This window comes from Bufo gargarizans, chromosome 3, assembly GCF_014858855.1.
Source record: "Bufo gargarizans isolate SCDJY-AF-19 chromosome 3, ASM1485885v1, whole genome shotgun sequence".
Lineage (NCBI taxonomy): Eukaryota > Metazoa > Chordata > Amphibia > Anura > Bufonidae > Bufo > Bufo gargarizans.
The window spans coordinates 10661445-10805623 of NC_058082.1; the positions used below are offsets into that span (position 1 = coordinate 10661445).

The following is a 144179-nucleotide window of genomic DNA, read 5'->3' on the forward strand; positions in this document are numbered from 1 at the left end:
GAAGGCAGCAGCTCCGCAGATGGAGTTCTCCCCGCCGGAGACCAAGGAGGACAGTGAACCCCCTAAAGCGGCCGCTAAAAGCAAGAAAAGGTGTCTGCTTTTATCCATTACATTCAGTTTTGAACATCTAGAAATAAATTGGCGCCACAGCAAACCCTCAACCCCCGATAGTCACCCAGAAACTTTCAGGGAATGCGAGCGATTTACACATTTATTGAATTTAAACTTTCTAGCAAGTCGAAGAGGGTTGAGATGTCGGACAGTGACGAGGAGCAGGACAAGCTGGTGAAGAAGAAGAAGAGGAGGAGGATCAAGAAGCCGCAGCCTGACAGCAGTGACGAGGAGCATGGTAAGTGACTGCAGATGGCGCCTTTCTCGCCCACATACTGTTTATACCGCTCCTTGTATTTCCCGCTGCGCCGTCTGCCAAAACACCGCCATCCACCCCGTCAAGCAGTAAGTGGCGGTTTCTGCGCCGCGCCCACGTCAGCGCTCCCTGCCGGTTTGTGTCGCCTGCTCGTAAGCCTTCGCGCCAGCTCCGCCTTTGATGTGTGTTTGCTTTCTCCACCGTCCCGCGGAGCTGAGGGATTTAGTCGCAGGTGGAGTTCAGAGCCGGGTTAACCAGAGCCGGGGGTTAAGTGTGCAATTATACAGGGGCAGTGAGGCCTCCGGGGCTCCCAGCGTCAGTCTGCTGTGCATCAGCCCCCACTTTATCTCTGCTCCTGTCCCCTCCAGACCATTTGTCTTTTATCTGGAAAAGGTCACCGCTCCGGCGCCTGTCACAAAGCGTTAGCTCTGAGGCTCGTATTGTGCGCCACGGAGTCAAGTCGGGGGGCAGAGGTCCGTGCGTTTGCTAGGAATTGTTAAAGGGGCAGCTGGAAGTTCTGCTTTCCTTAAGATGGGTCCTCAATATCGCGCAACAGCATTTGTTGGAGCAGTAACCCCTTCACTGCTGCCTGTAGCCGCAGTTCAGTCTGTGTGCGGGGGATGGGACTGCTATAATGTGATTTTGAACCTGTGCTCTTTACCTTCAGCCGGCCCCTTGCCCCCCGAAGTGAAGACTCCATCCCCTCCTCCTTCAGAGCCCATTGTGAAGATGGAGACAGAACCAGAGTCACAGGTAAGCATTTGTCTACTCCAGTCACATTCAGAGCTGCATCCACAGATCTCCCGGCTGCTCCGTACAGACACGGAGCCCACGTGATGCCTGAGAGGACAGCAGTGGTCTTCTGGCTTCTACTGACTAACTGTAATTCCTGCATTGCATTTTGTTCTGTTCGTCTCATTGTCTGCTCTTTATCGTTTCTTGCAGACGCAGCCCGGAGTAAAGCGGCGCAAACGGAAGCGAGTCTTGAAATCCAAGACCTTCATCGATGCTGAAGGCTCCATGGGTAAGACGCCCGGGCCCCTCACAATAAATATACTTGCCCTGGCTGCCTGCTCCTGGTCCCCGCTGTAGCTTCTCCCCGTGCAGGGGGGGGGCAGCCAATGGCAGGCGGGGACGAGCCTCCCTAGCGTCACCCGCGATAGAGAAGCGGCGGTGCGGGGAGCCAGGAGGAACTACAAGTGTCAGCATGCCCTGAAAAGTTTAAGCAGTGGCCGGACTTGCTGTGACTTGTAGTTCCTTTGCTACTACGACGTCAGGCGGTTATGGTACAGGGATCACCCTGGTATTTTCTGGAAGCAGCTACACCAGTCTTTCACCAGCAATTCTCCCTTTTTTTTTTTTTTTAGATTTCTGCTTTCTGTCAGTGAATGGGAGCAATCCTAAATAAAGCCATAGGCTATAATCCGAACCTAGACTAATATTTTTCACAGCTGAGGGTTTGTTACAATTGTATCCAGTCTAGAACAGCCTGGATGCTAGTTTGTTTCAGTGTATCAGTGCAGGTAACATGCATCAGCCCGGAGTCCAGGCGATTAACTGTATTGAATGCAGTAGTAACAAACCCTCAGCCGTGAGGTGTCTATAGGATCTGAGCCTCTGTATGTAAAACATGGATGCTTTTCACTCACTGACAGCTAACAGAGATATTAAAACGGTGAGGCATTGAAAGACTGTCTACAATGCCAAGGAAGAGACTTGGTGCCCCATAGGAAGGTGCAGCTAATCCAGTGGGGCCCCTGCAGAGCGCGCTGGGAGTCACATGACCTTGGTGTCGGTTGCATCATGTGACCTTTATTTTGCTGCGTCGGCCCCAGTTCGATGTTCTGACGTCTCCCTTCATTTTCTAGTGACTGAGAAAGTGTACGAAAGCGAGTCCTGCACAGACAGCGACGACTTCGCCGCCTCCAAGCCATCCGCAAAACCGCCTGCAGCCAGCAAACCGGAGACTAAGGCGGAGCCTAAAACCACGAAGAAGGCAGCCGCAGCCAAGGGGACCAAGCAGGCGTCCATCATGGGCTTCTTCCAGAAGAAGTGAATGTGGTACTGCAGCGGCTCTGCATCGTGTGCGGCCAAGACTGTGAATATCCGGCCTGGGGAAAGCTGGGTGCCCTCCAATACATTACACTGAAGTGGGCACCCAGCTTTCTCCAGAGTCTGCAAAGTGGAATCCAGCGCTGACATCCTCTGCACTGCTGCCTTAATATGCAGATTTTCCTTTCAGGGTGTGGGAAAGCTGGGTGCTGACCCTATAATACAGGAGACATGTCCTGCTGTCATGGTATCACGAGGCAGGAGACTGGGACAGCTGGGTGGTGACCGCTGCGTGCTGTAACCTCACCCAGCTTTTCTGCCTCCGCATCATAAGAGTTCAGGAACCTGGGAAAGCTGGGTGACAGCCCCTGCGGTTGTGCCGCGGTAGAGGGCGTGCCTGCGCTAAGTTCACCCAGCTCTCCAAGACTCGTGACTGGCCGACCTGCAGATAGAATACCACCCCAGCTCCTGGCCGACAGCCCTCGTGTGAGATGTAATGGCGTCCATGTCAGTGGTCACCCAGCTTTCCCAGGAACTGACAAGAGGGCGGCCGCAGGGCTTCTGTTGGCTCTGGGCTGTAATATTGTAAATGTTCTATTTTTTTATATTCTATGTTGCTGTCTGTCGTGCTGGATTTTATAATCCTTGAGGGTGAGATCGCCCCCATGTATGAAGTGACTGGACCTTCCTACATTATGGGCCCCCTTAAGTGTGGCGGTCACCCCACGTTCTGGTTATATCATCCTCTATGTGGTGTCTATTAAAAGCTACAGTTCAAGGTGACAAGTGGCTTGTGTTTATATACCCCTGTCCAAAGAAAAGTGCACATCTCCTGAAATCCTCTGTGCTGTTGGGGCCCCCTGCTCCATAGACTACATAACTTGCAGTCTGAGACCTCTGACAAGGTCAGTACTCTCCCAATGCACTCTGTGCTGCTGGTTGTTCTTCCTATTCTCATTCTTTCATCCCACAAGATCAGTACACCTCTTGCCTGAAATCCTCTGTGCTGCTGGGGGATCCTGCTCCTCCTCCTGAGTATTTCAGAAGGGGAATGTGCAGTTCTGGGAGGCAGCGACCTGTACGCTCCTGTTGACTAGTGAGGACCGAGCTGCTTCTGACAGGGCAGTGTTGTGATGTTCTCTTCCACTAGAGGGCAGTAGAGGCACACTCTACGTCCATGGACTGATCCAAAACCAACCGTTATATGGCGTCTATTAAGATCTATTTAGTAAATTTGTATATCACTGAATATAGAGAAAGCAGACTACTCGTGCCCCGCTAGTATGGCGGACGGCTTATTGACCCGTCATACATTGCTTAGCTCTGGACACCGGATGTTGGAGGTAATACCTCTGCTGGAATTAGAGATGATGCATTCTATGTTGTTGGCCTTGCATCGGGCCTCAATATTTCTCAAGTTTGTATGTGCATCAATGAGCTTGAGGATGAAAGAAATTAAATAAAAAAAATCTAAATATGGCCAGCGGTCTGCAATCATTACTCCAATAATATTACATCCTAATCTGTGTGCCTGCAGCCACCACTAGAGGGAGCTGGCTGTGTACTGGTATTGAGTCAATATATGTGTGGTGTACAGCTCCCTCTGGTGGTGGCTGCATCCGATGTAAAAGGATAGCATCTAACGGATAGTGGGCGCAATAAGGGGGCACTATGCAGAGCAGCTTGTGAGGGACCACCTCCTGGCAGTTGTCCAGGAGGGGGGTGGGGTGAATGGTATGGGAGGGGCCCAGTACAGATATTGCATTGAGACCCAGGAGCTTCTAAGTTGTCTCTGGTCACATTTACTAATTTATTTAAAGGGGTTGTTAAAAATATTTTTAAAAAACAGCTGCCTACTTCCAAAAAGCCTGCACCTGGTATTACTAATCCTGACCTCATGGTCCCGTGTGACCCAAAATCTGCATGCCCTCATGATTCTAGTTGACCCCGAAAGGGTCTTTTTATTCTTTCATTTGGATACTTGACTTGCATGACTGGGTCTACAAAAATTTCCTCAAGGGGGAAAAACCCTTACTGCAGCCAACTGGGGGAGATATTTGGTCACCTGTGATGGGTGCCCCTTCTGTCACCAGTTAACCATGGCCATAACTTGAGTTTACCGGATCCATTGAGCTCGGATGCCCCTGGTGAGCAACAAACTGTTCCTAGTGACCTCATGTTCTCCTGAAGTCATAACATGAACCGTATGTCCTACCAAGTGGCCCATTTTAATGCATCTTGCTGGAGCTCATACACTTCATTTCCGTCACCTGTTGTAGGTGGACCCAGGGGTGTAGCCATAGGGTGTGCAGAGGTACCAGGTGTACACAAACCCTGATGGATGAGGGGGGGCTTCAAAGTCACTGCCGCAACACTAAACATCAGTGTTGTAAACTACACATGGTAGGTCGGGGCCCTGCTCTACGTCTTGCATTGGGGCCCAGAAGCCTCAAGCTGAGTCTCTTGGTAGATCCTTCTGCAGAGGTTTGGGAAGTTCTGTGAAGTAGTTAATTCCACCATGGCCAACCTAATGACTCAGTAGTGCGAAAAAGACTTTGACCCATGAAACATAATATTGTTTAAAACTGAAAAATTCTCCAGAACAATCCTAGTGCGGTTATATTTCCCCCGGGCACAGCACCATCCCTCCTCCAGAAATTGAATAGTAAATACCTATCTTCTGCTGCATGGTGAGCGGGGAATTGAGAAGATTATTGCTTCTTAGAAGAGGAGACAGACCCAGCATGTGGCTGTCACCACTTTACGAGACATAGATCTTCCCTTTTAAAATTCTGTTTCCATCTTGTTTTCAGAGTTCTTCCTTGGACGTATAGTAAGATTACGAGAATGTTCCTCGACCTCAGACCTGTCCAAAATTTATCGGATTTGTCTTTTACAACCTATAAAACGCAATCTTTCGGGAACTTTGACCAAAAGCTAACATGATAAAATTAATCTATGAGAAGTCTGTGGCGATGAAGACGAGCCTTCAGCTCCACTCCGGCATGATTTATGGTGGGAGATGATGGCTATACAGCTTTTGGTTTCTGTAACATGACGCTCATAATTTCTACTGGAACGTAGGATAATACAGTGTTGAGTGGAGATGCTTACTGATTCCTTGGAGGAAACAACTCTACAAGAACGAAAGAACCATAAAAGCATCTGTAGATGTCCAGGCTGTAGCCAAAGAAACCAATGTGAAAAGTTTTGGCGCTTTTGACCTTTTTGGGATTATTTTGATAACAGAAGTGGATCATTGGACCTTCTACTTGAAGGACTAATGAACTAACTGGAGCTTTATCCTACTGTGGATGTATCACGAGAAGACCCAGCTAGAGAAGACAGTTCTTAGGAGAAGTGGAAGAAGGCAACAAGTTGACAATGATTTTCAGAAGACAGAAAAGAGGACTTTCTGGAGAAAAATTGTCCATATGATCACACAAGTCAAAAATTATTAAATTCATTCAAAAACTTTCATTATGCATGTAGATTTTTTTTTTGCCAGCTGTCATGGTTGGACGTTCCCACCTGAGTTTTGTAGTGTTTGTGTGCCAGGAATAGTGATCCATTTCCATGTGTTGATACATGGGGCAATAATGGAGAACGAACGGTTTCTTCCTGGTCATCTCCTGCATTCTCTGCAGTCATTCGTCCAAATACAGATCCATTGTTTGTCAGCAGTACATCCTGATGTACACAAGGAGATGACTTGATGTGCGGCATAGATTCCAGGTAACGACCGATCCGCAGCTGGTGTAAAAGGACAAAAAGCAGAAAAGATAAACCTAGTGTGGGGCAGAAAGCATCTCTTGGTTTGAACACAGGTGAATCGCTGCTCTCCAGAGACACAAATATAATTGCCCCTGGTCCTAATTCTTTGCCTGGTGATTGTTAGAAGTTCCTCATCTGTTTGATGCATAAGGACCAGCGGGGGCATAGTGGGTTTGATAGAGGTAACAGATGGGCATTGTATGGTAGTATTAGAGTGCCTTGAAAAAGTATGTGTGAAAAGAAAATGATGGTTTTCAGAATTTTAAGAAAATAAAAATCGGGAAAGTGTGTTGTGCATTTGTATTCAACCCCCCCCTGTACCTTGATGCCTCTAAATAAAATACAGTGTGACCAATTGCCTTCAGAAGTCACCTAATTAGTAAATAGAGTCCACCTGAGTGTTATGTATTCTCAGTATTACGCCAGCTGTTCTGTGAAGGCCTCGGAGGTTTGTTGGAGAACATTAGTTATCAAACAGCATCATGAAAACCAAGGAGCACACCAGACAGGTCAGGGATAAAGTTGTGGAGAAGTGTACAGCAAGGTTAGGTTATGAAAAAAAAATATCCAAAACTCTGAACATCTCACAGAGCACTGTTCAATCCATCATCCAAAAATGGAAGGAGTATGGAACAACTGCAGACCTGCCAACACATGGCCGTCCACCTAATCTGACAGCCCAGGCAAGGAGAGCACTAATCCGAGAAGCAGCCAAGAGGCCAATTGTCACTGGAGGAGCTGCAGAGAGCCACCGCTCAGGTGGGAGAATCTGTCCACAGGACAATTATTAGTCGTGTGCTCCACAAATCTGGTCTTTATGGAAGAGTGGCAAGAAGACATTTTTGAAAGCAGCCATAAGAAGTTCTGTTTGAAGTTTGCCGCAAGCCATGTAGGGGACACAGGAAACATGTGGAAGAAGGTGCTCTCGTCAGATGTGACCAAGTGGAACTTTTTGGCCTAAATACAAAACTCTGTGTCAGAACACGCCATCCCCACCGTGAACCATCATGCTGGGAGAGGCTTTTCTTCAGCAGGGACAGAGATGATGGGAAGATGGATGGAGCTAAATACAGGGCAGTTCTGGAGGAAAACCTGGTAGAGGCTGCAAAAGACTTGAGACTGGGGCGGAGGTTCATCTTCCAGCAGGACAACGACCCTCAACATCCAGCCAGAGCTACAATGGAAGGTTTTAGATCTAAGAATCTGTGTGTTAGAACGGCCCAGTCACAGTCCAGACCTAAATCCCAGTGAGATCTACAGCAAGACTTGAAAATTGTTCGCAGACGCTCTCCATCGGATCTGACTGAGCGTCAGCTCTTCTGCAAAGAGGAATGGGCAAAAATTTCAGCTTCTAGATGTGCAAAGCTGGTAGAGACATCCCCCAAACGATATGTAATTGCAGTGAAAGGTGGTCCTACAAAGTATTGACTCGGGGGACTGAATACAAATGCAAACCACACTTTCCACTATTGCAAACCACACTTTCCACTATTATAAGACCTAGATATAGCACTGCTATATGGATGCTGTATCTATATTATATAATACTGTTATTTAGGCACTGTATGGCGGTATTCTTTTTGTTAATTGTCTAACACTGTTACTTGAGAACATTATGGCACTAGATGGTGGTATTTATTTCAGGATTTGCACATGGATGACTTTCTGTCCCCGAGTACATAAGTGCTGGTGTACCATCTGCGGTTTTATAGACACTTCCAGATTATATCTTCCCATATCTTGGTAAACACGTTTCGTTGAGGACTTCAGTATGGAATTGCAGCCAATAACGTCTGCATGTCCCGTGCTATACTGGCTAAATATCTATATGTATTGTATTAAGCCACGCCCACAAATCACCATGGCATGCCTCCGATATCGCCATATGATGCCTTCACCTGCAGTCCTATGAAACATCACAGATAACACCGAGTGGTATCACAGCGCATTGTCACGAATGACATCATCACAGCTGCAGCTCGCTTCTCATGTCTGGATGTATCCGAGCAGAGAGGAACGTGAGGCCAGAGCACGATCTTCACGTTACTCATCATCCGCTGATTAATACTCATCTGGGACAGGAGCAAATATTTCCTAATGGTGAAGTATGGAGAAATCTAACTACATAAATATAACGTAATACAATAATAATACTGACACAATGTAACCTGCAAAATAAACATGAAATGTAACAAAACTAGACCTAGGAGGCAGTATTATAGTAGTTATATTCTTGTACATAGGAGGCAGTATTATAGTAGTTATATTCTTGTACATAGGAGCAGTATTATAGTAGGTATATTCCTGTACATAGGAGCAGTATTATAGTAGGTATATTCTTGTACATAGGAGGCAGTATTATAGTAGTTATATTCTTGTACATAGGAGGCAGTATTATAGTAGTTATATTCTTGTACATAGGAGCAGTATTATAGTAGGTATATTCCTGTACATAGGAGCAGTATTATAGTAGGTATATTCTTGTACATAGGAGGCAGTATTATAGTAGTTATATTCTTGTACATAGGAGCAGTATTATAGTAGTTATATTCTTGTACATAGGAGCAGTATTATAGTAGTTATATTCTTGTACATAGGAGGCAGTATTATAGTAGTTATATTCTTGTACATAGGAGCAGTATTATAGTAGTTATATTCTTGTACATAGGAGCAGTATTATAGTAGTTATATTCTTATACATAGGAGCAGTATTATAGTAGTTATATTCTTATACATAGGAGCAGTATTATAGCAGTTATATTCTTGTGCATAGGAGCAGTATTATAGCAGTTATATTCTTGTGCATAGGAGCAGTATTATAGTAGTTATATTCTTGTACATAGGATCAGTATTATAGTAGTTATATTCTTGTATATAGGAGCGGTATTATAGTAGTTATAGTCTTGTACATAGGAGGCAGTATTATAGTAGTTATATTCTTGTACATAGGATGCAGTATTATAGTAGTTATAGTCTTGTAGATAGTGAGCAGTATTATAGCAGTTATATTCTTGTACATAGGAGCAGTATTATAGTTATATTCCTGTATATAGGAGCAGTATTATAGTAGTTATATTCTTGTACATAGGAGCAGTATTATAGTAGTTATATTCTTGTACATAGGAGGCAGTATTATAGTAGTTATATTCTTGTACATAGGAGCAGTATTATAGTAGTTATATTCTTGTACATAGGAGCAGTATTATAGTAGTTATATTCTTGTACATAGGAGCTGTATTATAGTAGTTATATTCTTGTACATAGGAGGCAGTATTATAGTAGTTATATTCTTGTACATAGGAGCAGTATTATAGTAGTTATATTCTTGTACATAGGGGCAGTATTATAGTAGTTATATTCTTGTACATAGGAGGCAGTATTATAGTAGTTATATTCTTGTACATAGGAACAGTATTATAGTAGTTATATTCTTGTACATAGGAGCAGTATTATAGTAGTTATATTCCTGTACATAGGAGCAGTATTATAGTAGTTATATTCTTGTACATAGGGGGCAGTATTATAGTAGTTATATTCTTGTACATAGGAGCAGTATTATAGTAGTTATATTCTTGTACATAGGAGCAGTATTATAGTAGTTACAGTCATGTGAAAAAATTAGGACACCCTTTGAAAGCATGTGGTTTTTTGTAACATTTTTAATAAAAGGTTATTTCATCTCCGTTTCAACAATACAGAGAGATTAAAGTAATCCGACTAAACAAAGAAAACTGAAGAAAAGTCTTTTCAAGATCTTCTGTAAATGTCATTCTACAAAAATGCCTATTCTAACTGAGGAAAAAGATAGGACACCCTTGCCCCTAATAGCGAGTGTTACCTCCTTTGGCTGAAATAACTGCAGTGAGACGGTTCTTGTAGCCATCTACCAGTCTTCGACATCGGTCTGAGGAAATTTTACCCCACTCCTCAATGCAGAACTTTTTCAGCTGTGAGATGTTTGAGGGGTTTCTTGCACGTACAGCCCTTTTCAAGTCACCCCACAGCATCTCAATGGGATTCAAATCTGGACTTTGACTTGGCCATTCCAGGACTCTCCATTTCTTCTTTTTCAGCCAATCTTTGGTTGATTTACTAGTATGTTTTGGGTCATTGTCATGTTGCATGGTCCAGTTCCGCTTCAGCTTTAATTTTCTAACTGATGGTCTCACATGTTCTTCAAGCACCTTCTGATACACAGTAGAATTCATCGTGGATTCTATGATGGTGAGCTGACCAGGTCCTGCTGCAGCAAAGCAGCCCCAAACCATGACACTTCCACCTCCATGCTTCACAGTTGGTATGAGGTTCTTTTCTTGGAATGCTGTGTTTGGTTTACGCCAAACATGTCCTCTGCTGTTGTGTCCAAATAATTCAATTTTGGACTCATCTGTCCAAAGAACATTATTCCAGAAGTCCTGGTCTTTGTCAACTTTATCTCTGGCAGATGTCAGTCTGGCCTCGATGTTTCTCTTGGAAAGCAAAGGTTTCCTCCTTGCACACCTCCCATGCAAGTTAAACTTGTACAGTCTCTTTCTGATTGTAGAGGCATGTACTTCTACATCAACAGTAGCCAGAGCCTGCTGTAGTTCTCGAGATGACACTTTAGGGTTTTTGGAGACCTCTTTTAGCATCTTGCGGTCTGCTCTTGGGGTGAACTTGCTGGGGCGACCAGTCCTGGGCATGTTGGCAGTTGTTTTGAAAGCCCTCCACTTGTAGACTATCTTCCGGACAGTGGAATGGCTGATTTCAAAATCTTTTGAGATCTTTTTAAATCCCTTCCCAGACTCATAGGCTGCTACAATCTTTTTTCTGAAGTCCTCTGACAGCTCTTTTGCTCTCACCATGGTGCTCACTCTCACTTCAACAGTCAGGAGCACACCAAACTAAATGTCTGAGGTTTAAATAGGGCAAGCCTCATTCAACATGCAGAGTAACGATCTACTAATTATGTGCACCTGGTGTGATATACCTGTGTGAGATCTGAGCCAATTTAAGAGGGAATACATGTGAGGGTGTCCTATCTTTTTCCTCAGTTAGAATAGGCATTTTTGTAGAATGACATTTACAGAAGATCTGGAAAAGACTTTTCTTCAGTTTTCTTTGTTTAGTCGGATTACTTTAATCTCTCTGTATTGTTGAAACGGAGATGAAATAACCTTTTATTAAAAATGTTACAAAAAACCACATGCTTTCAAAGGGTGTCCTAATTTTTTCACATGACTGTATATTCTTGTACATAGGAGCAGTATTATAGTAGTTATATTCTTGTACATAGGAGGCAGTATTATAGTGGTTATATACTTGTACATAGGAGCAGTATTATAGTAGTTATATTCTTGTACATAGGAGCAGTATTATAGTAGTTATATTCCTGTACATAGGAGCAGTATTATAGTAGTTATATTCCTGTACATAGGAGCAGTATTATAGTAGTTATATTCCTGTACATAGGGGCAGTATTATAGTAGTTATATTCTTGTACATAGGAGGCAGTATTATAGTAGTTATATTCTTGTACATAGGAGCAGTATTATAGTAGTTATATTCTTGTACATAGGAGCAGTATTATAGTAGTTATATTCTTGTACATAGGAGCAGTATTATAGTAGTTATATTCTTGTACATAGGAGCAGTATTATAGTAGTGATATTCCTGTACATAGGAGCAGTATTATAGCAGTTATATTCTTGTACAGAGGAGCAGTATTATAGTAGTTATATTCTTGTACATAGGAGCAGTATTATAGTAGTTATATTCTTGTACATAGGAGCAGTATTATACTAGTTATATTCTTGTACATAGGAGCAGTATTATAGTAGTTATATTCCTGTACATAGGAGCAGTATTATAGTAGTTATATTCTTGTACATAGGAGGCAGTATTATAGTAGTTATATTCTTGTACATAGGAGGCAGTATTATAGTAGTTATATTCTTGTACATAGGAGCAGTATTATAGTAGTTATATTCTTGTACATAGGAGCAGTATTATAGTAGTTATATTCTTGTACATAGGAGGCAGTATTATAGTAGTTATATTCTTGTACATAGGAGCAGTATTATAGTAGTTATATTCTTGTACATAGGAGCAGTATTATACTAGTTATATTCTTGTACATAGGAGCAGTATTATAGTAGTTATATTCCTGTACATAGGAGCAGTATTATAGTAGTTATATTCTTGTACATAGGAGGCAGTATTATAGTAGTTATATTCTTGTACATAGGAGGCAGTATTATAGTAGTTATATTCTTGTACATAGGAGCAGTATTATAGTAGTTATATTCTTGTACATAGGAGCAGTATTATAGTAGTTATATTCTTGTACATAGGAGGCAGTATTATAGTAGTTATATTCTTGTACATAGGAGGCAGTATTATAGTAGTTATATTCTTGTACATAGGAGCAGTATTATAGTAGTTATATTCTTGTATATAGGAGGCAGTATTATACTAGTTATATTCTTGTACATAGGAGGCAGTATTATAGTGGTTATATTCTTAACCAAATCTCTTTTTATTGAGATGGCAAATAGTTAGAAAGTGCCACAGTACAGCATACGCCATACGCAGATGGCATCAGATTAGTGCAATCAAATATAACAATAGTCAAACAAATGAGGGGGGGAAATAAACACATATAGACAAACAGGACAACGGACAGGGATAAAGAAATCACATACAAGAAGAAGGGAGAGGGAGGGGGGAGGGAAGTAGGTACAATAATGGCAGTGTCGGTCAGATCGTGATAGGGTTGTTCAAGACGCCGGGTGACGATAGGCTTTCCAGGGACTCCATATGTCCAGAAAACGAGGGCGAGTGTGAGATTCCCAGTGAGCCAGTTCTTCAAAACGACATATCTGATCCGCTTTCTCTTGCCACATCAGCAGCGTAGGTGCAGAGTCGTTCTTGCACAGCAGAGGGACCAGCAGGCGGGCAGCAGTTAGAAGTAACGTTGGCAGGTTGTTCTTAGAAGGGGTGAGGGATATATTGGGGCACCAAAGCAGGACTAATTGCGCATCTAGACTTATAGGGGAGCCGCAAATGTGCCCGATTAGGCTCTCAATCTGTGTCCAGAAGGGACGGATAAGACTGCAGGACCACTGTGGCGAAACCAACCTCGCCACTGTGTTTTGGAGGGGGCTGTTTGCCAGCCTCTTGCCTCAGGATTATGGCCCATACTAACTTTAAAGGAGAAGACAGACCGGCCGCACAGCTTAAATCTGTCTTTGGAATTGTATTTTATGTTATTATGCGTTCGGTTAAATTGTATGTTATGTGAGGGCACCCAGATAGCTAATAGTATTGTATTCGTGTATTCTGAGTGCCATTCACCTAATGATATGCACTCAGACTTGAGCTATCTGGGGATATGTTAAATGTCTGTGTTTGCTGTGGGGGTGTGACATTGTGTGTTTGGGTGGTGATTCCTGTCCTGTTGTCTCCACGTGTGTATTGGTGTTTTCCCTTTGTCCTGAGACATAATTGGATTGCTCCTCGGGTGTCTCTGGGGCAGAGAGGAGGAAACCATGATGCATTGTGGGGATGTGTTGTATCTGTCCTGTGTCACAGTCTCCCTTCTGGTCCCCTAAGGGCGTGGCCACCAGATGGGGACCTGCATAAATACGGGCGGGTAGCCCTCAATAAAGTGTTCCTGTTTTATCCTTCATCATGTTGAGACTGGAGTTTGGATAACTGATCAAAACTGGGGGATTGCTATACGCTGAAGATTTGCTATACTCCCCTGGCATAACTACTAGCTCTTGTAAGAGCTGTTCCTGCTCTCTGGCTGTAGGAGAGGTTCACCCACTGGAGCCTGGAGCCTTGTCGTAGGTCCAGCGTGGGTGCAGGACGGTGAGACCCCAACCAAGCTGCGGCAGTTCGTGGGGTCTGCAGTGCATACGGTGTCAGGTGGAGTGCTTGGAGTCCTCGGAAAGCACTAGGAGCATCTATCGACGGAGGTACCCGGTCGGGGTGCCAGGTGATCCGTTACAACCACCATATGTGAGATAGGGACCCCTTCTCTGTTCCACACCTCCAGCACTGATCGGGTATTTTGTGATTAAGATTATGGAGGAATTCAGGTGTTTTGTACCAACGTGTAAGTAGCTTAAAGGAATTTTCCTGTATTTTGATACAACGACTGAATCCGTGAGAATTGGAGAGGATAAATGCTTTTTCGGGTTCTGAGAGGCGGTACGAGAGCTCCCTCTCCCAGGCCACTAGAAAGGATAGTACTGGGGGTGTGGAAGAGAGTAACTCCTTGTAGAGAATTGACAAGGGCTTCTTCGGGGGGATCGGCATATCTAGTTTCTTTTCCAGCCAGGTGGGTTCTTCCGTGCAGAAGGGAGGGAGTTTCAAAATCGCAATATCTTTGCGAAAGGCAGCAAGAGCCAGGAATGATTGCTTTCGAACCTCAGGTAAGGCCCGAATCGTGTCCCATGCCAAGTCCCCAGCTGTAGATACAACTTCCTGTAGTGTGTGGTTAGACAACTGATACCAAACACCTGAAGGGGCAGTGGTCTCAGGGTGAACTAAGTTTTGTAATAAGTGCAGAGGGAGGTGGGGGCTTGGGAATCTCAGATCTCTAGATCTATAGAGTTTAGCCCATTCAACGAGCATGCCCTTCCAAATGGGGGAGGCAAAGGAATGTGAGGGCGTACAGCTACGGACCCCCCACAGGACGAGATAGTCCTTATATGTAACTAGGCCTCGCTCTAGAGCTGTGCATAGGTTTGGGGGGCTTCGGGAAAGAAGAGAGAAGCACCTATTCAGGTGCGTGGCAGTGTAATACAGGTGGACATCGGGAAGGCCGAAGCCACCAAACCTCTTTTCCCTCGTCAATGTGGAATAAGCTATCCTAGATGGTTTGTTCGTCCAGAGGAAAAGGGAGAATCTCCGACGCAACTCTGTAAAGTACGAGCGCGGGAGCCATATGGGCAACGTCTGCAGCAGGTATAGGAGTTTGGGAACAATGAAGGTCTTAAGATAATTCTTCCTGCCTATCCATGAGATGAAGGGAAGTTTAACCGACTGTAGATGGGATTTAATTGAGTTAAGCATAGGGGTGTAATTAAGGCTGTAAAGGTCATTCAGGTTCGCAGAGATGTGAATCCCCAAAAATGTGATATCCCGAGCGGCCCAAGTGAAGGGGGTGGAGCGTTTAAGCGACGCAACAAGAGCGGGTTTACAGGTGACATTCGGGGCAAGGGATTTGCTATAGTTGATCTTGAAATTGGAGACCCAACCGAATTCTTCAAATATAGAGTGTAGCCGGGGGAAGGATTTCTCAGGGTTGGTGGTCATAATAAGGAGGTCGTCTGCAAATGCAGCCGTGAGGTGAGTGTGGGAGGCTCTCTGGAGACCCTTAATATCGGGATCTTGCCTGATTTTGCACAGGAGAGTTTCCATGACTATCACGAATAGCGAGGGGGAGAGAGGGCAACCCTGCCTAGTGCCATTAGTAATGGCAAAGGCGGGTGAAAGAGTGCCGTTGACTTTGACCCTGGCAGAGGGGGCTGAGTATAGAGAGAGAATAGCTGAAATAAGTTGGTCAGGAAAGCCAAATTTCGACAGAGCCAGTGACATATACTGCCAGCTCACTCTGTCAAAAGCTTTCTCTGCATCAGTGCTCAGCAGAGCTAGCGGAGTTGAAGTAGTCCGTGCCCAGTTCATGAGATGAAGGAGGCGGACAGTATTCTCATTGCCCTGTCTGCCAGAGACAAAGCCAACTTGTTCTTTGTGAATAACATCCGGGAGAACTTTTTGAATCCGTTGAGCCAGGATCTTAGCCCACCATTTAATGTCCGTATTTAGTAGGGAGATAGGGCGGTAGCTGCCACATTGCAACGGGTCTTTATTCTCCTTATGAATAATGGTGATGTGGGCTGTAAGTGACTGGGGAGGGAGGTGGCCACCACCCAGGAGATAATTACATAGGGAGCTAAATTGAGGGGCTAGAACAGATTTAAAAGTTTTATAATAAGAGATGGTGAAACCGTCAGGGCCAGGACTACGACCGGAGGGGATAGTGGCTAGAACTTTCAGGACTTCTGGGCCGGAGATGGGAGCTAATAGTTGGGAGGACTGATCCGGGGATATAGAGGGAAGCTGAAGGGAGGAGAGGAACTTATTCGAGGCCTCCGCGATGGAACCGGGAGATGATCCAGGAGGGGCCGGGAGGTTGTAAAGGTCTTCATAAGGCACAAAATGCTTTGGCTATGTCAGGGGTGGATTTAAGATGGTTGCCCGCAGCATCTTTGATTGCTGAAATGAAGGAGTCAGAAAATTGTTGTTTAGTTAGCACCGCCATAAGCTTGTTCCCTCTGTGGCCGTGTGCGTAGGACTTAAAGCGCGCACGAAGGAGCAACTTAGCCGAGGTAATGTTTAACATATCTTTTAATTGAGATCGCGCGACTGAAAGCTCCTCCGCAAGGCTTAACGCTTGGGATTGCTTATGGCTGAGCTCGAGAGTGGCGATACGGGATAGGAGGGTGGACATGGCCTGGGCTCTTTGTTTTTTAAGATGGGAGCCGAGAGCGATAAGCTCTCCACGGATCACGGCCTTGTGGGTTTCCCAGATTACAGCCGGGGAGGGAGGGGAGGGACCTGCGGTGTTAGTACTGAAGAACTCCTGGAGGGAGGCGGCTATTTTCTCGGATGTTACCTGGTCCTGGATGATGGTTTCATTGAGACGCCAGTTCCATTCTCTTGTAGGAAGAGTGGACAGCGAGACTGTCAGAAAGACGGGGGCATGGTCCAACAACGTGATGTTGCCTATTCGGGTGTTCACAATTTGTTTGACATGCTCAGAGGAGAGAAAGACATAGTCTAATCTGTGGTGTGAGGACTTGGCATGGGAGTAGAACGAGTAGTCACGACCCGTGGGGTTCAGGGCACGCCAGGTGTCAATAACACCTAGTTTACGCAGAGCCACCTTCAGGCGTCTAAGACGGACATGAGTGATAGCCGATCTCCCCGAGGAGGAGTCCAGGAGTGGGTCTAGGGTCACATTAAAATCTCCCCCCAGAATTACCATACCCTGTTTGAATGCAGCCAGCGCAGCGAGGGTCTGAACCAGCCATGCAACCTGTGGAGGAGGCTGTAACCGCCAAGGGCACCTGCTTGTGAATGGCAATACTGACACCCCGGCTAGCGGAGGTCTGCGCACTGTGGAACCACTGAGTGAACTTTTTAGAAGGAAGATTGGGAATCTTACCTGCCCGAAAATGTGTTTCCTGAAAAAAGGCGATTGAGACTTTGTCTTTTTGTAGTAAGGAAATCACCTGGGATCTTTTGCACGGCTCGTTCAGGCCCCGGACATTAAGGGAGGAAACTATAAGAGAAGCCATTGTAAGTCAGTAGGAAAGCACAGAGCAATCATAATCTGAGCGAACCAAGAAAGAACATTAGGGTGGGATAAGAGGACACAAAAGGGGAAACACATGAGGGCAAAAGAAGGTAGACAATAAGGCAAACAGTAAATCATAATCACAGAATGCAGAACTAAGAGCTCCACGGAGCGCCTGGGAACCAGAGGATCCTTTCTCATCACGGACTGGTGCCGGGATCCATCAGGCGGGGGGTCTCGTAGAGCTAGGAGAGGCCAAGAAAAGGCCATCAGGTAACAAGGAAGTCAATGAGGGAAACATCGGCAAACAAGTCCCCTGTGCAGAGGGGGTGGGAGGGGAGAGGTAGATAACATTCAGGAAGGTGAAGTCCTCAGGGAAGTAAACAAAGGCCTGGATACATCCAGAAAGGCCTTGTCAAAAAACTAGACTGCTCCGATGCAGGTCCTGAACAGCATAACAGGAGAAATCTGTAACTTTTGGAGGTCCACTTCAAGAGAACACCGGAACTGTGGCCGGCAGAAAATGGTGGTCATCTTAGCAGAGAGGCTTCAGCGATGAGGAGAGCGACCCGCAGCAGCGGAGGCCTGGGAACTCTGACTGGGTCGGGATTTCTTCCCGGCAGGCACAAGGGACCAGGTGTCTGCAGTCGGAGGCGAGGGTACAGGATCTCCCTGGTCTGCCGGCATCCAGGACGGAATTTCAATCGGAGCAATACCCAGTGGGACCCAGGCCCCGGATAAGTCCTGAGGCGTGCGTATGGTGATCTGCCGTCCGTTTTTGACGACGGCCAAGCCAAAGGGGTACAGCCAGCGAAATCGGGTCCCGGAGGATTTAAGAACTTCAAGAAGCGGACGCAAAATACGTCTCTTTGCCAGCGTGGAAGGTGCCAAGTCCTGAAAGAACTGCAGCTGCGAGCCTTCATATTCCAGGCGGTCCGCCTCTCTACTGGCTTTCAGCAGAGCCGCAGTGTCCACAAAGCTGAGGATACCGCAGATAACATCCCTCGGAGGGTCTGAAGCCTTTGGCTTGGGACGAAGAGCGCGGTGTATGCGTTCAATGACAATATTTGCTGCTTCGTTAAGAAGATCTTTATGCGATCCAAGGGTGGAGCATGTTTCCTCACCGAAGCGAATAATCGCATCTTGCGAGTTTTCCAGTGCAGCGACTCTCTGGCCAATGGATCGGAGATCGGTCTTTATTTCAGCCAAGTCCTGCTTCAGGGGAGCCAGTGCAGAATCCAGAATTTCGCGAAGGATCGCTTTTGAAAGGTTCGTTCCCCGCTTCCGATTTTTATACTCAGAAGCATCCGAAATACTTCCCGCTTCCGAAAATTCATCCGCATCAGAATGAAGAGAAGGAGCCGGCGCCATCTTAGGCGTCCCAGCAGCGGTGCCCTTGGCAGCTTTTCTCAGGAATTGCTCCATGTCAGGCTGTTCGGAGCGGCTCACAGGTGGGTCAGCAGGTTCCCTGGGGCGATCTCTCCCCACTTTGCCCATTTTGAGCGTCTGAAAGGTACTATAAAAGGGGGTTTGTGCCGGTTAGGATGAGGAGCTCAGTCACCAGCAGCCATGCAGCTCAGCGGCCAAACTCTGCCCCCCATATTAGTTATATTCTTGTACATAGGAGGCAGTATTATAGTAGTTATATTCTTGTACATAGGAGGCAGTATTATAGTAGTTATATTCCTGTACATAGGAGGCAGTATTATAGTAGGTATATTCTTGTACATAGGAGGCAGTATTATAGTAGTTATATTCTTGTACATAGGAGCAGTATTATAGTAGTTATATTCTTGTACACAGGAGTAGGATTATAGTAGTTATATTCTTGTACATAGGAGCAGTATTATAGTAGTTATATTCTTGTACATAGGAGCAGTATTATAGTAGTTATATTCTTGTACATAGGAGCAGTATTATAGTAGTTATATTCTTGTACATAGGAGCAGTATTATAGTAGTTATATTCTTGTACATAGGAGCAGTATTATAGTAGTTATATTCTTGTACATAGGAGCAGTATTATAGTAGTTATATTCTTGTACATAGGAGCAGTATTATAGTAGTTATATTCTTGTACATAGGAGCAGTATTATAGTAGTTATATTCTTGTACATAGGGGCAGTATTATAGCAGTTATATTCTTGTACATAGGGGCAGTATTATAGCAGTTATATTCTTGTACATAGGAGCAGTATTATAGTAGTTATATTCTTGTACATAGGAGCAGTATTATAGTAGTTATATTCTTGTACATAGGAGCAGTATTATAGTAGTTATATTCTTGTACATAGGAGCAGTATTATAGTAGTTATAGTCTTGTACATAGGAGCAGTATTATAATAGTTATATTCTTGTATATAGGAGGCAGTATTATAGTAGTTATATTCCTGTACATAGGAGCAGTATTATAGTAGTTATATTCTTGTATATAGGGGCAGTATTATAGTAGTTATATTCCTGTACATAGGAGCAGTATTATAGTAGTTATATTTTTGTATATAGGAGCAGTATTATAGTAGTTATATTCTTGTATGTAGGGGCAGTATTATAGTAGTTATATTCTTGTACATAGGAGGCAGTATTATAGTAGTTATAGTCTTGTATATAGGGGCAGTATTATAGTAGTTATATTCTTGTATATAGGAGGCAGTATTATAGTAGTTATATTCCTGTACATAGGAGCAGTATTATAGTAGTTATATTCTTGTATATAGGGGCAGTATTATAGTAGTTATATTCTTGTATATAGGGGCAGTATTATAGTAGTTATATTCTTGTATATAGGGGCAGTATTATAGTAGTTATATTCTTGTACATAGGAGCAGTATTATAGTAGTTATATTCTTGTACATAGGAGCAGTATTATAGTAGTTATATTCTTGTACATAGGAGCAGTATTATAGTAGTTATGTTCTTGTACATAGGAGCAGTATTATAGTAGTTATATTCTTGTACATAGGAGCAGTATTATAGTAGTTATATTCTTGTACATAGGAGCAGTATTATAGTAGTTATATTCTTGTACATAGGAGCAGTATTATAGTAGTTATATCCTTGTACATAGGAGCAGTATTATAGTAGTTATATTCTTGTACATAGGAGCAGTATTATAGTAGTTATATTCTTGTACATAGGAGCAGTATTATAGTAGTTATATTCTTGTACATAGGAGGCAGTATTATAGTAGTTATATTCTTGTACATAGGAGGCAGTATTATAGTAGTTATATTCTTGTACATAAGAGGCAGTATTATAGTAGTTATATTCTTGTACATAGGAGCAGTATTATAGTAGTTATATTCTTGTACATAGGAGGCAGTATTATAGTAGTTATATTCTTGTACATAGGAGGCAGTATTATAGTAGTTATATTCTTGTATATAGGAGCAGTATTATAGTAGTTATATTCTTGTACATAGGAGCAGTATTATAGTAGTTATATTCTTGTACATAGGAGCAGTATTATAGTAGTTATATTCTTGTACATAGGAGCAGTATTATAGTAGTTATATTCTTGCACATAGGAGCAGTATTATAGTAGTTATATTCTAGTACATAGGACGCAGTATTATAGTAGTTATATTCTTGCACATAGGAGCAGTATTATAGTAGTTATATTCTTGTACATAGAAGGCAGTATTATAGTAGTTATATTCTTGGATATAGGAGGCAGTATTATAGTAGTTATATTCTTGTACATAGGAGGCAGTATTATAGTAGTTATATTCTTGTACATAGGAGGCAGTATTATAGTAGTTATATTCTTGTATATAGGAGGCAGTATTATAGTAGTTATATTCTTGTACATAGGAGGCAGTATTATAGTAGTTATATTCTTGGATATAGGAGGCAGTATTATAGTAGTTATATTCTTGTACATAGGGGATAGTTTTGGATTGTTACTATTGGTAATGACGGAAGTTGCTCTTTAGTATCCAACAGATAACATTATGTAGGAAATATTAATATATATATAGTATCATAGTTTATCGTGTACGATCTAGTTTTCCAGCATGCCACCCTGCCAGTAATGACACCTCATGCGCTGTGCAGATAATTGGGAAACGCTGACATTATGACACGGTCGTGGGCCGCTAACGTTACACTCACCAGGACATTGGATTATCCTGACTGCTGGAAACTGACGTGATTGGCCGCGCTCCAACCTCAGACTTCGCAATTCTCTAAATAAGGTCAGGTATTAGCAGCTCCAGATGTAATCTGCAGTTTTTATATCAGATTCAGACTAAGAACCTGAAGACGCTAGAAGAGCAATGAATCTGGAAGGAGATGGGGCAGAAGGTCATTATCTGCACAGGGTTGGGAAGTGTCTCCTCTGTGTACAACGATCACTGACAGCAACAGCGAGAAGCAGTGAAATGCATGGGTGCGGGTGCATCGAAATATGCAAAAATATACAGGTTTTCTGAGCAATCTGTCCCTTATAGAGTGTACGTCCTATGTATATCGTGCCTTTGTGTGCTTATGGGAAACTCTGCTACGTTAAGTTGCGGACATCCACATAACACTAACCTCTGTCTTCCAGGGATATTGTAGGTAATGCTGATCGCTGGCAGTGCACTAACCTGTATCCTCCAGGGACATTAAGGGCAGCGCTGATCGCTGGCAGTGCACTAACCTGTATCCTCCAGGGATATTAAGGGCAGCGCTGATCGCTGGCAGTGCACTAACCTGTATCCTCCAGGGACATTAAGGGTAACGCTGATCGCAGGCAGTGCACTAACCGGTATCCTCCAGGGACATTAAGGGTAACGCTGATCGCTGGCAGTGCACTAACCGGTATCCTCCAGGGACATTAAGGGCAGCGCTGATCGCTGGCAGTGCACTAACCTGTATCCTCCAGGGACATTAAGGGTAGCGCTGATCGCTGGCAGTGCACTAACCTGTATCCTCCAGGGACATTAAGGGTAGCGCTGATCGCTGGCAGTGCACTAACCTGTATCCTCCAGGGACATTAAGGGTAGCGCTGATCGCTGGCAGTGCACTAACCTGTATCCTCCAGGGACATTAAGGGTAACGCTGATCGCAGGCAGTGCACTAACCGGTATCCTCCAGGGACATTAAGGGTAACGCTGATCGCTGGCAGTGCACTAACCGGTATCCTCCAGGGACATTAAGGGTAGCGCTGATCGCTGGCAGTGCACTAACCTGTATCCTTAAGGGACATTAAGGGCAGCGCTGATCGCTGGCAGTGCACTAACCTGTATCCTCCAGGGACATTAAGGGTAGCGCTGATCGCTGGCAGTGCACTAACCTGTATCCTCCAGGGACATTAAGGGCAGCGCTGATCGCTGGCAGTGCACTAACCTGTATCCTCCAGGGACATTAAGGGTAGCGCTGATCGCTGGCAGTGCACTAACCTGTATCCTCCAGGGACATTAAGGGCAGCGCTGATCGCTGGCAGTGCACTAACCTGTATCCTCCAGGGACATTAAGGGTAGCGCTGATCGCTGGCAGTGCACTAACCTGTATCCTCCAGGGACATTAAGGGCAGCGCTGATCGCTGGCAGTGCACTAACCTGTATCCTCCAGGGACATTAAGGGTAGCGCTGATCGCTGGCAGTGCACTAACCTGTATCCTCCAGGGACATTAAGGGCAGCGCTGATCGCTGGCAGTGCACTAACCTGTATCCTCCAGGGACATTAAGGGTAGCGCTGATCGCTGGCAGTGCACTAACCTGTATCCTCCAGGGACATTAAGGGTAGCGCTGATTGCTGGCAGTGCACTAACCTGTATCCTCCAGGGACATTAAGGGTAGCGCTGATCGCTGGCAGTGCACTAACCTGTATCCTCCAGGGACATTAAGGGTAGCGCTGATCGCTGGCAGTGCACTAACCTGTATCCTCCAGGGACATTAAGGGCAGCGCTGATCGCTGGCAGTGCACTAACCTGTATCCTCCAGGGACATTAAGGGTAGCGCTGATCGCTGGCAGCAGTGCTCCTTTCTGCTTTTACAGCACATCTCTGGTTAGCACTGGGAAGACAGGACGAGAAATGGGGCTGCAGCGTTCAGTGCTGACAGTAAGTGTATGATGTTCCTGTACACTTACTGTCTGCCCTACTCACCCGTCTAACCAGAAATGTGTTATAAAAGTGAAGGGGGGGAGTAGATGAAATTTGCAGACTGGCATGTAGACAAGTAACGGTTGGTGCGGGGAGAGGAGAGGCAGGCTGAGACGCCTCTGCTGGTGACTGAGTTTCCTCGCTCAGTTAGAGGGCTCATAGGGAATGCTCCACATGCAGCTGTCTAATAAAATGTAACCTAATTTGATAATAAAGCATATTAGAAAACCCTTTCTTGCTGCCCCTACATATAAAAGCTGCAGCGATATACAGCGGTTAGGCTTTATTTGTATTTACTTTTGTACCCCCCCCCCCCTTTGGAGCAGAGTTACTTCAGTGCCAGGTGGGGGGATCAGTGACCTCCCCTGTCCCATCTTCTGTTCAGCACCATGGACAGGAGCAGGACAGGAGAGGCAGGTGATGGATGGGGCTGACGCCTCCATAGGCGGGGGAGGGGTTGCGGTATTTGCCACAGTGTTCCTGTTGTTGTTACAATGTTGCGATCTGTATCCAGTCCATAGTTCTTTTAGGTTCTCCATGAAATCTAGAAAACAATCTGATAGCTTCAGTTATAACAGTCTGATCTGTGAGTCTCTTCATACTGTACCTTGTGCAGGAAGAGGAGTGACAACCCTTATGGAGAGAGTTGTCAGAGTGTGTGCAGCCTCACACGGCGCCACCTGCTGGACGTGGCAGTTCTGCTAGATGCCAAAAGCTAGTCAGTGCTCCCCGATAATAAGGAAGGACGGAGCAAGCAGTCCCAAGATATCATCCGTTAATGCAGGGCTGGGGGGTCCTGCACCATTTACATTTTGGGGACCCCTCACATCATTCTTGATGTTGATTGGCTGAGAGGAGCTGTTGCAGATTGCATGGTGTGTAGCTTTAAGGGGTGCACTGGAGCCCTATCCCTATGCTTATGGGGGTCCCGATGGGCTCACATAAAGGGAGCTGAAGGTGTGATGATCAGAAGGCAGCAGCTCCATAGATGGTATAGGGACCACAGCGCCCCCTGCAGGCTGTATTCTGACCGGCAACCACTTAGAGGATTTCTGCAGAATTTAACAAAACAGGACTATTGTCTTCCACAAACAGTGCCACACGTGTCCACAGGTTCGGTCTGGTATTGCAGCTCAGGTTCCTTCAACTTTTTTGCGCAGTGTCGGCCGGTGTCCAGCGGAGAACCTCCATCCGATCACCGCGCCTGCGCACTGGCCCGTCATTTTTCCCTACCCTAACCACTGGTGAGGCCCCCGGCGCATGTGCAGTGTCGGCCGGTGTCCAGCTAACTCTGGGCAAACCCAGCTCTGCTAGGCTGACACAATCAGCACTGCTGCATCGAGAGAAACTGTACTATGTTATGTTGCTAAAAACCTAACCACTGGCCATAGAAGCGGACCTAGTCTAGGGTCTTTATGGGCTTTAGATTGTGAGCTCTGTGGCACAGTCTGCAGTTGGTGGGAGCGGGTGTAAAATTCCTCACCCACGCTCCGCGCCCCTCCTCCTCCTATTCACTAGTCTCTGCTAATTCTCAGAACTTGATGGGGGTTTCCCCTGAGGTCAGGTCTATAGGATATGCTATAGGAGGGACTGCTGGGAGCCCCACGGCTCCTGGAAATTGCGGGGCCACTCTATATTGTACCATGCGGGAGACATAGAAACAATGTAACCTTTGTGGATACATTGTAATATGCAGCCTATGTATAGAGCGATTGTCAATAAGCGATTGCCCATCAGTGATGGTGACCAACTGGACCCCCTGGGATCAGTGCGACGGCGCGAGGGGCAGTCTGGTAGCCCCCACCCATTTCTGCACCAAATCCGCATGTGCAATTGATGCAGATCTCACCCTTGCATTGCAGAATCCGCGCGGCGGGTCGGTTTTTGCATGAAAAAAAAGCAAAGTATACATATATAGATTTGTCTAATGTATTACGCTACGGAAAATGTAATGCGACGTGTGACGGTAGCCTTATGGCATTCACATTTCTAAGAGTACATTCCCATTTTGCATCCATTTTCTGGGCGCCCATCCTTCCCTAATGGATGTTTTGTGTCCGTTTTTAATGACCTTTACAGCAGATGAATTTCATTAGGGTTTTTTCTTTTTAATCCCAACCCCTGCAGTGCCCTCAGTATACATGAGGCCCCCCATGGTGCCCCCTGGACATCAAGAGATCCCAATGATGAATAATGCCCCATAGTGGCCCTCATTATGAATAATTCCCCCAAGTAGCAATAATGCCCCCATTTGTTCCCCCCAGTATGAATAATACTCCCTTTGTGCCCCCAGTATTAATAATGCCCCCCATGGCTAATGCCCCCTTTTGTGCCCCCCAGTATGAAAAATGCCCCCTTTTGTGCCCCCCCCAGTATGAATGACCCCTTGTGCCCCCCAGTATTAATAATGCCCCCATGACTAATGCCCCCTTTGTGCCCCCCATAGGAATAATAGCCCCTTTGTGCCCCCAGTATCAATAATGCCCCCTTTGTGCCCCCTGTATGAATAATGACCCCCTTTGTGCTCCTAGTATGAATAATGACCCCTTTGTGCCCCCCAGTATGAATAATGACCCCTTTGTGCCCCCAGTATGAATAATGACCCCTTTGTGCCCCCCAGTATGAATAATGACCCCTTTGTGCCCCCCAGTATAAATAATGACCCCTTTGTGCCCCCCAGTATGAATAATGACCCCTTTGTGCCCCCCCAGTATGAAAAATGCCCCCTTTTGTGCCCCCCCCAGTATGAATGACCCCCTTTGTGCCCCCCAGTATTAATGCCCCCATGACTAATGCCCCCTTTGTGCCCCCCATAGGAATAATAGCCCCTTTGTGCCCCCTGTATGAATAATGACCCCCTTTGTGCTCCTAGTATGAATAATGCCTCCCTTTGTGCTCCCCAGTATGAATAATGACCCCTTTGTGCCCCCAGTATAAATAATGACCCCTTTGTGCCCCCCAGTATAAATAATTACCCCTTTGTGCCCCCCCGTATGAAAAATGCCCCTTTTGTGCCCCCCAGTATGAATGACCCCCTTTGTGCCCCCCAGTATTAATAATGCCCCCTTTGTGCCCCCCATAGGAATAATAGCCCCTTTGTGCCCCCAGTATCAATAATGCCCCCCTTTGTGCCCCCTGTATGAATAATGACCCCCTTTGTGCTCCTAGTATGAATAATGCCTCCCTTTGTGCTCCCCAGTATGAATAATGACCCCTTTGTGCCCCCCAGTATTAATATTGACCCCTTTGTGCCCCCCAGTATAAATAATGACCCCTTTGTGCCCCCCCAGTATTAATGATGACCCCTTTGTGCCCCCCATAGGAATAATAACCCCTTTGTTCCCGCCCAGTATTAATAATGACCCCTTTGTTCCCGCCCAGTATGAATAATGACTCCCTCTGTGCCCCCATAGGAATAATAGCCCCTTTGTTCCCCCCAGTATAAATAATGACCCCTTTGTCCCCCCAGTATGAATAATGACCCCCTTTGTGCTCCCCAGTATGAATAATGACCCCCATTGTGCCCTCATAGGAATAATAGCCCCTTTGTTACCCCAGTATGAATAATGACCCCCATTGTGCCCCCATAGGAATAATAGCCCCTTTGTTCCCCCCAGTATGAATAATGACCCCCTTTGTGCCCCCCATAGGAATAATAGCCCCTTTGTGCCCCTACAGTATGAATAATGCCCCCCTTTGTGCTCCCCAGGTATAATAATGCACGCCGCCCCTTTAAGATTCTCTCGCGTCTATTTATAGCCTTGGAGGTGGCTGTTCCCCTTTCACATCCCCTTCTTCCCACTCAGCACATAGGACCTAGATGTGACCCCCACACGCCCATGACTCGCTCACAGCTCGCGCTTCGGCCGCCACTGTGTACGTTTTAGTGTTTGTGCGTCCGCTGCCTCTCCCACAATGCACTGCAGCAGAACACTCTCTGACAGGAGGAGTGACAGAGGTCCATGAGGACACCAGCAGCTTGGAATGTGACTGGAGCATAAGACATGATGTTATACGTGAGGATCTGTGAGCTTTTCTAGTCTGAGGGGGGCAGATGACCCTGGGGCAATCAGAACCGAACCCAAAAACTTGCTTTACATGTTTCAGAAGAGCGTAAACCAGTCCCTGGTCTGTCCCATCAGAGAAACTGGTGATGATTGGTGGGGATCTGACTGGGGGAAGGGGGGGCGGGGGTCCATGGCCTGTGCTGTACCGCCATCTGCCTGTGATTTTATATGGAAGCTCATGCTCTATTCTCACACAATCCCGAAGAGATAAATGGTGCAACGTCCCATTACATGCCATAGTACGGAAGTATTCATGGCACCATATGGCGGCAGACGTGGTGCCTAATACTCTGCAAAAGATCTACCATCAGCCCAAAATACCACTAGAAAGAGAAAACTATTGTTTTTTTTATAAATTTTGAATTTTTGTAAACGTTTGATCGATATATTTTTACATAACAGAGCAACAGCAAGAAAAAAAAAGCAGAAAACAGGATTAAAAAAATCTACATGTATCATCAGTTATTAAAAATATTTGTTTTTATAATTGTAAAATTTTATTTATTTAAATTATATTTTGTTCTTAATTTAAACTTTATTTTTATTTATTTGTTTTTTATATTTTACTTAATGTTTTATTTTATTTGTTTTGAATTTTTTTTACATTTTTTATTTTCCTCGTTTTATTTTACTTGGTCTTTTCTTTTTTCCTCAATTTTTTTTTATTTGTATTTTGCTAGTTTAAATGTTTGTTTTTTTAATTTGTTCAATTTTTTACTTTATTTTTTGTACATTTGTTTTTACGTTATCTGTTATTCTTTTTATATTGTCACTTAACTTTTTTATTTAGTTTTCAATTTGTTTCTTAATTTTTACTTAGTTTTATTTTATTTGTTTTTTACTACTTTAAATATTTTTCTTTTATTGTGTACTTTATTTTTTAATTTTGTTTGTTTTTGCTTTATTTATTTTAATTCCTATTATATTTTCACTATTTAGTTTTTTATAATTATTTTTATTTTGTTTTATTCTACTTTATTTTTGCTACTTTATTTTTATTTAATTTGTGTTATTTTTAACTTCATTTTCATTTTAATTGTTTTTACTTTATTACTTTTGTTGCTTTTATATTTTTACTTTGTTTTTCTTTATATTATTTATTCTACCATTTTACCTTTTTATTTCGTTTCATTTTTAGAATATTTTTATTTCTTTTGTTTGTTACTGTTTTTCACTTTATTTTTTGATGAATTATTTTTTTTCTTGTCATTTCATTTACTTTTTATTATCCTACTTCCTCCCACAAAATGTGATGTAATAAACCTATGTTTTCTGTTACCTGGGACAACAGACAGGAGGAACTGCGCTCGATCAAACTGGTGTCCTGACATCTTATACTGGTTATTACTGGGGACAGACCATTGATTATTGACAATCATGGAGAGTTACTGGAAGTGCTGGGAACAGTGATAGAATATCACATCTCCTAATAGACAGGCGCCAGGAGACAGACCCGGACCCCTCCGCTCCAGCACCACTCAGCTCCAAGAGATCAAGATTATGGGGGTCATCTATTAAGACCATTGTTTTAGACACCGGTCTTAATATCTCTTTGCGCTGGCAGTGGCTGCCAAAGTTATGAAGAGGCGCCGACCACTACATAACTTCGGCGGCTCCACCGCCAGTCTAAATGTAAGACCGCTTCCGCACATTTAGACCATTTTCTCTGCCCAGGTGCCCGTCCCCTTCTCTGCCCAGGTCCCCGTCCCCTTCTCCGCCCAGGTCCCCGTCCCCTTCTCCGCCAAGGTCCCCGTCCCCTTCTCCGCCCAGGTCCCCGTCCCCTTCTCCGCCCAGGTCCCCGTCCCCTTCTCCGCCCCCTTCCCCTTCTCCCCTGCTGGGTCTTGTAGTCCAGGCTTCCTCTTCTATATGATGGGGGTCATGCTGCCAGGGATTGCTGGGTCTTGTAGTCCAGGCTTCCAGGTCTATATGATGAGGGTCATGCTGCCAGGGATTGCTGGGTCTTGTAGTCCAGGCTTCTTTACTATATGATGGGGGTCATGCTGCCAGGGATTGCTGGGTCTTGTAGTCCTGGCTTCCTGTTTTATATGATGGGGGTCATGCTGCCAGGGATTGCTGGGTCTTGTAGTCCTGGCTTCCTGTTTTATATGATGGGGGTTATGCTGCCAGGGATTGCTGGGTCTTGTAGTTCAGGCTTCCTGTGTTATATGATGGGGGTCATGCTGCCAGGGATTGCTGGGTCTTGTAGTCCAGGCTTCTGTTCTAGATGATGGGGGTTATGCTGCCAGGGATTGCTGGGTCTTGTAGTCCAGGCTTCTGTTCTAGATGATGGGGGTTATGCTGCCAGGGATGGCTGGGTCTTGTAGTCCAGGCTTCTTTACTATATGATGGGGGTCATGCTGCCAGGGATGGCTGGGTCTTGTAGTCCAGGCTTCCTGTTCTATATGATGGGGTCATGCTGCCAGGGATTGCTGGGTCTTGTAGTCCAGGCTTCTTTACTATATGATGGGGGTCATGCTGCCAGGGATTGCTGGGTCTTGTAGTCCAGGCTTCCAGGTCTATATGATGGGAGTCATGCTGTCAGTGATTGCTGGGTCTTGTAGTCCAGGCTTCTTTACTATATGATGGGGGTCATGCTGTCAGTGATTGCTGGGTCTTGTAGTCCTGGCTTCCTGTTTTATATGATGGGGGTCATGCTGCCAGGGATTGCTGGGTCTTGTAGTCCAGGCTTCCAGGTCTATATGATGGGAGTCATGCTGTCAGTGATTGCTGGGTCTTGTAGTCCAGGCTTCTTTACTATATGATGGGGGTCATGCTGCCAGGGATTGCTGGGTCTTGTAGTCCTGGCTTCCTGTTTTATATGATGGGGGTCATGCTGCCAGGGATTGCTGGGTCTTGTAGTCCAGGCTTCTGTTCTAGATGATGGGGGTTATGCTGCCAGGGATTGCTGGGTCTTGTAGTCCAGGCTTCCTGTTCTAGATGATGGGGGTCATGCTGCCAGGGATTGCTGGGTCTTGTAGTCCAGGCTTCCAGGTCTATATGATGGTCATGCTGCCAGGGATGGCTGGGTCTTGTAGTCCAGGCTTCTTTACTATATGATGGGGGTCATGCTGCCAGGGATTGCTGGGTCTTGTAGTCCAGGCTTCTTTACTATATGATGGGCGTCATGCTGCCAGGGATTGCTGGGTCTTGTAGTCCAGGCTTCCTCTTCTATATGATGGGGGTCATGCTGTCAGGGATTGCTGGGTTTTGTAGTCCAGGCTTCCAGGTCTATATGATGGGAGTCATGCTGCCAGGGATTGCTGGGTCTTGTAGTCCAGGCTTCCAGGTTTATATGATGGGGGTCATGCTGCCAGGGATGGCTGGGTCTTGTAGTCCTGGCTTCTGTTCTATATGATGGGGGTTATGCTGCCAGGGATTGCTGGGTCTTGTAGTCCAGGCTTCCTGTTCTATATGATGGGGGTCATGCTGCCAGGGATTGCTGGGTCTTGTAGTCCAGGCTTCCAGGTCTATATGATGGGAGTCATGCTGCCAGGGATTGCTGGGTCTTGTAGTCCAGGCTTCCAGGTCTATATGATGGGGGTCATGCTGCCAGGGATGGCTGGGTATTGTAGTCCAGGCTTCCAGGTCTATATGATGGGAGTCATGCTGCCAGGGATTGCTGGGTCTTGTAGTCCAGGCTTCCAGGTCTATATGATGGGGGTCATGCTGCCAGGGATTGCTGGGTCTTGTAGTCCAGGCTTCCTCTTCTATATGATGGGGGTCATGCTGTCAGGGATTGCTGGGTCTTGTAGTCCAGGCTTCCAGGTCTATATGATGGGGGTCATGCTGCCAGGGATTGCTGGGTTTTGTAGTCCTGGTTTCTGTTTCATATGATGGGGCCATGCTGCCAGGGATTGCTGGGTCTTGTAGTCCAGGCTTCCAGGTCTATATGATGGGAGTCATGCTGCCAGGGATTGCTGGGTCTTGTAGTCCAGGCTTCCAGGTCTATATGATGGGAGTCATGCTGCCAGGGATTGCTGGGTCTTGTAGTCCAGGCTTCCTCTTCTATATGATGGGGGTCATGCTGTCAGTGATTGCTGGGTCTTGTAGTCCAGGCTTCCTCTTCTATATGATGGGGGTCATGCTGTCAGTGATTGCTGGGTCTTATAGTCCAGGCTTCCAGGTCTATATGATGGGGGTCATGCTGCCAGGGATGGCTGGGTCTTGTAGTCCAGGCTTCCAGGTCTATATGATGGGAGTCATGCTGCCAGGGATTGCTGGGTCTTGTAGTCCAGGCTTCCAGGTCTATATGATGGGAGTCATGCTGCCAGGGATTGCTGGGTCTTGTAGTCCAGGCTTCCTCTTCTATATGATGGGGGTCATGCTGTCAGTGATTGCTGGGTCTTATAGTCCAGGCTTCCTGTTCTATATGATGGGGTCATGCTGCCAGGGATTGCTGGGTCTTGTAGTCCAGGCTTCCTCTTCTATATGATGGGGGTCATGCTGTCAGGGATTGCTGGGTCTTGTAGTCCAGGCTTCCAGGTCTATATGATGGGAGTCATGCTGTCAGTGATTGCTGGGTCTTGTAGTCCAGGCTTCCTCTTCTATATGATGGGGGTCATGCTGTCAGTGATTGCTGGGTCTTATAGTCCAGGCTTCCAGGTCTATATGATGGGGGTCATGCTGCCAGGGATGGCTGGGTCTTGTAGTCCAGGCTTCCAGGTCTATATGATGGGAGTCATGCTGCCAGGGATTGCTGGGTCTTGTAGTCCAGGCTTCCAGGTCTATATGATGGGAGTCATGCTGCCAGGGATTGCTGGGTCTTGTAGTCCAGGCTTCCAGGTCTATATGATGGGAGTCATGCTGCCAGGGATTGCTGAGTCTTGTAGTCCAGGCTTCCAGGTCTATATGATGGGAGTCATGCTGCCAGGGATTGCTGGGTCTTGTAGTCCAGGCTTCCTCTTCTATATGATGGGGGTCATGCTGTCAGGGATTGCTGGGTCTTATAGTCCAGGCTTCCAGGTCTATATGATGGGAGTCATGCTGCCAGGGATTGCTGGGTCTTGTAGTCCAGGCTTCCAGGTCTATATGATGGGAGTCATGCTGCCAGGGATTGCTGGGTCTTGTAGTCCAGGCTTCCTCTTCTATATGATGGGGGTCATGCTGTCAGGGATTGCTGGGTCTTGTAGTCCAGGCTTCCAGGTCTATATGATGGGGGTCATGCTGCCAGGGATGGCTGGGTGACTGGGTCTTGTAGTCCAGGCTTCCAGGTCTATATGATGGGAGTCATGCTGCCAGGGATTGCTGGGTCTTGTAGTCCAGGCTTCCAGGTCTATATGATGGGAGTCATGCTGCCAGGGATTGCTGGGTCTTGTAGTCCAGGCTTCCTCTTCTATATGATGGGGGTCATGCTGTCAGTGATTGCTGGGTCTTGTAGTCCAGGCTTCCTCTTCTATATGATGGGGGTCATGCTGCCAGGGATTGCTGGGTCTTGTAGTCCAGGGCTTCCAGGTCTTTATGATGGGAGTCATGCTGCCAGGGATTGCTGGGTCTTGTAGTCCAGGCTTCCAGGTCTATATGATGGGGGTCATGCTGCCAGGGATGGCTGGGTCTTTTAGTCCAGGATTCCAGGTCTATATGATGGGGGTCATGCTGCCAGGGATTGCTGGGTCTTGTAGTCCAGGCTTCCAGGTCTATATGATGGGAGTCATGCTGCCAGGGATGGCTGGGTCTCGTAGTCCAGGCTTCCAGGTCTATATGATGGGGGTCATGCTGCCAGGGATGGCTGGGTCTCGTAGTCCAGGCTTCCAGGTCTATATGATGGGAGTCATGCTGCCAGGGATGGCTGGGTCTTGTAGTCCAGGCTTCCAGGTCTATATGATGGGAGTCATGCTGCCAGGGATGGCTGGGTCTTGTAGTCCAGGCTTCCAGGTCTATATGATAGGGGTCATGCTGCCAGGGATGGCTGGGTCTTGTAGTCCAGGCTTCCAGGTCTATATGATGGGAGTCATGCTGCCAGGGATGGCTGGGTCTTGTAGTCCAGGCTTCCAGGTCTATATGATGGGGGTCATGCTGCCAGGGATGGCTGGGTCTTGTAGTTCCTCACCAGGTGCCCTCACACACGCTCCCTCTGTGCAGTACATTGCTCTGGCTTGGAGCTGTAGTTGCCGCTGTGTCCTGCAGGGGGCGCCGCCCGCGCTGCTCAGGGAAGAGCCGCCTGACGTCGCCGTGTCCCGCTGGCTGCTCAGCTCTTATAGCCCGGGGTGAGCGCTCGGGAGGCAGCAGCAGCAGCGCAGCCCCGCACCTGGAGACATGGCCCCCGCAGGCAGAGAGCTGGCCCTGCTCCTGGGAGCCCTGGCCCTGCTCTGCACCGCCCGGAGCACGCCCGCCAGAGCCCGACCCCGTGAGTACCCGGCAGTGTGCGAGAGAGGGGAGTGTGAGTGCGAGAGAGGAGAGTGTGAGGTGAGTGTGTGCAAGAGAGGAGTGTGAGGTGAGTGTGTGCAAGAGAGGAGTGTGAGGTGAGTGTGTGCAAGAGAGGAGTGTGAGGTGAGTGTGTGCAAGAGAGGAGTGTGAGGTGAGTGTGTGCAAGAGAGGAGTGTGAGGTGAGGGTGTGTAAGAGAGGAGTGTGAGGTGAGGGTGTGTAAGAGAGGAGTGTGAGGTGAGTGTGAGAGGTGAGTGCAAGAGAGGAGAGTGCGAGGTGAGTGCAAGAGAGGAGAGTGCGAGGTGAGTGCAAGAGAGGAGAGTGCGAGGTGAGTGCAAGAGAGGAGAGTGCGAGGTGAGTGCAAGAGAGGAGAGTGCGAGGTGAGTGCAAGAGAGGAGAGTGCGTGCAGGAGAGGTGAGTGCAAGAGAGGAGAGTGCGAGGTGAGTGCAGGAGAGGAGTGTGTGTGCAGGAGAGGAGTGTGTGTGCAGGAGAGGAGAGTGCGAGGTGAGTGCAAGAGAGGAGAGTGTGTGCAGGAGAGGAGAGTGCGAGGTGAGGGCAAGAGAGGAGAGTGTGAGGTGAGTGCAAGAGAGGAGAGTGTGTGCAGGAGAGGAGAGTGCTAGGTGAGGGCAAGAGAGGAGAGTGTGTGCAGGAGAGGAGAGTGCGAGGTGAGTGCAAGAGAGGAGAGTGTGAGGTGAGTGCAAGAGAGGAGAGTGTGTGCAGGAGAGGAGAGTGCGAGGTGAGGGCAAGAGAGGAGAGTGTGTGCAGGAGAGGAGAGTGCGAGGTGAGGGCAAGAGAGGAGAGGGTGTGCAAGAGAGGAGAGTGCGAGGTGAGTGCAAGAGAGGAGAGTGCGAGGTGAGTGCAAGAGAGGAGAGTGCAAGGTGAGTGCAAGAGAGGAGAGTGCGAGGAGAGGGTGTGCAAGAGAGGAGTGTGAGGTGAGTGTGTACAAGAGAGGAGTGTGAAGTGACTGTGCAAGAGAGGTGAGTGTGAGGTGAGTGCAAGAGCGGTGAGTGTGTGTGTGTGTGTGTGTGTGTGAGAGAGAGGTGAGTGTGCCAGGGCTGACAGTGTGAAAGATAGGGGTATGAGGTGAATTGCAGAAGATAAACCAGGGCGATGTGTCACTGAGTGTGAGCTACTGGTGTGTTGTACTCTGAGTGTGGAAGGGGCCATTACATCAGGTCAGTGAGTCCATCAGATACTGTAAGTGTCAGTGAAAAGTCAGTAAAAGTGCAAGAAAATAAGTGAGAGGAGCGAGTGTGAGGAGGAGGTCTGAGTGTGCAGGTCACTAGTCAGTGTCAGGTCTACTGAGTGTGAGATTGTAGAAGGGTAAATGAGTGTGCAAGAAATGTCTGAGGTGTCAGTAAGTGCAAGAGAAATGTATGAGTGTGTAAGAGGTAAGTCAGTGTGTTTTGTCAGTAAATCTCCAATAAATGTGAGGTGTCCTGTCTGTGTAATGTGGGGGGGGGGGGGGGGCACAAGTCACGTGACTGCTTTCGGAGCTGAATACAAATGATGCCACCATGACACCTACCAGCAGGGGCAGCAGCACCACTTGCCCTGCTTGCTGATGGTTTCCCTCATCAGTGTTTGTGCAGCATTAAGGGGTTCTATGGTCAGTGAGATCCGCTCTCTGGGGCTGGCGGGGTCCTGAGAGTAGATGGGCAGCGCCCGCTGTAGTGCTGCCCCCGCCTGGCAGGGGTCACAGAGGTTACATCTCCGCCAGTTATAAAGCGATAGCTAGCGATCTGCCATCACTTTGTGAGATGGAACAGAACTGGCGGCACTGATTCTCCGACTTGCTGATGGTTTCCACGTGACGCATTATGTCTGTTCAGTCCACTTGTCATTGATCTGTGTCTTCTCAGTGACTGGGAAGGATTTATAGAAAGGCTGCTCGTCCCTAGCTGTGACCACCGTGTCCGCCTCGGGGTGACCACAACCAGCTCCACGAGGTCGTCCAATGACACAGGGGTCCCGCAGCTCCGCGGTGCCCCCCACAAGAGACGTAACAGCGGCCATGCAGGCTGTCATACTGCTGTGCAAATACAACAGGAAGGTTGTCACCTGCAGTCCTATGTAACAGCACAGATAACACAGTGATACCTCTCTGAGTACAGATAATGTAGTAGATGTCACCTGCAGTCCTATGTAACAGCACAGATAACACAGTGATACCTCTCTGAGTACAGATAATGTAGTAGATGTCACCTGCAGTCCTATGTAACACCACAGATAACAGTGATCACTCTCAGAGTACAGATAATGTAGTAGATGTCACCTGCAGTCCTATGTAACACCACAGATAACAGTGATCACTCTCTGAGTACAGATAATGTAGTAGATGTCACCTGCAGTCCTATGTAACACCACAGATAACACAGTGATAGCTCTCTGAGTACAGATAATGTAGTAGATGTCACCTGCAGTCCTATGTAACACCACAGATAACACAGTGATAACGCTCTGAGTACAGATAATGTAGTAGATGTTACCTGCAGTCCTATGTAACACCACAGATAACACAGTGATAACTCTCTGAGTACAGATACTGTAGTAGATGTCACCTGCAGTCCTATGTAACACCACAGATAACACAGTGATAACGCTCTGAGTACAGATAATGTAGTAGATGTCACCTGCAGTCCTATGTAACACCACAGATAACACAGTGATAACGCTCTGAGTACAGATAATGTAGTAGATGTCACCTGCAGTCCTATGTAACACCACAGATAACACAGTGATAACGCTCTGAGTACAGGTAATGTAGTAGATGTCACCTGCAGTCCTATGTAACACCACAGATAACACAGTGATAACGCTCTGAGTACAGGTAATGTAGTAGATGTAACCTGCAGTCCTATGTAACACCACAGATAACACAGTGATACCTCTCTGAGTACAGATAATGTAGTAGATGGGTGTGGAGCTGTGCAATGTCAGTGCCATGTCTCCAGGGGTCATGGCTGATCACAGAGGTTATGGCACTTAGATACTGGTAGGTAGGTAGTCAGGTAGGCAGGTGGGTAGACAGGTAGGTGGGTGGGTGGGTGCATTTCTCGGTGCGGGTGGTTGTGGCGTCCCTCGGCTCAGCTGAAATCCTTGCTGGTGGCCCCAGGATGTTGTACGTTCTCTCGGCAGCGGCCTCTGCAGGTAGAACATAGTATTACATGCTGTATGGCTGACTGTAATACAGGGACAGGCTGGGTCCTCCGCAGCGAGAGGCGCCGACTCCTGGAGGAGGATCCGGAGCCCGGGGCCCCCCATGGTGGTGATCTCAGTATTGCACTCATTATTACTGGAGATGAGTGAAGCGATAATCCGGTACGGAGATCCGTCTCCGCACAGTATTAGAATGTATGGGCTCCCAAGAGCCGGAGTTAGCTCTTCGTGAAGTCGTGACTTCGTTAAATAACTCGGTTAATTGATTTTTAAAATGAAAAAACACTTTACAACTTGAAACCGATCTCGGCTTCGGTTCCGAGGGAGCAGTCGGTTACCGCCCATCATGGACGCTGTCTGGTGTCCAGCAATCAAGGGGTTAATAAAGGTGCCATCACCCCCCACAGATCACCATAAATGATCGAAGATGTAGCGGCTCGTTAACACTGTTGTAAAGATGGCGGACAGACGGTCGGAGGCGCGGACGAGATCGTCAGCGAGTAGACGACTCCATGTTGTACGCGGCGATCCATTAACGAGGAGCGACCGTTATTTAGCTGAAAGATCACGATGCGCGATCTGTCGCTTATTACATCACACGGTCCGCCTTCATATTCGCTCCGTGTAATAGGGCCGTACGCCTGAACAATGCCGCACCCATGGTGCTCGCAGAGGGTACGAAGAGATGTGGCGAATAAAGCCGGGGCCCGAGTGTGGAGTCCGCAGATCTCTACAACTACAACCCTCATCTAGAAGTAGTGATGTGTGTGAGAGATGTGAGAGAGAGAGAGAGAGATGTGTGAGAGAGATGTGTGTGTGAGAGAGAGAGACATGGTGCTCGCAGAGGGTACGAAGAGATACGGCGAAAAAAGCCGGGGCCCGAGTGTGGAGTCCGCAGAGCTCTACAACTACTACCCTCATCTAGAAGTAGTGATGTGTGAGAGAGAGACGTGTGTGAGAGAGATGTGAGAGAGATGTGAGAGAGAGACGTGTGAGAGAAAGAGACATGTGTGAGAGAGACGTGTGTGAGAGAGAGAGGTGAGAGAGAGAGGTGTGTGTGTGTGAGAGAGAGAGAGGTGTGTGTGTGTGTGAGAGAGAGAGGTGTGTGTGTGTGTGTGTGTGAGAGAGGTGAGAGCGAGGTGTGTGTGAGAGAGGTGTGTGTGTAAAAGAGGTGAGAGAGAGAGAGGCGTGTGTGAGAGAGAGAGGTGTGTGTGAGAGAGAGAGGTGTGTGTGAGAGAGAGAGGTGTGTGTGAGAGAGGTGAGAGCGAGGTGTGTGTGTGTGAGAGAGATGTAAGAGAGAGGTGTGAGAGAGAGGTGTGAGAGAGATAAGTGTGTGAGAGAGATGTGAGAGAGAGAGAGAGAGAGAGATGTGAGAGAGATTTGAGAGACAGAGATGTGTGTGAGAGAGGAGAGAGAGAGATGTGTGTGTGTGTGTGTGTGTGTGTGTGTGTGTGTGTGAGAGAGAGAGATGTGTGTGTGAGAGAGAGAGAGGTGTGTGAGAGAGAGAGGTGTGTGTGAGAGAGAGAGGTGTGTGTGTGTGAGAGAGGTGAGAGCGAGGTGTGTGTGTGTGAGAGAGATGTGAGAGAGAGGTGTGTGAGAGAGATAAGTGTGTGTGAGAGAGATGTGAGAGAGAGAGAGAGAGAGATGTGAGAGAGATTTGAGAGACAGAGATGTGTGTGAGAGAGGAGAGAGAGAGATGTGTGTGTGTGTGTGAGAGAGAGAGATGTGTGTGTGAGAGAGAGAGAGATGTGTGTGTGAGAGAGAGAGATGAGAGAGATGTGTGTGTGTGAGAGAGAGATGTGTGTGTGAGAGAGAGAGAGAGATGTGTGTGTGTGTGTGTGTGAGAGAGATGTGTGTGTGTGTGAGAGAGAGAGAGATGTGTGTGTGAGAGAGAGAGATGTGTGTGTGAGAGAGATGTAAGAGAGAGGTGTGAGAGAGAGGTGTGAGAGAGATAAGTGTGTGTGAGAGAGATATGAGAGATAGATGTGAGAGAGAGAGAGAGAGAGAGATGTGAGAGAGAGAGAGAGATGTGAGAGACAGAGATGTGTGTGAGAGAGGAGAGAGAGATGTGTGTGTGTGTGTGTGTGTGTGTGAGAGAGAGATGTGTGTGTGAGAGAGAGAGATGTGTGTGTGAGAGAGAGAGATGTGTGTGTGAGAGAGAGAGATGTGTGTGTGAGAGAGAGAGAGATGTGTGTGTGAGAGAGAGAGATGAGAGAGATGTGTGTGTGTGAGAGAGAGAGATTTGTGTGTGAGAGAGAGAGAGATGTGTGTGTGTGTGAGAGAGAGAGATGTGTGTGTGAGAGAGAGAGATGTGTGTGTGAGAGAGAGAGGTGTACGAGAGAGAGATGTGTGTGTGTGAGAGAGAGGTGTAAGAGAGAGAGAGATGAGAGAGAGACTTGTGTGTGAGAGAGAGAGATGTGGATGTGTGTGAGAGAGAGAGGTGTAAGAGAGATATGTGTGTGTGAGAGAGAGAGAGAGACGTGTGTGTGAGAGAGAGATTAGATAGATATGAGACAGACGGGGTTAGCACTGGTGCTTTGCTGCACCGGGGTCCCTGGTCTTCACCTGCTGATGACCCGTCCTCCGGTTCTGACCGGTGATGGACCACCTCCCGGGACTCCACCGATTGGCTGTTGGAAGAGGTCGCGACGCGGCGATGAGTGCTGCAGCCTCTTCTAGGCCAGTGACGCCACATTCGTCGGTCATGTGACCTGGGCGCCGCTCCGTCCCCTTCCAGTGAATGGGGCTGAGCTGCAGTACCAAGCACAACCACTATCCAATGTACGGCGCTGTGAGGAGGCCGCAGCGCTCACCACAGCTGATCGGTGGGGGTGCCGGGAGTCGGACCCCGCCGGTCTCATGTTGGTGACCTGTCCTGAAATTATATGAAAATCCCAGAGAGCCCTCCGATACCTGTGCAGTGCAGACCTGCCTCTTCTCAGAGCTGATGGTTTGCTACTCGTGTATCCAGGCGAGGTAATCACATCAGCAGCACAAAACTTTCTCCTGGCCTGAGAGTTTGTTACAATGTATCAGTGTAGATAAAGTGTGTGGATTGTCTAGACTGGATACACTGTAACGCACCCTCAGCTGTCAAGATTGGCAACTAGAGTCCGCATGTGATAAGAATGCTGCCCTTTATTGAGATCTTGAAACCTGCAAGGAATTGCGCAAAGCCTGTTAGAATCATACAGAACATTTCATTATCCAGTGATCTATTTACATGGGACTGATCGCAGTACCGCCTGCTGTGCACTGTGGTCAGTGCCCGGGACGGGGCGAGGAGCGGCGCCCTGGGGGGCTGGGGCGTCACTGCCATGTAGATCTCATACTAACCTGGCATCGCCATCACTGGCTGCTTCCCAAGAGATTTCACAGCTGGTATCCCAGGTTCTGGAGGAGGCGCCACTTATCTCCTCCTGTGCCGCTGATCCGGTAAACATTGGGAGGAAGGTGATTTATTTAAAGGGCCAGTGTCCTTTTAAATAAAGCTTAACCACTGTATTTATAAAAAATATATATATATATCTGCAACTTTCCAATTGATTCTGTGTTTACGCATATCACTGTTATCAAGCTGCTTGCTGTCAGTGAGTGGAACCATTGTTAACACCGAGTGAGAGTGCAGGTCCATGGAGGAAACCCTCATGCACACAGCCGTTGTACGGCTGTTCCGTGCATTGGTCCACAGGTTCTCATTACCTGCAGTCACCACTAGGGGGAGCTCACTGATAATAACACAGTCAGCAGGGGGCTCCCTCTAGTGGTGGCTGCAGGCAGAATTTTATCTTGTATTTTTAGGCCCATGCAGGGGATTTGGAGCTTTGTCTGCCGTGGCCCTGTCCTGTGGGAGTCACGTACACCTGCACTGATACATTGTAACAATGTGTTTAGGTCATAGTGCATTGTATAGGATGCAATTGTAACAGGTTCTCAGCTGTGAGAAGAATTAGATTTATACAAGTTTTTATTCTATGGATGTGAATAAGAATGGTCCCATTCAAAGACAGCAATCAGAGAAGAATTAGTACCTTACAAAAGGTGCAGAAATGTATTTACATGACCCGACTCAGGGGCGTAGAAAAGCCTGGGCCCTACTGCACATTTTTGAAGGCCCCCCTTTAATGCCCCCTTACAGTAATGCTGGTCTGTTAGTTCCACCACGCAGTAGTTATGCCCCCTTACAGTAGTACTGGCCTCTTAGTGCCCCCCCCTCTCAGTAGTTTTGTCCCCTTAGGCCCCTTTCACACGGGCGAGTTTTCCACGCGGGTGTGATGCGTGAGGTGAACGCATTGCACCCGCACTGAATCCGGACCCATTCACTTCTATGGGGCTGTGCACACGAGCGGTGATTTTCATGCGTTACTTATGCGTTGCGTGAAAATGGCAGCATGTTCTGTATTGTGCATTTATCATAGAAGTGAATGGGGTTGCGTGAAAATCGCAAGCAAGTGCGGATACGGTGCAATTTTCACGCACGGTTGCTAGGAGACGATCGGGATGGAGACCTGATCATTATTATTTTCCCTTATAACATGGTTATAAGGGAAAATAATAGCATTCTGAATACAGACTGCATAGTACAATAGCGCTGGAGGGGTTAAAAAATAAAAATGTAACTCACCTTAGTCCACTTGTTCGCGCAGCCGGCATCTCTTCTGTCTTGTTCTTTGAGGAATAGGACCTTTGATGACGTCACTACGCTCACCACATGGTCCGTCACATGATCCATCACCATGGTAAAAGATCATGTGATGGACCATGTGATGAGCGTAGTGATGTCATCAAAGGTCCTATTCCTCGCAGAACAAGACAGAAGAGAAGCCGGCTGTGCGAATAAGTGGATTAAGGTGAGTTAATTTTTTTTTTTTTTTTTTTAACCCTTCCAGCGCTATTGTACTATGCAGTCTGTATTCAGAATGCTATTATTTTCCCTTATAACCATGTTATAAGGGAAAATTATACAATCTACACAACCTTGAACCCAAACCTGAAGTTCGGGTCTGGGTACCACATTCAGTTTTTTATCACACGCATGCAAAACGTATTGCACCCGCGCACGCGCATTCGGACCTTATCAGAACACGCTCGTGTGAAAGAGGCCATAGGCCCTTTTCACACGGGCGAGTATTCCGCGCGGATGCGATGTGTGAGTTGAACGCATTGCACCCGCACTGAATCCCGACCCATTCATTTCTATGGGGCTGTTCACATGAGCGGTGATTTTCACGCATCACTTATGCGTTGCGTGAAAATCGCAGCATGCTCTATTTTGTGCGTTTTTCACGTAACGCAGGCCTCATAGAAATGAATGGGGTTGCATGAAAATCGCAAGCAAGTGCGGATGCGGTGCGATTTTCACGCACGGTTGCTAGGAGACGATCTGGATAAAGCCCTGATCATTATTAGGGATCGACCGATTATCGGTTTTACCGATATTATCGGCCGATATTCAGGATTTTGATCGCTATCGGTATCTGCATCTATTTTGACGATATTCCGATAGCGTATGGGGAAGTGCAGTTCCCCCCCCAACCCCAGTATTAGACATTGGTGGCGCAGTGCACCCCCCCTCCCCCAAGCCCCCCCAGTATTAAGCATTGGTGGCACAGTGCGCCCCCCACCCCAGTATTAAAAACATTGGTGATGCAGTGCGCCCCCCCCCCCCACAGGATCCCCTCTCCCCTGCTCCTCCGATCGGAGCCCCAGCAGTGTAATGCTGGGGCTCCGATCGGTTACCATGGCAGCCAGGACTCTATTGAAGCCCTGGCTGCCATGATAAGCTCCATGCTGCTGTGTGTACGGAGCCCAGGACAGCAGGGACAGTGTGAGCTCCTATTCACCCTGATAGATCTCTATCAGGGTGAATAGGACAAGGGTTCTAGTCCCTAAGGGGGCTAAAAGTTAGTAAAATAAAAAAAAACACCAAAATATTAAATATAAATGAAAAAGAAAGATTTACAACAAAAAAAACTACACATTAACAATAAACATTAATTTTCAGCAGATTTGTGTAGGATTTTTTATTTTTTTTCCAAAAATGAAAATTCCCAGAATATCGGTATAAATTATCGGCTATCGGCCTGAAAGTTCACAAATTATCGGTATCGGCCCTAAAAAATCAATATCGGTCGATCCCTAATCATTATTATTTTTTCCTTATAACATGGTTATAAGCGAAAATAATAGCATTCTGAATACAGAATGCATAGTAAAATAGCGCTGGAGGGGTTAAAAAAATAAATAAAAAATTTAACTCTCCTTAATCCACTTGATCGCGCAGCCGGCATCTCTTCTGTCTTCATCTTAGCTGTGTGCAGTAACAGGACCTGTGGTGACGTCACTCCGGTCATCACATGATCTATCACATGATCTTTACCATGGTGATGGATCATGTGATGACCGGAGTGACGTCACCACAGGTCCTGTTCCTGCACACAGCTAAGATGAAGACAGAAGAGATGCCGGCTGCGCAATCAAGTGGATTAAGGTGAGTTAAATTATTTTTTTAACCCCTCCAGCGCTATTGTACTATGCATTCTGTATTCAGAATGCTATTATTTTCCCTTATAACCATGTTATAAGGGAAAATAATACAATCTACAGAACACCGATCCCAAGCCCGAACTTCTGTGAAGAAGTTCAGGTTTGGGTACCAAACATGCGCGATTTTTCTCACGCGCGTGCAAAACGCATTACAATGTTTTGCAATCGCGCATAGTCCCACAATGCACTCGCACATTTTCCCGCAACACCCGTGTGAAAGAGGCCTAAGGGAAAATATTAGCATTCTGAAATACAGAATGCATAGTACAATAGCGCTGGAGGGGTTAAAAAAATAATTTAACTCACCTTAATCCACTTGATCGCGAAGCCGGCATCTCCTTCTGTCTTCTTTCTTTGCTGTGTGCAGGAACAGGACCTGTGGTGACGTCACTCCGGTCATCACATGATCCATCACCATGGTAAAAGATCATGTGATAGATCATGTGATGACCGGAGTGACGTCACCACAGGTCCTGTTCCTGCACACAGCAAAGAAAGAAGACAGAAGGAGATGCCGGCTTCGCGATCAAGTGGATTAAGGAGAGTTACATTTTTTATTTTTATTTTTAACCCCTCCAGCGCTATTGTACTATGCTTCTGTTTTCAGAATGCTATTATCTTCCCTTATAACCATGTTATAAGGGAAAATAATAATGATCGGGTCTCCATCCCGATCGTCTCCTAGCAACCGTGCGTGAAAATCGCACCGCATCCGCACTTGCTTGCGGATGCTTGCGATTTTCACGCAACCCCATTAATTTCTATGGGGCCTGCGTTACGTGAAAAACGCACAAAGAGGAGCATGCTGCGATTTCAACGCAACGCATAAGTGATGCGTGAAAATCACTGCTCATGTGCACAGCCCCATAGAAATTAATGGGTCCGGATTCAGTGCGGGTGCAATGCGTTCAACTCACGTATCGCATCCACGCGGAATACTCGCCCGTGTGAAAGGGGCCTTAGTGTTTCCTATACAGTAATGCTGCCCCTGGAGAATGATCCTCTGCCTCTGCTCTCTACTACTCCACCCAGCAGGCGTAATGACATCACTGCACCAATTATCACACTGCAGCACAGAATATGACCACAACTGCACTAAACATTTACTACAGCGTCATTATCCTGTACCCCGAGGGTCAGTGTCATTATCCTGTACCCCGAGTGTCGGTGTGACATTATCCTGTACCCCGAGTGTCGGTGTGACATTATCCTGTACCCCGAGTGTCGGTGTGACATTATCCTGTACCCCGAGTGTCGGTGTGACATTATCCTGTACCCCGAGTGTCGGTGTGACATTATCCTGTACCCCGAGTGTCGGTGTGACATTATCCTGTACCCCGAGTGTCGGTGTGACATTATCCTGTACCCCGAGTGTCGGTGTGACATTATCCTGTACCCCGAGTGTCGGTGTGACATTATCCTGTACCCCGAGTGTCGGTGTGACATTATCCTGTACCCCGAGTGTCGGTGTGACATTATCCTGTACCCCGAGTGTCGGTGTGACATTATCCTGTACCCCGAGTGTCGGTGTGACATTATCCTGTACCCCGAGTGTCGGTGTGACATTATCCTGTACCCCGAGTGTCAGCGTCCTTGTCCTGTACCCCGAGTGTCAGCGTCCTTGTCCTGTACCCCGAGTGTCAGCGTCCTTGTCCTGTACCCCGAGTGTCAGCGTCCTTGTCCTGTACCCCGAGTGTCAGCGTCCTTGTCCTGTACCCCGAGTGTCAGCGTCCTTGTCCTGTACCCCGAGTGTCAGCGTCCTTGTCCTGTACCCCGAGTGTCAGCGTCCTTGTCCTGTACCCCGAGTGTCAGCGTCCTTGTCCTGTACCCCGAGTGTCAGCGTCAATATCCTGTGCGTTGTGTCAGTAAATATACCCATCACAGACTACAGGCCGCTATAATTTGTCCCTGTTTGCTGTTGATGGATCCTGCGAGATAATGATTAGATTTCTTTCTATGATTCCGTTAGTTACATTGTATCAGTTATTACACAAGCCTCTGATACAATATTACGAGTTCCCAGTAAGGTGCAGATGCCGGGTGAGATGTGTGGCTCAGCCAGCAGGGGGCTCTCTTACACACCGTTTCTATAGTGTTATTACAGCCGTGTCACCTGTTATAGTCTATGCAATCTGTATTATACCCCGGGCTGATTCAGTGTGTGGATCTGATGGCTCTGTCTGCACTTACTGTACCTCCTCAGGGTGATTAGAAGCTGCCGTACCCTTCAGTAGTGTATCTCATATATGTTATATGGCCAGAAGTATGTGCACCCCCTTCCTATTAGTGTGTCCATTCAGTGACCCGATGCCGTATTCACCGGAGATGAGGAGAACTGTAAAATGCTGAGGTGCAGAAGCAGCAGGAGTTCAGCTGTGAAGTGGTGGCCACACGAGGGCACAGAACAGGAGACGGGATTGAAACGCGTGGGGAGTGATTATCCTTGAGTGCAACGTTTTGTACTGGGACCGATTGTCAGGACTTTACTGGGTTGGGAATCGCTATGGCCAAATAGTCACAAAACTGAGATCATTGTACTCAATGCCAAGTGGGAGCAGGAGAGGGGTAAAGCCACCGCCTCTGGACTAGGGAGCAGAGGGATAGGTCACACTGGATCACCTAAGGGATCTGCCCAGACGTGTGGAGACGACTGCAGAGCCTTGTGAAGGAGGACTAATGGTCAGGGCTGGTATCGGTGTCAGCGATGGGAAGGTCCTACCACAATGGCATCTGGAGGACGACCTTGGGGTTCCTTTATGTTTCCTTGACATTTTCAAGATCTTTGCTTGCTGAAGAAAGATTTACATTTATTTAGTCTTGAGAAGAGACGTCTAAGGGGAGACAAGATTAACCTGTACAAGTATATAAATGGGCCATAGAAAAAAAATACGGTGAAAAACTGTTCCATGTAAAATGCCCTCAAAAGACAAGGGGGGGGGGCGGCGGCGGCGGCGCTGCCTCCGACTGGAGAGGAGAAAGTTCAGTCTCCAGAAGCGTCAAAACTTCTTTACTGTAAGAACTGTGATAAATAGGAACAGACGTCCTCAGGACGTGGTCACAGCAGGAACAGGGGACGGGTATAAAAGGGTTACGACGAATTCTTAAAAGTAAATGACATCAATGCTTATAAAAATGTGTAGAGATCTGAGTCTCACTTCCTTCTAGGATTCGTGTCCCCACCGATCCCTTGGTTGGACGTTTGTCTTTTTTCAACCATATTAACTATGTGACTGTCAGTAAAGGAGAGTGGTCCGGTTTCCATTCAGAGGCAGTAAACCTGTAGGTAGCCAGTCCTGTTCTCGGCTGGACTCCAGACTGATACATTGTAGCAAACTGCAGCTCACAGAGCATTGTCTAGAATGTAAACAAGAGGGTTTTCTTTCACTGATAACAAGCAGAGATATTGAAACATACATTTTATGAGAACGCTGTAGAATTGACCCATGATAGAGTGGTTACACAACAGTCACAATGAGAGGGCACTGTAATCCGGTCACTCAATCCGGCGTACATGGCGGCTTTCAGCCGGACAAAAAGTGCCAGACAAAACAGCCGGATTCCCATTACAGTTACTAAGGATCCGGCGGATACTGTAAACTCCGGCAGTCTGTTCCTCCGATAGAGTGCTCACACAACAGTCCCCTGATAGAGTGCTCACACAACAGTCCCCTGATAGAGTGCTCATACAACAGTCCCCCGATAGAGTGCTCACACAACAGTCCCCTGATAGAGTGCTCACACAACAGTCCCCCGATAGAGTGCTCACACAACAGTCCCCCGATAGAGTGCTCACACAACAGTCCCCCGATAGAGTGCTCACACAACAGTCCCCCGATAGAGTGCTCACACAACAGTCCCCTGATAGAGTGCTCACACAACAGTCCCCTGATAGAGTGCTCACACAACAGTCCACTGATAGAGTGCTCACACAACAGTCCACTGATAGAGTGCTCACACAACAGTCCCCCGATAGAGTGCTCACACAACAGTCCCCAGATATAGTGCTCACACAACAGTCCCCAGATATAGTGCTCACACAACAGTCCCCCGATAGAGTGCTCACACAACAGTCCCCCGATAGAGTGCTCACACAACAGTCCCCCGATAGAGTGCTCACACAACAGTCCCCCGATAGAGTGCTCACACAATAGTACAATAGTCTCCAGATAGGAGTCACACAGTGGTACCGTTATAGAGTGCTCACATAATAAAACCCCTTGATAGTGTGCTCACTCCGTAAACCCTCCAATCGGTCCTCACACAAGAGTCTCTCAATAGAGTGCCCACACAGCGGTCTCGTCAGACAGTGCTAATACTGTTTGGCTTTTTGGTTGCCGGTAGTTGATTTATAGCCCCAGTCCCTAGTTTCCAGCAGTTTATCCTTTCCCTGGTATCTAATGGTATATATTTTTTATAGCCCCAGTTTACAGTGGTTTATAGCCCCACTCCCTGGTGTCCAGTGGTTTACAGCCCCACTCCCTGGTGTCCAGTGGTTTACAGCCCCACTCCCTGGTGTCCAGTGGTTTACAGCCCCACTCCCTGGTGTCCAGAGGTTTACAGCCCCACTCCCTGGTGTCCAGAGGTTTACAGCCCCACTCCCTGGTGTCCAGTGGTTTACAGCCCCACTCCCTGGTGTCCAGTGGTTTACAGCCCCACTCCCTGGTGTCCAGAGGTTTATAGCCCCACTCCCTGGTGTCCAGAGGTTTACAGCCCCACTCCCTGGTGTCCAGAGGTTTACAGCCCCACTCCCTGGTGTCCAGAGGTTTACAGCCCCACTCCCTGGTGTCCAGAGGTTTACAGCCCCACTCCCTGGTGTCCAGAGGTTTACAGCCCCACTCCCTGGTGTCCAGTGGTTTACAGCCCCACTCCCTGGTGTCCAGAGGTTTACAGCCCCACTCCCTGGTGTCCAGAGGTTTACAGCCCCACTCCCTGGTGTCCAGAGGTTTACAGCCCCACTCCCTGGTGTCCAGTGGTTTACAGCCCCACTCCCTGGTGTCCAGAGGTTTACAGCCCCACTCCCTGGTGTCCAGTGGTTTACAGCCCCACTCCCTTTGTGTCCAGAGGTTTACAGCCCCACTCCCTGGTGTCCAGAGGTTTACAGCCCCACTCCCTGGTGTCCAGTGGTTTACAGCCCCACTCCCTGGTGTCCAGTGGTTTACAGCCCCACTCCCTGGTGTCCAGTGGTTTACAGCCCCACTCCCTGGTGTCCAGAGGTTTACAGCCCCGCTCCCTGGTGTCCAGAGGTTTACAGCCCCGCTCCCTGGTGTCCAGTGGTTTACAGCCCCGCTCCCTGGTGTCCAGAGGTTTACAGCCCCGCTCCCTGGTGTCCAGTGGTTTACAGCCCCACTCCCTGGTGTCCAGTGGTTTACAGCCCCGCTCCTTGGTGTCCAGTGGTTTACAGCCCCACTCCCTGGTGTCCAGTGGTTTACAGCCCCACTCCCTGGTGTCCAGTGGTTTACAACCCCACTCCCTGGTGTCCAGCGGCTTATAACTCCAGTCCTGGGTGTCCATTGTTTAATAGCTCCAGCCCTTTGTGTCCTAGTGTCGTCAGAGTTGCACCGCCACTGCACTGCTGGGAAGCACCGGGCTGGAGCCACTTACCAGCACCGTTTATTGATTATACACCAACGTTTGGGCCATCAGTAAATACATACTGACCCCCTCTGCAGCAATAATCCCTTCCTCCGGTTGTCCTACATGCGGAAAACAGGCTCCATAAACAGCACCTGAGGCCATGACACTGCAGCCTGCTGTAGGTTCACAGCTTATAGACAGCGACGCCAATATCTACGTATTAGGGCATTACTCATAGTGCAATTCCCTAAACCGCAGCATGAGGAGAGAGAATGGCAGTCATCCTATAGACCAGGGGTCAGCAACCTCCGGCTGTCGTGAAACTACATCTCCTATCATGCACACTTGTTTGGCTGTCCTCTGAACTCCCACAGAAGTGAAAGAAGCATGCTGGGAGTTGTAGTTTCACAACAGCTGGAGTGCCGAAGGTTGCTGATCTCTGCGGTAGACAGTGGACGCCTGTGCCTCGCGGCAGCTCTTCGTGAGCACGCTGCGCCTCCGCTCATTCCCAGACTTCGCTGTCCATGGTTCTATGTGATGTGAAACACGTGCTGCTGCGGGGACGCCGCTGTCTACTGCAGGGACATCAGGAGCACTGGCGATTAAGGGGTTAAAAAAAGGCGTAAGCAAGGTTGCAGTTACTTAAGTAGCAATTGCTGGGATACAAATCTACAGGATGGCTGGGGAATCCATAGTCTGCAAAGAGTATCTAGACAGTCCGAGACAGTGTGCAGTCAGCCGAGAGAGGGGTGTGCTCCTCTGGAGGGAGGTCCCAGACTGAGAGATACATAGTGGAAGGAGCAGGGTTCCCAGCAGCACAGAGGATATCAGGAGAAGAGTGTGCTAAACGTTTGGGAGGTCATAGACATAGTGGAAGGAGCAGGGATACCAGCAGCACAGAGGATTTCAGGAAATGAGCGTGCTAAATGTGTGGGAGGTCACAGACATAGTGGAAGGAGCAGGGATACCAGCAGCACAGAGGATATCAGGAGAAGAGTGTGCTAAACGTTTGGGAGGTCATAGACATAGTGGAAGGAGCAGGGATACCAGCAGCACAGAGGATTTCAGGAAATGAGCGTGCTAAATGTGTGGGAGGTCACAGACATAGTGGAAGAAGCAGGGATACCAGCAGCACAGAGGATATCAGGAGAAGAGTGTGCTAAATGTTTGCGAGGTCATAGACATAGTGGAAGGAGCAGGGATACCAGCAGCACAGAGGATTTCAGGAAATGAAGGTGCTAAATGTGTGGGAGGTCACAGACATAGTGGAAGGAACAGGGTCCCCAGCAGTACAAAGTATTTCAGGAGAGGATTGTGCTGATCTTGTGGAGGTCACAGACAGAGATACATAGTGTGAGGAGCAGGATCCTCCAGCAGCACAGAGGATTTCAGGAGAAGAGTGTGCTAAATGTTTGGGAGGTCACAGACATAGTGGAAGGAGCAAGGATACCAGCAGCACAGAGGATTTCAGGACATGAGTGCGCTGATCTTATGGGAGGTCACAGACTGAGGGTTACATAGTGGAAGGAGCCGGGTTCCCAGCAGTACGGAGTATTTCAGGAGAGGAGTGTGCTGATCTTATGGGAGGTCACAGACTGAGATAAATAGTGGCAGGAGCAGGATCCTGTAGAAGCACAGAGTATTTCAGGAAAAGATCGTGCTAAACATGTGGGAGCGGGATTCTCCAGCAGTACAGAGAATTTCAGGAGAAGAGTGTTCTAAGCGTGTGGAAAGTCACAGACATAGCGAAAGGAGCAGGGTCACCAGCAGCACAGAGTATTTCAGAAGATGTGTGCTGATCTTGTGGGAGGTCATACACTTAGTTACGGTACATAGTGTAAGGAGCAGAACAGAGTACTTCAGGAAATAGGTGTGCTAAATGTGTGGGAGGTTACTACTGAGTGAGAATTGCCTAGTGGAAGGAGCTGGATCATCCAGCAGCACAGAGTATTTCAGGAGAGCAGAGTGCTCATCTTGTGGGAGACGTTGATGTGCTTACTCACGCGATGATGGTAATAAGCACAGACAGAGGTCGGGTAATGATGTGAGGCCACAAACGTAGTGGACGGAGCAGGGTTCACAACAGCACAGAGTATTTCAGCATAGTTTATATGTACTAGATTTGATACACGTATCCGCATGTATTCTTCATGATCAAGGGCCCCTAGGTCAGGCTTGTGGTTGGTTCAATTGCTCAGCTGCTCCATTTTTTTTTTCACCGCTCCCGCCTGGCAGGCGTATGGCGGCACAGATGTGACGTTCCAGCACTTGCCAGTAATGGCGGTTATACAGACGACTGACAACCTGTTAGTTGTCAGCCTGCCTCGTGCCATAATTCCAGCTAATATAGTCTCCCCACATGAAGGGGTAGAGACGGTCAGTATTTGCTGTGTGCCCGCCCGGCCTAATGGAACAGAACAAGACAGCCCGAACTCGTGCGAGTGCCACTGATGGCGGTGAGCTCACAGGAACGTGGCGCTGAGTGCGGCCCATCCAGAGATTCACACGGACAACAGCGAGGCCTCGGGGTGGAGGGTCCTTTGTAAAAGGTTTCACATGACGACACGGAATCCTGAGCCTCGCAGGACAATGATGAGAGTGTTCAATGGTGTCTCCAGGTGGCGGCACCGCGGCTACCGCGTAATGTGCAACACCGTGCAAAGGACGCTGCTCCGAGAAAGCACACATACAGTACACCTAGGAGGCAGTATTATAGTAGTTATATTCTTGTACATAGGAGCAGTATTATAGTAGTTATATTCTTGTACATAGGAGGCAGTATTATAGAAGTTATATTCTTGTATATAGGAGCAGTATTATAGTAGTTATATTCTTGTACATAGGGGGCAGTATTATAGTAGTTATATTCTTGTACATAGGGGGCAGTATTATAGTAGTTATATTCTTGTACATAGGAGGCAGTATTATAGTAGTTATATTCCTGTACATAGGAGACAGTATTATAGTAGTTATATTCTTGTACATAGGAGGCAGTATTATAGTAGTTATATTCTTGTACATAGGAGCAGTATTATAGTAGTTATATTCTTGTACATAGGAGCAGTATTATAGTAGTTATATTCTTGTACATAGGAGCAGTATTATAGTAGTTATATTCTTGTACATAGGAGCAGTATTATAGTAGTTATATTCTTGTACATAGGAGGCAGTATTATAGTAGTTATATTCTTGTACATAGGAGGCAGTATTATAGTAGTTATATTCCTGTACATAGGAGGCAGTATTATAGTAGTTATATTCTTGTACATAGGAGGCAGTATTATAGTAGTTATATTCCTGTACATAGAAGCAGTATTATAGTAGTTATATTCTTGTACATAGGAGCAGTATTATAGTAGTTATATTCTTGTATATAGAAGCAGTATTATAGTAGTTATATTCTTGTACATAGGAGCAGTATTATAGTAGTTATATTCTTGTACATAGGAGCAGTATTATAGTAGTTATATTCTTGTACATAGGAGCAGTATTATAGTAGTTATATTCCTGTACATAGAAGCAGTATTATAGTAGTTATATTCTTGTACATAGGAGCAGTATTATAGTAGTTATATTCTTGTATATAGAAGCAGTATTATAGTAGTTATATTCTTGTACATAGGAGCAGTATTATAGTAGTTATATTCCTGTACATAGGAGCAGTATTATAGTAGTTATATTCTTGTACATAGGAGCAGTATTATAGTAGTTATATTCTTGTACATAGGAGCAGTATTATAGTAGTTATATTCTTGTACATAGGTGGCAGTATTATAGTAGTTATATTCTTGTACACAGGAGCAGTATTATAGTAGTTATATTCTTGTACATAGGAGGCAGTATTATAGTAGTTATATTCTTGTACATAGGAGCAGTATTATAGTAGTTATATTCTTGTACATAGGAGCAGTATTATAGTAGTTATATTCCTGTACATAGGAGCAGTATTATAGTAGTTATATTCTTGTACATAGGAGCAGTATTATAGTAGTTATATTCCTGTACATAGGAGACAGTATTATAGTAGTTATATTCTTGTACATAGGAGCAGTATTATAGTAGTTATATTCTTGTACATAGGAGCAGTATTATAGTAGTTATATTCTTGTACATAGGGGCGGTATTATAGTAGTTATATTCTTGTACATAGGAGGCAGTATTATAGTAGTTATATTCTTGTACATAGGAGCAGTATTATAGTAGTTACAGTGAAGAACAAAAGTATTTGAACACCCTGCGATTTTGCAAGTTCTCCCACTTAGAAATCATGGAGGGGTCTGGTATTCACATTGTAGGTGCATTCTCACTCAGAGACAGAATAAAAAAATAATAATTCAGGAAATCACATTGTATGATTTTTAAAGACTGTATTTGTCTTGCACGGCTGAACATTAGTATTTGAACACCTGAGAAAATCAGTGTTAATATTTGGTCCAGAAGCCTTTGTTTGCAATTCCAGAGGTCAGACGCTTCCTGTAGTTCTTGACCAGGTTTGCACACTCTGGAGGGGTTTTGGCCCACTCCTCCACACAGATCTCCTCTAGATCTGTCAGGTTTCGGGGCTGTCGCTGAGCAACACGGAGTTTCAGCTCCCTCCAAAGATGTTCTATTGGGTTTAGGTCTGGAGACTGGCTAGGCCACTCCTTGATATGCTTCTTACGGAGCCGCTCCTTGGTTATCCTGGCTGTGTGCTTCGGGTCGTTGTCATGTTGGAAGACCCAGCCACGACCCATCTTCAATGCTCTGACTGAGGGAAGGAGGTTGTTGCTCAAAATCTCACAATAAATGAATGAAGTGAAGTTTAGACCAAAAAGTTCTCCTTTGGTCTCATCTGACCACATGACTTTCTCCCGTGCCTCCTCTGGATCATCCATATGGTCATTGGCAAACTTCAGATCAGCCTGGACATGTGATGACTTGAGCAGGGGAACCTTCCATGCAATGCATGATTTGAAACCATGACAGCGCAGTGTTCATACCGACAGTGACCTTTGAAACTGTGGTCCCAGCTCTCTTCAGGTCATTGACCAGCTCCTCCCTTGTAGTTCTGGGCTGATTCCTCACCTTTCTTCTCATCCGTGATACCCCACGAGGTGAGATCTTGCATGGAGCCCCAGTCCGAGGGAGACTGACAGTCGTCTTTAGCCTCTTCCATTTTCTAACAATTGCTCCAACAGTTGATCTGTTTTCACCGAGCTGCTTGGCAATTGCCCCGTAGCCCTTTCCAGCCTTGTGGAGGTCCACAATTTTGTCCATGGTGTCTTTTGACAGCTCTTTGGTCTTGCCCATGGTAGTAGTTGGCGTCTGACTGACTATCAGGGGGGACAGGGGTCTTTAAAGAGCTCAGACAGGTGCTACTAAGTTACATTAATGAGTGGAGTAGAGGTGGACTTTTTAAAGGCACAGTAACAGGTCTTTGAGAGCCAGAATTCTTGCTGTTTCTCAGGTGTTCAAATGCTTATGTTCAGCCGTGCAAGACAAGTACATTCTTTAAAAACTCTTAATGTGATTTCCTGAATTTTCTTTTTAAATTCTGTCTCTCAGAGTGAAAATGCACCTACAATGTGAATTTCAGACCCCACCATGATTTCTAAAATCGCAGGGTGTTCAAATAACTCTGTTCCTCACTGTATCTCAACGTCCCTTAACATTATTGCTCAGAACCAGCACAGTGGGACTGGACCTCTTTGCCCTGCTGGTTGGACTCTTGACAAGCGTTTCGGGAAACGTAATAAATTTACCAATTTCATGGTTACTTTCTTCATGTCACAGAGGAGGACACAGTGAGAACCTTTGTGAATAGGACTGTATACCTAGAGTTTTTCAGTCATATACCATATTTTCGAGGACCTCCATAAAGGGCTGCTGCAAAGTCTAGGAAACTATGGAACATAATGTGGAACTGTTTATGTAGCCAATCCTATTTCTCTTTGTGGATTACAACTTGAAATGATTTCAGACGTCTTGAGTCGTCTTACCCTGGGGATTTCAGCTCTGTGGATTATCATTTTAACCTTTCGTGGAATTAATGCTTTTCTATTGGTTTGTGGATGCCGATGGACTGAGTCAATACCATAGTGGATTACTAGAGCCACCCCAATAGTACTTATTTATGGAGAAACCTCCACCCCGCAGGATCTTCTTCTGAGGGGCAGCCCTTTATTTTTTTTGGAGGACAGACATGGAGAAGACTTCTCCAGCCTTTGTGACTTTGTCTTAGTTTTCCATGGGATACGTGGATTGAGTCTGAACCAAGTCTTATCATTAGAACAACTTAAATCGGAAGACTTTTTCGCAGCGGGAGAGGCCTGATTTTGCCGCCACCTTGAATTTTGGACTGGAATATCAGAATCATGAGACCTACTCGGGGCCAAGACTTTTCTTTTGATATTAATTATGCTAAACGTTCAGACATTGAGCCTCAGAAAGAATTGGGGTGGGCTCTCTGATAGTATTACTGTTGCTCCCACCTCTGAGGACTCCTGGCCTATGTGCGTTACAGGTTATGTTGGGAGTTGTAGTGCTCTGTGCATAAAAAAATAATAGAATTGTAATATGGGCATGTCCACTGGTTGGGTTATGTTGAGAGAAGTAGTACCTATTGTGTATGAATATAATCCTTTAAAATATGTTTCTTTATTCATTATAGGTTCAGATATGTTCTGTATATTTCATGGCAAGAAGTACGGCCCAGGAGAAAGCTGGCATCCTTATCTCGAGCCTCAAGGAATTGTGTATTGCATACGTTGCACATGCTCTGAGGTATGTCTGTCCGGTCTTCCATCATCAACCTGGTATGTAGTGGGGGAAGGCAACAAAGGAAAGTTCTGAAGAGAAGAACAGAGTAGCATGGAGACAGTAATGAAGCTCCTTAGATACCTGTGATATCATCAGTGAGTATGTCGCTCATAGGCAGTAGTGAGTGGTTTGTATGATGTGTCAGTCGTCTGGAGGCTCCTCACCACTACTGCCATCTCTACTCCTGGTGGAATAGTCTAAGGCCAGTTTCACACTTGCATTGTAAATTCCAGTTTTGAGATCCGGCAGAGGATCTGTGCCATTTAATGCATCTGTTTCAGCAGGATCTGGTTGTATTAAATCTAAACTTCAAAGAACGCAACAAAGCGGAATGGAATGCATCCTGATTAGTTTTGTCCTCATTGACAATGAATGGGGACAAAACTGATCCATTTTGGCCCAGTTTGGAGATCCTCTGCCGGATCGCAAAGCCTTAAAGCCACAACACAAGTGTGAAACAGGCCTAACTCAGCTTTTTGGATTCACAGGATCTTCTCAGTTTTTTGGGACAATAAGTCATGTAAAAATTATAGAAAGTGTATGTAACTGTCCATCTGTAATGCTAATGTAATGATAAAGCCAAACTGACGGCCAGCAAACGCGGCGTACCAGACACACTTTGCACAAGCCGTCACTCTCTGAACACCCTTGAGGGCCGGGGCACTCTTCACCCGCCTCCAGCAGGAAGGGGGACTTTGGCAGAGCCCTCCCTAGGTGTCAGTAGCAGAATGGCTGGGCACACCGCCCGCAGTTGGGCAGAAAACCCCAAAGTAAATACCATGACACTATGCAATGATGAATAGGGAAACACGAGAATGGTCAGTAAACGTAAGCCAGGGCACAAGAACCAGAAGGCAACCAAAGCCAGAGTCAGAGTCAATAACCAGAGAAACCACTCACCAGATAGTGTCAGATCCAGACCCAGGAAGCAACTAAATAATCAGCAGAGTGGGGAAAAGACCAGGTTTAAATGTCCCTCCACAGATCACCTGACACCGCTGAGGTCACACCCAATCTCCACCCTCAGACCAGGGAAGCACAGGTGAGGGCTGAGAGTGCAGAGGAAGGAACCTCCCGCCACATGTCTAGGTCAGGAGACATGACAACAGAGGTTCCCTGGCAACAGCTGACCCTAGGGGTTCCATCATCCCATCTCCCAGCAGCACCAGGATCCAGAATGGGTGTGGGATGTACTGCCAGAGGGCCAGACACCCCCTGGGTGAATGAGACACGTCTTTGCGTGGTGACATGCTTCCGACGAGACTGCGTCTGTCTCCCTGGCTGCCTGACACCATCAGAGCTTTTAGTTATCACCAACAGCTGATTAGCTGGTAACATCCTATTCATAGATAGAAATAGCCAACCAACTGCTGTTAACCTATAACGCCCATCCAACAACCCGCATCCATCAGCTGGTAGTCAACAACCTCTATCCAACAGCTGGTAACCAACAAGCCCATCAAATAGCTGGTAAACAACCCCCATCCAACAGCTAGTAACCAACAACCCCAATCCAACAACTGGTAACAAACAACCTCCATACAACAACTAGTACGCAACAACCCCCACCCATCAGCTAGTAACCAACAACCACCATCAAACAGCTGGTAACCAACAACCCCCATCCAACAGACAGTAATCAACAACCCCCATCCAGAAACTGGTAACCAACAACCTCCATACAACAGCTGGTAACCAACAAGCCCCATCGAATAGCTGGTAAACAACTCCCATCCAACAGCTAGTAACCAACAACCCGCATCCATCAGCTGGTAGTCAACAACCTCTATCCAACAGCTGGTAACCAACAAGCCCCATCGAATAGCTGGTAAACAACTCCCATCCAACAGCTAGTAACCAACAACCCGCATCCATCAGCTGGTAGTCAACAACCTCTATCCAACAGCTGGTAACCAACAAGCCCCATCAAATAGCTGGTAAACAACCCCCATCCAACAGCTAGTAACCAACAACCCCAATCCAACAACTGGTAACAAACAACCTCCATACAACAACTAGTACGCAACAACCCCCATCCATCAGCTAGTAACCAACAACCACCATCAAACAGCTGATAACCAACAACCCCCATCCAACAGACAGTAATCAACAACCCCATCCAGAAACTGGTAACCAACAACCTCCATACAACAGCTGGTAACCAACAAGCCCCATCGAATAGCTGGTAAACAACTCCCATCCAACAGCTAGTAACCAACAACCCCAATCCATCAGCTGGTAACCAACAACCACCATCAAACAGCTAGTAACCAACAACCCCAATTCAACAACTGGTAACCAACAACCTCCATACAACAGCTGGTAACCAACAACTCCCATCCAACAGCTAGTACCCAACAACCCCCATCCATCAGCTGGTAACCAACAACAACCATCAAACAGCTGATAACCAACAACCCCCATCCAACAGAGAGTAATCAACAACCCCCATCCAGCAACTGGTATCCAACAATCCCTTCCCAACAACTGGTAATCAACCCCCTTTCAACAGCTGGTACCCAACAACCCCCATCCATCAGCTGGTAACCAGCTCTCAACCAACAGCTGGTAATCAACAACCTCCATCCAACAGCTAGTACCTAACAACCCCCATCCCAAAGCTGGTAACCAACAACCTTCATTCAACAACTGGTAACCAACAACTCATCCAACAACTGGTAACCAACAACCTCCATCCAACAGCTAGTACCCAACAACCTCCATCCAACAGCTGGTACCCAACAACCCCCATCCAACAGCTGGTACCCAACAACCCCCATCCAACAGCTGGTACCCAACAACCCCCATCCAACAGCTGGTATCCAACAACCCCCATCCAACAGCTGGTACCCAACAACCTCCATCCAACAGCTGGTAATCAACAACCCCCATCCAACAACTGGCATCCAACAACCCCATCCAACAGACAGTAATTAACAACAATCCCCATCCATCAGCTGGTAACCAACAACCCATAGGCATCATTGGCCAGAATGATGAAAGAATGCACTTGACCATATTTTTTGTCCATGTGCTATCCATGTCAACGGCCTGCACACAGACAGCACATGGACCCATAGATGTAAGCGCCGCTATTCACACCACCGTGTCCTATCATGAAAACACGGACCTGGAGACTATGGCGTTGACCAGGTCCGTGTTGTACACACACATACAGACCTCACTATGGCCACCTAACTTGCCTAGCTTCCGAAAGGGCAGAAAATAATGGCTGATTTCTTCCATTAAAACAGCGCCACCGCTCTATATGGGTTGTCTCTGGTATTGCAGTTCAACTCCATTGAAGTGAACGGACTGGACGGCAATATCACTCACAGCCTCTGGATGGGTTTGGCGCTGTTTTTGGAAGATGACCACCATGTTTTTCTAATCTTGGAGAAAGCTAGGCGGAGCCATATTGGTTTGCTAGTTTTTGACAAATACTTGAAATTAGCCTAAATTAAATTGAATATTTGTTGATTTTTGATTAGTAGACAGTGAAACCTTCCGGCAGTGACGGTGTTAACCCCCCTGGGGGGGCTGTGTACACTCGCACACTGGCCTATTCTTCGTCTGCAGTGAAGGGTTTCGCGGCGCGGTCCCTTTACAAGCCACAACATTTTTGTTCCTAATCCCATTGAGCAGTGTTCTCCAGCCACTTACCAGCTAACGTCGGGGGTGGGGGGGAATGGGTGACACTTCGGTACCTCTCCCAGACGCGGCACTGACATCACTTGGCTCCCGCTCCTCAGACTCATTAATTGCAGCCACTTTATAATCGTTCCCTGTATGACGGGCTAATATTATAGGCACACATGGCGCTATTGTGTGCAGCCGGCGCGGCGGACGTTTATATGGAAAGTGCCGTCTGGACCTGACAAAAGCCTCATAATAACACGTTTCAGGCCGTTCTGTCCAGTGTTGGAGGAGTTTTCCTGTCAGTGAAAGTGTAAGGGGGCGTCCCGGTGTGAGGACTAGCATATATTTTGTGTACACTGTATCTTTAAGACTGTAGCGGTTGGTCCGCGGCTTGTAGAGGTCAGGGGTCACGTGTTTCGTCACGTGGTCGGTCTGTGGTTGAATCAGGGCCCGATGACAGACCCTGAGATCCGATGGGGCGGTGACAGACCACCACCTAGGCCGAGGACCTGCTCCGAACTGCTGCCGCTGGAGTGAGAGATCGCCCCCTGTGAGGAGAACGCCCTGAGGGGTTGTGGGTCATGTGGAGGGAGAAGTGCCAGCCTGCTAGGCCTGTAAATACCCGCTGTCTGTGAACTGAGCAAGTAGTGACCCTGCTGCATCGGGGTCTGACAAAGAGACCACCCTGTGGCTAGCGGAGACCGCCTGATGGGCCTGCAGTGAGTGCACAGAGAGTGTGCAAAGTGTCCTGTTGCTAGGGGCAACCAGTTGGTACAAATACCCTGTGTGTGGCGTATACAGACTGTCCTGTTGCTAGGGGCCACCACCTGGTACAAGTGCCCTGTCTGTGATGTACAGACTGTCCTGTTGCTAGGGGCAACCATCTAGTACAAGTGCCCTGTGTGTGGTGTACAGACTGTCTTGTTGCTAGGGGCAACCATCTAGTACAAGTGCCCTGTGTGTGGTGTACAGACTGTCTTGTTGCTAGGGGCCACCACCTGGTACATGTACCCTGTGTGTGGTGTACAGACTACCTTGTTGCTAAGGGCAACCACCTGGTACATGTACCCTTTGTGTGGTGTATAGACTGTCCTGTTGCTAGGGGAAACCATCTAGTACAAGTGCCCTGTGTGTGGTGTACAGACTGTCTTGTTGCTAGGGGCCACCACCTGGTACATGTACCCTGTGTGTGGTGTACAGACTACCTTGTTGCTAAGGACAACCACCTGGTACAAGTACCCTGTGTGTGGTGTACAGACTGTCCTGTTGCTAGGTGCACCCACCTGGTTGTGTGTGATGTACAGACTGCCTTGTTGTTAGGGGCAACCATCTAGTACAAGTAACCTGTGTGTGATGTACAGCCTGTTGCTAGGGGCAACCATCTGGTACAAGTACCCTGGGTGCTGTGTACAGACTGCTTTGTTGCTAGGGGCCACCACCTGGTACAAGTACCCTGGGTGTGGTGTACAGACTGCCTTGTTGCTAGGAGAAAGCACCTGGTACAAGTGCCCTGGGTGTGCATTATTGAGACTGTACTGTTACCCATGGCAACAGCCCAAGGAGTGAAGAGACTCCATATAGAGACAGGTTGCTATTAGTAACCACTACGCCTCGTACCTCACAATCCCATGTGTGTAGCCGCCAAGTGTCACAATATTGTGTGTAACCATTAAGTTTGTGCCCCCTCTGACAGACTGTAACCGAATGCAGTAGTTGCCAACAGTCCTGAATTTGGCAGAGACCGTCCCTTATATCAGAGAGTCTCTGCAAATTCAGGCAATCCCGAGCCCAAAATGGGTGGAGCTTATGCAACCCCCACCCATAAGTGGGTGGTCTAGGGTGGATTTGGGGGCATTCCCAGATGGTGGTCCGTGCATCACCCCCAGAAGTTTCGGACCCTCTTACAGATGGAATTAGGGACCTAGCACCTCTACCCACCCTGAACCTTCTCAGAGCTGAGGCTTCGTTTTGCTTGTATCCGTGCACATGTGGACTGCAGCAGATAACCCCCCCGTGTGTCTTCTTGTGTCCTGCAGGGCGGCAACGTCAGCTGCTACAGAATAAAGTGTCCTGTCCTGCACTGTGTGCACACTGTCACGGACCCTCAGCAGTGCTGCCCCAGATGTGTAGGTAAGTGGCCAACAGAAGGACGTCTTCATGTGACAGAAGCTGGGGCCCGGTTGTATGAGCTTAAAGGGCAGCACCGCCCCTCGTATTCACAGACCGCCGTGATGAGGGCGACCATAAGTTTGGATTTTAAGGACTTTTTAGCCCTTCTTTTAGTCCCCAAATGTAGGACCATGACGCACTGAGGCACAGGACAGGATTCAAGACCACCCTTTAGAGCTCCATTATAACAACAGAGGGCAACCGCTTGCTGTCATTGAATGGGGACATTTTTATTTACACCCAGAGGTGGAAACATACTTCCTGACCTAATACTTCTCACAGCTGAGGTTCTGTAACACTTGTATCCAGTCTAGACATATCCGCAGCATGAATCAACTGCCCTGAAGATTTGTTACAGTGTATCAGTTTGGAATCCGGCCTGTCCTTGACTGGATGCAAGTGTAGCAAACCCTCAGCAGTGAGCAGTGTTGAGTCGTATTGGGATACATCGTCGTGCTTGATGACGATGTGAATGTCTCCATTCATTAACAGCAAGCATAAAAGGAAACTGCTTGCTGTCATTAAATGCAGGCACTCCTAATTGCATCCATGTCCTGAAAAGCCCAAAGGCTTTTTTACAGCTCAGTGTTTGTTACAGTTGTATCCAGTCCAGACATCGGCCACACAAACCTCTCCACTGTGCTAGTTTGTTACAATGTGTCAGTGCAGGTAAAATGTTCAGGTCCGGGCTGTTTAGCCGACAGAGACGTGTCTGGGCTGGATACAACTGTAGCAAACCCTCAGCTGTGAGAAGTATTAAGTCAGGAGGGATTGGTGCCAACAAGAATGTTTCCATTCATTATCAGCAAGCAGGACTTTTATGATATGACGATTTTTGCCTTTTGTCCGCAGAGACGCACTCCCCCTCCGGTCTGCGGGCCGCTCCTAAGGTATGTCAGCACAATGGGACGACCTACCAACAGGGCGAGATGTTCACCACCCAGGAGCTCTTCCCCTCCAGACAGTCCAACCACTGTGTGCAGTGCAGCTGTTCGGTGAGTGCTCACAGCTGAGGGTTTGTTACAATGTTTCCAGTCTAGACAATCATCTGAGAGGCTTATGATTCCATACTGATACATTGTTACCTGCACTGATACATTGTAGGGCCTCTTGCACACGGGCGTGTGTCCCCCGTGGCCGCATACGGCGGGTCCGCAATACACGGGACACCGGCTGTGTGCATACACTTGAATGGGTCCGCAAATCTGGAGATGCGGTGCGGAAGCACGGATCGGAACCCTACGGAAGCACTACAGAGTGATTTCTTGGGGTTCTGTTCCGCAAAAAGATAGAACTTGTCCAATATTTTTGCGGAACGGACGTATCGCGGACCCCAATCAAGTGAATGGAGTCGCGATCCGCATGCGGCTGGCCCGCGATCGGTGCCCGTGCATTGCGGACCGCAATTTGTGTTTGGCAGCAAGAGGCCTAACAGTGACATTCGTGTTGCTGAGAGGATTGAAGTCTTAGGTCTGTACAGGGTTCTTAGATGTAAACAAGAATGTTCCAGTTCAGTAACAGCAAGCAGAGATCTTGAAAAGGAAAAAATTCTAATTAACCTACTTACGACAGATTTCTAGTGTAAAAAGAAAAAAAATTAACCTTTTTACATTTATGGGATTACCCTCCGCTCTCGCCTCTCGTGATCCAACAGATATATTACAATTTATGGCGGAAACTGACGTAAATTATAGCGCAAATCTACGGCAGAATGGCCACTGGCAGCCATAGTGCCCGTAGGAGTTTACACCAAGCCTCCGCAGACCCTGAATGAGTCTGCTTTGGTGTGCGGCTACCTTCCTTTCTTAACCCTATCGCCCCGTGCTTTTTTTCTGTCAGTTTCCACTGCCGTACTTGCATTCTGTTCGTGAGCCATGATCAGTTCTATAGGTCCCTTGTTCTGTCTGAATTACAATTCTGCTCTGCCTGTGTAATTCTCAGCCTTCATTGTTGCGCTGGCATTGTGTTGGTGAACCAGGAGGTTCAGGATGAACGCTTCTGTAGTCCCTCTGTTAGATGGGGGGAGCATGCTGGAGCATGGGATTGGGTGAAGATGGAGTTGTTAGGAGGTGCTCCTAAGAATTTGCTGGGAGTTGTAGTCATTCAGTGATGGTTGTTTCCACTGGGGGAAGAGTTGGGGGGGGGGGAGGTGACGTCTTCTGAGCGCCCATTTATCCCAGCCATCACCCCGCAGCCCGCAGTGTTGGTATAACCCAGACAGTTCCAAGCAGCGGCCGGTGTCAGTCTGTTCCAGGAAAGCCTCCGCTTCTATGTTCTGCTTGTTGATTTTCTGGGGGATATTTGTGATTTTTATTATATATATATAACGGAGGGGGAGAAATCGGATCTGGTAGAGCAGGTCGTGCAGCGCTGGGGACCTCACCGCACTCCCCGCCTGATGAATGCAGCAGTCACCTCGGAAGGATCAACAGATCGCGTTACCCCTCCAGCCGGCGCGGCGGTCTGCGGGGGTGTGGACAATCCCAGCTATTCATGTAAAAGTACATCAACACGTGCTGCATGGTTAAGATCTCTGCTTGCTGTCGGTAAAGCGAACATTCAGTGTCTACATTCCTGACCTTGCTGTTTCCAGAACTGATGGCTTGTTACAATGTATCTGTGCAGGTGAAATGTATCATCCAGGATATTATAACCAGGTCATGTGACTGGGTCTTTGCTTCCTCTTTCAGGACGGGCAGATTTACTGCGGCCTGGTGACGGTGACCTGTCCTGAGCTCGTCTGCTCCTCTCCGCTGACCGTGCCGGACTCCTGCTGTCCAGTGTGCAGAGGTGAGAAGCCTGCAGCCAGCGCTTAACCTAATGCACACCTCAGCTGCTGCAGAACCTCATACTGCACACCTCAGCTGCTGCAGAACCTCCTAATGCACACCTCAGCTGCTGCAGAACCTCATACTGCACACCTCAGCTGCTGCAGAACCTCATACTGCACACCTCAGCTGCTGCAGAACCTCCTAATACACACCTCAGCTGCTGCAGAACCTCATCATACACACCTCAGCTGCTGCAGAACCTCCTAATGCACACCTCAGCTGCTGCAGAACCTCATACTGCACACCTCAGCTGCTGCAGAACCTCCTAATGCACACCTCAGCTGCTGCAGAACCTCATACTGCACACCTCAGCTGCTCAATAACATCATAATACACACCTCAGCTGCTGCAGAACCTCATACTGCACACCTCAGCTGCTGCAGAACCTCCTAATACACACCTCAGCTGCTGCAGAACCTCCTAATACAGACCTCAGCTGCTGCAGAACCTCCTAATACACACCTCAGCTGCTGCAGAACCTCATAATACACACCTCAGCTGCTGCAGAACCTCCTAATGCACACCTCAGCTGCTGCAGAACCTCATACTGCACACCTCAGCTGCTGCAGAACCTCATACTGCACACCTCAGCTGCTGCAGAACCTCCTAATACAGACCTCAGCTGCTGCAGAACCTCATACTGCACACCTCAGCTGCTGCAGAACCTCATACTGCACACCTCAGCTGCTGCAGAACCTCATACTGCACACCTCAGCTGCTGCAGAACCTCATACTGCACACCTCAGCTGCTGCAGAACCTCATACTGCACACCTCAGCTGCTGCAGAACCTCCTAATACACACCTCAGCTGCTGCAGAACATCATACTGCACACCTCAGCTGCTCAATAACATCATAATACACACCTCAGCTGCTGCAGAACCTCATACTGCACACCTCAGCTGCTGCAGAACCTCCTAATACAGACCTCAGCTGCTGCAGAACCTCATACTGCACACCTCAGCTGCTGCAGAACCTCCTAATACACACCTCAGCTGCTGCAGAACCTCATACTGCACACCTCAGCTGCTGCAGAACCTCCTAATACACACCTCAGCTGCTGCAGAACCTCCTAATAAACACCTCAGCTGCTGCAGAACCTCATACTGCACACCTCAGCTGCTGCAGAACCTCATACTGCACACCTCAGCTGCTCAATAACATCATAATACACACCTCAGCTGCTGCAGAACCTCCTAATACACACCTCAGCTGCTGCAGAACCTCATACTGCACACCTCAGCTGCTGCAGAACCTCCTAATACACACCTCAGCTGCTGCAGAACCTCATACTGCACACCTCAGCTGCTACAGAACCTCATACTGCACACCTCAGCTGCTACAGAACCTCATACTGCACACCTCAGCTGCTGCAGAACCTCATACTGCACACCTCAGCTGCTCAATAACATCATAATACACACCTCAGCTGCTGCAGAACCTCATACTGCACACCTCAGCTGCTGCAGAACCTCCTAATACAGACCTCAGCTGCTGCAGAACCTCCTAATACACACCTCAGCTGCTGCAGAACCTCATAATACACACCTCAGCTGCTGCAGAACCTCCTAATGCACACCTCAGCTGCTGCAGAACCTCATACTGCACACCTCAGCTGCTGCAGAACCTCATACTGCACACCTCAGCTGCTGCAGAACCTCCTAATACAGACCTCAGCTGCTGCAGAACCTCATACTGCACACCTCAGCTGCTGCAGAACCTCATACTGCACACCTCAGCTGCTGCAGAACCTCATACTGCACACCTCAGCTGCTGCAGAACCTCATACTGCACACCTCAGCTGCTGCAGAACCTCATACTGCACACCTCAGCTGCTGCAGAACCTCCTAATACACACCTCAGCTGCTGCAGAACATCATACTGCACACCTCAGCTGCTCAATAACATCATAATACACACCTCAGCTGCTGCAGAACCTCATACTGCACACCTCAGCTGCTGCAGAACCTCCTAATACAGACCTCAGCTGCTGCAGAACCTCATACTGCACACCTCAGCTGCTGCAGAACCTCCTAATACACACCTCAGCTGCTGCAGAACCTCATACTGCACACCTCAGCTGCTGCAGAACCTCCTAATACACACCTCAGCTGCTGCAGAACCTCCTAATAAACACCTCAGCTGCTGCAGAACCTCATACTGCACACCTCAGCTGCTGCAGAACCTCATACTGCACACCTCAGCTGCTCAATAACATCATAATACACACCTCAGCTGCTGCAGAACCTCCTAATACACACCTCAGCTGCTGCAGAACCTCATACTGCACACCTCAGCTGCTGCAGAACCTCCTAATACACACCTCAGCTGCTGCAGAACCTCATACTGCACACCTCAGCTGCTACAGAACCTCATACTGCACACCTCAGCTGCTACAGAACCTCATACTGCACACCTCAGCTGCTGCAGAACCTCATACTGCACACCTCAGCTGCTGCAGAACCTTCTAATACACACCTCAGCTGCTGCAGAACCTCATACTGCACACCTCAGCTGCTGCAGAACCTCATACTGCACACCTCAGCTGCTGCAGAACCTCCTAATACACACCTCAGCTGCTGCAGAACCTCATACTGCACACCTCAGCTGCTGCAGAACCTCATACTGCACACCTCAGCTGCTGCAGAACCTCATACTGCACACCTCAGCTGCTGCAGAACCTCATACTGCACACCTCAGCTGCGGCAGAACCTCCTAATACACACCTCAGCTGCTGCAGAACCTCATACTGCACACCTCAGCTGCTGCAGAACCTCCTAATACACACCTCAGCTGCTGCAGAACCTCATACTGCACACCTCAGCTGCTGCAGAACCTCATACTGCACACCTCAGCTGCTGCAGAACCTCCTAATACACACCTCAGCTGCTGCAGAACCTCATACTGCACACCTCAGCTGCTGCAGAACCTCATACTGCACACCTCAGCTGGTGCAGAACCTCATACTGCACACCTCAGCTGCTGCAGAACCTCCTAATACACACCTCAGCTGCTGCAGAACCTCCTAATACACACCTCAGCTGCTGCAGAACCTCATACTGCATGCACACCTCAGCTGCTGCAGAACCTCATAATACACACCTCAGCTGCTGCAGAACCTCCTAATACACACCTCAGCTGCTGCAGAACCTCCTAATACACACCTCAGCTGCTGCATAACATCATAATACACACCTCAGCTGCTGCAGAACCTCATAATACACACCTCAGCTGCTGCAGAACCTCATAATAAATCAGCTGCTGCAGAACCTCAGAATACACATAATATTTATTGACAGCAAGCAGAGACCTTACAAATGGCGAGCAGTTGATACGCAGATCGTTCTTTTGTCGGTATGGCTGGCGGCGCCTCTCACTGTGATTCTTGTTCTGCAGATGGGACGTCCGACCGCTCGGGGGAGGAGGAGCCGCAGCAGTTATACAGAGGTGTTGTACGTGGCTTTCTGCTCTCTTCTCTGTACATCTTGGTACCAGCTCCGGTTCTGACCCGACCTCAGCTCTTGTGAAGTCCTTGACAGAACACTGTTAAGTCCAGCCCCCTATAACAATAGGGACCCTGCAGTATAACAATAGGGACCCTGCAGTATAACAATAGGGACCCTGCAGTATAACAATACGGACCCTGCAGTATAACTATAGGGACCCTGCATTATAACAATAGGGACCCTGCAGTATAACAATAGGGACCCTGCAGTATAACTATAGGGACCCTGCATTATAACTATAGGGACCCTGCAGTATAACTATAGGGACCCTGCAGTATAACTATAGGGACCCTGCATTATAACATTAGGGACCCTGCAGTATAACTATAAGGACCCTTCATTATAACAATAGGGACCCTGCATTCTAACATTAGGGACCCTGCATTATAACATTAGGGACCCTGCAATATAACTATAGGGACCCTGCAGTATAACTATAAGGACCCTTCATTATAACTATAGGGACCCTGCAGTATAACTATAGGGACCCTGCAGTATAACTATAGGGACCCTGCATTATGACAATAGGGACCCTGCATTATAACTATAGGGACCCTGCAGTATAACTATAGGGACCCTGCATTAGGACAATAGGGACCCTACATAATAATAGCTCAGTAGCAGGATCCCCTCATCCTTTGCCTTTTGGGGGTCCACATAATGATAAGGGCTTTCCACGACTGCCCCCCTTTGTGTGTAGTTGTGCCGTTTGTGACGCGTCGTGTGTCTCGTGTCCTGCAGAGACATTCCCAGGACCAGTGTCTGAGCGAGCTCCTCAGCAAAAAGACCTTGGGGGCCACAGAATCCACCATCATCAGCTCGTCCCTGGGATTTAACCCTCGCAGCTTCAAGCAGAAAGGCGGGGGAGGAGGAACGACCGTGAAGATACTGATGAAGGAGAAGCATAAGAAAGGTGAGAGTGACCGTCCGAAGACTATGGACGTATATAGAGATCTGAGGGGGAGGGGTGGTCCAGGCGGGGGTATTCCCATCTCATGAGTAGATAGATGCAGATCCCACCTTTCAGGCCTACACCTGTCCCACCAGTGACCACCACATCAAGGTGAAGAATGAATAGAGAAATGGGCCACCATATGAGCGGCACCCTCCATTCGCTTCAGTGGGAACGCCCCTTTATACCTACCTCCTGCATCATCAGGGGGCTGCTTTGTCACTCCCCATACTTTGCACTGCAGCTCTGCCTTTTAAAGGCACAATTAATACAGTCTGAAGTAGCCTGCTCCTATCTCTTTGGAGCAGGGACCAATAAACTCTGGCAACCTATCTGGTGTGAAACTACAACTCCCAACATGCATCACTCACTTCTATTGGAGTTGTGACAACGGTCGAGCAAATGTGCATGCTGGGAGTTGTAGTTCCACAGCAGCTAGAGGTTGCCGAACCCTGCATTGGAGACTAAGGTTGCTGCTCTATACCTCCTCCATGCTTTACACTGCAGCCAGTACATACTGCCATAACTCCCTGGATGATCCCTGTCCGTTTTCTGATTCTCTCCCGTCAGCCTGCGTCTATAACGGGAAGACGTATTCCCACGGTGAGGTCTGGCACCCCGTCTTCCGGAATTTTGGCGAGATCTCTTGTATCCTGTGCACCTGTAAAGATGGGAGCCAGGAATGTCAGCGCATCACCTGTCCTGAGGAATATCCCTGCGATTATCCGGAGAAGGTGGAAGGAAAGTGCTGCAAGGTCTGCCAGGGTAAGAACCTGCAGGTGTGAACACGGCCTGGCGCTGGGTGACCGCCAACTATAGCACCCTTAGGAGATGTATTATCTCCTCCCACTACTTCTTGACCTGTAAGTGTGTCGGTCTTAACTGGAGCTCTGGCATTCCGTTCGTGAACCAGAAAGGTCAGGATGAGCAGAATTAGATAAAGGGATATTACTATAGCTGACATCTAAAGTGCTGGATGGAACCATTAAAGGGGTTGTCACATCTGAGACATTGGTGGTATCGCTAGCATAGCCTGGCAATGTCAGATTGGCACCGCACCCACCTCCAGGCCCTGAAAGTGAAAGAGAATGAATTGCGCGGCCACCGATCCATTCACTTGTATGGGACTGCCGCAGATAGCGGAGCCGTTGCTTGGCTAGAGATGAGTGGAGGGTGGCTATGCATGCACGGTTCGTGGGGGTCCCATTGTCTGACATTGGCGGCATGTTGTGGCGATATGCCACCAATGTATGAGATGAAATGACCCATTTAAAGGTTTTATTCTCCTTTGCAATTGAACTGAAAAATAAAGTAAGTTTGCAAAAAAAAATTTAAAATCGTTTTGTATCTGCAGCTCCCATGCAGAGCTATGTGTTTCCATGGCTACAGACTACAAACAAAGCCTTTGTAGTCACACGGCCGCTTCTTACTAGCACGTCTTTGGTGGACAGATGGGTGGCAGGGGGACTGGAGGGTCAGAACACACGGCTCTGCACGGGAGCTGCAGGAGACTTTTTTTAATCGAGACTTTTGGTAACTTTTATAGATGACAAAGTGAAGCCGACGGCCGAGGTCGTCTCCACCAGATGTGTGAAGAACCCCAACAAGATCCTGGTCTACATGTACATGTCGCCCAACTCTGGAAGCCAAAAGGAGAACCTCCGAAAAATCGCCATCGAGAAGGAGGCGTCGGAGGACGTGGAGATCTACGTCTGGAAAATGGTGAAAGGTGAATCCCGAGCGCATTGTGTCATCTCAAGTTCTGTCACCTTCTCATATATACTATGCATTCATTCTTCACTATTCTTCACAAGATCTCTGCTTGCTGTCATTAATTTGGAACGTCCACTGTTTATATCCAGAGGTTATAAACCCATCTTGACCTAATGCGTGAGGTACCAATCCTCGAGGTGGTCAACAGCATGGACTCCAGGCTTTGATATTGCACCTGCACTGATACATTGTAACGAACTACATAACGGGAGAGACACCTGTGCTGCCCATGTGTTTACCTTACAAACGACTGTACGGACTGGATGCAGTTATAATAAACTCAGGCGGTATACTATATTTATATGATTTTTCAGCCTCTGTAAACAAGGATGTTCCCATTCAGTTCCAGCAAGCAGGGATCTTGAAAATGGTGAAGAATTAAAATGCAAAGACTGATAGAAAGTTGCAGAACTTTTATTGCCCTTTCAAGCATGTTTCCAGACTGTGACTGGTTAAATATCCATATAATGCTGTTATATATTGTCTAATCCTCCAATCACTTCCAGAGCTGCATTCTGAATTCTGCTGGGACGGCCACATGGAATCTGTGAAGCCATCTAGTTAAACTCCTGTTCTGTCCTAGTAACAGAACAGATATCAGAGCTGTATCTTATAATGAACCATTCACCTGTGTGTCCATCACATGAAACAGGACAGATTATACTCCAGGATAAGTAATGTATGTACACAGTGACTGCACCAGCAGAATAGTGACTGCAGCTCTGGAGTATAATACAGGATGTAACTCAGGATCAGTACAGGATAAGTAATGTATGTACACAGTGACTCCACCAGCAGAATAGTGAGTGCAGCTCTGGAGTATAATACTAGATGTAACTCAGGATCAGTACAGGATAAGTAATGTATGTACACAGTGACTGCACCAGCAGAATAGTGAGTGCAGCTCTGGAGTATAATACAGGATGTAACTGAGGATCAGTACAGGATAAGTAATGTATGTACACAGTGACTGCTCCAGCAGAATAGTGAGTGCAGCTCTGGAGTATAATACAGGATGTAACTCAGGATCAGTACAGGATAAGTAATGTATGTACACAGTGACTGCTCCAGCAGAATAGTGAGTGCAGCTCTGGAGTATAATACAGGATGTAACTCAGGATCAGTACAGGATAAGTAATGTATGTACACAGTGACTGCACCAGCAGAATAGTGAGTGCAGCTCTGGAGTATAATACAGGATATAACTCAGGATCAGTACAGGATAAGTAATGTATGTACACAGTGACTGCACCAGCAGAATAGTGAGTGCAGCTCTGGAGTATAATAAAGGATGTAACTAAATGATTTTCCTATTTCATGACGTAAAGTCATAGTTTTATTAAAGACACGGAGGCGAGTATTGCTATCTCCTTCTTTACTTTCCACCAATAGCAGCAAAGAAGAAATTTACATAATCATAACAATAAAGGACCCTCCCCTCTCAGATCCTATAATAAGCAGTGTCCTCTTAGTAACTTCCTCTTTCTTTGGAACCGAAACACCAACTGCATAACCGGAACTGGAACCGAAACCGGAAACTGGAACTGGACCCGAGAACGATAAACAAACTGGTCCATCACACTGTAGAATTCAAGCCAACATGGCCAACACCTCCGGAAACCCGGGACAACGCAGAAGTCCATACGTCGTGGAACCTTCAACCTGAAACAAAGCAAATAATATAGCCAGTGTAAGAGGCAGGCAGAAATTGAACAAAACCGACCCAGGAAAACGGTCGTACATAACAAGGTCGCTGAAAACAGAACCATAAACAGTCAGTAATGCAACTATGCAAGTATAACTAAAAAATAACCATCAACGACATTGTAAACAGTCCAATAAATTAAAACCACAAAAGGGCGGGCAGGAACAACCCAGGGCGGGCAATACTCGCCTCCGTGTCTTTAATAAAACTATGACTTTACGTCATGAAATAGGAAAATCATTTAGTTTTACATCAAGACACGGAGGCTCATATTGCAAGTTCAAAGCTGATCAATAATCGATGAAAACACATGAGGGGGCGGACGAAAATAAAATTCTCTGAACGTTGTGGCCCTAGACCAGTCAGCCAAACGCAAAATGGCCTCCAAACGAGCCCCCGAAACGGCCAGGGCAGTGGCAGCCGCGCCCCTGGCCGAATGAGCGGTAAAGAGCGCCGTATCAATCCCAGACAGGAACATGACCCATTTCATCCAACGCGCCAAAGTGGGACTAGACACCGGGCCAAAAGGATGGCGAATGGAGAGGAACAGTTGTGGAACGTCCGCAGAGCGGTGAGTCCGAGTACGCGACTCATACTCCCGCAACAGGCCACCGGGCAGAGCGCCGGGGAAGACGGGAAACCGGGATAAGAGACAGACCGAATATTAGTCTTAGTGCGCCGCGTAATGTTAAATGTGACGCCCTAGGGAGAAAAGGACCTAGCGTCATGATCAAAAGCCCTGACATCGGAAACCCTCTTACAAGAAATGAGACAAAAGAGGGTCAACAACTTGGTAGACAGTTGTCGGAGAGAAAGAGCCGTGTTCTCAGGTCACGCAGAGAGAAAAGAGAGGACCAGGGAAACGTCCTACGTAGTGGTGAAGCGTGGCCGAGGAGGCCGAGCCAAGCGCGATCCACATAGCAGGCGTGACACCGAAGGGTGTTGACCCGCCGGAACGCCATCAAAACCTTGATGAATTGAAGAAATCGCCGAACGGAACAAATTAATGGACCGATAAGCCTTTCCCGCCTCAAAAAGGGATGTAAGGAAACCGCAGTAAGTGGGTCACAGGCGCCGAAACGGGATTCAGGATTCGGCCCACGCACCAGCTAACCCAAGATCCCCAAGCTGCCCGGTAAGATTTTCGGGTGCCGGGAGCCCAAGCGGTGTACAGGAGGCGTCTAGTTGCCTCCGAAATGCCCTCGACCTCTCCGGGAGTCCGGAGATCCGACACGCTAGAAGTTGAAGGGAGCCGTCGAGCAGCAGGGGGTGAGGAACACCCAGAGGGCCCTGGAGGAGAACCGTCTGACCCGGAAGGAGGAGAGGCACGTCCGCCAGGAGTTCCAGGAGGATCGGGTACCATGCTTGAGTCCCCCAGAAGGGGATCACCACCACCAATTCCGCAACTTGACGACGAGCCTGCAGCAGCATCCTCGGAATCATGGCAAAAGTTGGAAATGCGTAGTGTAGAGCCGACGACCAGTCCTGAAGAAACGCATCCACCGCCTCCGGATCCGGGCGCCAGCTGAAGAACCTGGGAAGGTGAGTATGGAGCCGCGACGCGAAGAGGTCTATGGCGCAAGGACCCCAGGTGTCCGAGATCGTGGAGAACATTTCCGGTGCTAGCCTCCAGTCGCTGCCGTCCGCGAAGCATCGGGAACTCCGATCCGCCCGGACGTTGTGTAGGTCCGGAAGGTACTCCGCCTGCACCATGATGTCCCTGGAAAGACAGTAAGACCAGAACTCTTTTGCCAGTCGAGCCAAGGTAGCCGATTGGGTGCCGCCCAGGTGATAGACATAGCGGACCGCCGACACATTGTCCATGCGTAGTCGGATGCATGCATGCGCAATGCCATTGGAGAAACTGCGGATGGCAAACGAGCCCGCCGGGAGTACCAGAGCGTTGATGTAAAGATGGCTCTCGGCCTCCGACCATCGACCCCCTGTGGAGACACCTTCGCAGTGGGCACCCCAGCCCTGGAGGCTCGTGCCCGACTCTATCGTGAATTCTGGTTGAAATCCGAAGATCGCTCTGCCGTCCCAGGCTTCCAAGTTGCCTATCCAACAACGAAGTTCCTCCCGAGCCTCTTGATCCAGAACCACCGTGTCCGCGAATGAGACCCCAGCACGAAGATGGGCAATCTTCAGGCGCTGTAGAGCTCGATAATGGAGAGGGGCGGGAAAACACCGCCTGGATAGAGGAGGCCAGCAGGCCAAAGATGCGAGCCAGGTGGCGTAGGGATAGGGATGTAGCCGAGAGGGCATGTCTCAATTCCTTGCGGAGCGCCCGCAATTTCTCCGATGGGAGACTGAGAGATTCCGCCACAGAGTCCACCGCGAAGCCCAGGAACTCCATCCGTCGAGACGGCATGAGGCAGGACTTCTCGGGGTTCAGCAGAAAACAAGAGCTGAAAGGAGGGTCGAGGCCCACTGGAGGAGCTGAAGCAGCGTCGTCCGACATTGATGCATAATGAGGATGTCGTCTAAAAAGATGACTAGACGTACACCCCGACTCCGCAGCCAGGCCACGACCGGGCGCAGGAGCTTGGTAAAGCACCATGGCGCCGAACGGAAGGCAAGTGAAGCGCCACACTTCGCCCCTCCACAGGAAACGCAAGAGATCCCTGGACGAGCAGGCAATCGGGACCGTCAGATAGGCATCCTTGAGGTCTATCTACACCATCCAGTCCCCTGGGATCAGTAAGTCCCGAAGGAGGTGAACACCCTCCATCTTGAAGTGGCGATAGCGCACCACTGAGTTCAGGGCCCGGAAAGTTATAACCGGACGCATTTGTCCACCTTTCTTCTGAACCAGAAAGATGTTGCTGAGCACGCCCCCCGGAGTGGGAGGGGCCCATTTTATCGCCCTTTCTTGAAAAAGGGAATATAGCTCTAAGTCCACAAGCTCCCTGTCTGGCAGGGCTAGGGGCAGTGTCGGGTGAGACGGGATGCGATTTGGCGATTCCGTGAGCTCTATGTGGAATCCCTGCACAGTGGTCAGCACCCATGGGTCTGATGTAATGCTGGACCAAACGTGGACACAAAGACGGAGTCTGCCCCCTACACACGGAACCAAAGAAGTCCCCACTGGGGAAGGACTTACCGAAGGACTTTCGGAAATTGGGATTTCCTCGAATGGATCTCGACCGCCATTGACCGCCTCTGGTCGGGAAGAACGGAGGAGGATTCCTTTGGTCCTGGAAGGGTGGTCTCCGGGAGTGGAGACCCGTCCTTGAAAGACCCTACGCATGGAGGACTGGGCCTTGTGCAGGGCAGTAAATGCTCCCACTTACGCCGTTCAATGGCCAGGGAGGAGTTGGTACTGCCAGCAATGCAAATGGCTTTCTGAATCCAGCCCGTAAGCTCCTCCGGATCTATTGGAGAGCCGTCCGCTCTGGCCGATTCGGCCATTTCAAAGATCTTGGCGAGAGAGCCAAAAATGTCAAGGAGTGTATCCTGACAACTCTTAAGTGCGGAATCCAACCCCGAACGGGGGTTCCAGCCGGTGTTAGCCAAAAACTGTGTCATCTTGGGATCCACAGATGGCGTTTTACAGACCTTGTTGGGGGATCAATGGTCTGGGGCATTCAGATCGGAGCTTGCTGCGCGCCTCTTTGCTTAGAGGACGGCGCACCCAATGCTCAAGGTAATCGCTCACATGAGCCACCGGCAGCCACTCCGCCGACCTGGGGTGGTGGAGGGCGTCAGGGTCAAATAACGGGTTACCTGAGGGGTCCACCAAGGTAGAAGCCGTGGTAGGGGCAGTGGCGGATGCGCCCACGGACCCAGAGGTGGAAGGCCTAGGGCCAGAGGTACCCGGAAGACCAGATTCCATCTCCATCTCTATCTCTCCCTCAGAGTGGCCGCTCGCCTCCGCACAAGCCTCCATATCGGATTCTATTTCCGAATCCACATCGCTATTTTGTGCTCTAGCACATTTCCACGCTCGCGCCCTTTCTGCCTGGCGCGGCAAGGCTCTTTTGCGCGATCTCAGCGCGCTATCCTGGGTGGCTAGAATCACACCAATCAAAGTCTCCTGTGGTACAGGAGGTTCAATGGCAGGCTGCGGTCTATTAACTACAGGCGACTGAGTAGGGGGGCCAGGGGCATGGGCAGCTATGGCCTGAGAGATGGTTTGGGAGATCAGAGGACATGGGTCCCATTGCCTCAATAATGGCGCTAGAGACCGAGCGTTGTAGCTCCAGGGCCTGCGCATTAATGACTAGTGAACTGGGGTCCCCAGTGGATGGGGGGGATTAGGCCCAGAGGGGGAGTGTTCAGAAGACATGATCCAAGTGTACTAATTATATATATATATATATATATATATATATATATATATATATAAACTCTAGGGCAGAGAACCTAATAGGGATGCCTATTAAATAAGGGTAATAAAGCTGGGCAGGAAGCTAACCTAACGAGGGGTTAATCACCCCAAAGGCCGCAGGGTAGGAGCCGATCCGGAGCCTAACGAACTGAGGTGCACAACAGTATCCTCTGAAATCCCGCGAGAGGACGGGCGGGAGCTCCCCAAGATGGCCGCCGAGATCTCGCGAGATCTCGGAGCCACGGGAAGCGAAGCGGGACCTGCCGCGGACACCTGAACCGCCGAGAACAAGCAGAGAGGAACGGAGCAGTGAGCGAAGGTAACGCAAGGGGAGGAAGGAGGGGAGACGCAGAGCGCACCCCAAGGGAAAAAGCGGCGACATACAATGAAAACAAACGCAGGGGACGAAGAACGGAGGGCAGAGGGAGAACAGGGGGGGGGGGGGTGAAAGACCCCCAAACGATAAGCGCAATAGGCGTAGGGGCAATTAAACCGCAAATAAGAAAATACCCACAAAGAGGGGAAAAAGGAAAAACACCCTGCAGGAGGGCAGAAGGCTATGAGTATAGGCAAGCCCTACTAAAACCCAGGGTAATAAAATTAATGGGATTCATAAAACATGCGATAACACAGACCACAAAATACAGAAACAACTTATCTTTGGTGGAGCAGCAAAGAAAGAGGAAGTTACTAAGAGGACACTGCTTATTATAGGATCTGAGAGGGGAGGGTCCTTTATTGTTATGATTATGTAAATTTCTTCTTTGCTGCTATTGGTGGAAAGTAAAGAAGGAGAAAGCAATATGAGCCTCCGTGTCTGGCTGTAAAACTCAGGATCAGTACAGGATAAGTAATGTATGTACACAGTGACTGCACCAGCAGAATAGTGAGTGCAGCTCTGGAGTATAATACAGGATGTAACTCAGGATCAGTACAGGATAAGTAATGTATGTACACAGTGACTGCACCAGCAGAATAGTGAGTGCAGCTCTGGAGTATAATACAGGATGTAACTCAGGATCAGTACAGGATATGTAATGTATGTGCACAGTGACTGCACCAGCAGAATAGTGAGTGCAGCTCTGGAGTATAATACAGGATGTAACTCAGGATCAGTACAGGATAAGTAATGTATGTACACAGTGACTGCACCAGCAGAATAGTGAGTGCAGCTCTGGAGTATAATACAGAATGTAACTCAGGATCAGTACAGGATAAGTAATGTAATGTATACAGTGACTGCACCAGCAGAATAGTGAGTGCAGCTCTGGAGTATAATACAGGATGTAACTCAGGATCAGTACAGGATAAGTAATGTATGTACACAGTGACTACACCAGCAGAATAGTGAGTGCAGCTCTGGAGTATAATACAGGATGTAACTCAGGATCAGTACAGGATAAGTAATGTATGTACACAGTGACTACACCAGCAGAATAGTGAGTGCAGCTCTGGAGTATAATACAGGATAAGTAATGTAATGTATGTACACACTGACTGCACCAGCAGAATAGTGAGTGCAGCTCTGGAGTATAATACAGGATGTAACTCAGGATCAGTACAGGATAAGTAATGTATGTACACAGTGACTGCACCAGCAGAATAGTGAGTGCAGCTCTGGAGTATAATACAGGATGTAACTCAGGATCAGTACAGGATAAGTAATGTATGTACACAGTGACTGCACCAGCAGAATAGTGAGTGCAGCTCTGGAGTATAATACAGGATGTAACGCAGGATCAGTACAGGATAAGTAATGTATGTACACAGTGACTGCACCAGCAGAATAGTGAGTGCAGCTCTGGAGTATAATACAGGATGTAACTCAGGGTCAGTACAGGATAAGTAATGTAATGTATGTACACGGTGACTGCACCAGCAGAATAGTGAGTGCAGCTCTGGAGTATAATACAGGATGTAACTCAGGATCAGTACAGGATAAGTAATGTATGTACACAGTGACTGCACCAGCAGAATAGTGAGTGCAGCTCTGGAGTATAATACAGGATGTAACTCAGGATCAGTACAGGATAAGTAATGTATGTACACAGTGACTGCACCAGCAGAATAGTGAGTGCAGCTCTGGAGTATAATACAGGATGTAACTCAGGATCAGTACAGGATAAGTAATGTATGTACACAGTGACTGCACCAGCAGAATAGTGAGTGCAGCTCTGGAGTATAATACTGGGTGTAACTCAGGATCAGTACAGGATAAGTAATGTATGTACACAGTGACTGCACCAGCAGAATAGTGAGTGCAGCTCTGGAGTATAATACAGGATGTAACTCAGGATCAGTACAGGATAAGTAATGTATGTACACAGTGACTGCACCAGCAGAATAGTGAGTGCAGCTCTGGAGTATAATACAGGATGTAACTCAGGATCAGTACAGGATAAGTAATGTATGTACACAGTGACTGCACCAGCAGAATAGGGAGTGCAGCTCTGGAGTATAATACAGGATGTAACTCAGGATCAGTACAGGATAAGTAATGTATGTACACAGTGACTGCACCAGCAGAATAGTGAGTGCAGCTCTGGAGTATAATACAGGATGTAACTCAGGATCAGTACAGGATAAGTAATGTATGTACACAGTGACTGCACCAGCAGAATAGTGAGTGCAGCTCTGGAGTATAATACAGGATGTAACTCAGCATCAGTGCAGGATAAGTAATGTAATGTATGTACACAGTGACTGTACCAGCAGAATAGTGAGTGCAGCTCTGGAGTATAATACAGGATGTAACTCAGGATCAGTACAGGATAAGTAATGTATGTACACAGTGACTGCACCAGCAGAATAGTGAGTGCAGCTCTGGAGTATAATACAGGATGTAACTCAGGATCAGTACAGGATAAGTAATGTATGTACACAGTGACTGCACCAGCAGAATAGTGAGTGCAGCTCTGGAGTATAATACAGGATGTAACTCAGGATCAGTACAGGATAAGTAATGTATGTGCACAGTGACTCCACCAGCAGAATAGTGAGTGCAGCTCTGGAGTATAATACAGGATGTAACTCAGGATCAGTACAGGATAAGTAATATATGTACACAGTGACTGCTCCAGCAGAATAGTGAGTGCAGCTCTGGAGTATAATACAGGATGTAACTCAGGATCAGTCCATGATAAGTAATGTAATGTATGTACACAGTAACTGCACCAGCAGAATAGTGAGTGCAGCTCTGGAGTATAATACTGGATGTAACTCAGGATCAGTACAGGATAAGTAATGTAATGTATGTACACAGTGACTGCACCAGCAGAATAGTGAGTGCAGCTCTGGAGTATAATACAGGATGTAACTCAGGATCAGTACAGGATAAGTAATGTAATGTAATGTACACAGTGACTGCACCAGCAGAATAGTACAAACAAACAGGTAACAGCAGCATCTCCAGCGACTTCTTTATTGGACAGACTTCACAGATAGTGTGCCATAAAAATAAACAGCAACGTTTCGGCCACTACATAGACTTTGTCACGCCTAATACAGAGTGACACTATCCACATGCACAGACCAGGAAACCGGATCCGTTTTGCCAATGAAAAATAATGCTGAATTCAGTATTCCAGAAAATGTTCCGGAATTTTGGCCGGAGAAAATACCACAGCATGCTGCAGTATTTTCTCCGGCCAAATATCGTAAGAGAGACTAAACTGATGCATCCTGGACGGATCGCTCTCCATTTAGAATGCATTAGGATAAAACTGAAGCGTTTTTTTCCGGTATTGAGCCCCTAGGACAGAACTCAATACCGGAAAACTTTAACGCTAGTGTGAAAGTACCCTTAGGCTCTGTGCACATCGGCCCACATCTCATCTGCATGTTTTGCGGATCGGATGCGGACCCAGTAATTTCACCATGTGCTGTCCGCATCCATATTTCTCTTCCGCTGCTCTACATGAAAAAGAATATGCCTTATTTATGTCCGTATTGCGGACTAGAATAGGCATTTCTCCGATAGGTCGGAATGTGCGGAACGGGAAAGTGCAGGCGCACACTACAGGTATCCGTGTTTTGGGGATCCACGGTTAAGTTTCCGCAAAACGGACATGGTCGTATGCGTGGCGTCTGACTGTGAATAAACGTTCGTTCTGATTTCGCTTGTTCAAAATTTCAGGATTTTTTTATTTATTTATTTTCAGGGATTTTCCACTTAATCCAGATTAAAAAGGTGGCGAAACAAGACTTTAAACAAGAATCCGAACATTTCCGTCTGGTGACCAGGACGAGTGAAGGTAATGTACAGGGATGCACTGGTCATATATATGGGGCCGGGTCTTCCCGATTGGGGGTCTTTGGAGCCGGTACAGCTCTGCCCCCCAAAGCCCTGCTTTCCTACATTGCTTAATGTAATTGGAACCTGCTACGGTGATAGGGCTGCAGGGGAAAGGAGGTCGGCGCCCTGATTAAAGTGATTAAAGGCTGTGCACATCTTCAATTTTTTTAATTATTGCATCTAGGCTAGAAATCATTTTTGCATTTTTTATTAAAAAGTTTCAGCAGTTTTTGTGATACAGGGTTAAATTTCAGTCCGTTTGCAGCCTGTCACTTTCTGCTTCTGCTCCTGACCTGACCTCTGTCCTGACCACTGTCTGCAGATAGACTGAAGTTTAACCCCTGTATCACATAAACTGCTGACCGACTGCACAAAATAGTTTTAGCCCCAAGTGACTAGAATACAATCATAAAATAATTGTCCTGAAAGTGTCCACAGCCTTTACGCTCCATTAATAGGAATGAACTGTCCCTTTAAGAATCATTAGGCAGAGGTCGTCGGATGCTAATTTCCAGGGTTTTTCACTCATTTAGATAACATTTTGCTTTAATCTGTGTGGGCGAGAAAATCCAACTTCTTATGAGGTTTTACCGGTGTAAAAAGCAAAAGGAGTGTGTATTTGTTAAAGGGCACCAGGGTATGAGATGGGCGAGACCCGGGGCCACAAACTAATATGTGTGGTAGGAAAAGACGTGAATCTCCGCACTGGGAAACCAATGACTGGAACGCAGGTCGCCCGCGGCCGCCAGGCCGCGTCCAGTGAGGAAACAGTGGTCATCCAGCTCCAGAAACAACTGCTATACAGTATCCAGTACTCTTCAGGTGTAAGATCCTTCAAGACATGTCCTTAAGACCACCCCCATGTGGCAGTTAAAGTGGCGACCATATTGGATGCCACCCAATTTTCCGAGGACAGATGTAAGAAATGAATGACTGAGTAGAACTTTTCCAATTTAGATGACTCAAGGAAGATGACTTTGTAGACGACGTCGGCCTGGGCTCTGACCTTTACTGGGGTGGGGGTGGGGGTGAAGCATCCTCCATGTTTGCCATCATTGCTTTGAGCCTCTTCTGTCGTAATGTTTATGGCTCTGCGGTGAGACGAGACCTCCCAGGAGAGAAGGTTCCTATTACTGTTCCGTCACCTTCCCTCCTTATTTGCACTTTTAGAAATAAATATATGTTCACTCCTTTACGTAAGTAACACTTATGAATCGAGTGAAAATGTTCCCTATAATTTAACCTGTTCACTGCTTTAGGGGAGGTCAGAGACCCTGAGATAACCAAGAAAAATTGGGAAATGTTATCTAGTCTAGAATTACTTACACACAGATTGTGTCAAATAACATTTATATTAACCTAACCTACTATAATACTGCCCCCTATGTACAAGAATATAACTACTATAATAGTGCTCCTATGTACAAGAATATAACTGCTATAATACTGCTCCTATGTACAAGAATATAACTACTATAATACTGCCTCCTATATACAAGAATATAACTACTATAATACTGCCTCCTATGTACAAGAATATAACTACTATAATACTGCCTTGGGATACAATAGCTGGGGGCACCTCCAACAATGGAGAAAGAGTGCCGGCTCACGGTATGAAATTGACAATGCAAAAAAGAAGAAAAAGAATACCGAAACGAGAGCCGCACATCTAAAATATAACAAATTTATTGGAAAAGACAGACACAACACAAAATGATTAAAAATTGTCGTATACAACAAATCAAGGCCATGTAAACCATATATCAGTACATGCCATCCTGGCTCACCACAGGCATATGGACAAACCCCCACATCAATTAGTAGATAACAATAAAGTGCATGTAATCCATCAACAGGAATGAAAGATTCAAAATACTTATCATAAAAAGTATATCATGATGGGGGGCCTGCGTGGCGGTCAGGAGAAGAGCCCAACGCGTATCGCCAGACTTGCTAGCTTCCTCAGGAGTGCCTAGTCTCAAATGCTCCATGTCTATACACATATATACAAGATAATCAAATACTGCCTCCTATGTACAGGAATATAACTACTATAATACTGCCTCCTATGTACAATAATATAACTACTATAATACTGCCTCCTATGTACGAGAATATAACTACTATAATACTGCCTCCTATGCACAATAATATAACTACTATAATACTGCCTCCTATGTACGAGAATATAACTACTATAATACTGCTCCTATGTACAAGAATATAACTACTATAATACTGCCTCCTATGCACAATAATATAACTACTATAATACTGCTCCTATGTACAAGAATATATCTACTATAATACTGCCTCCTATGTACAAGAATATAACTACTATAATACTGCCTCCTATGTACAAGTATATAACTACTATAATAATGTTCCTATGTACAAGAATATAACTACTATAATACTGCCTCCTATGTACAAGAATATAACTACTATAATACTGCTCCTATGTACAAGAATATAACTACTATAATACTGCCTCCTATGTACAAGAATATAACTACTATAATACTGCCTCCTATGTACAATAATATAGCTACTATAATACTGCCTCCTATGTACAAGAAAATAACTACTATAATACTGCTCCTATGTACAAGAATATAACTACTATAATACTGCTCCTATGTACAAGAATATAACTACTATAATACTGCTCCTATGTACAAGTATATAACTACTATAATACTGCTTCCTATGTATAAGAATATAACTACTATAATACTGCTCCTATGTACAAGTATATAACTACTATAATACTGCTCCTATGTACAAGAATATAACTACTATAATACTGCTTCCTTTGTATAAGAATATAACTACTATAATACTGCTCCTATGTACAAGAATATAACTATTATAATACTGCTCCTATGTACAAGAATATAACTACTATAATACTGCTCCTATGTACAAGAATATAACTACTATAATACTGCTTCCTTTGTATAAGAATATAACTACTATAATACTGCTCCTATGTACAAGAATATAACTATTATAATACTGCTCCTATGTACAAGAATATAACTACTATAATACTGCTCCTATGTACAAGAATATAACTACTATAATACTGCTCCCATGTACAAGAATATAACTACTATAATACTGCCTCCTATGTACAAGAATATAACTACTATAATACTGCCTCCAAAGTACAAGAATATAACTACTATAATACTGCTCCTATGTACAAGAATATAACTGCTATAATACTGCTCCTATGTACAAGAATATAACTACTATAATACTGCCTCCTATGTACAAGAATATAACTACTATAATACTGCTCCTATGTACAAGAATATAACTGCTATAATACTGCCTCCTATGTACAAGAATATAACTACTATAATACTGCTCCTATGTACAAGAATATAACTACTATAATACTGCTCCTATGTACAAGTATATAATTACTATAATACTGCTCCTATGTACAAGAATATAACTACTATAATACTGCTCCCATGTACAAGAATATAACTGCTATAATACTGCTCCTATGTACAAGAATATAACTACTATAATACTGCCTCCTATGTACAAGAATATAACTACTATAATACTGCTCCTATGTACAAGAATATAACTGCTATAATACTGCCTCCTATGTACAAGAATATAACTACTATAATACTGCTCCTATGTACAAGTATATAATTACTATAATACTGCTCCTATGTACAAGAATATAACTACTATAATACTGCTCCTATGTACAAGAATATAACTACTATAATACTGCTTCCTATGTACAAGAATATACCTACTATAATACTGCTCCTATGTACAAGAATATAACTACTATAATAATGCTCCTATGTACAAGAATATAACTACTACAATACTGCCTCCTATGTACAGGAATATAACTACTATAATACTGCCTCCTATGTACAAGAATATAACTGCTATAATACTGCCTCCTATGTACAAGAATATAACTACTATAATACTGCTCCTATGTACAAGAATATAACTACTATAATACTGCTCCTATGTACAAGAATATAATAACTATAATACTGCTCCTATGTACAAGTATATAATAACTATAATACTGCTCCTATGTACAAGTATATAATTACTATAATACTGCTCCTATGTACAAGTATATAATTGCTATAAGTACATAATTACTATGCCTCTCTTTGGTCTCTGTCTTCTAGGTTAGTACAGCGCCAGTGGTGTCAGTATATTGGCAGGGGACCTGTTTGAGGGGACAGTTGTTTTCCTTGGTCCCCTGCACTCAGGCTGCGGGATGTTTGTGATTGTGAGGTGACATCATTGGTGCTGCAGATCTGTGATTTATGGCGCAGTGGCCGCAGTCCTCTTCTCAGGGTTTTATTGGTCCCTCCTGGAGTGTAAGGAAGTCTGGACTAAGTGTGGAGTAGTCTCTGCAGGATCCCATAAATCAGACTCTGTTTTTTTACTGAAGTCCTCACTACACAGAGTGAGAATTTCACGACAGAACTTGTAAAAATGTAGCAGCCAAGAAGTAAAAAAGATGAGGCGGTTTTGTGCCAACGCTGGCGGGTGGAGGCGAGACGATCGTGCCGTGTGGGATTCCGGTAGCAGAATGGTTACAAATACCTTGTGGGGCTTATGTATGATTATATCTGCCTCAGAGAAATGGCACAACTGTCGCCAGGGGGCGGGGCCATGACAACCTCTCAGACATGATAACGAAAAAAGGTGACCTGGGGCTGAAAGGTATGGTTTTAATCAGGAAGGTCAGCTTTGCCAGGCATTGTGTCTGGTATAATAGGGTATTCCAGTTTTGCAACTCTCAGCATCAATAGACAGGAAACAACACACATTACCACTTAATAATAGTGATTTTTATCTGTAATGCCTCATTTTCTACACTGTGTCGTGGTCACGTGACATTTTCCACTTTGTTGGTTCAATATCCTGATGAGATCACATCGATATCTGAGACGTGGCAAGTCTACAGTCGTGGCCAAAAGTTTTGAGAATTACATAAATATTGGAAATTGGAAAAGTTGCTGCTTAAGTTTTTATAATACAATTTGCATATACTCCAGAATGTTATGAAGAGTGATCAGATGAATTGCATAGTCCTTCTTTGCCATGAAAATGAACTTAATCCCCAAAAAACCTTTCCACTGCATTTCATTGCTGTCATTAAAGGACCTGCTGAGATCATTTCAGTAATCGTCTTGCTAACTCAGGTGAGAATGTTGATGAGAATAAGGCTGGAGATCATTATGTCAGGCTGATTGGGTTAAAATGGCAGACTTGACCTGTTAAAAGGAGGGTGATGCTTGAAATCATTGTTCTTCCATTGTTAACCATGGTGACCTGCAAAGAAACGCGTGCAGCCATCATTGCGTTGCATAAAAATGGCTTCACAGGCAAGGATATTGTGGCTACTAAGATTGCACCTCAATCAACAATTTATAGGATCATCAAGAACTTCAAGGAAAGAGGTTCAATTCTTGTTAAGAAGGCTTCAGGGCGTCCAAGAAAGTCCAGCAAGCGCCAGGATCGTCTCCTAAAGAGGATTCAGCTGCAGGATCGGAGTGCCACCAGTGCAGAGCTTGCTCAGGAATGGCAGCAGGCAGGTGTGAGCGCATCTGCACGCACAGTGAGGCGAAGACTTTTGGAAGATGGCCTGGTGTCAAGAAGGGCAGCAAAGAAGCCACTTCTCTCCCAAAAAAACTATCAGGGACAGATTGATCTTCTGCAGAAAATATGGTGAATGGATTTCTGAGGACTGGGGCAAAGTCATATTCTCCGATGAAGCCTCTTTCCGATTGTTTGGGGCATCAGGAAAAAGGCTTGTCCGGAGAAGAAAAGGTGAGCGCTACCATCAGTCCTGTGTCATGCCAACAGTAAAGCATCCTGAGACCATTCATGTGTGGGGTTGCTTCTCATCCAAGGGAGTGGACTCACTCACAATTTTTCCCAAAAACACAGCCATGAATAAAGAATGGCACCAAAACACCCTCCAACAGCAACTTCTTCCAACAATCCAACAACAGTTTGGTGAAGAACAATGCATTTTCCAGCACGATGGAGCACCGCGCCATAAGGCAAAAGTGATAACTAAGTGGCTCGGGGACCAAAACGTTGACATTTTGGGTCCATGGCCTGGAAACTCCCCAGATCTTAATCCCATTGAGAACTTGTGGTCAATCCTCAAGAGGCGGGTGGACAAACAAAAACCCACTAATTCTGACAAACTCCAAGAAGTGATTATGAAAGAATGGGTTGCTATCAGTCAGGAATTGGCCCAGAAGCTGATTGAGAGCATGCGCAGTCGGATTGCAGAGGTCCTGAAAAAGAAGGGTTAACACTGCAAATACTGACTCTGCATAAATGTCATGTAATTGTCGAAACGTATGAAGTGCGTGTAATTATATTTCACTACATCACAGAAACAACTGAAACAAAGATCTAAAAGCAGTTTAGCAGCAAACTTTGTGAAAACTAATATCTGTGTCATTCTCAAAACTTTTGGCCACGACTGTAGTAAGGCACTGCCCTGTAGACACAACATCATTGGTGCTGCTCTCTCTTCTGGACCACATTTTTCTAGCAGGGCTTCAAGCAGGCTTGGATTTAGAACTGTCTTCAGGCAAACCGTGTGCCCACCTCGCCCACTTCATTTTTATTTAAGCTGCTGACCAGTCACCTTAAATAATAGGTTCATAATCTGTAATGTGCACATGGACACCACGATATAATGACTAACTAACTAACTGACTAAGTAAATGTAAAACAAAACAGCAATACTATAAGGCATAAGAGAATCCCATCTTTACAGCAGAGCTGTTCTATAGAGTAGTGGGTAAGGCACCTGTTTACTGTAAAGAACGTCTGGGGTTCATATCTTTATAGTAAAAGTTTGGGCTCAAAAATATAATTTTTACTTTACATCTTTTATTTTTTTATCGTAAAAGTTAGTTTTCTGCAAAGTTACTGTTAGTAAAAAAAAGTTTTTGTAACATACTTACAATGAAATATCACAAAACGGTATTTGTTATCCCCGTAACCATAATAAGCCGCGTACAATATCGTTAAAGGGTTTGCTCGGGCTCAGAGATGAACCAGGATATAACCTCTTCTTCCCTTATTCAGCATGAATGAGTGGAGCTTCGGAGTATTTCATGCTCCGATGCTCCCTTTCGCGAAAGGCAAGGGCTTTGTCTTTAGATCCAGTGAATCTTTGTATGAGAATGCTAGGCGGAGACTTTCACCTAGCAGTCAGCCCTGTGATGTCACCAGCACTAATGGGTTGTCTTTAGCGCAACCCTAACCTGTAAAACATACTAAGGCAGCGCTGTAGACCGCCCATTAGTGCCAATGACGTCCCCGTGATCACTGCTAGGCAGTACAGGGCAAGGGGTACATCAGAGCATGAAATGCTCCGATGCTCTACTCATACGGGCTGAATGGGTGACGAAAGGGTTATGTCCGGGTTCAGCTCTGAATCTGGACAACCCCTTTAAGACATTATTTATCGTGAGGGTCAATATTTTTTTTTTCCCCCCTTTATTTCAATAATATACTATTAATTTAATACCATGCCTGTGAAGAAAGTTGCTAAATTCCAGCACAGCAGGTTGGTAGTGTAATGGTAACTCTCCTGCCTGCCGTACAGAAGGTCTGGGCTTCAAATCCTGATGAAAAGCTGTAAATAATTATTTAGCAAAGGTCACGTGCTGTAAGATTTCTCCTCCCCAACGCATGTCCAGCACAGCTTCATTAGTATCTGATGTTCCAGCTGGAGTGGGAGGGGAAGGAGAGACAGACACTCCCTATGGTTGTAAACACAGGGTACGGGTCACAGATCGCGGTTATGCTGGAGGAGCCAAAATGCACTCAGAACTTCATCATCTGATTTACATGATGCAGTAAGGTTCAGTGCTGGTGTTATCTATTTCTTTTCGTGTAACCGGACAACCCCTTTAACTGAGTATTCCCATAGGTATTTAATGACTTAGATTTACAATGATGATTTAGGACACGATCAGGTTTGTCTTCTGAAGACCTTTTAAACTTGTCTTTTCTCCTTCTCTAGGTCAGTGGAACATCTTCAGGCCTCAACCTCCTGACCTGAATATGACAGAGGTCACTGAGTTACAGAGTGGGGCGTTGTAGTGAGAACCCGACCCTCCATCAAAGCCGAGCAGCCTGAATATAAAGAGATGGAAAAACAAAAACTTTAATGCCAAAAACATTACCCAACCTGATCGTCAAGGTGGTCAGACCTGGGAGAAGAAGGCCTCAGCCCTGAAGAATCTTGTATCAGTCCTGACATCCCACTCATTGTGATGAAAGACTATGGTCAAGTCGGCTTCTCTGGGAGGAAGAGGAAAGTCTTAACGGAAACTGTCGCCTCCTCCAACCATTGCCCCATCTCCAGGTCTGCCCCCTTCTGGTGGGTCATGGAGAGGGACCTTTGCTTCTATTGATTTTTCCTGCTGAGCTGGAACTGGGAATGTTTTAGGCTTTGCCACATTTGTGTTCTTCTTCTTAACTTGTATGTTGCACAGAAAGTTATGGGATTGCAGACCTGAAAATTATTGGATATCCAGACCCTGGGAAATGCAAGCAACTGAAAACCAAAAAGATGTGACGACTTCCATTGCTGCTTGTTCGGCAGCTTAGAGTCCTTGTAATATTTTCCAACTCAAATCACTTCCAGGAGGAACATACATCTTTAATACTTCAGTACAACTGCACAGAGTATTCTGTTGGCTTCTTCTTAGCTCTGAGTTCACATCACCCTGCAGCTCCTGTTGGTTCAGTATTAGTTTTAATCCACATATTTTATTACTGTGCTTTATTTATCTTGTGTTGATCTTGAGTTAATCGGTGAAGGTTCTCATTCACCCAGCTAGATCAGCAGTAATAAGTCAGAGCAACTGGACTTGTATTTTTTTTAATTGAAATGGCTTCGGTAGTCATCCAAGTGGATTTCTCAATCAGAAGGACTTGTACGAGGAGTCTCTCATTACATACTGGTGGCTCATGCTTCAGCTTGAATAGAGGAGGAGAGGTATGACATCTATTGTCTGCCACCTACAGTGCTGTTCTAACATTGACCTCATGTTATTTATGACATACAGATTGTACTGACTGGAGCATGAGTCACCAATATTAAATGCTGGAGATTATTTGTACAAATCATTCTAGACTAGCGAAATATCTTCAAGAAAGTCTAGTGGCTCTCACTTATTACTGCTGATCTTGAGTAATTTTGTGTCTCATCCTCCAGTGTAATCTGCACAGAAGTATCTGTTGTTTTCTTCTTAGCTCATATCTCCCTGTAGCCCCTGATGGTTCAGTGTCTGTAGACAGCATGGTGAGCTCATTGGCCTTGATGGGAGTTTTATCTTTATCTACATCAGACTACTTTTCAGGGCCTAACACGAACAGTACATTGACCACAATGCAACAGGACAGATACTGAACAAGCAGGGGCAGCATTCATAAGTGAGATCTGTACAAGATGAGCAAAGCACATGCGTTGCAAAGTTATTGGCTTTCTTTGGACTAGAATTAGGTATGGACCTTTCTAGAGGTTATCTTGTACTGATCTTGGAGACATCTGCAGCCACTTCTCGATTCGTGCTCCGCCTTGCTCAGGAGACCCGCAATGGAGATAGGTTTGGCTCCTTCATCTATCAGACACTTATGGCCTATCCTTTGGATATTACATTGATTTCTAAGATGGGAAGACCCCTTTAACACCCTTACTATCAGATATCCTGTCCGGTCGAGCCACTTAATGATTTCATTGATAGTCAATATTTTTCCATAAAATCTATACTTTTTCAAAAGATAGTCGATATTTAAAAAAAAAACTTTTTTGGGATTGCTTGAACTGAAGAGAAGCTTTTCCTGCCCATAAATCCCTTTTTTATATGATACATAGAAGCAGCAACATTGTAGCCGCTTAGCAATGGTGCAGTCGGTGGTTGAATCTGGCTAATGTATCAGGCGCCATTCATTTATTCCAGAGACAGCCCGAAATGTGAGCTCCGCTGAGTATCCGTGGAAGGGTCTGAGACGTTCTTGTCTATTTTGTCACCACACGTCCTTCCCGGATACCTGTCTCTAGGAGAGCGTTTCTGGAGCTCAGGTGTACATGTATCTTCTACATTATCTACTGTATTATATTCATGGAGGGAGGTGAACGTCCTAATGAAGGGTGGAGGTTCTTGCAGGCAAGTTTAGGAGAGGTCTATGGTGGAGCCCCGTCGGCGTTGCTGGATTGTCAGCCTCTCGTCCACTCGCTGACCTTGACAGAGCACATCTATTTATTTTGATATATATTTCTGTCTGAAAAAAAAAAAAGATCTAATTAAAATATTTTCTGAATTATTTTTTTTCTTGTTTACAAATGTTGTGTTTGTCTATAAGATTTATAATAAAGTATTAATCTATTCTACGCACTGTCCTCACTTTTATTCTCACTGTTCACAAAGAGATCGGGGGGGCAATGATGGCGTCACCCCTGCACCAGTCATCTCATTATCATCAGTGGGCAGGGTTACCGTGAAAGGTAACACCTCTATTTTAAAGCTGGAGGCAGATAACACATTGGTGACAGGGGATGAAGATACTGTAGCTCTCCCCCTCTTCCCTCTCTCTGCACAGAGAATTCTTCACAGAGCACGATCACTGCATTATCCAGTAGTAGTAGAGGTTGTTTGACGATACCCCCCCCCCCCCCCCGGAAAAATAGGGTTTTTTTTTAAATGAAAAAACATTACATTCCCTGTGGCCTTTGCTTCCTGGATGTTCTATCTCCCATTCTGGTCCGCACATTTGGTTAAGGGTCCGTTCACATGTCCGTAGAATGGGTCCGGAACGGGTGCGAACCCATTCATTTTCAATAGGGCCGGAAGAGATGCGGACAGCACACGGTGTGCTGTCTGCATCCGCATTTCCGGAGCGCGGCCCCGATCTTCCGGTCCGCGGCTCCCGAAAAAACATAGAACATGTCCTATTCTTGTCCGCAATTGCAGACAAGAATAGGCAGTTCTATGGGGGTGCCGGCCGGGTGTATTACAGATCCGCAATACACTACGGACGTGCGAATGGACCCTAAAGGGGTTCTCCAGGAATTATTTCAAATGGTCACCAGCAACTTGTCCTAGAATGTGAGCAGGGCTTGTTGGCTCCACTTGGAGAGCTGCCTGGTGGTGAGGAGATGGGGCCTCACTACACTGCTCTATGATAGATGGTAATGATGTGATCCTGCCTACTATATGCCATCATCGCTGAACAGCCTGACAGGAACACTCACCTGTATATGCAAGTGCTGGAGTGTAGTGTGTATTATGTGCTTCTCACATTCTAGGACTGGCTGCTGGCAGCCATTTAAATCATTCCTGGAGAAACCCCTTTAAGGATCTTCTCAAATGTTTTCCTGCAGGAGAAAGCTTGACACGTGACTTCTACAAGACAAGGATTCAATCCTAGGACCTCTCTTGTTCTCAAAGAGAAGACTACCGTGGCTACAATTGATACTGCTGCTCATTTTCCTGTGTCCAGGTTCTCCCAGTTTCCACTTTCATCTACCAAGCTTCTTGTTCCAAAACATTTACCCAACACCCTCTGACTTCCTGTGCTGCCTGACTCTACAGTCGGTTGGAGCCTTCAAGATGACTTCAGCCACTGGACTCATTAAGTTAAGGTTTTGAGAAGAACACCCAGATGTCATCCTTACCAGGAAAACGATGTGGGATTGGGATGTGTAAACCAGAGACAATACAGTAATTGCCTGCCTATGAAATGTGAGGACTTTATCTGCCTCTGACAGACGCTGTGCAGCGGGTACATGACCTTATTACTCTCTTACAGCTCCACACCATTACCCTTCCTCCACCGCACTTCACAGCACCCACCCTACGTATTCTAGTAGGTAGATTTCTCTGGTAATTCACCAAATCCAGATTTATCCATCCTCAGACCTCCAGATAATGAGAGAAGATTCACCACCCAATAGAAAACATTTCCACTATTCCAGAGCCCAGTGACGATGTGCTTTACCTACGACAGCTGCTACTTGGCATTGAGCATGCTGATCTTAGTGTACAACTGCTCGAAAACCCATTTCCTGAAGCTGACGACACTCACTTCTTGTGTTGATGTCACTTCCTGAGGCAGTTGGAAGTCCGTTGTGAGTGATACAATAGAGGGTAGGCAATTTGTGCATGCCACTCTGTGTGTTTGCGTGGTCACCATTTCGTGGCCGAGCCATTGTATCTCCTGGTACAGGTGACCGGGGCAGATCTAGCAGATCGAAAATTTCACAAAGTGACTTGTAGCCAGGAGGGCATCCTATGATCGTGCTTCAGTAGGACTCATACTACTACTGATGTCTGTCTATGGAGGTTACATGGCTGTGTGCATGATTTTATGCATCTGATTCCAATGGGGGCTCCTGAAAAACCCAACTTCAATAATTAGGAGGGGATTCCATAGTTTTGTCCATAAAGTGTCTGCCTGATCAGGAAGGGTAGGTGTAGAGCCCTGGAGCAGGGGTACTTCGAAGTCTGGACATATGTGGGCATTTGTCCCTGTTTCCCCTATGCAAAGTTAGAAAACGTCTTACTTTATTTCACTTGAAATGGTTAACTTGAACTGTTTAATACTGTGTAACTACATTTTATATGTACAGTTGCAAGAAAAAGTATGTGAACCCTTTGGAATAATATAGATTTCTGCACAAATTGGGCATAAAATGTGATCTGATCTTCATCTAAGTCACAACAATAGACAATCACAGTCTGCTTAACTAATAACACACAAAGAGTTAAATGTTACCATGTTTTTATTGAACGCACCATGTAAACATTCACAGTGCAGGTGGAAAAAGTATGTGAACCCTTGGATTTAATAACCGGTTGAACCTGTTCCTGTAGTTGCAGATCAGACGTGCACAACGGTCAGGAGTAATTCTTGACCGTTCCTCTTTACAGAACTGTTTCAGTTCAGCAATATTCTTGGGATGTCTGGTGTGAATCGCTTTCTTGAGGTCCTGCCACAGCATCTCAATCGGGTTGAGGTCAGGACTCTGACTGGGCCACTCCAGAAGGCGTATTTTCTTCTGTTTAAGCCATTCTGTTGTTGATTTACTTCTATGCTTTGGGTCGTTGTCCTGTTGCAACACCCATCTTCTGTTGAGCTTCGGCTGGTGGACAGATGGCCTTAAGTTCTCCTGCAAAATGTCTTGATAAACTTGGGAATTCATTTTTCCTTCGATGATAGCATTTCGTCCAGGCCCTGACGCAGCAAAGCATCCCCAAACCATGATGCCCCCACCACCATACTTCACAGTTGGGATGAGGTTTTTATGTTGGTGTGCTGTGCCTCTTTCTCTCCACACATAGTGTTGTGTGTTTCTTCCAAACAACTCAACTTTGGTTTCATCTGTCCACAGAATATTTTGCCAGTACTGCTGTGGAACATCCAGGTGCTCTTGCGCAAACTGTAAATGTGCAGCAATGTTTGTTTTGGACAGCAGTGGCTTCCTCTGTGGTATCCTCCCGTGAAATCCATTCTTGTTTAGTGTTTTACGTATCGTAGATTCGCTGACAGGGATGTTAGCATATGCCAGAGACTTCTGTAAGTCTTTAGCTGACACTCTAGGATTCTTCTTCACCTCATTGAGCAGTCTGCGCTGTGCTCTTGCAGTCATTTTTACAGCTCCTAGGGAGAGTAGCAGCAGTGCTGAACTTTCTCCATTTATAGACAATTTGTCTTATCGTGGACTGATGAACAGCAAGGCTTTTGGAGATACTTTTATAACCCTTTACAGCTTTATGCAAGTCAACAATTCTTAATCGTAGGTCTTCTGAGAGCTCTTTGTGCGAGGCATCATTCACATCAGGCAATGCTTCTTGTGAAAAGCAAACCCAGAACTGGTGTGTGTTTTTTATAGGGCAGGGCAGCTGTAACCAACACCTCCAATCTCATCTCATTGATTGGACTCCAGTTGGCTGACACCTCACTCCAATCAGCTCTTGGAGATGTCATTAGTCTAGGGGTTCACATACTTTTTCCACCTGCACTGTGAATGTTTACATGGTGTGTTCAATAAAAACATGGTAACATTTAACTCTTTGTGTGTTATTAGTTTAAGCAGACTGTGATTGTCTATTGTTGTGACTTAGATGAAGATCAGATCACATTTTATGACCAATTTGTGCAGAAATCTATATCATTCCAAAGGGTTCACATACTTTTTCTTGCAACTGTATGTTGTAATATATATCTTGTTCATTTGCACTGTATTTGTGAGGCTCTGTGGAAAGGGTTAATAAATACTTGAATACTTTTGGGACTTTGAATAAGAAGCTGGTAATTTTCCACAGCTGCCATAGTGTTTAAAGAAGAGCATGTTTTGGAGGGAAAAAAATCCAGACTTGTTTACCACCAAAACCAGACAGACTGACCTTCTGACTGTCTGGTTTAGCTATGTTGTGATGTTTGGAAACTTGTTTTTGTCTGGGAAAATGGCTGTGTCATTGCCATTGAGTATCATTGAAACTCTAATGTAAGTCTTTAAGAGACGTAAAGTGTAACATTGTATTTTTTTGGCTGAGTTTCTCCACTCCATCCCTCCTACTAGAAGGTTCCAGTCTAGCTAGAAACTGTATATAAGGATAGCAGTCAGACCCCCTAGTGTTCTGCAGTTAGAGACCAGTGCTTGGAGGGGGGAGAATCATGCCACCAGAAGAAGACGCTGAGATGGGGTTGCTGAGCCACAGACCATGGGTCACCAGTAGAGTTGAGCGAACACCTGGATGTTCGGGTTCGAGAGGTTCGGCCGAACTTCCCAGAAATGTTCGGGTTCGGGATCCGAACTCGACCCGAACTTCGCCCCGAACCCCTTCGAAGTCAATGGGGACCCGAACTTTTTGGCACTAAAAAGGCTGTAAAACAGCCCAGGAAAGGGCTAGAGGGCTGCAAAAGTCAGCAAAATGTAGGTAAATCCCCTGCAAACAAATGTGGATATGGAAATGAATCGAAATAAAAATAAAATAAATAAAAATTAACCAATATCAATTGGAGAGAGGTCCCATAGCAGAGAATCTGGCTTCACGTCACCCACCACTGGAACAGGCCACTGTCAGATATTTAGGCCCCGGCACCCAGACAGAGGAGAGAGGTCCCATTGCAGAGAATCAGGCTTCATGTCATAGCAGAGAATCAGGCTTCACGTCACCCACCACTGGAACAGGCCACTGTCAGATATCTTTAGGCCCCGGCACCCAGACAGAGGAGAGAGGTCCCGTAGCAGAGATTCAGGCAATTGTAGGCCTATTATTTAGGCGCTGGATGACAGGTATACGTTTACGGACAGATGCACGGTAGCATGTGAAGTTATTGTGGATGACCCTATCCGCACCTTCAATCTAATATACCCTTTTATGGATAGATTTAAAGTAGGCCTGATACAGCAGATACCACTGATTTAGGGAATTGCTAAGTTGGGAATTGTATTTCAACCCAGAACAAAAATATATCCTTTGCCAGACAGCAGACAGTATTACAATTGGCTGGCCACAGCTGAAACACCAGATTTAGGGTACTGCTATTTTGACAATTGTATTTCACCCCTCAATAAAATAGCAAGCACAGCCAAGCCCCTGATGTAGGATATAGCCAAAAAACACACTATTGATGGTTAAATGTATTTGGTGGCAGCTTGTGCTGGCGCACCACAAGACACAAAATGGCCGCCGATCACCCCAGAAAAAAGTGACAGAAAAACGCTCTGGGCAGCCTAAAAACAGTGAGCAATTAAATAGCAGCAGTTGAATGATCCACAGCTGTAGGTCGATCACTTCATTAAGTGTTTTTGCTGAGCAAATCCCTGCCTAATCTCGCCCTAACAGCAGCAGCTGCATCCTCTCCCTACACTGATCAGAGCAGAGTGACGGGCGGCGCTATGTGACTCCAGCTTAAATAGAGGCTGGGTCACATGCTGCACACCAAACCCGAACCCGGACTTTTACGAAAATGTTCGGGTTCGGGTCCGTGTCATGAACACCCCAAAATTTGGTATATAGTTCGGGTTCGCTCATCCCTAGTCACCAGCCCTGTGACCAAGGAGCCACCTGGACTACTGAGCTACAGACTGCGGGCCTCCAGCATTTGTCCAGGGTACCAGAGAGGCACAGCTAGCTCAGGCCTTTCCTCAGCATCAAACCCTTCTTCTGAGGAGGAGACTGGAGAAGCCAGCCCTATGCCTCATCTGTACTGTGTTGGACCTGAATTCCTCCAGTACAGAAGACACTGGTTACTGCAGACCCTGACTATCTGGAATTATTTCCCATTGGGGTGCACCACGCCTGACTATCCCTTCCGGAGAGCAGCAACACGTGGTGACACCTCAACGGTGTCTGGGGAACCCAGTATAGCGTTGGGACCACCCCAAACCCGACCACTGCAAGGGATTCCTACATCTCTGGACATCTCGAGAGTTGTTTAACACATTAGGGCTGCTTTTGTAGCAATTGTTTGTGGCCAGATAATACTTTGAAGTGCGCTACCGACAACGCATTTTTTGCTGCCGCATTTCGTGTTGCATTTGGGTGTTTTACAGTTTCTGTTGTGTTTTCTGAAACTGTATCCTGCTCTAAGGGCATTATTTATTTCTGCCATTTTTGTCATATGCTTCTGTAAACGAGTTGAAAAACACCAGCAAAAACATCTTCACACAGGTTTTTTCTCCATTTTTCATCAAACAACTCCATTAGTTTTTTGCAGAGCTTGTAATGGCTTTTTTATTGTAACACTTTATATTCAAAATTTCTGCCACTTCATCTTCGAGAATGTTTGCTGTGATTTTGTGCTTTTTTAAATAAATTTTTCTTTGAGCCAAACGTTGCGTGCTGGCCAGTAAGGAATTATAAATGCCCTACATTGTAAGACAAAAAAATATATTTTTTGGTCCCTTAGCGATTTCACATTGCCCCATGACACTTCGAGGGCCCCGTTCCGGAGATAGGAGCGGGTTCCGGAGGTGCGATATGCCATCAATATCTCAAATAAGCCAAACACTTTTAGAGATTTTTCAGTTTCGTGTAAATAAAATTTTCTTCAAATTAATTTTCTTTAGATAAGTCTGGACGCCGGCCCTTTAAGGCGCTGCCATGTGCTATATGAGGGGGGACGTTGGACCCCTTACTGACGCTGGACGTCATTTACTGACACAATGTAGTTTGCTCAATACAAAAGCTTCTTTAAGTAATTCATGGCGGCCTGAAGACAAGTTCCTCTAGACTAATCATCCTGTTGATTCTAGGAGAAGCCATATACCAGCCAGCTCCAATAAATTCCTCTTACGTGAAAACAGATGGCGGCGGCCCACACCAGTAGCCGAGACCACGCTCAGCAAGAAGCCACATGTGAGACACAGCTGGAGTTATGCCTTTATTTTACCTGCGCAGCACAAGCCCCAAGTGCCAATGAAATCCAAACCGTGTCACCTATTACCTCTCTGCGGGGGGCGCAACAAGCGAAGACCATCCCTGAGACGGGAAAACACGACAGAGACCTCTAATGTAAAGAGATTACAGCTACAGCAATATATGTTATGTAGGTACATAGTGACAGCAGCAGAATAGTGAGTGCAGCTCTGGAGTATACTACAGGATGTGACTCAGGATCAGTACAGGATAAGTAATGTATGTACACAGTGACTGCACCAGCAGAATAGTAAGTGCAGCTCTGGAGTATAATACAGGATGTAACTCAGGATCAGTACAGGATAAGTAATGTATGTACACAGTGACTGCACCAGCAGAATAGTGAGTGCAGCTCTGGAGTATAATACAGGATGTGACTCAGGATCAGTACAGGATAAGTAATGTATGTACACAGTGACTGCACCAGCAGAATAGTGAGTACAGCTCTGGAGTATAATACAGGATGTAACTCAGGATCAGTACAGGATAAGTAATGTATGTACACAGTGACTGCACCAGCAGAATAGTGAGTGCAGCTCTGGAGTATAATACTGGGTGTAACTCAGGATCAGTACAGGATAAGTAATGTATGTACACAGTGACTGCACCAGCAGAATAGTGAGTGCAGCTCTGGAGTATAATACAGGATGTAACTCAGGATCAGTACAGGATAAGTAATGTATGTACACAGTGACTCCACCAGCAGAATAGTGAGTGCAGCTCTGGAGTATAATACAGGATGTAACTCAGGATCAGTATGGGATAAGTAATGTATGTACACAGTGACTGCACCAGCAGAATAGTGAGTGCAGCTCTGGAGTATAATACAGGATGTGACTCAGGATCAGTACAGGATAAGTAATGTATGTACACAGTGACTGCACCAGCAGAATAGTGAGTGCAGCTCTGGAGTATAATACAGGATGTAACTCAGGATCAGTACAGGATAAGTAATGTATGTACACAGTGACTGCACCAGCAGAATAGTGAGTGCAGCTCTGGAGTATAATACAGGATGTAACTCAGGATCAGTACAGGATAAGTAATGTATGTACACAGTGACTCCACCAGCAGAATACCGAGTGCAGCTCTGGAGTATAATACAGGATGTAACTCAGGATCAGTATGGGATAAGTAATGTAATGTATGTACACAGTGACTGCACCAGCAGAATAGTGAGTGCATCTCTGGAGTATAATACAGGATATAACTGGAGGGATCAGTACAGGATAAGTAATGTAATGTATGTACACAGTGACTGCACCAGCAGAATAGTGAGTGCAGCTCTGGAGTATAATACAGGATGGAGCTCAGGATCAGTACAGGATAAGTAATGTATGTACACAGTGACTGCACCAGCAGAATAGTAAGTGCAGCTTTGGAGTATAATACAGGATGTAACTCAGGATCAGTACAGGATAAGTAATGTATGTACACAGTGACTGCACCAGCAGAATAGTGAGTGCAGCTCTGGAGTATAATACAGGATATAACTCGGGGGATCAGTACAGGATAAGTAATGTAATGTATGTACACAGTGACTGCACCAGCAGAATAGTGAGTGCAGCTCTGGAGTATAATACAGGATGTAACTCAGGATCAGTACAGCATAAGTAATGTATGTACACAGTGACTGCACCAGCAGAATAGTAAGTGCAGCTCTGGAGTATAATACAGGATGTAACTCAGGATCAGTACAGGATAAGTAATGTATGTACACAGTGACTGCACCAGCAGAATAGTGAGTGCAGCTCTGGAGTATAATACAGGATGTAACTCAGGATCAGTACAGGATAAGTAATGTATGTACACAGTGACTGCACCAGCAGAATAGTAAGTGCAGCTCTGGAGTATAATACAGGATGTAACTCAGGATCAGTACAGGATAAGTAATGTATGTACACAGTGACTGCACCAGCAGAATAGTGAGTGCAGCTCTGGAGTATAATACAGGATGTAACTCAGGATCAGTACAGCATAAGTAATGTATGTACACAGTGACTGCACCAGCAGAATAGTAAGTGCAGCTCTGGAGTATAATACAGGATGTAACTCAGGATCAGTACAGGATAAGTAATGTATGTACACAGTGACTGCACCAGCAGAATAGTGAGTGCAGCTCTGGAGTATAATACAGGATGTAACTCAGGATCAGTACAGGATAAGTAATGTATGTACACAGTGACTGCACCAGCAGAATAGTGAGTGCAGCTCTGGAGTATAATACAGGATAATTGACTCCGCTGTTAATGGAGGTAAATTCGGCGTATATCCTGTGTGGGTATTGATAGCTGGACTGTTTCCTTTAAAGGGAACCTGTCACCCAAAAATCGCCTATTAAGCTGTTTACAGTACCTTATAGTGCTGTATAGTCGTTTCCTGATGCACTTTTTGTTAGTTTTGCAGCATGTATGCTCAGTCAGAAATCGATGTTATATTCAGCTGCTGCCCCGTGCTTCAAGTCAGGCTTGAAGTCACGGGGGCAGCGGCCTCGGCGTCTTACATGGCCCTCTCCCCGCCCCCTGCCTCTGTGACTGACAGCCGAAATCCGATTCCGGGACCGCGCTCAACGGCCGCATGCGCAGTAAAGGGCGGCAGGAGCGCGGTCCCGGCTGCCGCGCGTACTACGCGCCGTCTTACTTTCGCCGCACTGCGCATGCGCCCGACATCCTGTATCAAACGCGCCCGCGCCCGGCATCTGGGCGCGGGCGCGTTTGATACAGGATGTCGGGCGCATGCGCAGTGCGGCGAAAGTAAGACGGCGCGTAGTACGCGCGGCAGCCGGGACCGCGCTCCTGCCGCCCTTTACTGCGCATGCGGCCGTTGAGCGCGGTCCCGGAATCGGATTTCGGCTGTCAGTCACAGAGGCAGGGGGCGGGGAGAGGGCCATGTAAGACGCCGAGGCCGCTGCCCCCGTGACTTCAAGCCTGACTTGAAGCACGGGGCAGCAGCTGAATATAACATCGATTTCTGACTGAGCATACATGCTGCAAAACTAACAAAAAGTGCATCAGGAAACGACTATACAGCACTATAAGGTACTGTAAACAGCTTAATAGGCGATTTTTGGGTGACAGGTTCCCTTTAATGACTGCAGTTTTCACCTGGATCTCTGGGGTCATTTGGATTCACAATTTGAGACCAGGTGCTAGAGACAGGGGTGTAGCTAAAGGCTCATGGTCTCCGGTGCAAGAGTTAGACTTGGGCCCCCCTTCCCTCAGTGCTTTGTGTGTCTTCTTATGCAGCACAAGGGTATTTGGGCCCCTCAGGCTCCTGGGCCCGGTAGCGACTGCTACCTCTGAACCCCCTATAGCTACGCCCCTGGCTAGAGATGCGTAGACAATACACACTTCCCTGGATAGACATTACCAATGCAATGCTTCAATTCACTGAAAGCAAGCAACAGAACCTTTATAATTCAGTGATCCATCCACCTCTATGGAGATGTTTCTAAGGTCATTCTATCCATTTGGAAGTATGTGGATGTTTTACCCCTAAGGTCTCATTCAGTGGCCTTTATACGCGGTGCGGGATGTCAGACGATATGCTAATTCTGTCAGCGGGGTCCTACTTGACACAAGTGCATTGACCTCTGCGCCTTTCCCTTGGCATTCTCACAAGTGCCAAGATAGGAACTCTGGTTACATCAGCTCCAGAAATGTGATATCATTGGCATCTCTCCTTCAGCCAACATTCAATGCATCATCTGATGTCAAATATAGTCCTCGCCGCTATAAATAACACTGTTCTGTCATTACCGAGCAGCAGTTCTCATACTCCGCGTGGAGCTTACGGGACAACGTCCAATCATGTGGGTCACTCAAGGGGACAGTAAAGCATCGAATATCACCGACGACGCCTGCAGACGTTAGTTAAGACGTTAAAGGGTTACGGCATGACAGTCAGTGTTTTTTTCCAGGGTTGTTAGTAGATATTTCCTCCAGTTCCCATTGCAAACACAGATAATACAACCAGTAATACATTTTATGTATCAAATACCTTTTCCATTATGTTTGACTATTAGACTGCACTCGCTCAGAATCTCTGCACTCACTGAAAAGCCACAACTACTATAAGACAGGGAACTGACAGGGGAGCCGATTACATAGGGACTGGGTGTGGCGGGAGGCTGCCCACACACCTTTACCCTCACTGAGTCTCAGGGGTATAGCTGTATCAGGTGAAGAGGTAGTAGTTGCACTGAGCACCAATACATGAGGAGCCTTAGGCCGCTGTGTCGTATAAGTGATAAGATATAATATGTGGGCCAATCTTTTAGAACATTTTAATACTGGGGCACTATTGGCACTCATTTTTTTAAGCAGAATGGTATTTGGGGGCATTGGGGAGCACACTGTGGGCAGTACTGGAGGTGGCAGTAGGATGACACTGTTGGGGCACCGTGATGGGGAATTTGTGTTTAGACGTTGGGGTAGATGATGCAAAAAATGAGGAATCTAAGATCTCTGGGTAACAAACTCTGTAGAGGCAAGACAAGGCATATCTGAAAGAAGTCGTCATGGCGGTCTGGGCCAAACGGAGAAGAAAAGGAAAGAGAATGTGTATGTCTGCGAAGACACCATTGGATATGATAAGTATGCAGTTCTCTTGTATGTTTGATAGTAGTGAATGACCCGGCAACATGCTGAAGGTAGCATTGTCTCAGTGCTGTGGTCTGAGTTTCACCTCCTCTGCTCCTCCGTCATAAGAAAGACAACTGGAAGAGAAGAACAGTATGTGGCAGTTGATATTCGCCACCACAAAGGGGAAACTTCTAGGGATGTACAGTATTTTGTGCTGCACTGTAATATTTGGTTCTTAAATATGTTATTGCTGACCCTGCCTATTTGTGTTGGCCCCACCATCTGTCAATTTCCACCTACAAAATGGGGCCACTTTAAGCTCCCAATCTGCCCCGCGTCTGAACTTTCTGGGGCTCGTACACTTTGTATGAGCTGCAAAGAAAACTGGGGAAAGAGAAGTGACAACTGCGCCAAGTCACCTTGACACCTGCTTGGTCATGCTTCCTACAGCATCATTGTAATGAAGGTCCATGTCTCAGCCTTTAGGGGTGTGCTTGGACATCATTCTGAGTATTGTAGGGGGTCCCAGCTTTCTTGTACCTTCTAGTATACAGAATACCTTGTGGAGATTTGCACTCCATGCTTATGCACTCCATAAATTAACTGGTGTCAACGAAAACATGGTCAGAGCTAACTGACGAGAAACCTACACCCTCTGTAGACTGGAGCTTACACGTTGAGTGTTCTATGTTGATTTGGATTGAGACCACCAACTCATTCCTCATGATGGGTTCCACATGTTGACATTTTCTTCTCCACATGATCTCTGCTCTCCCCTTCACTGTCTGCATTGTGGAAGCTCATCACAGCACTCAACCATAAATAGTTGTGGCCAACTTTCCTAGACTTGAAGCCTTCTCCTCGGTAAGGAGCGTGTGTGTTTGTGCGTGGTTTATGGCGGTTGTGTCTTGGGATGAGGTTGTTGAAGGCACTCTATAAATTGCACCATTAAGAACTGTCTTTGGCTGCAAGAGTCCAGTCACCGCGGAGGTTTCATCAGTTGTCTTTGGGGGTAAACATGAATCATACAAGGAGCTTGTTAAAAGGCTCTCACTTGTCGTTCATTCCCCCCCTCCCCCCCTTTCTTGGCACTCAGCCCCTTTGGAGTTTCTCAAGGCTGCGAGAAGACGTGAATTCAGGCGCTGAGGTGTTGACAGCCGTCCTTTGATGGAGAGAGCTTGTAAAGAGGAATGCAAGACAGGCAGCTTCAACAGAAGTCTGAGAGCCATGCCAAGCTCAAAGTCATACCTGCTGAGAGTTAAAAAGCAACCTCTATGCCAAGTGCCACCACTGCTGTCCCCCCTCCTTCATCTTCTCCATCCTTACTTCATTTTGGGCACTGTCGTTTGTCCATTTCCCAAGAGAGAATAAAGATGAAGACATCAAGGTGTCCAGTTGGACAAATAGCCAGACATCTCCAGTATGGGATGTTCCAGGCACGGAGACACATAAATGGGTGACTGTTATGACGGGATGCCACTAAGCCTCTTCTTAAAGATATAAATTAACAAAAATGTCCCATAAAACTTTGACATGACACTCAGAAAGTTTCGTCCCCTGGTGACTGTCTCTGCAAGGTGTTGAAATTTCTTGGTCTCCCTCAGAGAGGCTGAGGTGCCCAGAATGTGTCTCATAGACAGTGGTCTCTGTTACACCTTCCCAAAAATTGCCATCTAGTAGATTCTAAGCATTTAACGTAATAAAGAACATCTTATATTCAGCATTTCCACAGCAAACGTAAAGTCGATATTGGAAATCTACATGTGTACCACCCACATTTTCAATAACACCTCCTTGATCTACATATTTTAAGCATATACAGTCAGGTCCATAATTATTGGGACATCGACACATTTCTGGCTCTATACACCACCACAATGGATTTGAAATGAAACTAACAAGATGTGCTTTACCTGCAGACTGTCTGCTTTAATTTGAGGGCATTTACATCCAAATCAGGTGAACGGTGCAGGAATTACAGCAGTTTGCATATGTGCCTCCTACTTGTTAAGGGACCAAAAGTAATGGGACAATTGGCTTCTCAGGCTGTTCCATGGCCAGGTGTGTGTTATTCCCTCATTATCCCAATTACAATGAGCAGATAAAAGGTCCAGAGTTAATTTCCAGTCTGCTATTTGCATTTGGAATCTGTTGCTGTCAACTCTCAAGATGAGATCCAAAGAGCTGTCACTATCAGTGAAGCCATCATTAGGCTGAAAAAACACAACAAACCCATCAGAGAGATAGCAAAAACATTAGGCCTGGCCAAAACAACTGTTTGGAACGTTCATAAAAAGAAGGAACGCACCGGTGAGCTCAGCAACACCAAAAGACCCGGAAGACCACGGAAAACAACTGTGGTGGATGACCGAGGAATTCTTTCCCTGGTGAAGAAAACCCCCTTCACAAAAGTTGGCCAGATCTAGAACACTCTCCAAGAGGTAGGTGTATGTGTGTCAAAGTCAACAATCAAGAGAAGACTTCACAAGAGTGAATAGAGGGGTCACCACAAGATGTAAACCATTGGTGAGCCTCAAAAACAGGAAGGCCAGATTAGAGTTTGCCAAACAACATCTAAAAAAGCCTTCACAGTTCTGGAACAACATCCTATGGACAGATGAAACCAAGATCAACTTGTACCAGAGTGATGGGAAGAGAAGAGTATGGAGAAGGAAAGGAACTGCTCATGATCCTAAGCATACCACCTCATCAGTGAAGCATGGTGGTGGTAGTGTCATGGCGTGGGCATGTATGGCTGCCAATGGAGCTGCTTCTCTTGTATTTATTGATGATGTGACTGCTGACAAAAGCAGCAGGATGAATTCTGAAGTGTTTCGGGCAATATTATCTGCTCATATTCAGCCAAATGCTTCAGAACTCATTGGACGGCGCTTCACAGTGCAGATGGACAATGTCCCAAAGCATACTGCAAAAGCAACCAAAGAGTTTTTTAAGGGAAAGAAGTGGAATGTTATGTAATGGCCGAGTCAATCACCGGACCTGAATCAGATTGAGCATGAATTTCACTTGCTGAAGACAAAACTGAAGGGAAAATGCCCCAAGAACAAGCAGGAACTGAAGACAGTTGCAGTAGAGGCCGGGCAGAGCATCACCAGGGATGAAACCCAGCGTCTGGTGATGTCTATGCGTTCCAGACTTCAGGCTGTAATTGACTGCAAAGGATTTGCAACCAAATATTAAAAAGTGAAAGTTTGATTTATGATTGTCATTCTGTCCTATTACTTTTCGTCCCTAACAAGTGGGAGGCACATATGCAAACTGCTGTAATCCCTGCACCGTTCACCTGATTTGGAAGTAAATACCCTCAAATTACAGCTGACAGTCTGCAGGTAAAGCACATCTTGTTTGTTTCATTTCAAATCCCATTGTGGTGGTGTATAGAGCCAAAAATGTTAGAATTGTGTCCATGTCCCAATATTTATGGACCTGACTGTAATTAGCACAGCAGCCTGTAGAAATATCAGGAAATTTTTAGAACACTTTTCATCTTATCCAGCAGAGGGCGACACAGAGCACAGGAGAAAGCTCCTCCCAGAAGGGAAATCAAGTGTCTCATCCTGAAAGGGACATTCAGAATACAATAAAAGGAACTAGCAAAGCAAAATTTAGGCAATTGTTTTACCGTATTACAAAGAAATAATTCCTGCACCAGTTACGTTAACACCAATGGAGACTGGAGTCGCCCTTTAAAGTTTTATCTCCGCATTGGTAGTCTGTAAATCTCTTCAATTTGTCAAATTTCTTCAATTTTTTATACGTTCTCCACAATGTTTGCACCCGACCACAGGTCCAACTTCCGCTGATGTACATTTACCACAGTAATATTTTAAATAAGTTTCTACGTTGGACTCGTAGTTTATTCTGGCTTCCATCAAATGCTTAGAATTGGGCAATTCTGCCAACGCCAAGGTGGGTGAACTGGCATCAGAGGAGTAAAATGAAGCTTCTAATGTGAAATCTCTTCCAGGGCTCATCAACTCAGGTGGCAATTGTGGCATTGGGCCTCCTAGGGGTCAGGAATAAGTAGTGGTATTTTGCACTATAGTCTACCTGTAGCCCTTTAGGATATTCTCAGACAAGCTGGATACTGAATGATGATGGCTGAGGGCGCTAGTTACGGTAATCATTGTGTGTTGGGTAAGTTTTTGGCCAGTTGGACTCTTGAATGGGCTTCTTTCCAGCTGTCTTGTGCTACAAAAGGAAGAGACTTCACTTTAAAGTTTTAAAATGCTTTGAAGATTGTATGATTCAAAGAACGGAAGAACTATGAGCCATTCAGAATGAGCGTGCCTCCTGATGTTGAGACTATGTGTAATACCAGGGCATTAGTTCATGTAGGAATGATCAGGAAGACATATTCATACAGGGAAAGTTTAGAATTGCACCAGATGTGTAGGTACATGGTGAATTTTATTCTCCAGGCGTCAAAGTTTTTGCATTCAGGACTGGGAAGTGTGTGTCCAACCTAAAAGCTATGGCCATCTTCGGGGATTTTTTTTTTTATGATTGCACTTTATAAAAAATGTTCAGTCATTTTTGATATACAGGGGTTAAAAAAAAATCAGTCTGTTTGCAGAGTATGACTTTCCACTCCCAGTAGCTAGCCTCATAAACACTCATTTAAGCCATAGTTTGATAATTTAGCTATAATGAATGTTTTTGAGGTCAGGAGATCAGAGATAAGGATTCACATGAACTGTCAGCTGACGGGACTGAGAAGTGATACTTTTTAACCCCTGTAACTCAAAAAAAGCTGAACATTTTTAATAAAGACCAATTTAAAAAATATATTTTTAGCCCAAAATGAGTAAAATGCAATCATAAATAAATTGCCCCAAAGACGTCAATAACAAAGTTGCCAACCAGAATTTTTCTGGACATCTTATCTCAAAATCACAGCCAGTCAACATTTCTTACCGACAAATTGGGAAACCATAATGAATGATAAGGATTATAAGTGATCTATGTCTATAGCCCAATATACTGAAAATAACTCATTACCAGCATTTACTATGAGACGTAAAATGATGATAATTGCCACCAAAATAATTTAGTCAAGAACCACCAACCTCAAAAAAATCACGGGCACTTCTACTTTTTTCAACAGAAACAGGAAGAAGGTGAGCTATTTTTACCGACTGTCCAGAAATTTCTGGATGGTTGGCAACCCTGGTCCATAGCCCTTAATTAAATCTCCTGGTCTCCTTCACAGTATACAAGCCTCTTTGATGACATTGGCGTTTTTCCTGTCCTCTTCCCTCCTCCCCTATTTAGTTTGAGACATGGGGCGTAGGGTTGAGCGAACCCAAACTGTTCGGGTTCGTACCGCACTTTAGGATTTTTGGACCCCAGACCCGAACCGGAAATTTTCAGTAAAAGTTCGGGTTCGAGTTCGGTGTGCGACGAGTTAATGGCGCTTTTTGAAAGGCTGCAGAGCAGGCAATCAACAAGCGTTTAACTCGTGTGCCCTTAGAAGCCATCACAGCCATGTCTACTATTGGCATGGCTGTGATTGGCCAGAGCAGCATGTGACCCAGCCTCTATTTAAGCTGGAGTCACGTAGCGCCGCACATCACTCTGCTCTTACTAGTGTAGGGAGAGGACGCTGCTGCTGCTGTGAGGGAGAGGATAGGACAGAATCTGTTATCAGAAGTGCTTGTTAACTCAGCGATCTACATACATTGTGTTGTGTGGGTGCAGGGCACAATCTTTTTACCCGGCCCTGAGCCCAGTGACCCCCGAAAAATAACTTTTGTCTGTCTGTTAGTTAGGTGGGCGGCCATTTTGTGCAAGTTCAGTGCACCAGCACAGCATCTGTGCATCTGTGACATTCAAATACAAAGTTATATTAAGGGTTTAAAAAACACCCATTTTTTGCAAGACACTACATCTGTGGCCTCTGCTGCATTTGTGACAGTCCAATACATAGAATGTGTCGGCAGATAAGAACCATTTGGCCCATCTAGTCTGCCCAATATACTGAATACTATGGATAGCCCCGGCCCTATCTTATATGAAGGATGGCCTTATGCCTATCCCATGCATGCTTAAACTCCTCCACTGTATTTGCAGCTACCACTTCTGCAGGAAGGCTATTCCATGCATCCACTACTCTCTCAGTAAAGTAATACTTCCTGATATTACTTTTAAACCTTTGCCCCTCTAATTTAAAACTATGTCCTCTTGTAGCCGTTTTTCTTCTTTTAAATCTTCTCTCCTCCTTTACCGAGTTGATTCCCTTTATGTATTTAGCAGTCTCTCTCATCTCCCCTCTGTCTCGTCTTTCTTCCAAGCTCTACATGTTAAGGTCCTTTAATCTTTCCTGGTAAGTTTTATCCTGCAATCCATGTACCAGTTTAGTAGCTCTTCTCTGAACTCTCTCCAAAGTATCAATATCCTTCTGGAGATATGGTCTCCAGTACTGAGCACAATACTCCAGATGAGGTCTCACTAGTGCTCTGTAGAGCGGCATGAGCACCTCCCTCTGTCTACTGGTAATTCCTCTTGCTATACACCCCAGCATTCTGCTAGCCTTTCCTGCTGCTCTATGACATTGTCTGCCTACCTTTAAGTCTTCTGAAATAATGACCCCTAAATCCCTTTCCTCAGATACTGAGGTTAGGACTGTATCACTGATTTTATATTCTGCTCTTGGGTTTTTACTTCCCAGGTGCATTATCTTGCACTTATCAACATTACATTTTAGTTGCCAGATTTTTGACCATTCCTCTAGTTTTCCTAAATCCTTTTCCATTTGGTGTATCCCTCCAGGAACATCAACCCTGTTACATATCTTTGCGTCATCAGCAAAAAGACACACCTTACCATCGAGGCCTTCTGCAATTTCGCTGATAAAGATATTAAACAATATGGGTCCCAGAACAGATCCCTGAGGTGCCCCACTGGTAACAAGACCTTGGTCTGAATATACTCCATTGACTACAACCCTCTGTTGTCTGTCCCTCAGCCACTGCCTAATCCACTCAACAATATGGGAGTCCAAGCCCAAAGACTGCACTTTATTGATAAGCTTTCTATGTGGGACAGTATCAAAAGCCTTACTAAGGAGAGGATTGTGGAACATCTAAAATCCCATGGATTGAAAGATGAAAACCAGCATGGGTTTACTTCAGGGAGATCATGTCAAACTAATCTTATAGATTTTTTTGATTGGGTGACTAAAATAATAGGTGGAGGAGGTGCAGTAGACATCGCTTATCTAGACTTTAGTAAGGCTTTTGATACTGTCCCACAAAGAAGGCTTATCAATAAAGTGCAGTCTTTGGGCTTGGACTCCCATATTGTTGAATGGATTAGGCAGTGGCTGAGGGACAGACAACAGAGGGTTGTAGTCAATGGAGTATATTCAGACCAAGGTCTTGTTACCAGTGTGGACCTCAGGGATCTGTTCTGGGACCCATGTTGTTTAATATCTTTATCAGTGAAATTGCAGAAGGCCTCGATGGTAAGGTGTGTCTTTTTGCTGATGACACAAAGGTTTGTAACAGGGTTGATGTTCCTGGAGGGACACACCAAATGGAAAAGGATTTAGGAAAACTAGAGGAATGGTCAAAAATCTGGCAACTATAATTTAATGTTGATAAGTGCAAGATAATGCACCTGGGGCGTAAAAACCCAAGAGCAGAATATAAAATCAGTGACACAGTCCTGACCTCAGTATCTGAGGAAAGGGATTTAGGGGTCATTATTTCAGAAGACTTAAAGGTAGGCAGACCATGTCATAGAGCAGCAGGAGATGCTAGCAGAATGCTGGGGTGTATAGGGAGAGGCATTACCAGTAGACAGAGGGAGGTGCTCATGCCGCTCCACAGAGCACTAGTGAGACCTCATCTGGAGTATTGTGCGCAGTACTGGAGACCATATCTCCAGAAAGATATTGATGCTTTGGAGAGAGTTCAGAGAAGAGCTACTAAACTGGTACATGGATTGCAGGATAAAACTTACCAGGAAAGATTACAGGACCTTAATGTGTATAGCTTGGAAGAAAGACGAGACAGAGGGGATATGATAGAAACTGCTAAATACATAAAGGGAATCAACAAGGTAAAAGAGGAGAGAAGATTTAAAAGAAGAAAAACTGCTACAAGAGGACATAGTTTTAAATTAGAGGGGCAAAGGTTTAAAAGTAATATCAGGAAGTATTACTTTAGGCCTCATGCACACGGCCGTCTTCCGTGGCCGAGAGCGGACCGTGGAAACCCGGCCGGGATTCCTCCTGACAGCATGAGCGCACGGCGTCATTGGTTGCCATGGCACCGTGCGCTCCCTGCTGCTGCAATACAGTAATACACTGGTATGATCTATACCAGTGTATTACTGTACTGTGGCGGCAGCAGGGAGCGCACGGCGCCATAGCAACCAATGACGCCGTGCGCTCATGCTGTCAGGAGGAATCCCGGCCATGGTCCGCTCTCGGCCACGGAACATGGCCGTGTGCATTCGGCCTTACTGAGAGAGTAGTGGATGCATGGAATAGCCTTCCTGCAGAAGTAGTAGCTGCAAATACAGTGGAGGAGTTTAAGCATGCACGGGATAGGCATAAGGCCATCCTTCATATAAGATAGGGCCAGGGGCTATCCATAGTATTCAGTATATTGGGCAGACTAGATGGGCCAAATGGTTCTTATCTGCCGACACATTCTATGTTTCTATGTTCAGGCATCGGCCCACCAGGAAATTTCCCTGTAAGGTCTATGGCCAATCCGCCCCTGTCTGTGGTGATGTCACTGAGGTGGAAGGTCCTGGCAGGGCTGCACCTGATAACTTCAGCCTGCGCCGAGCGCCACAATTGTGCGCGTGTACAGAACCCTTACTGCGCATGCCCTGAAATTGTAGCTTATCTCCTCATCTCTGGCTCGTGTCAAGGACACATGACTGCTCTACCGCTTAGGCCACACCTATAGCCCCGCCTATTTTCCTGAAAAAGCAAAATCGGCCTTTAAATTTTTTTGGGGACTTTTTGGCACCACTGGACTGGCACATGGGGCTTCATAAATGTCCTCCGTAGAGTACATTTCTGTACAACAGACTGCCTCTCCGGGCTACACTACTCTCCGTTCTAGAATGGACATTAACAGGGAAAAATGGATATGTGTGAACAGAGTCTACATATATTTTATAACTTCTCAGCTGATTTCACCTCCACCCCTTAATGACACCAGGCGACCATCTAAGTGACGTAGCCCAGATTACTTCATGGTCATCGCCATTCATCTTCCCAAATTGGTTTCTAAGTCATGTCTGCTCCTGTAGGGGGTGCTCTGTGACTATATCATATGTCAGTGGACCCACAGGTGCCAATGGGTTGCTTTGATGGGAATGTGCTCTACTTGAGCTGGCCTTACATCGCTCCTGTATCGTGGAGGACCCCTAGGGACTATTACAAGAACTCCATTGGGTTGCAAGGACTGTGCCTCTGTGTGAATGACTGCAACCATCAAGCTTAAGAAGGCCGGCGCCATGAAGAAGGCCAGTGACCAGCTCTGAAGTGAAATACCTGTCTGGGCGGTGATTCAAAGACAGCCACAAGATACAAGTTGGCCCACAATGGAGACTTGCAAAGCGTGGATCGCTACATATGGAGAGCTGCAGTGGACCAAGTGAGAAATTAATCTGGTAAGATATCTCCAGTCTGCCCATGGCATGCCACAGAGCAGGAGCCACCATCTGGCAGAATTGACCTTACTGTACATTGCTCCTGTGTCAGCGAGGTCCCTTTAGGGACGAATACAAGAACTACATTGGGTTGCAAGGACTGTGCTTCTGCATAAATGACTACAACTGTCAAGCTGAAGAAGATGACCGGTAACCAGCCCTGAAGTGAAATACCTGTCTTAGGGGTGATTCAAAGATGGCCACAAGAGACAAGTTGGCCCACAATGGAGACTGGCAAAGTGTGGATCGCAACATCTGGAGAGTTGCAGCGAACCAAGCAAGAAATGAAGCTGGTAAGATATCTCCAGTCTGCCCATGGGATGCCACAGAGCAGGAGCCGCCATCTGGCAGAATTGGCCTTACATTGCTCCTGTATGAGTAAGGTCTGTCTAGGGACTCATACAAGAATTACATAGGGTTGCAAGGATAGTGCCTCTGTGTGAATGACTGCAACCGCCAAGCTTAGTGCCCATTGTCTCCATAACCATCAAGTGTAAGTGCCCTCTGCCTATGAGTAGGGATGAGCGGACCCGTGCATGTTTGAGTTCGCCGGGTCCAGCCAAACTTCGGGTAAAAGTTCGGGTTCGGGACCCAAACTTAAACCCGAACCCGGGGATCTGAACTTTGGTGCACTAAAATGGCTGTAAAATAGTCATAGTAAGGGCTAGTGGGCTGCAAAAGGAAGCACAATGGGGGTAAGAGCAGGACAATTGCCCTGCAAACAAATGTGGATAGGGAAATGACTTAAAATAACATAGAATATAAAAAAAAATATAATAATAATAATCTTGAACTAGGAGGCAGAGGTCAAAGTGGAGTAGGAGGCCGAGGAGGCGGTAGATGTGGCGGTGTTGGTGGAAACGGCGGTGAAAGAGGAGGAGATAGCCAAGACTTATTTATTTTTTATAAATTTGTAACGGGGATCCAGCAGCGTGGCCACCCAGTAATCAGCACCAGTTAGAATGTGGGCAACTCGGCGGTCGTTGCGGAGACACTGCAGCACGTAGTCGCTCATGTGTGCCAGGCTGCCCAGAGGCAACGAAAAGCTGTCCTCTGTGGGAGGGGTATCATCTATGTCCTCTGTATCCCCCCATCCACGCACCAGTGATGGCCATGAGCTGGTCTGGGTGCCACCCTGCTATGAACACGGTTCCTCCTCCTCATCATCCTCCTCTTCCTCATCCTGCAGAACTGTGCCCTGGCTGGACAGTTGTGTACCTGGCCTCTGTTGGTGCAGGAACCCACTCTCCGAGCCGTGGGTGCAGTGGGCAGTAGCAGGTGTACTGTCTAGAGCAGCGTTTCCCAACCAGTGTGCCTCCAGCTGTTGCAAAACTACAACTCCCAGCATGCCCGCACAGCCACTGGGAGTTGTAGTTTTGCAACAGCTGGAGGCACACCGGTTGGGAAACACTGGTCTAGAGGACGGCCGCTCCGCTTTTGCACCCTGCTCCCTCTTCTGCTGTGCTGGTGGCTCAGTGCGACCACCACCTCTTCCTTCGAATTACATAGGTCACTCGCATGACCTTGATTCCATGTGGGGTCGAGGATCTCATCGTCCTCCACATCATCTTCCACCCAGTCTTCACCCCTGCCCTGCTTGTCGGTCTGCACACTTTCTAAAGCCCCAGCAGTTGGCACCTGTGTTTCAGCATCATCCGAGACGTGCTGCGGTGGTCCTCCCATATACTCATCCTGAAACATAAGTGGTTGGGCATCGGTGCACTCAATCTCTTCCACTTCTGGGGCAGGGCTAGGTGGGTGGCCCTGGGAAACCCTGATAACAGAGTCATCAAAAAGCAGAAGAGACTGCTGCATGACTTGGGGCTCACCAGGGCCACATCCCTTATTTGATGCTCTCCTCATTCTTTGAGGTCACCCACCGAACCAACAGACAGATTAACTATATTAATTTTCCTGTCACGTATGTGCGATGGGCCGAACATGGGGCAAGGGGTCCCTTTAGGATGGTAAAAGTGTTAAAAGTTTGTCGTGATGCCAGTTGCATTGCAGCAACAAGGGCACAGGGCCCCCTTTTTAGTGATATGGTGGTACTCATCGTAGGAATGCCAGAGTGGTGTAAGGGTAGCCTAGAATGTCCCTTTAGGTGTGGCTGTGCACGTGTCACGGTGCTCCTACCTGGATACACTGGAACCGCAGGCGTGGTCATCCGTTGCATAAAAGGGATAGTTGGTGAAGGGAACGAAGAAAGAAATGGAGACCAGACTTTGTATAGCATTGAACAGCAGCTTTACTTGCATAAACGTTCATCAGTAAACCATCTTCCAGCTTTTTCTTGGTTACCAGCAAGTTTTGGCTTAAATTCTGGCAGGCAATCACAATTGGCTTTGCTACATATGCTACTCTCTAGCTCTGCTGTGCTGACAGGATTAAGTAGAAACTTTTCCTTTCTGCTGTACTTTCTGTAGTCACTCTGTCTTTATCTGTATCCAGGGAACCTTTTCTCCAAACTTCTGAGGCTCTTTGCTCTTGTTCCAGCAGAGCTAATGGTGCTCTGCTGGCTTTGGCAGGGCCCGTCCAGCAGGGACGAGGGCCTGATGCACACCCTTCCTTGGCAGGGGTTAGGCTCAACTAACTTCTGCATGGCTCATCCAGCAGGGACGAGGGCCTGCTGCCTTCCCCTGAGAGACATTCACTAACTAAAAACTCCTCCCTCTTCAGAGAGGGCTAGAATGGGTAGAAAGTCCCATTCCAGGCAAACTAACTCTGCCAGGCATGACACCATCTGCTGGTGAACCAGGCACATTACACTTTAACATAACATTTACATGGAAATGGAAATACACATTTGCAGGCCTTGGAATAAATACATATGGTGACATAAAATCAATCATAAAAGATAGTGGAGAGGTGTAAAAGGTGGTAAGGCACCTCTGGGGCGTTACATATGCAGTGCAGGTGTACCTCACACCAAAAATGGGTATATGTCACCCCCCGATCTAACAGACAGACTAACTATATTAATTTCCTTGTCACAGATGCAGTGTAGGTATACCTCACACCAAAAATGGGTATATGTCACACAGATTAACTATTATATTTTTGTGTCAGGGGTACAAAGATGGTTGATTGCACCCACAAAAAATTCACTATAGGTCACCCACAGAACAAATAGCCAGATGAGATTCCTAACACTCTCCCTCACTTCAGCTGCTTCCTGTCCCTGCACTACTCGGAGCTGATGGGCGGCGCTACACGTGACTCCAGTGTCACATCTGTGACAGGTCTCAGAAGGTCTGAAAGATTATCTACGCATGAGTGATGTGACAGCCTCTTTTGGTTTCACTTTGTCTCTGTGTTGCTGGTACAGTACAGACCAAAAGTTTGGACACACCTTCTCATTCAAAGAGTTTTCTTTATTTTAATGACTATGAAGGCATCAAAACTATGAATTAACACATGTGGAATTATATACATAACAAAAAAGTGTGAAACAACTGAAAATATGTCATATTCTAGGTTCTTCACAGTAGCCACCTTTTGCTTTGATTACTGCTTTGCACACTCTTGGCATTCTCTTGATGAGCTTCAAGAGGTAGTCCCCTGAAATGGTCTTCCAACAGTCTTGAAGGAGTTCCCAGAGATGCTTAGCACTTGTTGGCCCTTTTGCCTTCACTCTGCGTCCAGCTCACCCCAAACCATCTCGATTGGGTTCAGGTCCGGTGACTGTGGAGGCCAGGTCATCTGGCGCAGCACCCCATCACTCTCCTTCATGGTCAAATAGCCCTTACTTTCAAAGTTTTCCCAATTTTTGGGCTGACTGACTGGCCTTCATTTCTTAAAGTAATGATGGCCACTCGTTTTTCTTTACTTAGCTGCTTTTTTCTTGCCATAATACAAATTCTAACAGTCTATTCAGTAGGACTATCAGCTGTGTATCCACCTGACTTCTCCACAATGCAACTGATGGTCCCAACCCCATTTATAAGGCAAGAAATCCCACTTATTAAACCTGACAGGGCACACCTGTGAAGTGAAGACCATTTCAGGTGACTACCTCTTAAAGCTCATCAAGAGAATGCCAAGAGTGTGCAAAGCAGTAATCAAAGCAAAAGGTGGCTACTTTGAAGAACCTAGAATATGACATATTTTCAGTTGTTTCACACTTTTTTGTTATGTATATAATTCCACATGTGTTAATTCATAGTTTTGATGCCTTCAGTGTGAATCTACAATTTTCATAGTCATGAAAATAAAGAAAACTCTTTGAATGAGAAGGTGCGTCCAAACTTTTGGTCTGTACTGTATGTCCACACCACCTATTCAGGTGTGGATCATGTGACCTTTACCTCGACCTATTTAGGCTACTTTCACACTTGCGTTTGGAGCGGATCCGTCTGGTGTCTGTACAGACGGATCCGCTCCTATAATGCAAACGCTTGCATCTGTTCAGAACGGATCCGTTTGCATAACTGTTTTTTTCAGATCTGATTTTTCACTTCGTGAAAACTCAGATCCGACAGTATATTTTAACACAGAGGCGTTCCCATGGTGATGGGGACGCTTCAAGTTAGAATATACTAAAATAACTGTGTACATGACTGCCCCCTGCTGCCTGGCAGGTGCTGCCAGGCAGCAGGGGGCAGACCACCCCCCCTCCCTCCCCCCCTGTTTTTAACTCATTGGTGGCCAGTGCGGCCGGCCCCCCTCCCTCCCCCCTGTTTTTAACTCATTGGTGGCCAGTGCGGCCGGCCCCCCCCTCCCCCCCTGTTTATAACTCATTGGTGGCCAGTGCGGCCGGCCCCCCCTGCCTCCCCCCCTGTTTTTAACTCATTGGTGGCCAGTGCGGCCGCCCCCCCCCCCCCCCCTAACAGTGTACTGCCTCCCCTCTCCCCCCCCCCCGATCATTGGTGATGCTACTGCAGTCCTGGTTGCCATGGTTACTTAGCAATATTAGAAGCATCATACTTACCTGCTGCGCTGTCTGTGACCGGCCGGGAGCTCCTCCTACTGGTAAGTGACAGATCATTAAGCAATGCGCCGCACAGACTTGTCACTTACCAGTAGGAGGAGCTCCCGGCCGGTCACAGACAGCGCAGCAGGTAAGTATGATGCTTCTAATATTGCTAAGTAACCATGGCAACCAGGACTGCAGTTTCGTCCTGGTTGCCATGGTTACCGATCGGAGTCCCAGCGATTAAACTGGGACTCTGATCGGAAATCTCCGCTGCCACTAATGATCGGGGGGGGGGGGGGCGCACACTGTGCCACCAATGATGGGGGGTCCGTCATTTTAATTAGGGGGGGAGGGGGGGCCGGCCGCACTGGCCACCAATGAGTTAAAAACAGGGGGGGGGAGGGGGGCCGCCCGCACTGGCCAACAATGAGTTAAAAACAGGGGGGGGAGGGAGGGGGGGCCGGCCGCACTGGCCATGAGTTAAAAACAGGGGGAAGAGGGAGGGGGGCTGCCCGCACTGGCCAACAATGAGTTAAAAACAGGGGGGGAGGGGGGCTGACCGCACTGGCCACCAATGAGTTAAAAACAGGGGGGGTGGTCTGTCCCCTGCTGCCTGGCAGCACCTGCCAGGCAGCAGGGGGCAGTCATGTACACAGTTCTTTTAGTATATTCTAACTTGAAGCGTCCCCATCACCATGGGAACGCCTCTGTGTTAGAATATACTGTCGGATCTGAGTTTTACGATCTAACTCAAATCCAATGGTATATTCTAACATAGAGGCGTTCCTATGGTGATGGGGACGCTTCAAGTTAAAATATACCATCGGATTGGAGAAAACTCATGGTATAATAGGGACTCCTGACTTTACATTGAAAGTCAATGGGGGACGGATCCGTTTGCAATTGCACCATATTGTGTCAACGTCAAGTGGATCCGTCCCCATTGACTTGCATTATAAGTCTGGACGGATCCGTTTGGCTCCGCACGGCCAGGCGGACACCCGAACGCTGCAAGCTGCGTTCGGGTGTCCGCCTGCTGAGCGGAACGGAGGCCAAACGGTGCCAGACTGATGCATTCTGAGCGGATCCGCATCCATTCAGAATTCATTAGGGCAGTACGGATCCGTTCGGGGCCGCTTGTGAGAGCCTTCAAACGGAACTCACAAGCGGAGCCCCGAACGCAAGTGTGAAAGTAGCCCAAGTCTGACTTTTCCCATCACTCCTTGCTTGGGATAGCTTCATTTGGTCTTGGGAGAGCTGGAGTGTGGTTCGTGTTGATGTCCTGTTCATCCATCATCCTCTGAAGTTAAGTGTTCCGCTTGTTGTGTTTTGTATCCCCCCACCTCCTGGTTGTTTACTAGGCCTCAGTGAGACGCTAGTTCCTTCACTAGGGAAGGAACGGGTGGTCTCTGCCCTGTCATTATCTTTAGGGCATCTGAGGGTCACCAGGGTTTTCTAGGTTCCAGTGTATGTTTATCTCTACCATCGAGAGGTGCCCATACGGATAGGAGTTAAGGCCAGGAGCGTGGTTTTATAGGTGGTGACCCTTCTCCTTCCCTAGCGGTGAGGCCTAGTGTCTTTCCCCTTCCTTCTTGTTGTCTTTGGGGTTCTCCCCTACTACATCCGTGACATCCTGCTTACTTAGAGGGTGGGTCACATGATGCATCAGCCTATCACAGCCATGCCATTAGTAGGCATGGCTATGATGGCTTCTAAGCGCCCACATCTTAAAAGCTTGTTGATTGGCCTACCTGCAGCCTTTCAACAAGCTTTATTAAATGCCTGAACACCGAACTCGAACCCGAACTTTTGCTGCAAAGTTTGGGTCCGGGTCTCCGAACTCGCATAATGCATCTGCGAGGGTGCCAACGATGTAATGTTACATGGGCCCCTGGATGGATGAGGGACTTGTTAATATAGTCAATGGGAAATCCAACGCCTTCTATTCTCGAATAAACAGAGGAAAATTCCTGGAAAGGAAAACAAAAGCTAAAACCTTGCGGAATATTCTCACTTGTCTTACACTGACGTTGGGATTTTCCGCTGGAAACATTATCTCCACCAGTTATGTTCTCCTTTGCCCTAAGCCCATAACCATTTCCTCGCCTGATCTATATAAGCTTCAAAATATGCCGGACTTGGACCTATGTGGCGCTCACTCCCGGACGCCTCCTGCACTGAGCCCGCATATCGGATAGCTCTCTCTTTTGTGTCTCTTTCATCTCAGGAACCATTCATATGTCGGAATCTTTTCTATCCTTCAGATAATCGATTGGCTGCTGTCAGCGCGGCACATTAGGCGTGAATGATGTCGTCTTCTAGGAAGTGAGATTCAAGCTTTTCTCTAAGGCCTCCTGCACACGAACGTTTTTTTACACGGTCCGCAAAAACGGGGTCCGTAGGTCCGTGATCCGTGACCGTTTTTCCGTCCGTGGGTCTTCCTTGATTTTTGGAGGATCCACGGACATGAAAAAAAAGTCATTTTGGTGTCCGCCTGGCCGTGCGGAGCCAAACGGATCCGTCCTGAATTACAATGCAAGTCAATGGGGACGGATCCGTTTGATGTTGACACAATATGGTGCCTTTTCAAACGGATCCGTCCCCATTGACTTTCAATGTAAAGTCTGGAGTTCTGTTATACCATCGGATTGGAGTTTTCTCCAATCCGATGGTATATTTTAACTTGTAGCGTCCCCATCACCATGGGAACGCCTCTATGTTAGAATATACTGTCGGATATGAGCTACATCGTGAAACTCATTTCCGACAGTATATTCTAACACAGAGGCGTTCCCATGGTGATGGAGACGCTTCAGGTTAGAATATACAAAAAAACTGTGTACATGACTGCCCCCTGCTGCCTGGCAGGTGCTGCCAGGCAGCAGGGGGCAGACCCCCCCCCCCTGTTTTTAACTCATTGGTGGCCAGTGGGCCCCCCCTCCCCTATTGTTAACTCGTTGGTGGCCAGTGTGCGCACCCCCCTCCCTCCCTCTATTGTAATAATAGCATTGGGGCCAGTGTGCGCCCCCCCCCCACCCCCCCCCCCCTCCCTCCCTCTATTGTAATAATAGCATTGGGGCCAGTGTGCGCGCCCCCCCAACCCCTCCCCCCTCCCTCCCTCTATTGTAATAATAGCATTGGGGCCAGTGTGCGCGCCCCCCCACCCCCCCTCCCTCCCTCTATTGTAATAATAGCATTGGGGCCAGTGTGCGCGCCCCCCCAACCCCCCCCCCCCTCCCTCCCTCTATTGTAATAATAGCATTGGGGCCAGTGTGCGCGCCCCCCCAACCCCTCCCCCCTCCCTCCCTCTATTGTAATAATAGCATTGGGGCCAGTGTGCGCGCCCCCCCAACCCCCCCCCCTCCCTCTATTGTAATAATAGCATTGGGGCCAGTGTGCCCCCCCCCGATCATCGGTGGCAGCGGAGTAGAAGATTCATACTTACCTGGCTGCTGGCTGCTGCGATCTCTGTGTCCGGCCGGGAGCTCCTCCTACTGGTAAGTGACAGGTCTGTGCGGCGCATTGCTGTCACTTACCAGTAGGAGGAGCTCCCGGCCGGACGCAGACATCGCAGCAGCCAGCAGCCAGGTAAGTATGAAAATCTTCTACTCCGCTGCCACCGATGATCGGGGGGGGGGGGGGGGGGGGGGGCTGTGGGGGGGGGGGGGGGGGTTGTGCGCACACTGGCCCCAATGCTATTATTACAATAGAGGGAGGGAGGGGGGGGGGGGGTTGGGGGGTGCGCACACTGGCCCCAATGTATTAAAACAATAGAGGGAGGGAGGGGGGGGGTTGGGGGCGCGCGCACACTGGCCCCAATGTATTAAAACAATAGAGGGAGGGAGGGAGGGGGGTGCGCACACTGGCCACCAACGAGTTAACAACAGGGGAGGGGGGGGCCGCACAATGATATTCAAACTGGGGAGGGGGGGGGGGGGGTCTGCCCCCTGCTGCCTGGCAGCCCTGATCTCTTACAGGGGGATATGATAGTACAATTAACCCCTTCAGGTGCCGCACTATCATATCCCCCTGTAAGAGATCGGGTGCTGCCAGGCAGCAGGGGGCAGTCTTGTACACAGTTTGTAGTGTATTCTAACTAGAAGCGTCCCATCACCATGGGAACGCTTCTGTGTTAGAATATACTGTCGGATCTGAGTTTTCACGAAGTGAAAACTCAGCTCTGAAAAAGCTTTTATGCAGACGGATCTTCGGATCCGTCTGTATGAAACTAACCTACGGCCACGGATCACGGACACGGATGCCAATCTTGTGTGCATCCGTGTTCTTTCACGGACCCATTGACTTGAATGGGCCCGTGAACCGTTGGCCGTGAAAAAAATAGGACAGGTCATATTTTTTTCACGGCCAGGAAACACGGCTCACGGATGCGGCTGCCAAACGGTGCATTTTCCGATTTTTCCACGGACCCATTGAAAGTCAATGGGTCCGTGAAAAAAAACGGAAAACGGCACAACGGCCACGGATGCACACAACGTTCGTGTGCAGGAGGCCTAATTAATAAGCCTCGAGCATCGGAGACAAGACGAGGGAAGCGGACAAGTCAAGTCCATGTGGTCCCCAAATCAGGCCCCCCATCTATCAGCCCCAACTAATGGGGGTCTTGCTGTAGATGGCGGCATTTCTCCATTAAAATAATTGGACAAACACTGATCTGCATGAGCCCAGTTAAGACTGGATTATAGCATGGATAAACTGGGCAACAGACCTGGGGAGGCCATTATTGAGGGGTCTCCAGCCCCCCGCCACATACAGTCACACAAAATAACGTATGGACATACTTACAAAATCGAAGTTTGTGGAGGTATTATTAATCAGGCACTCTATAGCTGAATTATTTCATTACATTATTTCAGCAGTATTATTTGAGCACTATATGGCAGTATTATGTAGACACCATGAGGCAGCATTATACAAGCCCTGTAGAGTACTGTTATTTGGCAATATATGGAGGTATTATTCACTGGGAACTATATAGCTGTATTATTTCAGTACTATATAGTTATTTGAGCAATATATACAGCACCGTTACGTAGGAACCATATGGCAGCATTATAGAGGCATTGTACATTACTATAAGGCTACTTTCACACTAGCGTTTTTTGCCGTCATGGATCTGCAAAAACGCTTCCGTTACAATAATACAACCGCATGCATCCGTCATGAACGGATCAGTTTGTATTATGTCTTCTATAGCCAAGACGGATCCGTCATGAACTCCATTGAAAGTCAATGGGGGACGGATCCGTTTTCTATTGTGCCAGATTGTGTCAGAGAAAACGGATCCGTCCCCATAGACTTACATTGTGTGCCAGGACGGATCCGTTTGGCTCAGTTTCGTCAGGCGGACAGCAAAACACTGCAGGCGGCCTCCAGAGCGGAGTTGGAGACGGATTGGAGGCAAACTGATGCGTTCTGAGCGGATCCTTTTCTATTCAGAATGCATTAGGGCAAAACTGATCCGTTTTGGACGCTTGTGAGAGCCATGAACGGATCTCATAAACGGAAAGCCAAAAGGCCAGTGTGAAAGTAGCCTAAGTTGGCAATTTATTAATCAGGGACATTGTAGTTATATTATTGTAGTACCATATAGCAGTGCTATTTGAGCACTATATGGCACCATTCTGCAACATTATATACGTAGGTCATGTACAGTACTGTTATTCAGCAATATATGGCAGTATTGTTAATAATAAGGGACTCTACAAGCTACATTATTTCAGTACTATATAGTTATTTAACCACTATATGGCACTATTATGTAGATACCATATGGCACTATTATATAGGCACTCTTATTATAGTATAGGAACGGTGACTTAGGCTACTTTCACACTAGCATTAGATGAACCGTTGCCGGAACTGCCTGCCGGATCCGGAAATCCGTATGCAAACAGACATAATTTTTTTCTGGATCCGCGGATCCGTTAAAATTATGCATTGCGGTATTAATTTGCATGCGGTATTAAATTTTTTCACAGCTAGAAAGAACTGCGCATGCGCAGACCAGAAAACAGGATCCGGTGATGCAGCAATTTTTGCGGACTACTTGGTACCGAATCCGGCATTAATGCATTTCAATGGGATTCGGCAAGTGCGGTATTGTTCCGGGATTTTGTCCGGTCAAATACCGTACAAGGGACGGGATTCCATTCAGAATGCATTGGGACAAAACTGATGCGTTTTGAGCCCCTTTACCGAATTTCAATAGGCACTCAATAGCTAAATTACTTCACTACTATAAAGCACTGTTATTCTAACACTATGTGGGAGTATTCTGTAGGCAGATACAGTACTGTTAATTGGAAATATATGGCGGTATAGTTATTCAGGCCCTTAATGGTGGTATTATTTTACCACTACATGTTATTTTAGCGCCACACAGCAACATTATATCTGCACTGTATAACGCTTCTATCTTGCAGTCTATGGCAGTATAATTTACCCAGTATTACTACACAATTATTTTAAATTGAAGGGGGCCCTAATAGACCATGACAGTCCTGAATAACAGCAACAAGTTTCTGTAGGCCGCGTTCACATCTCCAACATGCCTGATCCGGTGGGCTGTTCCAGCATAAATGCCGGCTGTTGGTCGGACAAAAATGTCCGCATGTAGCAGTATTTTTCTGGCCAAAACCTGGCAGTTATCCCAGAAAGAGGACAGATCCCCTTATAGTCAATATCTCTAGACTATAGAATCCAGCAATGCCGGATCCAGTGAACTCGGGTTGGAAACGTTCGCCTAATGTCTATGGCCAGGTAAGGGGAAAGGACAGTCGCCCAAATAATGTTTGCCCAAGTGCCTCAGCCTTGTCTATACACAACCCTGTTTCTATTGAATGAGAAGACATGAGTGCATCCCAACATTGCTCACCATTACTGGTGGACTTCTCCTCGTTTCCCCGGCTTTACCCCCAGACACTATCTGCAATCGCCGGAAAATTCTTTAGAAAAACGTATGAAATCTATGGGACTTCCTCTCCAAATTTTTGGCTTCGCCATAAGAAAGTTGTAAAAACATAAACACATCAGATAATGAGGTTTACGATTACAAAGCAAGACGTGGAAGTGCAAAGTTGTCAAGAGCCAAGAGATCATCACAGTCACTGTGCAGGAAAAGTCGAAATTTGGCTCCTTCCATAGCGCCCGAATACAACGTGCTTTTAATTTCACTCCTTGACAAGAAGCGAGAAAAAAAACTGGAGATCACAAAAAGATGTTTTGTTTTTGCTCGCTGTGCCCATGGATATTACGTATTTCAGCAACAGCAGCTGGGAAGCGGCTGCTCCTGCGGCCATAGCGGCTTCCAAGTCTATCAGCTTGTCCACCTGCATTCAATCTGCTCTTGGTGTTGACTTGCGGATACACTTGGGGGTTTCGAGCAGAGTCTTGAGCCAGGAGGCTTCATCTGCTCAAATGCTCAGGATTCTCAGTTCAGTAGCCTATGTCTTGTAGGAACAATACAAACATCTAAAAGTGCACGATTCACCTTGTGGGCTTGGCTAGTAAAAATATAATAAACTGGAGCGCAGGATCATTGGACGCAATGGGTAAACATTCCGTATCGTGGTGCTCCGAGATTTGGAGAGTGAATTGTTTTGTAGTCTGGTCAATCAAGATTTCTTGTAGCTCTAGGAATTGTCCAGCTTCGAGTTAGGTATAAAACATACCTACAGGTTTTAATTGTTTTTTTTTTAACCATAGATCCATCTTGTTAATAATATGTCTCCACTTATCAAATGTCTCTTTTCTGCCTAGATTTTGCTATCGCGCTCTCTAAGTTCTCAGAATCTCCTGCACTCACTGAAAAAAAAAAAGATTAACGAGTCAAAATGATCAATACAAAAGTTTGACAAAAGGAAATAACAACCGAACGTTATGGGTTTAACTAGTAATAATACAATAAATATGGCAACCTACCGAAACGCGTGATCATTCGACGCAACGGATAAACGTTCTGTATCATGTTGCTCAGAAGTTTGGAGAATGGATTGTTTTGTAGATCAGCCAAGCAACATTTCTTGGAGCTCGGAGGGCCAAGATTTCAGCCCAGTTTCAATTGGATATAAAAAAAATACCTACAGTTATATTTTTTTTCCACCATAGATCCATAGTCAATGTAAAGTTAATAAACTTTAGAACGAATCTTGCTAAAGAATAATATCTTTATATAATAATATTATGTAATAATAATAATTTCCACTTTCTCCTCTGCTTTTGTAGCTGCTCATAATCTATGCAATCACTGAAAGCCAGGATACAAAAACTTTAATAACAACGGAAAATTGCGATAGACTGGAAGGTGTAGTCATTAGATGCAACGGATAAGCATTCTGCACGGTGGAGCTCAGGAGACCGAAGATGGATTGTTTTGTAGATCAGCCCAGCAGCATTTCTTGGGAGCTCGAAGGGACAGCATTTTCGGTTGGATGTACACCATATCAATGCTTTACCTTTATTGTACCATTAAGCTATAGTCAAGGCAAAGATAATATATGTTTCTAAGTAAAATGTTTCAACACTGACAACTTTTTCCTGTATATTTTTCACTCTCTGTAGTTGTCCAGATTACCCGATCTGGCCGCCACTTTACATTCAGTGTTTTCCCAGTGTAGGGAGAGGTTGCTGTGTGGAGCAGGGACAGGCTGTTAGGGACACCAAACGCTAGCTAATAGGGCCACAAAAGTCCTGGTATAGGTGTGCTATCGATAGGTGTGACTTACTGAGGGGTGTAATAAGTATACTTATAATATACTTTCTAACATAGAAAGTATATTCTAGTGCATTAGTATTGTGCGGCAGTTGTGTGCGGTTCTGCTGCGAGGCCGCCGCTATACAAAGGGACAAACGCTATTGGAACAAATAATTGCAACTGGTGTGATATACCTGTTGACTCCACAAAATACTGATTGAAGCAGGGGTGTTATATACCTTCTTCGACAAATACTGCTCTTCTCTAGGGACTTTGTCACAGGGTCATTTTGGAAATGACAGGCAGAGGAAGAGGCAGGCCATTCCGCAGGGGTGGTAGGGGTCGGGCAGGTGCACCAGGCCGGAGCCTAAGTGGGAAGTTGCAGAAGGCGCGTGCGATTACGTCAAAGGACGCACCAGAGTTGGTTGAGTGGCTCACAAAGCCTTCCGCTTCTGCACCCTCCTCATCCTCTGTATCTGCACCCTCCTCACTCTCTACTGTGTGCACCCCCAAAGACACCATAACCACCACCATAGTCCCTCCGCTCGAGTCAGAGGAATTATTTTCCCATCCATTACAAGACCTTACCGATGCGCAGCCATTCTTGGCATCGGATCAGGAAGAGGAGGTAGCAACGGCCGCCACCCAGCGGTCTGACGACAGCACCCAGATCAGCCTAAGGACGGAGGTCCCCGCTGTTGCTGCCTACTCCGAGATCTCTATTGTCAGTGGTGGTGAAGGTGACGATGATCACATGTCTATGGACGTCACTTGGGTGCCCACAAGAGAGGAAGAGGAGGGGAGTTCAGAGGGAGAGACGGAGCAGCAGAAAGGGACAAGAAGCAGGCAGAGCTCGCAATGCACAGGAGGCAAAAAGCAGACTGCTAATGTATCTGGAGCGAGCCATCCACCATGCACGGTCACAACGGGCGCTCCCAGGATGCCGGCACATGGCTTTGCAGTGTGGGCTTTTTTTAACGTGTCAGCTGCTGACAATAGTGTTGCCATCTGCAGCCTGTGCTGTCAACGCATAAGTCTCGATAAGCCCAACACTCGCCTAGGGATGACCGCCTTAGGAAGGCACCTAGCCTCCCATCACCGAGCCCAGTGGGAGAAACACCATCAGAACCCACAAAGCCACACTCCCGGCGCTCCACGTCCTGCCTCTTCTCCTTCTCTTCTCTCCTCCTATTTGTCCTCCACTCCACCTACCACCGCGCCGTTGTCACGTTCATCTGGCAAAAGGCAGGCTTCTGTGGCCCAAATGTTCGAGCGTAAAAAGATGATAATGCCGGATAACCCTCTTGCCCAACGACTGACCGCTAGCTTGTCGGAACTGCTAGCCCGCCATCTACTGCCATATAAACTGGTGTACTCGGAGGCCATTGGCACACTGCAATGGAAGGTACCCAGAAGGAAATATTTCTCCCAGAAGGGCATCCTGGAGCTATATGGCCAAGTTCAGCGGCAAGTGAATGTATCTCTGGCACACAGTGTCGGTGCCAAGATTCAACTGACCACAGACACATGGTCTAGCAAACAGGGGCAGGGAAGGTACATAACTTTTACTGCCCACTGGGTGAACCTTTTGATGGCCGTCAAGCATGTAACCCGTGGCACCCGTGTGGATTTGGTGTTACCGCCATGGATTGCATTCAGGCCTGCCTCTTCTTCTCCTCCTCTTACTCCATCCTCCGTCTCCTCCTCGGCTGACTCCTCCTTTTCCTCTGCTATCGCCTCTTCCGCTGTGCCCCCCAAGCTCCCCAGAACCTATTCGACGTGCCAGGTGAGACGTTGCCATGCTGTGCTGCGGCTGTTGTGTCTGGAAGCCAAGAGCCACACCGGTCCTGCACTGCTTTAAGCTCTGCGGTCACAGGCCGATCAGTGGCTAACCCCGCTCAATTTGACAGTTGTTAAAGTGGTGTGCGACAACGGTGCCAATCTACTGAGCGCGCTGAAACAGGGCAAAATGACACACGTGCCGTGCATGGCACACGTCCTGAACTTTGTCGTGCGACGTCTGATTTGTGACTGCCCGACGCGCTGGAACTCCACCTTGTATATGCTTGATAGGCTGCTCCAGCAAAAACGTGCCGTTAACGACTACCTGTACGAACTCTGCGGCAGGACAGGTTCTGGGGAGCTTGTTTTTTTTTTAACCACGCAAAGTGACTGCTCATGCGCGACGCATGCAGACTTCTGCGGCCATTTGATGAGATCACCAAACTGGTCAGTCGCAGCCAGGGCGCCATCAGTGACATCGTACCTTACGCCTTCTTTCTGGGGCGTGCATTGTGTCGTGTCATTGATCAAGCCGTCGAGGAGCAGGAAGATGAGGAAGTTGCAATGCTGAATGAATTCCCGGGGGGGGGCTACTCCATCTAAGACAAGTCAACAGGAGTCTGAAGAGGAGTCAGAGGAGGATGGTGCTGGGGCGGAGGAGGAGCAAGAAGAGCAGGCTTTGAGGGGGCTTTAAACGTTTCTGGGATTCCTGGTGTTGTCCGTGGCTGGGGGAAGGAGACCGAAGACGACATTATCCTGGACGATGAGCAGGAGCCAGGCCACTCCACCGCTTCCAGTTTAGTGCAAATGGGGGCCTTCATGCTCCAGTGTTTGAAGAGGGACCCGGTATAAAGAGCATAAAGGGCAAGGACCAGTACTGTGGGTGGCAACGTACTTAGACCCCCGATACAAACACAAAATGGCTGACATGTTACCAGCATCACAGAGGGCTCTCAGAATGCAGCATTTCCAGGCCTTTCTTCGAGAAATGCTGCATTCTACTTTTGCGGGCGCTGGCAGAGGAATTTCCACTCACAGAGAAAGAGTTGCGGATACCAATCCAATAGCTCATGCAAGAAGAGGGCGGTTTGAAGATGTGTTGGTCACTCCAGATATCAGATCATTCTTGCAATCAACCCATCGACAGCCGCCCCCAGATCCAGCCTCAAGGAACGCCTAGACAGACAGGTGTCCGACTACATCGGGTTAACGGCCGATGTGGACGCTCTGAGAAGCGAGGAACACCTGGACTACTGGGTGTACAGGCTTCATCTGTGGCCAGAGCTGGCACAATTTGCCATAGAACTGTTGGCTTGCCCCTCGTCCAGTGTCCTGTCCAAAAGGATGTTCAGCGCAGCAGGGGGGACCAATAAGCGCACTCGCCTAGCTCACGACAGTGTGGACTACCTCACATTTCTAAAAATGAATGGTGACCGCCGGCGCCACAGCACCGCACCAACAGGCAGCGGGACCCAGCAGTCAAACAGCACCTCCGCTGTCTGGCAAAGCTATTAATTGCCAAAGAGAGCAAAACTAACCCTAAAATCTTCTTTGATTATATAAATGGTAAAAAGCATAATTCTGAAGGTGTCGGCCCTCTACAGAGTGATGAGGGGGGAGTTGCAGAAAGCGATGAGGAGAAAGCAAAGCTATTAAATATTTTTTTCTCCACTGCAGGGGCGTTGCTAGGCTAAAACATTCAGGGCCTGGGCCCCTGCTGTTTTGTCCCAAGCCCCGAATGTACTGTCTGCCAGGCAGATACAACTGTAAGTCCTCAGGACGGCAATACAATTGAATATAATGCACTGCAAGATCTGAAGGACCTGTGATGACATCACAGGTCACGTGATCAGTGCAGAAGGCAGGGGTTGAGAAGGACCTGAGATTATGTCACCATCATGTGACCAGTGCAGGAGAGGCCCGCAGTGAGGAGAAGTCCTGGGGAAGAAGCTGTGGTGATGTCTGCTACATGAGGAGAGGTAAGTGAAGAGAGAGGCAGGACAATGCTGGGAGTTGTGGTTATTTAACTGGGACTGTATGTTGGGGCTGAAGGGAGGGAAGTTATCATGGGACTAAATGTTCAGGAGTGATGTTATTTACATAGGGCTGTATATTGATGGTGGCTGGGGGAGGGAGTGATTTACATGGGACTGTATGTTAGATAAGGCTCGGTATGGGGTGATGTTATTTACATGGGACTGTATATTGATGGTGGCTGGGGGAGGGAGTGATGTAATTTAAATGGGACTGTATATTGATGGTGGCTGGGGGAGGGAGTGATGTTATCTACATGAGCCTGTATGTTGGAGGAGGCTGGAGAGGGGGTGGTGTTATTTACATGGGCCTGTATGTTGAAGGTGGCTGGGGAGGGGGTGATGTTATTTACATGGAACTGTATATTGGAAGGGGCTGTGGACAAAGAGGGATGTTATTTACATGGGACTGTGTGTTGATGGTGGCTGGGGAGGGGGTGATGTTATTTACATGGAACTGTATATTGGAAGGGGCTGTGGACAAAGAGGGATGTTATTTACATGGGACTGTATGTTGATGGTGGCTTTGGGAGGGAGTGATGTTATTTATATGGGACTGTATGTTGAAGGTGGCTGGGGAGGGGGTGATGTTATTTACATAGGACTGTATATTGGAGGGGGCTGGAGAGATGGTGTGATGTTATTTACACCGGACTGTATGTTGATTTCCGCTGGAGAGTGGGTGGTGTTATTTACATGGGACTCTATGGCGGAGGGAGGAAAATAGTGTTATTTACATGGGACTGTATGGTGCAGGGGCTGAGGAATTATAATTTGTGAGGACACTAAGAGGAGGAATATAACTACAGGGGGCACTGCAGGGGAGAGCATTATAAGAGGAGGGGGCAATATAAATATTAGGGGCATTTTAAACTTATTATTACTGGCTCTGTAGGAGGGACTTATAGATCCGCCTTATTTCTACAAAGAGCACTATGGGGGCCTTATTACTACTGAGGGGTCTGTGAGGGCATTATTAATACTGGAGGGCTCTTCCACTAATGGAGGACACTCTTGGGGAGCATTATCACTGCTGGGTGCACTGTAGGGGGCAGTATTACTAATGAGGACAGTCTAGAAGGAAATTACTATTTGTGGGACTATGATGAGCACTATTTCTATGGGGGGGGGGGGGTTCTGTACAGCACTCATTTTTCTTCAGGATAGTATTTAGAGGTATTGGGGAGCACAGCGAGCAGCAGGAGAACACTATGGGGACTCCAGGTTGGGAGATGATAGAAATGTGAGGAAGCTAAGATGTCCGTGTGTCACACTCTGCGAGAGACGAGGCACAGCTAAGAGAAGTTGTCTGAACCGAGTGGAGAAGATGATGACAGAGAAGATCTACATCAGAGGAGACATCACCTGGAGGCACCGTATGTGACAGGTATGTGCTGCTGTATTTGCGAGTACAGCAAAATGCAGAGTGCGCGGGGAGGGTCGACTTAGGCTACTTTCACACTAGAGGTAGCCTTCTCCGGCAGGCTGTTGTGGCGGGTGAGCAGCCTGCCAGATCCGTGCTACCGCTAGTGCACTATGCAGCCGGAAGTCCGCTCCGGCCCCATTCACTATAATGTGAATTATAGTGAATGGGGCTGGAGCGGACATCTAGCGGCACGATGCACTAGCGGTAGCACGGATCCAGCAGGCTGTTCCCCTGCCAGAACAGTGTTAAAGTAGCCTTAGAGAACTGGGCCATATTCATTGGGGCTTTGCCCCGGATGCTTTGGGACCCTAGCAACACCCCTGCTCCACTGTATTCACTGTGGAAAATAAATTGTCAGATGAAATGCAGAATGTAAAAGTAAATTTCCCATTAAAAGTGCCCTGTCTGACCCTGGAAGAAGCACAACAGCCTCTTAAAAAGATAAAAATAGACAAATCGCCAGGACCAGATGGCATACACCCCCGTATCCTAATAGAAATAAGTAATGTCATAGCCAGACCCTTATTTCTGATATTTAAGGACTCTGACAAGGAGTGTTCCACAGGATTTGCGCATAGCAAATGTGGTGCCAATATTCAAAAAGGGTCCAAAAACGGAGCCCAGAAACTATAGGCCGGTAAGTTTAACATCTGTCGTGGGTAAACTGTTTGAAGGTTTTCTAAGAGATGCTATCTTGGAGCACCTCAATCAAAATAATCAAATAACGCCATATCAGCATGGCTTCATGAGGGATCGGTCATGTCAGACTAATTTAATCAGTTTCTATCAGGAGGTAAGTTCTAGACTTGACAGCGGCGAATCAATGGATGTCGTATATCTGGACTTCTCCAAAGCATTTGACACTGTACCACATAAACGGTTAGTATATAAAATGAGAATGCTCGGACTGGGAGAAAACAGTCTGTATGTGGGTAAGTAACTGGCTCAGTGATAGAAAACAGAGGGTGGTTATTAACGGTACACACTCAGATTGGGTCACTGTCACTAGTGGGGTACCTCAGGGGTCAGTATTGTGCCCTATTCTCGTCAATATATTTATTAATGATCTTGTAGAAGGCTTGCATAGTAAAATATCAATTTTTGCAGAAGACACTCAACTGTGTAAAGTAATTAACACAAAAGGGAACAGTATACTGTACATATATATACAGTACAGATCAAAAGTTTGGACACACCTTCTCATTCAAAGAGTTTTCTTTATTTTCATGACTATGAAAATTGTAGATTCACACTGAAGGCATCAAAACTATGAATTAACACATGTGGAATTATATACATAACAAAAAAGTGTGAAACAACTGAAAATATGTCATATTCTAGGTTCTTCAAAGTAGCCACCTTTTGCTTTGATTACTGCTTTGCACTCTCTTGGCATTCTCTTGATGAGCTTCAAGAGGTAGTCACCTGAAATGGTCTTCCAACAGTCTTGAAGGAGTTCCCAGAGATGCTTAGCACTTGTTGGCCCTTTTGCCTTCACTCTGCGGTCCAGCTCACCCCAAACCATCTCGATTGGGTTCAGGTCCGGTGACTGTGGAGGCCAGGTCATCTGGCGCAGCACCCCATCACTCTCCTTCATGGTCAAATAGCCCTTACACAGCCTGGAGGTGTGTTTGGGGTCATTGTCCTGTTGAAAAATAAATGATGGTCCAACTAAACGCAAACCGGATGGAATAGCATGCCGCTGCAAGATGCTGTGGTAGCCATGCTGGTTCAGTATGCCTTCAATTTTGAATAAATCCCCAACAGTGTCACCAGCAAAGCACCCCCACACCATCACACCTCCTCCTCCATGCTTCACGGTGGGAACCAGGCATGTAGAGTCCATCCGTTCACCTTTTCTGCGTCGCACAAAGACACGGTGGTTGGAACCAAAGATCTCAAATTTGGACTCATCAGACCAAAGCACAGATTTCCACTGGTCTAATGTCCATTCCTTGTGTTCTTTAGCCCAAACAAGTCTCTTCTGCTTGTTGCCTGTCCTTAGCAGTGGTTTCCTAGCAGATATTCTACCATGAAGGCCTGATTCACACAGTCCCCTCTTAACAGTTGTTCTAGAGATGTGTCTTCTGCTAGAACTCTGTATGGCATTGACCTGGTCTCTAATCTGAGCTGCTGTTAACCTGCGATTTCTGAGGCTGGTGACTCGGATGAACTTATCCTCCGCAGCAGAGGTGACTCTTGGTCTTCCTTTCCTGGGGCGGTCCGCATGTGAGCCAGTTTCTTTGTAGCGCTTGATGGTTTTTGTGACTGCACTTGGGGACACTTTCAAAGTTTTCCCAATTTTTCGGACTGACTGACCTTCATTTCTTAAAGTAATGATGGCCACTCGTTGTTCTTTACTTAGCTGCTTTTTTCTTGCCATAATACAAATTCTAACAGTCTATTCAGTAGGACTATCAGCTGTGTATCCACCTGACTTCTCCACAACGCAACTGATGGCCCCAACCCCATTTATAAGGCAAGAAATCCCACTTATTTAACCTGACAGGGCACACCTGTGAAGTGAAGACCATTTCAGGTGAAGGGAATGCCAAGAGTGTGCAAAGCAGTAATCAAAACAAATGGTGGCTACTTTGAAGAACCTAGAATATGACATATTTTCAGTTCTTTCACACTTTTTTGTTATGTATATAATTCCACATGTGTTAATTCATAGTTTTGATGCCTTCAGTGTGAATCTACAATTTTCATAGTCATGAAAATAAAGAAAACTCTTTGAATGAGAAGGTGTGTCCAAACTTTTGGTCTGTACTGTATACATATATATATATATATATATATAGATATATCTAGTACAGAGGACAGTATACTGTGTATATATACTACAGAGGACAGTATACTGCTACAGATGGATCTGGATAGATTGGAGGCTTGGGCAGATAAGTGGCAGATGAGGTTTAACACTGACAAATGTAGAGTTATGCACATGGGAAGGAATAATGCAAGTCACCCGTACATACTAAATGGTAAAACACTAGGTAACACTGACATGGAAAAGGACCTAGAAATTTTAGTGAACAGCAAACTAAGCTGTAGAAACCAGTGTCAGGCAGCTGCTGCCAAGGCCAATAAGATAATGGGTTGCATCAAAAGGGGCATAGATGCCCGTGATGAGAACATAGTCCGACCACTTTACAAATCACTGGTCAGACCACACATGGAGGACTGTGTACAGTTTTGGGCTCCTGTGAACAAGGCAGACATAGCAGAGCTGGAGAGGGTCCAGAGGTGGGCAACTAAATTAATAACTGGAATGGGGCAACTACAGTACCCTGAAAGATTATCAAAATTAGGGTTATTCACTTTAGAAAAAAAGACGACTGAGGGGAGATCTAATTAATATGTATAAATATATCAGGAATCAGTACAGAGATCACTCCCATCATCTATTTATCCCCAGGACGGTGACTGTGACGAGGGGACATCCTCTGCGTCTGGAGGAAAGAAGGTTTGTACACAAACATAGAAGAGGATTCTTTGCGGTAAGAGCAGTGAGACTATGGAACTCTCTGCCTGAGGAGGTGGTGATGGTGAATACAATAAAGGAATTCAAGAGGGGCCTGGATGTATTTCTGGAGTGTAATAATATTACAGGCTATAGCTACTAGAGAGGGGCCTGGATGTATTTCTGGAGCGTAATAATATTACAGGTTACAGCTACTAGAGAGGGGTCGCTGATCCAGGGAGTTTTTCTGATGCCTGATTGGAGTCGGGAAGGATTTTTTTATTCCCCTAAAGTGGGGAAAATTGGCTTCTACCTCATAGTTTTTTTTTTGCCTTCCTCTGGATCAACTTGCAGGATGACAGACCAAACTGGATGGACAAATGTATTTTTTCGGCCTTATGTACTATGTTACTATGTTACTATATAAGATCCCAACCAGGGCAGCCGTGTGCATTCTGAGCTTAGACACTGATGTGAGTGGACGACTGTCGGAGAGCAGAGATGGCTTCTCTTTAGACACACAATGCAGCTAGTTTAGGGTCAGACAGGGACAGTGTCAGAGAAGATATAGGTAGATAGTTAGAGTTAATGAATTCATATGCACAGGTTGATGATAGAGTCAAGACAAGGTTATACTAAGTGTAGGGCTTGCACTGCATATCAATATTTAAAGCTACAGTACTGGTTTTTTTTTCTTTCTTAATGTATAGGAGCCACCTAGCAAGCCAATTAACATAAACCAATTCATAAATGTACTAGCTGGTGTTGTTATGCATTATGGTTGCACATTATAGGTTGCATTATGATGCTCACTTAAAAAAAAATATATATATTGTTAACTTTTTTAACTCCTTAAAGACACAGCCTTATTGCACCTTAAGGACCGGGCCATTTTTTGCAAATCTGACCAGTGTCACTTTAAGTGGTGATAACTTTAAAACGCTTTGACTTACCCAGGCCGTTCTGAGATTATTTTTTCGTCACATATTGTACTTCATGACACTGGTAAAATGAAGTAAAAAAAATTCATTTTTATTTATAAAAAAATACAAAATTTACCTTTTTAAAAAAAAAAATAATTGCTAATTTCCAAGTTTCAATTTCGCTACTTCTATAATACATAGTAATACCTACAAAAATAGTTATTACTTTACATTTCCCATATGTCTACTTCATGTTTGGATCATTTTGGGAATGATATTTTATATTTTGGGGATGTTACAAGGCTTAGAAGTTTGGAAGCAAATCTTGAAATTTTTCAGAAATTTTCAAAAACCCAATTTTTAGGGACCAGTTCAGGTCTGAAGGCACTTTGTGAGGCTTATATAATAGAAACCACCAAAAAATGACCCATTCTAGAAACTAGACCCCTCAAGGTATTCAAAACTGATTTTACTAACTTTGTTAACCCTTTAGGTGTTGCACAAGAGTTATTGGCAAATGGGGATGAAATTTGAAAATTCCTTTTTTTTGCCACATTTTCCATTGTAACCCATTTTTTCCACTAACAAAGCAAGGGTTAACAGCCAAACAAGACTGTATCTTTATTCCCCTGACTCTGCCGTTTACAGAAAACACCCCATATGTGGCCGTAAACTACTGTACGGGCACACGGTAGGGCGTAGAGGGAAAGGTGCACCATATGCATTTTTGGAAGGCAGATTTTGCTGGACTGGTTTATTTGACACCATGTCCCATTTGAAGCCCCCCTGATGCACCCCTAGTGTAGAAATGTAGTGTCCCACTGTGTAAATGTGGGCAATACACAAGGGTCAATATGGCCACGTTATTCTCCACCTCCTGTTGAATATGGCCATTGTATTTTATATGATGTTTTATGTGATTTTCCCTGTGTATTTCCTGTATCAGGCCTGTGAGGGGTAGTTCCTCCTCCTAGACAGTAGAGGGAGCTAGGTAACCCCTAATATATATAGTTAGGCCCAGACAGGAAAGGGGAAGGCAGTGTAGTCCAGGAGGCTAGTGAGTGCAGTCTAGCCTGCCTGAGGTTCCTGAGCAACAGAAGCTCAGAAGTTTGCCACCAGGAGAAGGGTTGCCTCCTGAGAAACCTGAAGTTCCTATAAGAGTACAGAGCAGAGCCATTATTCCAGCCAAACAGAGAGCTGAAGGGCAGAAGGATATATTTAAAGCAAGGAGACATATACCTGAGGAAGTTTTCCCTAACCTAGGATAAAGCCATCAATAGGGCATACGGGCCTTGGGATAAAGACAGACAGCATTCTGAGGAAAAGTGCAGCCTGATCTGTAAGTATTTAACCCTCTGAGTATCTTGCAAGAACATTGTGCCTGCCAATTGATGTAAAGGCCTGCTTGTGACTGCTTCTTACATATGGAACTTTGACCAAAGACTGTAAATAGTTAACTGTTCAGTAAAAGGAAGTTTTGGTTCACTGCAACTTGTGTTCCTCACTTATTACTACCATCAATTGGTGTGCCACCGTTACCGGCACTGGCGTCACGAACTAAAAGGGATCTTGCCCTCGGCACATTAAACCTGCAACACCCAGGGCACCTCACCTACCACCGGCCTGGTCCCTATACACCGAAAGTGCCCCAGAGGACCCCTGTGCCAGCCTCTCCATCACTGCTGTATGCCTGCCCAGGGTATATATATATATATACTGTGAGTACAAAAGACACCCTCGTTCTGCCTATTAACCGTGACCTGCCACTCACTCACCCTGCAGGGCTGCGTACTGCAGAAACTCCATAAAAGTGACCCCATCTAAGAACCTACACCCCTCAAGGTATTCAAAACTGATTTTACAAACGTCGTTAACCCTTCAGGTGTTGCACAAGAGTTATTGGCAAATGGGATGAAATTTGAAAATTTCATTTTGTTGCCAAATTTTCAATTTTAACCCATTTTTTCCACTAACAAAGCAAGGGTTAACAGCCAAACAAGACTGTATCTTTATTGCCGTGACTCTGCCATTTACAGAAACACCCCATATGTGGCCGTACACTACTGTACGGCCACACAGCGGGGGTAGAGGGAAAGGAGCGCCGTGTGGGTTTTGGAGGGCTGATTTTTATGGACCGGTTTATTTACACCGTGTCCTGTTTCAACCCCCCTGTTGCAGAAACTCCCTAAAAGTTACCCCATTATGGAAACTACGGGATAAGGTGGCGGTTTTGTTGGGATTATTTTTAGGGTACATATGATTTTTGGTTGCTCTATATTACATTTTTGTGAGGCAAGGCTACCAAAAATTTAAATTCTGAAATTTCATCTCCATTTGCCATTAACTGTTGAGGAACACCTAAAGGGTTAATAAAGTTTGTAAAATCCATTTTGAATACCTTGAGGGGTGTAGTTTCTTAGATGGGGTCACTTTTGTGGAGTTTTTACTCTAGGGGGGCATCAGTGGGGCTTCAAATGGGACATGGTGTCAATAAAAAAGGCCATCAAAATCGGCCTTCCAGAAACCTTTCCTTTTGCGCCCTGCCTTTTACTGATACAGCAGTTTACGACCACAAATGTGGCGTTTCTGTAAACTGCAGTATCAGGGTGATAAATATTAAGTTTTGTTTGGTTGTTAACCCTTGCTTTGTTACCGGAAAAACGGATTGGCACAGTTTTTTTAGTTTTTTTTTGACCGTGTTAATCTGGGGGGTTAGGTCATGGGGAGATTCTTACGGACGCGGCGATACCTAATAAGTCTACTTTTTTACAATTATTTAGGTTTTAGACTATATAATCCTTTTTGATACAAACAAAATGTTTTTGTATCTGTAAAGTCTAAGAGTCATTTTTTTATTTATTTTTTTGCCGATTATCTTATGTGGGGGCTCATTTTTTGCGGGATGAGATGACGGTTTTATTGGCACTATTTTGGGGGCTATATGACTTTTTGATCGCTTGCTATTAAACTTTGCATTATGTAAGGTGACAAAAAAAATCTTTTTTTGCACCGTTTTTTTTTTTTTTTTGGACCGTGTTAATCTGGGGGGTTAGGTCATGGGGTATTTTTATAGAGGAGATTATTACCGACGCAGCGATACCTAATTTGTATACTTTTTTTTAATTATTTTAGTTTTTAAATTTTTTTGTGGTGTCTCAAGTCTGAGAACCAGTTTTTTTTATCCGATGTCAGTGGCTAAATTGGGATATAAATTTAGTACTCCATGGAAGTGTGATACTCCCTGAAGCAACCAATAATGCAGAGGCCCGGATGATCGGGGCACGTGTCGCACTGAGTGGTGGTGTCCTTCCGTATCCCCCTCCTGTGACACACTCTGCATCCTTTTTGGGTCCGTCCCTTCTTTCCGGTATGGGGGACCACACCTGGAAAGTGTTGGCCAGGGACGATCCGGGCGCCTCCAGTTCCCGAGGTACAGAACTCCGGCCTGCTCTTTCCTGGTCCGAAAAGATCAGGGCCTTGAGGACTGCCTCATAGAACTGGAGGAATGTCCCTGTGCTGCCAGCGCTCCGGGACAGCACAAAAGAGTTGTACATGGCAACCTGCACCAAGTAGACCGCAACTTTTTTGTACCATGCCCGGCTTTTGCGCATGGCATTATATGGCTTGAGGACTTGATCAGAGAGATCAACTCCTGCCATATACCGATTGTAGTCAACGATACAATCGGGCTTGAGGACCGTTGCCGTGGTACCTCGCACAGGGACAGGGGTGGTGCCGTTACCGTGAATTGTGGACAGCATAAGGACATCCCTCTTGTCCTTATACCTGACCAGCAAAAGGTTTTCACTGGTAAGGGCACGGGTCGCACCCCTGGGGATAGGTACCTGGAGGGGGTGGGCAGGAAGGCCGCGTTGATTTTTCCGCACGGTCCCACAAGCGGATGTGGATTTGGCGGCGAGGGACTGGAACAAGGGGATACTAGTATAAAAGTTATCCACGTAAAGGTGGTAACCCTTATCCAGCAGTGGGTGCATAAGGTCCCACACAAGTTTCCCGGTAACACCCAGAGTGGGGGGACATTCTGGGGGTTTAATACGGGAATCTCGAAACTTGTAAGTGTACCCTGAGGTACTCTCACAAAGTTTGTACAGCTTCACGCCATACCTCGCCCGCTTGGAGGGCACATACTGGCGGAAAATGAGTCTCCCCTTGAACACAATGAGAGACTCATCAACCACGACCTCCCTTCCAGGTGCATAGGCCTGTACAAATTTGGCCCCAAAATGATCGATGACCGGCCGTATCTTATACAGACGGTCATGGGCAGGATCACCTTGGGGGGGGACATGCTGCATTTTCTGAATAATGCAGACATTTCCGGATGGCCTCAAACCGGGAGCGTGTCATGGCCGTACTGTAAAGTGGGGTCTGGTATAGGACGTCCCCGCTCCAGTACAGTCTGACACTGGGTTTCTTGATTAGGCCCATGTGCAGCACGAGGCCCCAAAATGTCCTCATGTCGGCTGCACTGACCGGCGTCCAGCCACCGGGCCTGGCCAAAAAGGAGCCCGGGTGTTGAGCAACGAACTGTTGGGCGTACAGGTTCGTCTGCTCCACCATTAGATTTACCAGTTGGTCACTGAAAAAATGATTAAAAAAGTCATATTCAGTGTAGCCCACTGTGGAAATCTGGATTCCTCATTGGCCTACAAACTCAGGAATCACGGGCTCGTATCGCTCTGGGCTACACCAGACTAGTTCACCGACAGGGTGCTCCGGTGGATTTAACTGGTGGGCCGGAAAACTAGTACGAGCCCCAGAGCTGCTCGTACTAGGGTGGGCCACAGGGTCCCTAGCATGGCGGTCCCCTTGCTCCACCTGGCGGCGTCTCCGCCGCCTTGGGGGCTCATCATCATCGCTAGATGATGAGGAGGACGCAGACGACAACAGGAAAGTGGGGTCATCCTCGTCCTCACTGGGAGTCGGAGGCAAGCTGGGTGTATGCCTCCTCGGCCGAGAACGTCCGGCGGGCCATAGGGGAGTGTGTGTCTGCGTGTGTATGTGCGTGTGTGGAAATCTTTATTTGGTGTGCGTGTGTGTGGGGGCACGAGTGTTTGCGTACTTTATCCCTAAAACTAACAGAAAGAGAAAGAAGACTAACTAAAAAAAGGGGAAAGAATTTGAAAAAAAAGTCTAAAAAAATTTCAAAACTGCTGATTAACCGTTCGAAGTTAATCAGCGGTGCGGTGTGCGATGCGCTATTAGTTGCCGGACGCTAAGAGTGACGGCCACAGTCAGCATATTCACAAAAAAAAAAAAAAAACTGCCTGCGCCCCCAAAAAGTTTTGCGGGGGGAGGGGGGGCAGGGGGACAGCTGTGCTGTGGACCCCAGACACCCTACTTTTTTACCACTAACTTTCCCTTTTATATCCCTGCCTAGCTCAACCTTTCCCTATACTTTCCCTAATTACCTGCTGATAAAGATGGGGGTGGCACAGGTCCTGGGGGCAAGGATGGGTGCTGGGGCACAGATGCTGGCTCAGATCGCACGTGCAGGCAGCTCCTCTCTCCTCGGGCTCCGGACACAAAAGGAGGAGGAGAGGAGCGCTGCTATGAATTGAATCTCCCGCCGGCCCGCCCTCCTACCAATCAGAAGCGATTCTGAGAGGTGATGTCACCATCACCACTCAGGATCGCAGGATGGTGATTGGTGGGGTAAAATCACACCACCGATCACCATCCTGTTCCGGGTTATCGGGTCCTCAGAGACCCGAATAACCTGGAAACGCAGCAAACCGCAGGTCTGAATTGACCTGCGGTTTGCTGCGATTGCCTACACGGGGGGGGGGTCACAGGACCCCCCGGCGCATTTGCCCCAGGTGCCTGCTCAATGATTTGAGCAGGCACCGGGTTCCGATCACCGCCCGCCGCGCAGCAGTGATCGAAAATACATAGGGCGTACAGGTACGCCCTGTGTCCTTAAGTACCAGGACATAAGGGCGTACCTGTACGCCCTGTGTCCGGAAGAGGTTAAATTAGTGAATTAGTGACTTTACAAAACCTGATGCATTTTCCAGCACCCAGTCACTGAATATTGTACTGGACTCTGAGCAATTGACCATTTATTTTGTATATTTATTTTCTTTAACATAACATCAAACCTATTGCTACTGACTAATAATTTTTTAGGCCACTTTTTCAAAACATACCAATGTTTTTTTCAATACCACTGTGTGTATAAACTCCGGCAGACATTTTCTCCAAAAGGGATAATTTTTGGACCGTTTTCTAATTCCTCAGACAGAGGAATGTGTCATAAAACAGGCAGCTTGTTACCACCGCCTGCCATCTGTTCACCCATGGCTATAGATGTCACTGTCACTCTGACATTACTAATACTTAGCATTGCACATCTTGAAAGGGGTTGGATACAGAATGTCATAAACAACGTTTCAGGGCTATCCAGGCACATTTGATTTAAATCCAGATTATATGTTGCTGAATTCAATCTGCTGATTCATATGAACAAAACAACAAGAAAGTCACTCATCTCTCATAATGACAATGCCTCAGCAACACTACACAGTGCCAAATAATACAATACAGTGCCACGATAACTACACAGTGCCAAATAATACAATACAGTGCCACGATAACTACACAGTGCCAAATAATACAATGCAGTGCCCCGGAAACTATACAGAGCTCAAATAATACAATACAGTGCCCCAGTAACTATACAGAGCTCAAATAATACAATGCAGTGCCCCAGTGACTATACAGAGCTCAAATAATACAATACAGTGCCACGATAACTACACAGTGCCAAATAATACAATACAGTATCCCAGGAACTATACAGAGCTCAAATAATACAATACAGTGGCCAGTAACTATACAGAGCTCAAATAATACAATACAGTGCTCCAGTAACTATACAGAGCTCAAATAATACAATACAGTGCCCCAGTAACTATACAGAGCTCAAATTATACAATACAGTGCTCCAGTAACTATACAGAGCTCAAATAATACAATACAGTGCCCCAGTAACTATACAGAGCTCAAATAATACAATACAGTGCCCCAGTAACTATACAGTGCTCAAATAATACAATACAGTGCCCCAGTAACTATACAGAGCTCAAATTATACAATACAGTGCCCCAGTAACTATTCAGAGCTCATATAATACAATACAGTATCCCAGTAACTATACAGAGCTCAAATAATACAATACAGTGCTCCAGTAACTATACAGAGCTCAAATAATACAATACACTGCCCCAGTAACTATACAGTGCTCAAATTATACAATACAGTGCCCCAGTAACTATACAGTGCTCAACTAATACAATACAGTGCCCCGGTAACTATACAGAGCTCAAATTATACAATACCGTGCCCTAGTAACTATACAGGGCTCAACTAATACAATACAGTATCCCAGTAACTATACAGAGCTCAAATTATACAATACAGTGCCCCAGTAACTATACAGAGCTCAAATAATACAATACAGTGTCCCAGTAACTATACAGTGCTCATATAATACAATACAGTGCCCCAGTAACTATACAGTGCTCAAATTATACAATACAGTGCCCTAGTAACTATACAGTGCTCAAATAATACAATACAGTGCCCCAGTAACTATACAGTGCTCAAATATTACAATGCAGTGTCCCAGTAACTATACAGTGCTCATATAATACAATACAGTGCTCCAGTAACTATACAGTGCTCAACTAATACAATGCAGTGTCCCAGTAACTATACAGAGCTCAAATAATACAATGCAGTGTCCCAGTAACTATACAGAGCTCAAATAATACAATACAGTGCCCAGTAACTATACAGAGCTC

General features: G+C 46.5%; 2 protein-coding genes across 2 annotated transcripts in view; both read left to right on the forward strand.

Annotated features, from left to right (window-relative positions):
- POLD3 (DNA polymerase delta 3, accessory subunit) overlaps nt 1–3202 on the forward strand; it is a 12886-nt gene extending 9684 nt beyond the window's left edge. The window contains exons 8-12 of the mRNA XM_044284974.1: nt 1–90; nt 234–349; nt 1035–1120; nt 1313–1391; nt 2236–3202. The exon at nt 1–90 is cut by the window's left edge and continues 46 nt beyond it. Coding sequence (XP_044140909.1) covers nt 1–90; nt 234–349; nt 1035–1120; nt 1313–1391; nt 2236–2423 — 559 coding nt within the window. The 3' untranslated portion in view covers nt 2424–3202. The remainder of the gene's footprint in view (nt 91–233; nt 350–1034; nt 1121–1312; nt 1392–2235) is intronic.
- Nucleotides 3203–33905: 30703 nt separating this feature from the next.
- Nucleotides 33906–91736, forward strand: CHRDL2 (chordin like 2). Its single transcript, XM_044287622.1, has 11 exons — nt 33906–34040; nt 55987–56099; nt 61811–61904; nt 62796–62938; nt 64634–64733; nt 68170–68225; nt 69021–69192; nt 69802–69996; nt 70778–70960; nt 81200–81292; nt 89405–91736. The coding sequence occupies exons 1-11, from the start codon at nt 33950–33952 to the stop codon at nt 89482–89484; spliced, it is 1320 nt and encodes a 439-aa protein (XP_044143557.1). The 5' UTR covers nt 33906–33949; the 3' UTR covers nt 89485–91736.
- Nucleotides 91737–144179: the final 52443 nt, after the last annotated feature.

Bases quoted from the DNA above. Each gene is read 5' to 3' on its own strand.
- CHRDL2 (XM_044287622.1), top strand. From the start codon at position 33,950: ATGGCCCCCGCAGGCAGAGAGCTGGCCCTGCTCCTGGGAGCCCTGGCC. The intron at 64,734-68,169 runs GTGAGAAGCCTG...CTTGTTCTGCAG, and splicing joins CTGCTGTCCAGTGTGCAGAG to ATGGGACGTCCGACCGCTCG. The intron at 68,226-69,020 runs GTACGTGGCTTT...CGTGTCCTGCAG, and splicing joins AGCAGTTATACAGAGGTGTT to AGACATTCCCAGGACCAGTG.